At 39.5% G+C, this 144,179-nt stretch overlaps 1 protein-coding gene and 1 long non-coding RNA gene across 2 annotated transcripts; one reads left to right on the forward strand and one right to left on the reverse strand.

Moving 5' to 3' along the window:
- Window positions 1-211: 211 nt before the first annotated feature.
- nxph1 (neurexophilin 1) lies at window positions 212-45,585 on the forward strand. The gene is made up of 2 exons (XM_061093240.1): window positions 212-265; window positions 44,848-45,585. Exons 1-2 carry the CDS (start codon window positions 212-214, stop codon window positions 45,583-45,585), a joined length of 792 nt encoding a protein of 263 aa, XP_060949223.1.
- Window positions 45,586-60,540: 14,955 nt separating this feature from the next.
- LOC133026196 (uncharacterized) lies at window positions 60,541-61,668 on the reverse strand. Its single transcript, XR_009683179.1, has 4 exons — window positions 61,420-61,668; window positions 61,095-61,199; window positions 60,882-60,975; window positions 60,541-60,790 (listed from the first exon to the last, which is right to left on the reverse strand). It is a non-coding gene; the product is annotated as an uncharacterized LOC133026196 (long non-coding RNA).
- Window positions 61,669-144,179: the final 82,511 nt, after the last annotated feature.

A 144,179-nucleotide genomic window follows, 5' to 3' on the forward strand; every position in this document is an offset into this window, starting at 1 on the left:
ACTGATCCTCCGTCCCCTGTGCCCCCCCCCTCCTCGTCTCCAACTCTCAGTCTGTGTTCCAAGATCATGGGCTGCGCCGTGTTCTTCTCGCCTGGGCTGCTGAGGAGCTTGGCCGCGCTGTGAGACAGACACCGGGTGGATTTATGGTCGGCAAAGCTGCAACTACCAGCCGAGTGGGAAATTAGTGGAAGTTTGTGAGAGTGCCGGGAGGATGCGGGTGACGTGCTGGTGCGCCGTGTTCCTCCTGACACCCGCGCTTTGCCTGGTGAGTTTGATTCTCCCGCTCAGTCTGCATTTCTGCTTTTACTTTGCCTCACGCTCAAAGTCTGGAGGACACAACCGTGATTGTGTACTCTCAGTGGCGCACTTTACCTCCGCTCAGACGCACAACTGTCCGCGGCTGTTGACTGGCTTGACCGCGTAGCACTTTGGATAAACTGTCTAGTGTGTGTAGCAAGAATCCAAACTTCTAGCTTTATTTAAACTTTTTTGTTTTTGTTGTTTTAACTACACTTCGACAAAAATATCAAGTTTAACAGTGAAAGTTGCACCGCGTGTGCCTTGTCCGATGTGCGTAATATGCAGAATATTGCTGAGGATGTTCAGCTTTTTACACAGAAACGACGGATCGAAATTAGTGATTTGACACAGACAGCATGTCTTTTAATGGGATATTTATCGGTTTCTGTTTAGACATAATTCGGAAATGAGGCGCCTAGAACAGAAATCTTTAACCGGCACATGCAGCAAAATGGTCTCACGGGGGCGCCCTAATAAACCAAACCTCCACTGACTGCCTGGACTGGCAGAGTACACACTCTCCGAGCGGGTTAGGCAGGGACCCGGTGACCTGTCCGGCTGGTTATCTAACCGGGCGCGTCGTGGAAAACAAACTGAAGTTGTTGGAAATGTACTTTTAACAGTATAGTTAAGGTCGCTTCAAATTAACCAACAAGAAAAAACAACAAGGCAGCAATTGGTCATTGAGTTAATCTTTAATTCCTGGATGAACTTAATTTGTGTGGTTATAAACCTGAAACTATGTACTGATGCATGATCCAGGTTTGTGATTGTATAACAAATGTATGCTTTTAAACTGAAGTAAATAATGGTTTTATTTTGACACAAGGAAAATGCAGCATTACTTCACGTTTTCAGTGTCCAAAATAAACAGGTAGAATCCCCCCAAAAATTGAAATAGATCCTCTTTAGCCTTTTAAATTTCCACACAATTTTTTTTTGATTTTCAGTTCATGTGAGAAAACAGAAAACAGAGAACTTGTAAATCCTACTTTCTTCTAATCAAACACACACCTCAAAGATCCATGACGAAATTCTTTATTTTATCTAACTATATATTTGTTATAAAAAGTTGTATTTGCAGTTGTTCAAGCGTGTTCGTGCGTGTGTGTGATTTTGCGTGTCCGTGCGTGTGTGTGCGTGTCCTCTTCATTTGTCTAAAAGCCAACATAGCGGGTGGACTTGGAGCTCTCCAAGGTGCTGAAAGCGTTTAAACACATTCCGCGCCTCACACCTTAAATAAGTGGTTAACAGAGATTTAAACAGGCCAGACGGTTAACATATATTTCACAATATATACATTTATTTAACAGATTTTTTTAATTGAAAACTAATAGTACCTAAAGCCGATGTGGTATTGTCTTCGCTTTCTATTTAACTTTTCCATTCTCTCAGTCTTTTTTTGGGGCTTTACAAATTGTTCGGCCTCTTCTTCTTCTTCTTCTTCTTCTTCTTCTTCTTCTTCTTCTTCTTCTTCTTCTTCTTCTTCTTCTTCTTCTTCTTCTTTTTCTTTTTCTTCTTCTTCTTCTTCTTGAAGCTAGATTTAATTTGTCGACATCAGATATCAGCATGACTTTATTGTAACAAAAAAAATCATACTGTCTAGGAAAAGATGTGTGTATGTGTGTGTGTGTGTGTTTTATTATAATACAGCGCAGCGGTGATTAAAAATACGTCTTTCCAACTAAATCCTGTTCGCCGTGTAGTCTGAGTTGAATTATAGCTGGTAAACACACACACACGCGCGCGCGCACACACGCACACACGCGCGCGCACACACTATCATCCCGGCTCGAGTAAACCGAGTTTATTGTGCAGCGCGTTAACCATCAGCCTTATCCGCAGCAGCGGAGGATTAGAGCTGAACTTTGATGGTTTTATTTCGTGTTTAAGGCTCCAGTCTCCGTTTAAGCCTCTTGTCTGCGAGCCGCGCCTTGACCCCGATAACAGCGCGGCAGGTAGACTGTTACCGTACAGATGGAGAGCGGGACCACCACCTATGGCTCCACTTATTTAATTAACACACCTCTCATTATTCCCGGACAAAAGAATCCCATTTGGGATTATTATGATTTCTATACATACATCATTTTAATGGGAATTCCGCACGTCTAAGCCACAGCAGTTTATATGGATACATGAAAGAGGTGTTGTGTCTTCTTCGGCATCTGTAAACACTCTAATCTGTTATCAAATTGTATTTCATGTTTAACTTTTCTTTCCATTTTATAATACCCTGCAATTTTGCTGCTACAAATGATTTTCCTAATTCAACAATTTAAATAAGTTGATAGATATGAATGAAGGAATAATTGTGTTTACATTAATAGCGGTCTGTGTATTTTTAAGAACAATAGAGGTTCAGGAATCTCAGTGAAAGATATTTTGAAAAACTGAGATTGCACCTCTTGAATTTCGTAGCTGCTCGATCTGACCTTTGACTCAATATCTGACTCTTTTTATGGTCATCACTGTTGTTTAAAATTATGTTTTTTAAATTGCATTCATATTTGAGCACTGTTGATTCTGCTTTCGTCTCACAACATTGATCTAATATATCTCCCTTGATTTTGGATTTTATAATTATTTTCAAAAGATTATTGCCGAATGATTTTTCATTATCTGGAGGAATCATTGGATTTCATGTCATCAGTTTGACTTCTTCTCATATTCATAAACTCATACTACAGGAGGGATTGTAGGATTTGAGCCATGTTGACATTGCTTAAATAAAAACTGGCAGACGTTCTTCTCGCCCAGGCCGTGGTGCAGCATGATGTGAGGTCTCTGTGGTTTCTGGCTCTCTCCTCTGCTGCTGCTGCTGCCGACCCCCACCCACCCAAACCATCTCTCCCTCCTGTCTCCCCTGGGAATAACAGATGCAGCGGTCCCACTGGCAACAGACACCACAGTCACATTAAAGTGTTATTATCAAACAGCGCAAATGGGGCCTGGAGTGTCAAGCAGTCTGCACGGTGGGGAGGGAAGGAAAGTCCCACTGAGATCACTACAGCACAGTTCACACAGTGTGAACACCCACCACCACCACCAGCAGCAACAGCAGCAGCAACAGCAGCACCCTGCGACCCCCATCTCACCACACCCCCTCTCCCCTACACAGGCTTGGAATGAGCCCATCGTAATGAAAAAGCAATATGTTTTCAATGCGCTGTTTGAAGCTGAAATCAAGAGCGGGCCACTATTAATTCAATTATATAGCAAAGGCATTTCTGGAAATGCCCGCATGCTGTGCCACACACACACACACACACGCACACGAACATGCACACAGACACACACACACAAACACACACACACACACACACACACACACACACACACACACACACAAACGTACACACACACACACACATGGCCAACAAGTAAGACCAAGTGCATGGTCTGGCCATCAAGTGCGAGCAGTGTAGTGTGCAAATGGTAAATGGTCTGTATTTATATCAGGCTTCTAGTCTTGATGACGACTCAAAGCGCTTTACAGTACAGTTCAGTGCAGTGGTGTGTGTTTTTTTCTCTGCCCAGATGTCAACAAAGTGAACATTTCTCTCAGTTCCTTCTTCAACCCTTGTGGTACTTAGCTTTTAAAGCAGCATGGAGGTGTCACCTCAGAGCTATCCAAGCCCCGGCTGCTGAGAGAGACGAGTACAAAAGGGCTGAGAGTTCAGTCTTGGAGAACAACATGGCAATTCCCCCCGCTGCCGTCTCCCTGGCCTCAGCTCAGCCCTGTTACCCGGCTCTCATTCAGCAGCTTTTGCACACAACGCTTACGCAAACCGCCACTGCCTCTCAAGGCGTTGACAAGTGGGGTGGGAGGTCTTGAAGTGGATATCTAGGGAGAGTTGAGGGCCTCCAGGGGGCCTCAGCAGGTCTTTAAACATCCCTGAGGGTCCAATGATGTTGAAGGCATTTGTGTTGATCTTAATGAGCGTGTTTGAGGAGGCTCCAGAGGTGTTTGCAGGTATCATGGGACGTGAGAAAGTGTTTTAGAGGTCATTCATGCAGGTGGTGCTATGATATCTAGAGGTCTTTCTGAGAAGAGGTTTGGGGATTGTTGATTCCTTTGGTTGTTTTTTTACAAATGAAGGATAAACCAGGTCAACTTCATCAAAAAAAGATCAGACTAGTGATCGTTAGTAACAGGAATAATCAGAACAGACAGAGTCTGTCCACCAGACAGCATTGGCAATTTTACTTTTACACTGTAAAATGTCCTATAGTCACTTTTTGTATTTTGGTTTACATTATTTTATAAACCAATTCATGTAGAAACATAAACAGACACACACACATCTTTATATAATAATATTCAGATAAATGTTAAATATAAGCATGTGATATTTTTACACTCAAATGTAAATATTGGTGTAATTAGATTTTGGAAGAAAAAAGATGAAGCATGAGCCAGGACTAAGCCAGGACTTGGTCTGACCAAGGAGAATTTGATTGTATTTGCTTATAAAAAGACTGAAAGCTTCAATAGAATAAGAAAGTAGCTGCATTTTTCACTAGAAAAATCAAATTGATTAATTAACTTATTGTATCAGCTCTGAGTGAACAAATAGCTTAATTGTCCATGTGTTTGTATGTTTAATTGTGTTTGCTGAAAAAAAAACCATAAGAATAAAAATGTATTAAAAAATGCAACTTTGTTGTAATGTACATTAAAACCTCTGGGGCTAGATCTATGATTAGATATTTTAAAGTCACTAAGACGACATTTATAATTTTTTTGGAACATGACTAAAATGAAACTATAATTGAAAATGAGGTTGCTTCTTTGGAGCTGACCTTTGACCTACAATCCCACTACATCTCGGCAGGCAGATTGAAAATGCACAGTTTTGGAAACTACATGTCAAGGTGACCTAGTCTTGGTGCAGCACTTTACACTGTGTGAACTGGCACCTCTGTGAACCTGCCTGTGAGTCCTGGGCTCCTCTGATCTGAGCTCAGCCTCCCCAGGCGGCTGCAAACACACACAAACAGCCAAAACAACACTTGACCTTGGTGTTTGGCCATAAAGTCAATGATAATAGCACACACTGTGGTGTCTGGAGTCCAGAGGGGGGCTGAATGAGGGGAATCATCCCTGGATTTGGATCTTTGAAGGTGTTAAATTGGAGAGCAAGATCCCTTAAATATTCCTAGAATAACCAGCCAGTTGACTCTGCAGCCTGTATTTTGCTTGTGTGTGTGTCTGGGTGTGTGTGTGTGGGTGCGCACGCGAGAAGGTGTGATTAATGACCACAGCCTCTTTTTTCTACACAATGCACTGGTCCAGATTTTCAATCGCGTTCCATAGTTCAGAGGTCAAACCTGGAGCTGATCACTGAAGGGTGTTGTTCTCTTGAAATCGAGCGCCTGTTCACGACCCGGGTTTGATCCTGAGGGAAGCTTAACATCCCTTGATTCTCTCTCTCCTCGTAGTGCAATCCTTTTATGGCGAAACAGCACCGCGATAGAGGCGCTTTGAAGTAGCCCGGGGAGAGGAATGTCTCTGAAGGTAGGGAGCGACTGGATAACCTGGTCCACCCTGCTTTGCATCTCCAGGTGCTCCTGTGGCTCCAGAGTCTGCGGTGTGCATGGTTCAGTCTCAGCTGAAAGCGACAGAGCAGATCTCTCCAAAACTCACATCTGCACATAAGAGGATTCAAAAGCCCATTTTGAAAGCACTAGGCCTCTGTATCCAACATATTTTTCAGAACTAATCCTGTGCAGTGAGCAATTAGCATTTAAAATGAAGACAAAAAAACCATAGAGTTGTATATGGGTATCTGTGAGTGTAGTAGCTCCACTGCTGTTTAAAGCCGCACTTGTTGTTTTGGTTTGATGGCCTGCAGCCTGACAGTGTGGTCGAGTTCCAGCACTCAAATTAATCAAATTTTCAGCCGCATCAGTGACAACTCAAAAAACCTCAATGTTCACTTCCTGCCCAGCAGCACATAGCATAGTTATCAACTAGCTGTGAAGCTAAAGAGAACAATGAGGAGAATGAATACGGTACCTTCGACTCCAAGTGAGCGTTAATGTGACCTTGATTTATATTTTTGTGTAACATATTGAATTTCTGGGATTTTTCTTGTTCAGTCCAAATGATCAGCAGTAGCTGAAATGAGCAGTTAGTGTGTATAATGACAACAGCTTCTCTGGTGAAATATTTGGTGTGTCGGAATCTGGCTGGTCCATAAAACATTTTTCGCAGCTTCTATCACACTCGTCTGTCTGTGAAATTTTGGCTGCTTCCCTTTACAGTTTTTAGTCCTATTTTACCAGATTTACCAGAAGGACAATTAACACCCGGGCTTCCCCTCTGATTCATGGGATATGTATTATGAGGCCTTTTCTTTTGCCCTTTATCAGATCAAGGTGTATAACCAGATGTAAGTGGAGGGTGGTGCAAATACACGATCATGGTCTTAAACAGGCCACCACAACATTTGCTTTCCAGATAAGACTGAGGTTATGAGTCTAACGCCCAATTCATGCCTCTGCATCGAATCGACGCCCTAGCTATTGCGAAGCTACCATGTAGACGTGTACCCTACACTGTACCCTACCCTGTGCCCTACCCCGTACCCCGATGTGCACCTTCCATAAAACTATGCATGGTGGCAATGCAGACTTCCAGAGCTGTGATTGGTCCGCTTGGTATCATCGCCTCACTCAGTTTAATGGTCGTATAGACCATCTCCTCACACATCTTTCTTTTCTTCTTTGTAGTTTTTTAAGAAAAAGTAGTTCTTCAACATCTGTCAGCTCCAACCTGAGAACACTTCCCATTGTTCTGAATTAAGGAGAGACTCCAGAGAATTTATAAATAAGCAGACCTGAAACCAGAAGACACGACTAGAAACTCTATGGCCACTAGTGTGTCAGCTCCACGCCCCCGATTGTTTTGGCAGTGTAATTGCAAAGCGACACACCTACATACAACTATGAATAATCACAACGGCTTAGGCCCCGTGTTTAGGTTACGTTCATACCTACAGCGTAGCTTCGACTCAGAACCATGAATAGGCCTTTAATGAACAACAACTTTTCACAATTGTGCTAATTCTTTTTAAATTAAGATAATTTTTAAGAAGAAAAAAACTTAAATAACACTAAACATAGTCAGTGCCCTAAATCCTCATGTAGCTAGGATGCCAGAATCTTTTTTTCATTTCATAACAGAAGCTTCTTTTCACACTCAGCATCTTGTTGATATGGTGTTTTTGATATGGCAAATATCATGAATGCCTTACGGTTTCCACCATGAAACTGCGGTAAACAAACAACAGTCTCAGAAAAACAAATCCAGACAGTCAGGGATGGATTTTTCTATGTAATTTCACTGTAGCATTAGAGTTGTATCAGAGGAGTATGGTGTCAATAATTATCAGTATTTTACAAGATAATTTAGCTAATTTAGCTAAATTAGCAGTTAAGGGTCAAAGCTGGGGATCAGGAACAAGGTTTACCTAACATTAGCAACATGTTATCAGCTGTATGATATTGTAGCTTTCTTTTATTTCCTTTACAAAGTTTTTGCTTCGAACACGTCTGCTTGATTTACTCCCGCAGATACTGTATTAATTTACATTTTTTTATAAAGTCCCAAATCTGTTAATATTGTTGCTTAAAATAGGGTTGAAAAAGTAATTGGACTGGAACCATTGTGAATTAAGAACGTGATATGTGACACCACTAGAACTTACATTTAGATTGTGAAGTGAGTGCTGTGCCCTGAGCTGTTGCTTTGTCATATGTCTTCATACTTCAGCGTGAGAGCAATTTTTGGCACTTCTTACACGATTTTTAAGTAAACCAAATAATTTCTCTTCAGTCTTTAGCAGATGATTTAAAACATTTCTTCTCATCCCCAGAGAGACTTCATCAAGAGCTTTCCCCACAGATCTGTCAACATTTTCTAATAATACTCACACACTTGAGCTTTAATACAATTTGTTACTCATCACTTCATGTAAATGTGATTACAGCTCTCTAGTTATGCAGATTATTAGCTGCTGTAATGGACAGTGAGAAAACACGTCACATTAAATATATGAAGTGCAGTTGATAGAATAACCTGATCAGGACTGTATATCGTAATTTCTATATCTGTACATTCACCCCATCTGTAGTACACAGTAAACTGTGTGGCAGTATCATGACTGGTGTAAGAATATAGATTAATCGTCTCCACAGAACACAGTTTGAAATATTATAGTGCAATACTGGAATCATTTCAAAGTAATTTAATTATGCTATATATTAAGCTATATGAAGCTGGTTTAATTATTTATTGCCTTTTAAAATTTGAATTCCTTTATTACTTTTGGTGTAATTTATCATCAATTCTGCTAACAATGACACATTGATTTGTATATAGTTTTATAACATGTGGAAGGAAAATCATTAAATATGTCTTAAATAGATCCCTCACATGTGGCTCTCTGAGGTTTCTACGTTCTTTTTACCCTGTCAAAAGTTATTTTTTCTATAGTTTTTCTTTACTCTTGTTTAGGGTTAAGGGCAGAGGATGTCACACCTTGTTAAAGCCCAATGAGACAAATTTTGATTTGTGAATATGGGCTATACAAATAAATGTGATTGATTATATGATTGATTAAATTGTTTCTGGAGCATCTATTTATGTTATTTGGTTTTATTTAAATATACCATACAGTGAATTCTGGAAAATCTGACAAACTAGTCCTTGTGTTGTTATAAAAAAGCATAGATGGAGGCAAATGACCAAATAACATTGATATTATAATATTTATTATTGAGGATGAGGACCATGGCAATTTCCTATATATGCAAATATACGTGGCAAAAAAAAGAATTCTGATTCTGATTTAGTTGGAATGGCTCAGGCTGAATTTAGTCATTTACCATGGTACACCAGCATCTGTATTATGATACTGGATACAATGCTGATGCAGGCAGTGGATTTAGAGTTGTATAGTGATGGATTGCCTTGATTTCTAACCTTATGATGGGCTTGACTGACTAGTGAAACAGAACAGTCTGAGAGCCTGCACTCCTCAAGGAGGCAGCAGGAGGAGGAGGAAGAGGAGAAAATAGTGGAAATGGAGAGGAAGAAGGGGTGGGGGGTGATGCTTCCCTCTGCCGCGTCGGCAGTGATGGATCTCCCATCGGAGCTTCACAGTCCAGCAGTCATGGCACTCAGTGACGGGAGTTACCAGCCATGTCCGTTATCTTCTCCTTTAGATCTTTTCATCCTGTTATGTTACAGTGACTGACCATGCGGACATTGTCGCCCTGCTCCAGAGACATGGATGACTTATAAAAAAATCAATGAGTGATGAATACTCATGTGAGCTCTCAAAACCATACTTTAAGCCCACATATTGGTTCGAAAGATTGCACTATTTCTGAAGCAGAGAAATCAGTTCAATGCAATGAGAGAAAGGATTTTACTCAACAGTGTAAATCCTGCAATGAGCCCAACTTCGCCCTGTCGAAAGAACTGTTAAAGAATTCTCTTAGTCTCACTGGAGATTCACTGGAGACCATTAATGTTAAACGCTCTGAGCACTGAGTGCTTCTGTAGGCCCAATTACTGATCTAATGTCCGAATAAAATTCTAGTAACTTGTAACATTTTAAGCAAAAAAACACTGAATCTGTGACACATGTTTTTATTTTCTGGTAGTGTCTTCTCTGTGCATGTGATGACAGGCCGTTGTTTCAGGTCTTACCTGTGTGATTATGATTCATCTAGGTTCAGGAACAATAATGACTTGGTCATGGTTAGGGAAAGATTGTGGTATAAGCACAGAATACAAGCAGTAGGCCAAGTCACTTTTTCCGTTTTTCCAAACCCCACATTACCAGTGAACCTCTCCCTAACAGATTTATAAGGTTCCTTAACATCACACTGTTCCCCCATTTGCTCCTGATAGAGGAATCAAAAGCAGTATGGCCACTGGAGGTTCTAATCTTATTTATCAACTGACTGATCCTTTTCCTCCTGCCATGACAAACCATTTTATTGTGAATAAATTAATCCAAAAAGGGTTTTATATCCACCAAAATCACCTACTTAAAAATATTTAAAAATAACCTAGAGCAATAGACAAGGTTGGTGAGTATTCGTATCTTGTAATTACAGAAAATGTACACTCATGGTTAAAGTTGTGTAAGTCAGGCATTGCTGGCATTACGTCTCAAAAGATAACACTGTTTCTGAATGTTGCTGTTCCACAGGGCTCACTACTAGGTCTTATATTGTTTACTTTATATTTAAAAGATCTCTGTAAAGTATCCAAATGATAATTCCATCTTTAACAATTTTAAGAATTAAAATAGCTGTTTGAGAGAAGAATGAACAAAAATTATTTTCTTTAATGCATGAAAAACATGCCATACAAACATAGGCTACATCAAGGATAATGATTGAAAAATGAGTTGTAGGAAATATTTTTTGGGGTATAAATCTTCACAATTCTGCATTTTAATAACACAAATCAAATGCAAGAAAAGCCAAGTATTGAACTTTACAGTTTATTTGATTATAGATTTGAACAAATTATGTATGATATATAAAACAAATTGTTACCATACAGTGTTCTTAACATGTCTGACGTGACCTGAAATATAAGTCTGAGAAGTTAGAGGCAAAATAAATGCACGTGAGTGACAGTTATTAAGAGTGTCTGATGGAATCCAGTCACTTTGGGCTGCTGATATGCCAGAGGACGATCTGAAATCACAAGGACCTGGTCACTGTGGAGTGGGTTGTTAAATGCAGGAGTTACGTGCTATCCGTTCTCCTTCACTGTAGAGTTTAGAAAAGTCCTGACATTAATTCTCCAAAGAATCAACTCTCTGCTCCATTTTCTGACTTTTTAAAGCAAAGCCAGATGAAGTGAGAGAAACGTGAGATGTAGAACAGAGCGGGAAAGAGGGAAGGGAGGTGAGCGAGAGTGACTTTTATGCTCGGGCTGCTTTATGAGTACAGTATTCCAATTTGTCGTCAACACCCACATGTCTGTCAGGCAGGGCTGTTTGTGATGTCGCTGTCACTCCAAGCAAACAGGATGATATATAACACAGGCGAGGAGAAGCAGGCTGCGAATTGTCAACACAGATGTTGTTTTTTTTCCTTTTTTTTTTTGGAAGAGGAACAAATGATAAAGTCAGTTAGGTTTAACAGCAAAATGACAACTGCAGTGTTATACCTGCCTCATTCCCTCTCTCCCTGCTCATAGGACAGGTAGAGAGAGCAGTAAACTTCAGCAGCTGCCAGCATGAAGAAAACCGTTCATTAAGATAAAAACCTGATGTGCTGAGCAGGAATAAAGTTATAATTCATTAGAAATTAATAAAATATTCTCAGTGGTGAAATAGACTGTATCTACATAGAGATTCTCCAGTCTTATTGACCAATAAGAGCACTTTTATCAAACAAGTTGTACATACCCATTCATTCACACATTTTATATGCAGTGTTTTTCCACAAACCATTCATTCATTGTTGCCGAAGCTGTCAGGGGTAATTTGGGGTTACATTTCTTCTCCAATGAGAATTTGGGATGCAGACTTGAGGTGCCAGAGATCAAACCGCTGACCTTCTGGTTAGTGGAAGTCCCTCTCCACTCCCTTAGCCACAAGCACCTAGTGACTGTTCTCACTATGTGATAACAGCATTGGTTGCTCACATTTTCTGAAACAACCACATTTTTCCAGACAAATTTCTTGGGGGATATAACTGGTAATTTAATTTATCAGAGGGAAGGCAGGAGTAAGTTCGACAAAGGATGTGAATGTGATAGAAATGATCTTCTCCTAATGTTTAACTCTCAGCCTAACCATGGTCAAGCCTTTCCTAAAGGCTCTTATATACTTTTACGTATCCGTTTCTCGGAGAGGGCTCCACGGAGGGCAAAGAGTCTTTTTGATTTTTGCCTCTCCGACCACTGTACGTTGAAAAAAATTCACCGCCAAACCCATAGGTGGCGCAACGGAAGACGAGCTCAGAGAAGCCTACCCAAATTTTGGGAAGAAGAAGTCCACATGTCTCTGTTTATCTCTGTCTGCTTGTCCCCACACACTGAACCATGGCAACTAACAGAACTAAATAAAGTGACACCCAGCGGGTCAAAATGCTGATGTTATCGTTTCTTAGCGCAGCGGTTCCCCAGTCTTGTTTCCGAACTGTGTTGCTGATTCCACAGCTTGAAGCTTGAGGCTAGAAGGAGCTAGCTAGCTTCCCTCCCGGCTTCCACACACACTCCCGGCACTAACTACTACCCAGTGTTTGCTTCTAGCCTGGCGGTATTATAGAAACAGTGTCATGATAGAAGTGGAATTAAAGTTGTGACGGCGGGTTTTTGCACTGTTACCACCGCAGTTAGCATGGTTGCTAGCGCGCTAGCCTAGCCTGCTAGCGCCGTTATGAAAGCTCGTTATAACCGTATGTGACTGTGCACACATGCCGTCAGTGCTCGAACGAGACACCGGTAGCCGGACAACTCCGCTGGCTCAACACACACGTCACATTAATCGTAGAATCATAGCTGTGTTTGGGTTTGATGTGACAGGAAGCAGGAAGTTTGAGGTCCAGAAATGACGTCGAACAGAAATGACGTCGTACGGAAATGACGTCATACGGAAATGATGTCGTTCGCGGACCAATCACAGCCAAGAGCTGTCCGTGGGCTCTCCGACATAAACACGGACAGATAGAAAAATCAGAGGTGTACAAAAAGCTCTCCGAGGCGCTCGGAGAGGGCGTTCCACGACGGATAGGGCGGTCTTATCTATCCGTTTTACAAAATACGCACAGGCATAAATTGGCCTTAAACGTATGCAAACCTTAAGAGTGGCAGCACAGGTAGTAGCACAATGGATAATGATTGCAATGATCCTATGTGCTATGGATGGGATTAACAAACAGTAAGACAAAACTCCTATTTTTATCATTTAGTTTGGTGTTATTGTCCTCAATTACTTCATACATCCTGTAGAATAGCCATTGCTTGCATTATTGAAAGTAAAGAAAACAACATTTGTAAAGTTCATGGTTCATTATTATATCCACTCATGAGAATCATTTAAAATCTTTTAAAAAATAACTTACCAAAACGTACACATAGGTACAGGTCAAAGATTTGGTTTCGATCTGTTGTATGTTGTTGGTCAAGAAGCTTAGAATGTTGCAGTTTTAGTCCTGGTAGTTATGGAAATAAACACCAACATTAATGAAGTTAACCTAATTCATTTTCACAACCTGTAGCCATACCTGAAAATTAGATGAACAGCAGAATATATACAACATGGGTGTTGATTGATATTAAATTATATGCTGACTTTAACACCTTTTCATGACATGATCCAAATAACATTGGTCCTTATTCACAACTCTGAGATTAATGAAAGAGCTGATATGACATAAACCGTTTATCTGGAGCTCGCTTGTATTTAATGTGCAGCTGATGATTTCTCAGGAGTCACCACTTTATTCAACTACAAAATCTCTAAACACTGCAGGTGCAGAGTGTCTTTTCACTCACAATTTTGCAGAGTCCAGTCAGCAGGTTGCAGAAAGCACAGTAAGCAAGAGTGTTCAATTTGAATCTCACACAATTAATATCAAGTGCAAGAATCTATATAATCTTCTGCCTGTGAAATCTAAATCAACCAAATCAGTGGTTAGTAAGTGTTGGATCCAGAACATGGTATTAATTTGTTGTCTTAAAGACTGCAAGCCCAATATATTCCCACTTTTTTGCTCTGTTTTGTTCCCTATCAGCTCCTTTCAATTTGGCTTTAAAGGCACTTTATGGGCCACTAGCTTTACAAGGTTTCATTACTAACTTGGATAGGTGCTGGATAGGTAGAGTACAGTGATAAAACCACTGTACTGAGCTTTTCCACTGAAAACAAAGTTGCAGGCTGCGTCTGAAAATTAAACTGACGAGAGTGGAGTTAGCGAGCCAGAAATCCAATTAGCTCCAGAAAGCTAAGACCCTAAATGCAGAAGGGAGTTAGCTCATGAGGCCTCATCACTTCAAGTACTATATTATGCATAGTAACTTAACTCCTTGTTAACATAAACATAATCACAAATAAATATAAACATATCACTGAACTGGACTTACAGGCATAAACATATTAAAGAAGTAATATCCTTTCCTTTAGGTTTGAAATCATTTCCAACACCAGGAATGGTTAAATTGTATTTGTGCCTGCAGAAAATGGTTGAGTTGATGTTAAAAATCACTGAGGGGGCGATAACAAAATTATAGAGTATAACTTCAATGATAAGAAATATATTTGTTAAACTGAATTTGTTAATTTTACTGCAAACTCACTTTAATGTAGCCCATCCTATTCCACTAATCAATACATTTCAACACAGACCTACAGCGTGTGTGAGCGATGAGGGAATAGATGATTCACAGGCCTTATCAGTCCACCAGTTCGGAAGATGACAGGGCGTCATTGTTTACAGCAGCCCTGATGATTGTGGCCGTAATGATTTTCAGAATTGCAATTCTATTTGGATTTGCAGTCACAGCAGAGGGGAGAGAAAATGGCCACAAGGGAGCGTGTGTCTGGATCTGACAGTTGTCAGTGAGCGGGATGAGAGTCATCCTTTGGACAGGTGGTGCAGTGGCGACGAGAAGGAGGAGACTTTCCACTCTTCCCTTATCTCTCTTTTTTTCATTTACAGCCTCTCTCTTTCTCCTTGTCTGGTTATCGCACTCTCACTGCCTTTCTATTCTCCGCACTCCCTCCTCAGATTCACATGAATAACTTGTCTTATCTAAGCTGACCCTCGACTTCAAACGCTCCCTTCCTTCCTGGGAATCGGATGTAGCCCATTCTCATTGTTTGCCATTTGCTACATTTTTTACCTCTTATCATTTCAATGCCATCAATTCCTGTTTTTCTTACTCAGTCATAGAAAAACGAATCCCATGCAGGGCGTTGATCAAATATACAGTGTAAACATGATCACATTCATTTCCCTGAATTCAGAGCTGTCCAATACACGAGCAATTTAAAGTGTCGGAGTGATACAGATGATGGAAACACCATAGAAGACAGTGAGGTGAAGGAGGTACTTTTCATAAATCATTTGATATCAGGGCAGTATCACCTTTAAACCAGTACCCAAGTGTTATGTGTCTGTTCGTCTGTGTGGTTTATTTATCAGTGCATCTCACTGAAATTGCCTTCAATGGACAAAAATGCAGCTGATATTTACATAATATCCCATGACAACCAGTTAAATAACCAATATTATACATCGTTTTATATATTAAATTTCTTCTGATGGGGGGGAATCGCTCTTCAGTTATTACTGATTTCATGTAACAAATTAGAAATGAAAAAAATAATCTGAACTTTGAACACAATCTTTTCCAAGCTCAGAGTTTTCACTTGTCTCTGCTGATGAAGACCATGAGCAGTGGTGGAAAGCACCACAACATTGATAATAAGTGATGTCCAGTTGTGTTTAATTGGCCAAAAACTATTTCAAAGACAGGAAGAAGGTATTTTTGCACGGTGGAAATGTAAGAATATTTCGAGGCTCATGATTAGCATATTGTGGGGTGGAGTGGTGCACATTTATTCACGAGACTGAGTTCACAGCAAACAGGATGTGACTTTTATGAGCAACATTTTTTTTTACAACAGGTCTTGAATCAGTCAGATTTTACAGCAGGCAAGAGACGATGATTAACAGGGTAATTCTGTTTAACTGTGTTTTCTGCTTTTGTTTCATTAGAAGGTATTATTATTATGCTAGTTCAAGTGCTAATATGCTAATTCTCAGTGTGTGTGTGTGTGTGTGTGTGTGACGGGAGGAAAGTTAGTCGGTTCCTTATTTCATAGGATCATGTCTTTTTTCTGAATTCTAATCTAACACTCATTCAATACAGTACAGAGTGCACAGACTTTACCTAACCTATCCATGTTCAGTTTGTGAGTGCACCGTAGTTGTTGTTATGGATCGTAATATGGAAAGCTGTTTGTGATACAAACTACAGGAATAACATCATCAAGTATTTGAATTGTGTAAATACAAATAGGAGACATTTCCAGTATAACTTGTACATACAGAGAAAAGAAAAGACAGAAAATCACACAGTCTGTTCGTCTCTTTTTCTTAACCCTGATTTAGTTGCTTTAAGTCACCCCCTCCTGTGAAAACCTGTTTTTGTCCTCCCATGTGAAGGATCCTAACAGAGCGTGGACCTTCCTCTCGCTCTGTGTGGCTCTCTGTCACACAGAGCTCCCCTCTCGAGCATTCATCAAATCAATTACTGCTGATGGGAGTTCCTCCTAACAGGTAGTGAGGTGTTGTGGCACTAATTCATCCTGTCGCTTTGATGGATTCGCTCGGCTCTCTTGAGCACCGGGCCCCGCAGCTCGAGAAGATCCGTCAGGCCTTACAAGCCATTACTTAAAACATTAGCTGGTCAGGACGCAAAGAGTGCCACTGCCCCATGATAATGTGCAGCAGTTTTCTGTACAGCAGATTTCTGTGCGACTGCTCTGAATGTTAGGAGGACGGAGGCTGGACAGTTACAGATGTAAATGCTTTAATCAAGAAGCTAAGAGATATTTCCATGGGTAAATGAGATATGTCTGCACTAACTCCCTGAGAGGTGACAGGGAAGATGGTTTCACTTGCAAAAATTAGAAACTCCTGTTTTCACAATTAAGACAAAAGAGAAGGAGACTGGCCCTTACTCCAGCGCAAGCCTCGGCTAAGGCTCAACAGCCTACTTAAAAAAAATCAATCCAGCTACAACAAATTCCGAAGCGTCATCGATATCATCACCATGAATATATGCTCTCCACCAGGTTTTGTGTGAAAGCATTCAGTAGATTTTGTGTAGTCCTGCTGAGAAACAAATAAACAATAAAATACAGTCAACAAATCAACACAATGACATGGACGGAAACATAACGTCCTCGTCATGACATTAAGCTTATGAAACGAATGTGCTGCTCTTTCATCTAATGTATATATTGGCTGATTTACAAGGTAGTTAGAGAAAATGTTTGTCTTCATAGCAACCAGTTTTATTTGGGACACGAGCAGATCATGTGTTTGTAACAAACAGAGGGTATATACTCACCTATGTAGATGCATGGTACAGTGAAAAATTCACTTACTTCACACAGTTTGTTTTTGTTGGTTCAGTCACTCATGGTAGTAATGTGCCAGGCTTTGCAGATTAAACTAAATGGGAGCAGGGAGATGATAACTGAAGAAATTAACAGGACTAAGCTAACCTGTGATGTGCCAGGGGTAAGATAGGGCCAATAAGGATCAGCAGCATCAAATACTATAATAACTGCAAAAAAAGAAATTGTGATTAAAATTGTTCATTGAACAAAGTTTATCTCTAAGTAGTCAATATATAAAACTTCTATTTTAAAAACAAAACAGCTCAGAGATTCTGTAGCCTGGACAAACAAATCCAAAGGAAGAAACTGATTTAACCTGATCTCCAATGATGTGAACAAATGCACTGCTCCTTACTGAGGTGTAACAGTAAAGCAGTGTAATGAATTACTGCTCCCAGACACTAATAAGTAGTAAAAAGACTTTTTGAGTAATGAGGCCATCATTATATAGAGCTGGGTGCAGTACTGCTGCTGTAGAATGTCTCCCGCTGTTACACATTCCCCAATAAAACCACAGTTTGTATCTTCGACTCAGCTAAAATTTAAAAACTATTTGGCTCTAAGTCTCAAGTTAATGGCTGAGGCAGTAAAGCTCAGGCAAAAAAAAAAAAGGGAAAGTTTGGTGGAGTTAATTGAATGCATTTGCTCTTGCAGATTTCTTACAGTCAGCGCAAATACAGACTTTAAGCTGCAGCAGAGCACGACCAGAGGATGGGACAGGAAATGCTGTACTGATAAGTGCTCGTCTGCTCCTTAGCCGCCAGATACCGAGCGCCCCATGTCAACTCGCCATGACTGACAGGCCAAAAGCATCTTTCACAACTTGTCAGAGGGAAGCGGCACCTCTGCGGCCTGCTCGATGCTTCTTACAAGCCCCTTGAGCTCGCCTGCCTGGTGTTACTCACCGACAATAAAAAAGTACATGTCAGTCATAAATCATGCCTTATCATTATGAAGACATTAGCATGGCCTCTTAAACTAATGTATACCATGGCCCCTGTGGAACGTTTATGTATTTGGCTGAATACTTTACACCAGGAAGTATTTTTTCATCATTAGCCTGAGGGTTGTGTCCAATCACAGAGTCTGTTATTGTACTATAAGCCATGCATGCTGCCCACTCTCTCACTGTTTGTTTAGCTTGCTACAACCATCAGCAAAGCATGTCGAGCACACACACACAAACTCACACACACACACACACACACACACAAACATACACAAACACAGACACACTAACACACACACACACACACACAAACGTACACACACACCAACTGAGCTACAGCACTGGCTTGAAGTGGTGAATGCAGGGATGGAATTGGCTCTCTAACACTACTGCCCCCTATAAAAAAAGTTGGACTTAATCCTCAATGGGTGTGAGCTGCTCTCTGTCACCAGGGGAAATAGCCTGTACAGCTAATACTGCAGCTGTTCAAATGACTGTGAAATACTGTGGAGGATCTCACGGTTTAAACTCTGCAGCATCACATCAGACGGCTTCCAGCCATATTCAAAATGGAGGAGAGTCAGTCGGACTGTGTGTGTTTGCCCTGGGACAGGATACGCCGTGAATCAGGCAGGTGATGTGACTTGGTTGAGATCAACCCTGACAAACAGTAGTAGTTGCAAGTAGTTGAAAGTGAAGACAGATGAGAATTGCTGACTCATGGATCGAGAGAATAGTTTTACTTTTTAATTATAATTTATCAAAACATTTCTTTTAAAAGCTCCTGACCTTTTAATTTGCTGCCATTTCAGTATTCCATTTTTTTTGTCTTGATAAATTAACTTCATCAATGCAACAGCGTATTGGTATGTTTACCAACCTGCTTTTTTAAATTGTTTTTAGTCTGCTGTTTTTTAATCATTGTTAGGATACTATCAATAAAACGGAATGCCTCTACACATGTTTCAATACAAAAGCATAATTCCTCCAAGCCATTGGAATCCATTTGTGAATTAAAATACTTTTGCTGTTTAGCACTGATTGAATTTAAGTTAGATTCATTAGATTGGATTTGGCAAGTCAAAGTCAGTCTCGTAATGTTTAACTAATGTGTAATCATTTCAATTTTACGAATTAGTTTTCTTTACCCTAGATTGAGCCCTTTATATTTATATACTTTATATTTACATCTGGAGTGGGTCCTCCCTGAGGCCGCCAAGTTATTTACAGTTGTCAAAACAGGACAAACTAAACACCTTTTGGGTTGTTACGACAACTGAAGGCTACCACAGGTTCTCTTTCATGTTCGGAAGGGGAGGGTAAGGTGAGGGTTATTCAGCTGCAACATGCAACGTCACCAGTAGATGTCACTAAATTATACACACTGAATCTTTAAATTCAACACCAGTGTAGTGGTTCTGTCTTTTAGACAAGCGAGATCCCTTTAGTTGTCCCTTGATGTCCCTTGCTGTAAATTTAATGGTTACTCAACAACCCCTAAAACAAATCTTTTGTTGCTTCTCACCTTGTTTCACTGAAACACAAATGTACTGCAGGGTGTGTCAGTATGCTGTTAGATCACTGTTGGGAGTGGTTATACGGGCAAAAACTAAGCAATTCAGGTGCAGTCCTAAACTTGTAGTATTAACCAGTGGACATACGCTGGTTTAAGTTGTTAAAATTAACATTCACATAATGTAAAAAAAATTCTAAGCTTGGGGTATACCACACACAGGTTGAACACACAGTTCAGCAGTCCCTTTAGGCTAAATAGAGATGACGTCTGCCATTGCCGGACATGGTTTCTTTCACACTACAAGACAAGAGGTTATCATACTCTCTCTCAGCAGCCCTGCTTTGTCAGGGCACTGGACGCTACAGTGACTCGCTTTCAGAAGTGACAAGGCAGGCTGTTAGCATGCTAAGAGGTAACATTGAAAGACATTTTACAAAATATCTCTTTCCAGATGAGAACCTTTAAAGAACTACAGACGCTGCGAGTGCCTATAATGTGGCGCTGTAGTGTTAAATTTAGCTGAAAACTTGTAATTAGACCCATAGCACTGCTGACAAAGCCTATAGAAACTATAGCTTTTGTTTTGAATTCATTGTTTTCCCAATGCTTTGTTTTTCAATGTACACCTGGATACACAAAAAGGCAGCCAATTGTAAAAATCTCAGAGGAAAAGTCTGTTTTCCAAAACATCCACATTAGTTCTGACAGGGTGATGCGGAACGTTTCAACGTTTCATGCAGACTAATACGATAATAGCTCTTAATGTAAATGTTTACTCTATGGCAATAGCAAAACTTACCTATTGCCCCTTTATTACAAACTTCAAATGGTTCTTCAGCTAGTATTTGTTTCTGTAAAGCTGAGGCAATAATGCCACTGTTAGTGTATAGAGATGAGCTGCTTTTTGTGGCGTATAGATGTCTTAACTCTCACAGTGAGAGAAAAAGCTGGATCGACTCAGAGATGTCTCTCTCACACACACACACACACACACACACACACACACACACACACACACACACACACACACACACACACACACACACACACACAAACACGCACACACACATACACACACACACACACACACACACACACACACACACACACACACACACACACACACACACACACACACACACACACACACACACACATACAAACATAATCAAAACACTGGATCAGAGGCGGTTTTAAACAAATTATATTCCGGCTATTAAATCTGAGAAATACAAATTAAATTCCAAGTTATCTCAGGGCACTACTTGAAAAGTGAACAGCAACAAGTCTTAAAGTGAATGTATCCCTACGCCACAGTTTGGCAAGGGACTTTCAAGATAACCAACAAGAGGGAAATGTGTCTCAAATACACTTAAATACACTAAATTTGGCTCAGTGGGACTGACTGGAGTAGTTATGACTCTAAGCTGACTCTAAGCTTTGGAGTGGATTTTTACAAATAGCAAGGGCCATTCAGATACCTGTGAATCAAATAAAAGACAGTATTGAATCAACACTCACAAATACAAATAAACCGGTCACGAGGAAGCACAGAGTGAAAAAAAGCAAGTATTGAGGGAATTACCCTCAAGCTACACAAACTCACAAGGTAGATTTAGTATAATGTTTCTGAAACTAATTCACCAGGACAAGAACAGAAGTGGTGTCATACTCACCACTCTGCTGCCATACACATGCTATGGCTCAACCCTTGGATGGTCAACGCTCTTCTTCTCTGGCCTGTACAATTAAACTCTGCCACTGCCGTCAACCCATCAGTTTGAGGCTGTCAGCTAGCTTCTGTCCTCTGTGATTAATGGTACACAGCGTCAGGCTGAAAGGCACACTGCGAGGACAATAAGCATTTTAAATGGACATTATTCCTACAAAAGCCCCGTCGTGCTGCTGAACAATAGGAAGGGGACTGACACAGTCAAGGTCAACCTATGCACCTTTTGTTCAAATATCAGTGCTTATTTTTGGAGCGAGGGCTCTATAAATGGAGATTGAGGGTGCATTAATTTTATTGAATGACTGTTTCAAAATAGGTTTTATTCTGATCTTTGATGTATATGCTAAGGTGCGCAATGGCAACCAACAACTTCGGCCTCTAACCAGAAGGTCGGCATCTCGTTCCCAGACTCTCCTATCTGCAGGTGTCCAAAACATCCTTGGGCGAGATATTGAACCCCGGATTGCCCCTCTAGAAAAAAGTGCTGCCTATAGATGCACTGTATGAATATGTGTGTGAATGGGTGAATGGTAAAAACTGTACTGTAAGCGCGATATAAATACAGGCCATTTAACTTGGTGGATATTTTGATTTATTTTCAAAATATATGGAGGTAATGTACTTGGTCCATGATGAAGCCACCTGAAAACTTATACCTGCACATTTTGAGTGGATATTCATGTCCCCAAGTGGATGACACCGATGAGATTGGTGTGCCACTGAGGGTCATTTCTAGGCCAAAAGAGATATATAAATCTAATGGGTAGAATAACATGGAATATAAAATAATTATCCCTAGACGGTGAACCCTTATTAAAATCTTGACCTTTTCTCATTCTCCACCATTGGGGAAAAGAGTCAACTGTAAGTATCTTGCACCATGGAATTTGCTCAACATGTTACTGTAATGCACCCAAAGGAGAAACCATTTTGATTTTAAAGACCACATGGTCTTGCGTCTGGTGCAACCCTCTTGACAAACTTCACATTGGCCCCATTATTGCTAATTAGAATACAAAGAAAAGCAATACCATCAGTTGTTTGTTGTTTTGTCCGCTCAGGTTTTATCTTCTCAGGTTGTATCTGCTCATGTTTTGCCATCAAAGTTCGACATATTTGATTTGATGATGTTGTTCACTGGAGGGATGGGATTGTCAATCTCAAAGATTAATAGGTTTGAATTGTCTCTTTACAATGCGTTTTACAAGCATGTCTACAGGAAGATGTATTTATTATTTACCAATGTTCCAAATAGCCACTGTAGCCTCTCCCTGGCTGCAGTGTTGTGCATGAACGCGGGAAAATCGTTCATTGAACGAACTGTACAAATCAATTTACAAATGATGAACGTGAGCGGCATTCACTCCAGCGAGAGTGAATCATCATCGTATAGGTCATCATCTGAAATAGCAGGAGCGAAGATATGTATGTATGTGTGTGTGTGTGTGTGTGTGTGTGTGTGTGTGTGTCTCCGAGGCGCCGCCCCCACTAACTCGCTCATAGCTACACACACAGTGAGATCAGATGAGCGTTAACGCGAGGTACAAGCTGGTAAGTTACTCTGTTGAAGAACGGTGGCAACAAACTGTGAAAATACAGAGTTTTTCTCTGGTCCACAGCTGCTCAATGATCAGAAGGTTTGTTTATACTGTGCTGGAGTTTTGTGATCTCCTTCCACACTCTGACCTGCTCTCACTTACTAACCAATAAACACTCATCAGTTATCAGGACCTGGTCAGTATATGATGTTAACTTCCTGTTTGTGAGACTGCATTTAAACATCGTGAAAAAAGTATTAAACATTTCATGCTCATTACAAGACAAGACCTGATGCTCACAGTCAGGAGTGTGAGGAGTCAGGAGTGTTAAAGTGAAAGGAGGATATGATATGCTATGATACCATTGATAAATAACTAAATGCATGATTGTAAATTTGTCATCTTAATCATAATTATCACAATAAAAAAAACAGAACAAATAATCGTGAACTATTTCATATTCATATGTATGAACTGAACTTTGAACTAGTTATTTTAAAGTGTCAACTGGCACAACACTGCCTGGCTGCATAGCCCTGCCTCCCCAAGGTGTCTCAGTCAACAATTCTGTCTCTTGCACCCTTGTTGTCTTGACAAGATGAAACGTAGGAATAGAGATGACACTTTCAGAACATGTTCCCTTATAGGCTTTCATTGTGTTGCACTCCACTGAGCACCATATGTGAAAAGTGATGGAGCAGTTTGATTGATTTGATTGTTGGACTTTCCAGGTTTTAGCCACAGACACTTCCTCTGAACTATATTGGGATTTTCCCATTTAGATGTAGTCTGTTCTTTAGTAGATCTTACGCTCTATTTCACTGTGTATGTGGTGTAAAATCTCTTACATTCAAACTTACATTCATAACACAAGTATTAATCTGCTGTTGGATCGTTGAGGGGTTGTTACGGGGTTTAAAATGGATGAATGCTTCTAACAACCATAAGACACTCGCCCTCCAAATACTGTCACACCACATTAGACAACAGAGCATGTATCTGGTTTTAAATGTCGCTCCTCCCTTTGATCTTTGGTTCGCAGATCATTCCAGTGCTTGCCCCTGTTACACATCCTGTCACAGTAATAGCCTGTCTGCAATGATGTGACCAGTACATACCCCACTGCCCCGAGATCCTCGAGAACATGTGAACAGAATGGACTACTTTTTAACAGGTCTGCTACGTGCCGCACCTCGACAGGCTGCTTTGATAAAATGACACAGTGTGGCCACTCAGTCGGTTCAGAGCCAATGAAGTGAGCACGGATCTGATATGGAATTAAAGGGCCAATTAGTCCTCAGGTAACGGATAACAGCTCACGTCTGTTTGCCGCTCTGCTTTGATGGGACACAGAGAGGAAGGCAGACAGGGTATGAAATCCCGAGCATGACGTTTTTTGCAGCTTCTACCCTCTGGCTTCAGATGCGACGCAGGCCTTTGATTTTCCCATTAGCAGCTGGAATAGAGGACGTACTGCTTAAACCTACCTGGCTTATGATGTTCAAAAAAGGGGCGGCAGAGATAGTGTTAGCCTTACCGCGCACCCCCTCCTCCCTCTGCCCTCACACAGGGGCTTCAGTCAGGCTGATAAGGGATAATCTGTTCATTTACAGCCGAGCTTAACCAGATTCCACATTGATGTTGTGTGGCGGCTTTCATATCCACTCGCCCTGCCCTCTCAGGGGCTGCCGCAGCCCTGAGATGCAGGTGAGACTCGGTCGGCCTCACTGGAATGAAAATGAACCTCCATCGCAGGTGTGTGTTTAAGACGTGCAGCAGGGCAACGTGCTTTGAATGGAGAGCAGCTGGTACAAATATAATTGGAATAGAACGATGAGAGCAGCTAAAAGACATCTATTAGTTGTCCCTTTGATTCTATTATAAAAAAAAGGTGCTGGATATTTTTTTCTGTTTTTGACTTCTGAGAGTTTCCATCACACAAATTTGTCATTGCGATAAACAATACTTTTTTATGCATTATGGCAGCAGTGAATAACATGGTTGTTCATTATTCTCAATATTATTTAAATAAAGATTATTATTATTAGTAGTAGTAGTAGTAGTAGAAGTATTATTATTATTAGTATTATTATACCTTTTATGTTATTATTAATATTATTATCTCGAATAGAACTCAAGACACTTATTTGGCCTTTTGGTATCAATTATATTACAGTTTTTGAAACTGAAACAGCTAAATGGAATTCAGCCATCTTTAATTTTATTATTGCTCCTGAGCTTGGACACACAGTTTTTAAGGAAAAAATGTCAACATTTTGGAATTTGTTAAAGAAAAGAAACTCGTTTCTGAACGGGTTATTGTTAGACCGTGAAACAGTTAGTAGTTTCATAGTGAAATTCAAAACAGTTAGTATTACTTTTTCTATTTCTTTTTTAATTAATTAATTAAAATTGTATTAAAATAGAAATCCTGATTCAGTGAATGTAAATTAATGCACAGACTTCCACTCTCCTCCCCTCCCCTTCCTCTTCCTCTTTAATGTCCCCTCATGACCTGAAAATCAATGATGGACAGTTGCAAACTAAGGAACATTTATATAATGTAATTACAGGCAGCCAATACAACGAGCTGGAGTGAGCCTGTAACTCCATCTTTTTGTCTCAGCTGACTTCAGCTCTTATATCATATTGATTAGAGCTTGTCATAGGTTTGAGATGAGGTCCTCCGGGGTCAGTGGAAGCAAAAATTGGTAGTTTATTGGATTATGGCTTTAATTTAATTTCAGACAACAACTCAGCATAGTGATGATCTCCGACCGCTCTCCTATGGCTCTGTCTTTACCTGCCTGCTGTTTCTCCCCATCCTAATACAGACCCAGGTCAGCACCAGCGCACTCCTAATTCATCTCCCTGCATCTCTGCTCTAGAGAGAAGAACAAATTTCATTGTGTGTGCGAGAGCAAATCAAATAAAGCAGCATACCCGTCGCGGTCATGCTGCGAAAAAGAAAAAACCCGATATATATATATATAGATATATTTGATCACACATGAGAGTCTAAAGGACATCAGGGGTTTCACACAGAGGACTGTGAAATGTAGAAACCATAAATCTTTCCCTGCCAACTTTTGGAATGTGAGGAACATACATTTTGACATATAGCACTGTGCAGTTGAAGTACTCTGTCAAAAAAAGTCAAAAAAGACAAAAAAATGACATCAATAGAAATAAATAAATGCAGCAATAAATAATTAAATACATAAATAAATGAAAAATAAATTCATTTTGGTAATGAAAAAGGCTATTTATGTATTTTAAATGTATCTATTTATTTATTTAATATCAGTTTGAAGCAGGATTGGTCAACTGGGGAAAATTTGACAATCCCGTATACTAGTAAAGTCAAGTTTGTAGTGGTATATCCAATCACACCGCTATAACCCATCCGGCTTTAGACTGCGGTGAACTGCCTACTTTATTAGCATACTGATATAAAAAAGATTTCCTGTTTTTCCTGTCCAAAGCATGTCTCTCCTCATTAGATGCAAAAAGAGGCTTAAATCATTGGTTGAATCTCTACAATTCCATGTTAGCAGATATAAAAAAAACAGTGACTATAGCATAAATGATTAAATAGTGGATTGCCTTTTGTTAGCCTCAACTTCAGAGAGATTCAGACAGATTGAAGTAATTAAGCATTATATCATGCTACCTGGTTTATGGTCAGTGTGGTACAGTGGTACAAAAAAGGAAAATGCAAAACCCATGAAAATCAGGAGATATTCAAAACAAAGCGAAAATGAAATGTGTTGAGTTCTTCTTCCTGAGGTAGGGCTCCACTCACTTTACATATTGGGAGATTATCTTCCTATTATTATCTTCATCTTCTGTCAGGCATTCAGTCTTCGAGCAGCAAGGAAGGAGAAAGGGGGGCTGTCTCCTTTAGATTTTGTAAGGCCAGGAGAGTTCGTCAGTTGGCAGTTTAATAAAGATCGAAAAAAGCACTGGGGGGGAGACAAATTTGAATGAGCTATTAGTACTCACCTATTCTTTGAATCTTAAAGCTGACTCTTTAGAGTGGCAGTTGTCATCAAAATCCATATTAACTGTAGTAACAGTAAACTTAAAAATCATAATAAATGGCAGTAGAATGTATATTTTATGTCACTGAGCTTTGACCTTTGACCCACTCAAACATGCTCCACGCTCGTCAGTCGCTCGGCCAGTCCGGGAACCGGTCCCTGGTGAGCAGAGTAGCAAGTCAAGCCACTGCACGCCACCAGGGTCCCGCTGTGGGTCAGGCTTGGACAGCTGAGGCACCAGGGCCCCGAGCTGCTGTCTCGCCTTCAGCTTAACAGTCACTCAGGGCTTTTTCGAGGAGCAACTGTTGTGTTGGCTAATGCAAAGAGCTAGATACAACTCAATTTAGGAAGGGGGATATTAATCTGAGAAAAGGAACATTTGACTCTGTTGAAAATGTGAAAAAGAAATGTATTATTTTCAGGACGTGTTTAAAAATAATTAACAAGTTAAAATCATAATTTTGTTCTATAATATTCTCCTTTAGAATCCATCTTACTGCCAGTTCCTCCTTCTCACATACATCAGAGTTGTTTAAAAATCATAGAAACGATATCATGTCTAGGTGGTATTCTGGTTGTTCTGGTGGTTGAGGACATCTTCTATTCTACGAGTTTTGACCATTGACTGATTGACATGGAGATTAAATGGAAATAGGGGACCCAACCCAAAACAAGATAAGCGGGCTCCATCCCCCTCTACTGCACCCCCACCACCTCACACAGACTTCCCTGCAGGTGTCGCTGTTGAAGCATTTTAATCAGAATATCACTAATATCGGTAAATGATACTGAGATGTTCATTTCAACTTCAACCTCTTCATTATATTTTCCCTCTTCTCCGATGTCAGATTTCTATCTAAAAATATCGAATTAACAGAGTAATAAAATATACAGTTATCCAATTTGTGATGTGTGTTCAAACATAAGGTTTAGTGTAGATCACACTGCAACTGTTCATTTTGGCAGAGCTGTTGCAAAACTGTCCAAATAATACTTGTATTCAGCTTTTGGCAGCAGCCATTATGATATTTCAACTGAAACTGTTTTCTTCAGCAATAATAAGCTATTTCAGAACACAGCCAATTTAAGCGCTTGCCAAAATAAGAGACTGACCACCTGGACATCTCTGAACTTTGCTGGTCTCACCCTGCAGATAGGACCTGGAAAATTAGTCGATTCCCATGTCGGGTGAAATTTCAAGCACTGGCTTTATCACATATATATATGTATGTGTGTGTGTGTGTGTGTGTGTGTGTGTGTGTGTGTGTGTGTGTGTGTGTGTGTGTGTGTGTGTGTCTGTGTCTGTGTGTGTGTATATGTGTGTGTATGTGTCTGTGTGTGTGTATATGTGTGTGTATGTGTGTGTGTGTTTATTACAGTTTTACCTGAAATAAAAAGAATATGAAGCCTGGAATGCACACAAAGTTACTTGTAACATTGCTGCTGATTCGTATGTAAGTGATCCCTATTTGTATGTTTGTTGAAAAATGTGAGCCGTTACATTTCGAAACTGATTTAAACAAATGGGCAGGTACCCTATTTTTATTGTCCTTATAACAGCTCCCACAGAATTATTCAATCTATGCATGGCGGAAGCAGGGGTGCATGTTCAGAAGCATAGAGAAAGGTTTTTCCTGACAGAGAGAACTGCATTGCATTCCACTGGTTAGTGAATGTACAACTGCATCTGAAACTATTAGGTCTGCCTGTTTGAGTGGAAAGAATATATTTTGCGGACAATAGCGTGAGCATGCTGCAAACAATGCTTCAAATAGCACTGCACACATCAATGGAGCAAAACACCTAGTTAGATATCTCTTATGTTATTATGAGAGGTGTACAACATGTTTTTAGTTCATTGTTAAACTATGATAGGATAATTTAAAATATAGTGGGTTGCCACAATCAGGATAATTAATAGGAAACACTGGTTGACATGGTGAGATGGGCCCTTAGCCTTGGTAGAGGTATGAGCTCTCAGAGGGACCATCTAGTTTTGTTCTGTGAAGAAATACCTCTACATGCATCAGACAAATTTAATTTCTTGAAAATAAATGTTATACTGGAAAGACAATGTAAATGTAACTCCTTCCTTTTGTTGACTGTCCTGACAAATTGAATTGGCATTAACTTTGTTAATCATACATGTAACTGAGAGTTGCATCAATGTGTGTATGTAGTTGATGATGTGTAACTGGCAAGGACCTACAATATAAGGCCTTCTGGTTCATCCTAACTGATAAATTGTGTCTCTACTAGGGATGGGGGAAAAAATCAATTCAGTTACGAATCACAATTCTTGTGAATGACAATTTTAAAATCACCACGCTGCCTCAAAAATCGAATTTTTTAAAACATATATTTACTGGTTTTATACAGGGGGATATATGGGGGGAGGAGCAACCTCACCCCAGAGCATGCTGACCAACTCTTGTTTTTGCACAAGAATCTAAACATACCCAAGCACTTAGCTATGCATAGCCTACATGCAAACAGCAGTGAAGCATAGCCTACTTTTTGTTAATTTCAAAGTTTATATTTTAAGTAATCTTTTATTTATTCTATTTAATTTACCTTTTATTTATTGTTTAAAAGGAGCCTAACTGGCATACATTTCTTAATCTGTCAGTTTGTGTGCAGTTGACAGGGACTATACAATAATAGGGCCAATTTTTATTTATTTTCTTTATTGGCTGCCCGACAGTCATTAAGTTAATGTTAATATTTGAAATAAAACTTGTAAAGCTCTAAGTGAATTTGACTGTGTTGTATTTGAAGGTATGATTCAACTGTTTTCCATGGTCCAGTATTTAAAAAAAAAAATAACCTAAATAAATCCCAAGAAATCGTAATATTGAATCGCAATACTTACAGAATCGCAGTACCCACGAAATCGCAATATATATCGTATCGCCACCTAAGTATCGTGATTGTATCGTATCGGGAGGTCCCTGCCGATCTCCGTCCCTAGTCTCTACTCCAATGTCGTATTCAGTGCACAGCCTCAGCGAGCGAGGAGCAAGCACCACATCCCCCGCTGTAATAAAGTGACTTGTGAATTAGCTTACTGCTAAATTAGTAATCAAAATAATTACACTAATCCCAGAGCAACATGTTCAAACAACATGGTGTGTTTGTGTGCGCAGGCCGCAGCAGACTAACAGGGACTCTGCATCCAGCACCTCAGACGTCAGGGGAATTCAATGAAAACACAGCTTCCTGAAGCACACATTAGTTTAACTGCGCTCAAGTCTGAACCTGCATTGTTGGAAATGTTCTTCAGATTCAGGCTAATTTGTACAGAGATTCAAACTAAAGTTAATCTTTCAGTCAAGTGCATAATGATAGAATTTATATGAAACATTGAAAAAGCTTTCTGTAATATAATAATATGTGATGTAGGAGATTCTTAGGTTATTTTAAGACAGTCCATGCTGTAAGATTAATTGATGTACTTTATTCTGAAGGAGCAGCCCACAAATGTTCTGGGGAAAAAAATCTGGAAAAACATCAAGCGTCATCCTCCTGTTTAAAGAGCTCAGCTGTACATGCTGCTATCAGGCAGATCCAGTAACTGGATATAACGATGGTTGACGCTTCTCCACTTCTTTCCATTTAGGAAAATTAAGACAACATATCGAGGGCCTTACCAATCACTAGTCAGACCCAACAGCCAATCATGATGGCTCACCTCATTTGTATAGCTTCAAATTAGTAATTAAAATCAAAGCTATCACTAAAATAATAAGATAAAAAAGATGTGCCATTTGCTAAAATGTAAGCAAGTAGTGTTTATGACATACACATATACAGTATGTACTGCAGCCAGTCCCCACTGGGTTCCGCAGATGTTCTGGCTTTAATTTTAGAAACTGTCATCTTTAAATGCAGCAATTAGACTGATCTTAATAAATAAGTATTTCACATTATTTAAAGAAGAAGAAATTCTTCACTGGTCTATCTGGCTGTGCTGCACTAACACTATCACACTCTGGGCCATCCGAGCCTATATTGTATGCGTCTTTACTTTCATCAATCCTTTGCTTCGTTCTCACATAGAAATTAGAAACAATTTTAAATAATAGCCATTGCCTACATGTAATGAAATTATTATTTATTTATAGTTTTGTTATAAAACCATAAAAATAAAAAAGCTGCAGCATCAGTAACAGCAGGTCAGTTTACAGCAGCACAGGAAAGATTGTCATTGGTCTTAAATGTTTGAGAACACTTGAATTAAAGGATCAACTCACAATTTCCAAGTCTAGTCAAAGTCTGTGTGAAACCAGGTGTTCCTGCTGTAACTATTTCTCCTTTTGAATGACTCAAGGCATTGAGTGTCACACATTAGGTGAGCATCTTCCAAACTTCTGCTTCTATCCCTCCAATGCAGTGCAGCATGGATACACTCTCCATGGAGGAGACCCATTTGATCCATTCAGACATCTCTCACACAGAATGAGGCCAGTGATTTCTGCCTCCCATCACACACTGTTCATTCAAAGTGCCTTAAGAAGGGATTTCTTAATGGCTGAGATGAACAAGGGGAAATATTTCAGCAGGCAGAGACTGTCTTGATATCCAAACGGCTCCGAGCTATTTTTTTTAGAGTGTTATTCTATTCTAAATTGTTGGGAAAAAACATATTTTTATTTGTTGTAATTGCAAATCATTATACTAGTCTTTATCCATTTTATTAGCTGTTACAAAATATGAATGATGAGCAGAATAATGATACCCGTTAACTAGTTGTTGTTTGTTTTTTGCCTAAGTTAAGCATCTCCAGAATAAAGTTAGAATGTTGAGAATAACCTTGACATTTCTAAGATTTACTACCAATTTATAACAATATATCAAACAGCCAACATTAGCTGTTAAAGTTAAAGTTGTATTTGTCAAACGTAAGTTAACACCAGTACAATGAAAAGTGTTCATACTTTAGATTCTCCAACATAAGCAAGTTAGTCAGACACTTCTCTAATTGTTTGATGGAATGGAGGAGTTGATGTTATTCTCAGAATGCAAAATTAAATATAAATGATTGTCTCTGATACTCTACTGAACGTTTTAGCACCGCATTGTTTTAAGGATTCAATGAAAAGGCACAGTACCAGCAGGTGTGAGAGTCAAACAAGCCAAAAGCCCGACAAACGTCTGACTAACCAGAGATTAAAAATGAAATACATATGGAGATGGAGTACTGCAGTCGTGCATTTAAGTGTGTGAGGTTAATGAACACACTCTGATGACAGCAAGCAGGGAACAGCAGGATCTAGTAAAAGATAACAGCTTTAATGTGCTGCTCTTTATGAGATCCTCTCAGTAGCCTGACACATCACATTTAACTTCGCACTCATCAAAACACTAATCACATGAAATAAAACAGCCTCTGCAGAGGGCAAAAAGAATGAACAGATATTCTATTTAATTACACTAATGTCGATATGCATGTTTGTGTAATTTTCATGATGATTTATAACTCAATGTTTGTTATTCCCCGGGACTGGAGAAGTGCAAAAAGTGCTAATTATGAATAATAACGCCACACATTACATGCCTACTGTAATTTCAGCTGTGTGTTTGCAGGCTGAATAATTTAATGTGATTTGTATAAGTAATAATCCTTCATAATGCATCGTTCACTGAGGGGAGGAATAGACAGAAGGTGCAGAAGCGGTTGCTTAAAAGCATTTGGAGGCGATGGTGGGAACGGCAATGGCGGCGTGTGCTGGGGGAGTTATTGCTCCACTTACTTTACAAACTGAAAATCTCATTAAGTGTGACACTGAAGATTAGTTGAGAGGGACCAAAGAGGAGAGAGAATGGACTCACAAAAGGGGCCGTAAGGAGGCTTTGGCTTTGTTTGCCATCATTAATTCAGTGCTGAAACAACTCGGAGGGGAGGGGTGACGGGGGGGCTCCAAGCCGCTGATCAGAGAAGCTGCAGATATGACAGGCGAACAGGTGCCCTTTTTCCTCTCCAAACACTTTTCCCTTTTAGCTCCCCTCCTAGCTTCTTAATTGAGGTGAGTTGTGTATTTGGGCCATCTGCGTGCTGACAAAATAAAGCCGGCTTTGATTTATGGTACCTCGGGACATATTAGCCTCTGAATTCCACCAGCGCGAATCCCGGCTCTGCTTGTGAACCCCAGCACAATGAGACTGGGGACGGTTTTCACTGCATGTTTTTACTAGAATTCACAGCATTTATCTGATGCAAAACAAGTAGGGATCTCATGGTGCCTGTTCGCTAAATGTGACACCGCTCTATCGCTTGTGGACAGTTTAAGGATGGAATTTCTTAGACAAAAATTGTCCAACAATTATCATCCACCTATCATCTATCCTTTGAGGGTCACTGGGGGCTGGAGGTGATCCCAGCTGACCATATACTTTCACATTTGAACCTGCACACAATTTAGAATCTCCAACAAACCTGCAGGTCTGTGAATTGTGGGAAGAAAGGTGGCCCTGAGAAAAGACAGCTCATCACCACGTTATAATCAATCTACTGTTGGCATGATGACTCAAACAAAACTATATAGTTGCTTCTTACGAGATGAAGGTTAAAAAAGAGATGGGGCTGAGGTCCGGCCGGCCGTACCATTTACCATTTACCCATTCTCTGCCACCCTGTTCCCCTTCACTCCTTTAGCGTATATCTAGTTTTTTGACCACATTTCCTTTATTTGATAAATCAAACTAAATACTTCAGATAAACTAAATACTTCAGATAAAATGCATGAAAGAAATAACGGAATAAGAACATATTTTCAGGTTTGTGATTTATTATTTGACAAAGTGTAAATGTTCAGAAAACACATGACTTCTCTTTAACTGTTTATTGCTGCAACTCCTCTTTTGAGCCTCAGTCTGAAACAATTGATTTTACCTACTGTCCCTTTAAAGGGCACTGGACCACTCTGTTGTGATTGTTTTGCCATTTCCTCTGAACTTGCTTTACCTGGCTGTGTTCTGGGGCATGCTAGACTTTGTGCTCAGCGTGTATTGAGCAAATGTGAACATCCCACTGGTGACAAGGTGTTACAGGACATTCAGGAGCAGGAGAGGAGCTGACTACCACGTTGCAAACTTTTTACACACTAGAGAAAAGAATGTGATCTATGTCTTTGCATAGAAAGGTTGTAAATGACATTAAATAAAATGGCCACCTATATACAGTTTGTATATATAAATATATATATCTACACATATTATATATTCATTAAAAGTCTGTCTTTACACAAATTGCAACGATATCAGTTATACACTCAAACATAAATATACACTACAATTAGGTCCCACCTGTATATTAAGTGGTGCTCCACACACAGAGGTACTCAGTCAATCAGAGATAGACAGACGACTGAGTACTTATCTGCACAACTCAGGCTTTTCATCAGACATCAGGATATAAACCGTACTGCTTTTTTCTTTGAGGCTGAATGCAAATAATATATGAAATATGCTTGCAATAGAATCAGGCCAAAATGTACTCTTTTAAATCTCTCGGGAAGAATGAGATGGAGCATATTCATGATGTGTCCAGAGGATTCCATGGTCTGTCCATACCACCCACAGGGAGAACTAAACACTTAAGAGTGCAGATACTTTTCACGCTCTTAGAGAATTATCAGTGTGTTGTTTGTTAAGTCCAGCACAGTTGAAAGACTTTATGCATCTTTCAGAGGAACTCCACAAGTTCAAGAATACTAAAAATGGTATGAGTTGATTTCTAGGCCAGTTTTCTTATTAGCAAAATCATTGCAACTGCTTAAATCTGTGGCGACGTTTAAATGTACACAACCTCAAATGCACCAAGACAGAGATATAAGGGCAAGACCTTACCACACACACACACACACACACACACACACACAGAGACACACACTCTGTCTGAATTTGCAGTCCTATGGAGCAGAAAAAGTCTGCTGTAATGATGTGTCTTACAGTCTGCTTACATGACCATCAGCAGCTCCAGTACACGGGCAAACTGTGACGTTCAAGCACCACTTAGCAGCCGCCGGCCACTAATAGTTATCATATTGTGTGGTGTGGGTGTAGATAACTTTTAGCGACTGCGTTTCATCACTTATTCTCTCCAAGGAACACTTCAGGAGATGGGGGCACTGGGACTGAGAGCATCCTTGGAAAGCTTTGGCCACGTGTGGATGTGCTGCTCAATGTCGCAGAGCAGAAGGCACATCAGAAGAGAGATGGTAATCTGTATTAACCATAAAAGTCTCTCCCACATGGTCAGCTCAAGGAAAAATACCTTTTTTATTGTTGTTGTTATCATTTTCAGTGCTGTTTTCAGCCACACATCAAACAGATTACACGGCCGAGGTCTTGACACCTGGAAATGACTGCAATCGCACTTACATTTAATTTACTTTACAGTGGTCAATAGACCTTTACTGAGCGAAACTTAAGGACAGGTCTTGCTGTGCACCATTATACACAATATACCATTTTGATATGTTGTTCAAAAAGTATCAGCAGCTCTCTGATAAGACTAAGGGAACCTTGTTATAGGTTACTTACTTACAACCAAATTACGTTGCTCCAAATCCACACTTTTCATTTTATGTGAACAGTGAGAACACACAATTTCTTTAGCTGAGAAGAACAAGGGAGAAGGGGGACTTGTCCAGCAATAAAGGTAATTGAGGGCTGTTAAACCAAGTTCACACATACAAAAGTTTCTGGTAGGGTATCAAAGTTAGATTCTGATTCAAATCTGATATAATCCTTATCCTGTTGATTATTGCACACATAAAACTAACGACCTCCACACCCTAAAAAATAAAAAACGATGAGGAACAATGAGATGTGTATCTGTGTAACATTCTCATTACTAATTTATAAGAGAAAATGTAAATGTAATGATGACAACTAGCAAATAAATAAAAGAGTCAGGGGCTCACAGTGTTAGAACAAATTTGGTTTAGAGCTTAAAACACAAGAAAAAACTATAAAATCGTTTAAAAAAATCATAATAATTTGAAGTTGGCTATTATAAAAAATGGTAATGGCTCCATCAACCTCAGTAGTAAATTATAGGACTATACAAAATGACTGAAATGTGATTAATGGTCAACAGTGTTCATTGTATCAGTAATTGTTTTCCCTTTCCACCGCAAAGCAAAGTAAAAAATGCATGATGTTCCTGGTATATCCTTTAAAACTGTCACTTTCTGTTGCCTCTGCTGCATCTGCTCTCTCTTGGCCTCCGGACAGAGCTCTGTTTCAATGTAAGTCGATTAAAAGACGCGGTGCAAGGTAAATGTGTGGATGCAAAATACACAGAGGACACAAGCACAGCACAGTTCTGTTTTAACACTCTTAGCTTGTTATTCTTCCACCTAATTTTTGTTAAAGCACATTTTCCAATTGAGGCATGAAAAACTTGCGCAGTGTTGAAAAGTTGCAAACATTTGTAGATCAGCCCAAAAAGTCATTTAGTTTGCGAAAGTGAAGAAGATGAATGCTACTAAGTGCAATGGAGACTGATTATGCTACATAGCCAAGATGGCGACTGTGAAGGGTTGATTGTTTCCATTGTTTGACACTCAAGTAATTTAGCCTTTCAGGTATACCGTGAATGTGAATAATGCACTCACAATGGAAGCAGGCAGATTATGACACAGGAAAGGTTTCCCTTTGTGAGTTTGGATTGGTGCTCTGTTATTTACATCACCACTTTGATCCAAGAACCACCTACTGTGATTTAGATGGAAACCAGACCGATGATCCATCACTGCCTTGTGACGATAATCACACCTAACATAATGAGAACATGATCCAAGATAAAGATGAATAACTCTACATACTTACAAGTATTGTTAAAATTCTAAGGTCGTAGCCTATGGATTTTCATTTTGAACATCTGGTTGTTGTAATTATTTTAAGCTTGGAGACTGCATGTGTGCATAGCATCATACCAACGTCTATTCTTTATAAAAACTGCAGATAGGCAGACAACCACTCTGAGCCATTGAAAAGTCCTTAATTCGCTCTTGGGTGTTGCTTACCTTGAAATCGTATTGCCCCCAGTTAAAATGTATGAATGAACTGTAGCAAAGTGTAATTCCCTGTGTTATTCCCTCAGTAGAGAATCCTGATACCTTAGAAAAGATGTTAGTTGCTTGCGTCCGTGTCTCAACCTGTAAAATGAACACCCTTGCAGGCCTCTCAAGTATGTTCATTTATCAGTGTACAGCTACACTCCGCTGAACTGAAGGTTAATAGTCCATATGTTGAGGGTCAATACTTTTCAGTCCTCCTCATCCTATATTGTAACACTCTTTTTTCTTTTTCATCGTTGTTTTCATTCTCAAGAGCTTTCATCGGGCTTCTTTCATGCACTACGTTGTGCTCAGGATGTGATTCTTCGCCCAGCATTTAATTCTGGCGTTGCTTCGCAGCCCCCTCTGCTTCACTACCATGTGGGGAAGATTCTGGAGCTCATCTCATCTCAGATCTTTCTTTCTTTTCTTCTTTTGTCTTATTGGACTGTAAAAACTGAGCAAATGGAATGGTGCAAATGCTGCTCCTTCTTTAAAAAAGAAAGTCTGGAACTGTTTGGCCGACTGACACTAACAGTATTTGCTTCACTGGGTATGTGTTCCATAGGTATCTTTTTTTGCTAACCAATACAATATGTACAGTATGAATTCATACAGTCTGAGCTCTCGGGCCATTTCCCTTTCAAGTCACTGAGGAGCACATTACCATAGTGCTCACAATACAACATGGATCCCAATGCAAGTGTAGTCATTTGATTTATTGTCCCTTTCTCCAGCTGTTGGCAGTAACATGGCCACATCAATAATACCTGTGTGTTCAGCAAAAAGCGACAAGTTAATTACGAGAACAAATGAAAGAGCTCCCTGGATTTCTCCCAAAAAGAGCTCAGTTTAGGGCACTGCAGTAAATCTGTACACATGATTTTTATTATCAGGGTATTTTCCTTGATCCAAATGTCAAGTGTTGGCCAAAAAATCGACAAACTAGTGTCTAATACTGATACATTTTTGGTGCTGTGGCTCAGGAGAGGGTCATCTACTTTTATGAAGGTCAGAGGGTCAATCGCTCCTCGGGTCCTTGTGCGGAAGTGTCCACAGGCAACAAACTGAACTCAAATTGCATGTGAGAATGTGGTGTGCAGTTGTGCAATGAATACGTACACTCACACACACTGTAAGCACTGAGAAAGAGGAGGGGTAATAAACATTACTCACTGGACTTCACGTCCTTCACAACAAAAAGCTCCGGTTTCCTCCTGTTCTCTGGAGGCCGTCCTCTTTCTCCTCCTCAGCTCAGGTCCCCAGTTGGCTTTTTGACAGACAGTTTCCTCAATCGTTTTTCAACTCAATTCCAGAAAACCTCAGTTGAGATAGTCAGAAATGCAAAGTGGATTTCATTAATCAATATTGAAACATATGGTTTCACAGTGGCAGGAGGGTATCATGAACCCCAGTACACTACTCTTGGGATTATGAACTTTACCTGACTAGTCTTCTGCTAACTCCATATACAGCAGTATAACACCACATCACCTCACCAATATACATTGCAATACAGAGAGGAGCTGTGGAATGTTACAATTCCTCCAGCCAGAGCATCAGGATTCCCAGTCCACCCCTGTGCTGAATATTAAACTGACTGTGAGAGCAGCCATGCTGAAGTGATGTCATGCTGTGAACTCTGATTTAAAAACTGTTTTACTTCTTGAAAATTGCTCCTACAAGTGGGACATCTTAAAGTTCTTGTATAGTTGTGCTGTAACATTAAGCATTCAGTGCATCTGAGAAGCAAAAGACACGGTTATAATCACCCCAGATGTGTGACATTGTACACATGTTATAACATTATTGTCATGATAATGTAATCATCACAAATGTGTCTCAAAGCAACCATTTGTCAGCTGTTCACTACAACATTATGCAAATGTTTTAACTGACGACAAGCTGTTAATCAATCTCTCATCGAGATGAACATGTTTATATAAGCTAGAATAATAAGTATGTGTATGAACGTTAGCAATTAGCGGCATTGATGTTTTCGTGAGCTCTAAAGCCCACACATGAAATACAATCACAAGTAGTATGTGTTTTGTCAGTGTGGCCATGTTGTATCCAGCCTCTTAACAATATGTTCCCACAGCATGTATCAGGGATTGTATCAGCACACACGGACACATATTCTTGTACTTCTGGCTTAGTGAGGACACTCATTTGCATAATGCATTTGCCAGTCCCTTACCCTAACATTAACCATAACAATTAAGTGACTAAATGAAAAGACTTAATGCCGCACCCCAACCCTTATCATATCCACTTGCTGTGTTGTGTGTGGCAGGTGTTCTGGTGTGTGCAAAATGTTGAACTTTCTTTCAATGTGTATAAATACATGTCTCATAAACTCTAGAGTAAATCAAACACATGCACACGCCTGTTCTAGGACACGGATGCTCACTATGGTTGATGCTGGACAGTTTTTACCATGAACTTCACACCGTGGAAATAAATTTCGCACATGTGGTTAATCGTGAAACCGTCACCCATTTCACTATCTATCTATCTATCTATCTATCTATCTATCTATCTATCTATCTATCTATCTATCTATCTATCTATCTATCTATCTATCTATCTATCTATCTATCTATCTATCTATCTATCTATCTATCTATCTATCTATCTATCTATCTATCTATCTATCTATCTATCTATCTATCTATCTATCTATCTATCTATCTATTTATGTATCCATCTATCTTTCTAACTATCTATCTCTCTCTCTATCTATCTATCTATCTATCTATCTATCTATCTATCTATCTATCTATCTATCTATCTATCTATCTATCTATCTATCTATCTATCTATCTATCTATCTATCTATCTATCTATCTATCTATCTATCTATCTATCTATCTATCTATCTATCTATCTATCTATCTATCTATCTATCTATCTATCTATCTATCTATCTATCTATCTATCTATCTATCTATCTATCTATCTAGCTAGAAAAAGTTGTGGCTTATTTCTTAGCCTAAGAGCTCATTCTCACCATAATTATAAAATTATTGTGAAAGACAAAGACTTTAGTAAAGAAGTCATGTCTGATGATGAGTACAGACAGAGACTGTGCTGCCTGCTCTTGCCCAGCAGTCTTCCTTGCCCGGGGGCAACCAACTGGCTGTCTGGCTGCTGGTCAGGAATCTGCAAGGCGCGTGCTGGCCGCAGTGTCGGCCATGTTTACCAGATGCACCGTTCCCTCCGGTGAGCGTACTACAACTGGCAGCTTCAGGATCCAGCAGACCTGCTGGCCCTGAGCCCAGAACAAGCTGCAGGATGATGTCTGGGCCCGAGAACTGATTGACCAATCAGAGCTTTGTGGATAAGATTAAGAGAGAGCTCACTATCCTCCCACATACTGAGACAGAAAAACAGGCACATGAATGGGGACAATTGTGGATTCGATTAACGCAGATAGATAGATTGATAGATTAACACATTTTAAACTTTAAAAAAAAAATCTAGATCTTTGTGGAAACATAACATTTACTCTGTGCAGCTGCCATGGTAGCTTCTGTATAGACTGAAAGGAGACATGTATTACTTAATTGTTAGGGAAACTCAGAACAAAGTAAAAGTCCTCCACACACATCGGCACAGTGTTTAAACTGAACGAATGCAGTTAAACAGAACAGCAATTCAGTTTATATGTCAGCCTAACTAACATTGTTCAGCTAATGCTTTAATGCACAAAGTATTTATCTCTTGTTTAAAGGCTTCGTAACAAATGCAATTGTTTACTGGTCTTTGAGAAACAGCTGTGTAGAAAATAATGTTAAAAGAATCAGGAATCCCAGCCAAGAGGGCCTTCAGTTGTCTGCGAGGCAATTATTTTGTGGCAATCAGATTAATTGCAAATTTGTATAGTAGCATGCATCACTAAAGCCCAATTAAAAATGCAATAGTAAGAGCTCTGTGGTGGCTGCTGCCTTTTCACCCAATCAAGTTAATTTGCCAGATAGACTTAATCTGGCCCTGTTGTAACTAAGTAAGATGTTCAACACCAAAAGTTACTTTAAATAGAGTAGTTACTTGGCAAGGCTGTATCGTATATGATACATACTAGACAGTTTGTTATATTAATTAGCAGTATATAATATTATCCCCACCTCCACCAGCTACATCATAAAAATGCTACATATTTTGTTGTGCATTGATAATAATAGCTATGTAAGATTGAATGTATGGTATTTACACTGTCATTTAACTTGTATGATATGGTATTGATACTTTAAGGCCCATTATTTGTAGCCAACTACTGGTTAAAATGTAATGAAAAAAATGTTCACTTGTATCCTGGTTGTATGTGTCTAACGATGACAACACAAAATAATTCTAAAAGGATGGAAGACATGACAAATGCTTTGTCTTTTATTTATATTCTTTATGGTCATTTTTTTCTAAGCATTCACATTATCATGACTCCACCACAATGTAATCCCCACCCACCACCACACTGTGATACTGTTTAGTATGAGGACCTGACCTTTTTGAACAGGAAATGATTGCTGAGTGTGTCTGCCTCACGCAGCCGAGTGCTGTCTGAGTTTAAGGTGTAAACCTTCTGGCTAAAGATAGATCCCCTGAGATCCTCCTCACCTCCACTAAGTGGGCCAGTCACTCAGCTTCTGGCTTTGTCCTCCCTTTTGATTGATTTAGACATATTCTCAGAGTGTGACTGGTATATAACTCAACACTGTATGATTAATGTTGCATTAACTCAGGATTACTAGTTATCATTTGGTTCCAAAGTGTGGCTCATGATTACTGTTTGTTTTAAAACTTAAATTTAGTCTGGTTTTAATCAAGAGGCAGACTCTACTCTGTAAATCCAGTCCAAAATATAAATCCAAGCTGACGGTTTGAACAGAGCCATTGACTTACTTGACTGTTGCAGCCGCCACTGCAGAGTATTTATCATCATTCATAACTTGTATTGACTCACTATAGGTTGTCAGTACCACACAGTTAGCCTTTTGCTCAACATAATGTTATCCCCAAGGCCAGAAACACCAATACTAGTACATATACTGATACTTTCCACTTTAAAGCACTTAATGTACAATACCGAGAAAAGTCATGGCTGTGTACGGAATCACCCACTCATTCACTATTCTCCACATCACTATATAATGATAATTATATAGAGAAATCATCGGGAAAATAACTAAACACATTCAGACACTATTCAGCACACACTCTCTGCTCTGGTAAAGACGTCATTGTCACAGGATTATTACGAGTTACATCTACATTTTGAATGTTTATTTTACAGTGCGCTGCTTCTATTTGCATTTATAAGACAGGTCAGTCTGTTCCTGTTGCCCTTAGTGACCATTGTAGTTATACTATACTTAAAATACTTTCCATGATGCATTATGGGAAACAGGTGTGCTTTAAAGGGTATAGAAAACTTCAGTAAACATTCAGACACCAATTCAGTTTTTAGTTTATAATATAACACAGGTGACTTACACAATGTCCAGAAATTGCAAATCAAGGTATTAAAAGACATGTATTTCTTCTCTTTTTTATTTTACTGGTATTATTTACTGGTATGTGACTGAATAGCCATAAGTTAATGCTCTGCTTCAATTATTCTACAATATGTTCATTTTTAATAATTTTTCAGCCTGTGATGACATTACCAAGAAAACGCTCTTGCTTTTTAAGTTTAGTTGTATAGACTAAATGCAATTTGTGGGGAACACAGGGGCTGTGACATAATTCACAGTGCAGGTATATTCTCCTTGTAACAGTATGTGTAAAGGAAACTGTGTGTCCCCATGGTCCTGAGAGACACACTGTGAGGCAATTCAATTCAGAGGGCCAACTGATTGGTAGCGAAACCGTATTTTCCAAGTATCGATCCTCAAGGCAGCCAGCAAAATGCAAAAACTGCAGCAAGACGTATCTGCTGTCACGTCTTACAGTAGAAATCAGGCAATCAATGTCACAAAGCTCCAGTGGGGCCTGCATGAACCTAATTCCACTCATTGGCACTAAATAGTGAAAACCCATGGGTTCATCAATCACCAATTCAAGGGGCACTCTTTAGTTAATAGTCTGGTCTTTACCCGCTGAACAGCCACAGCCTTTATCTGTGTGAGCCAGTAGATACTCCTTCTATTTTACAGAGGGAGGAGATGGGAGCAATATGTTTTACTTTGATTGCTGTATTCTCTTTCTCGCTCAGCTTGTTGCACTATAATTCTCAATTTGGAGCTGTCCACTGTCATGATTTGAAATTGAAGCTTGCAGCAAGGATTGATTATCTCTTACGCCCTATGGAATATATGTGATTGGTCAATTTTGTAGAAAATGGCATGCTTTAAAGTGAGAGTCAATATTTCCTGAAAGATATAGCTGATATGATAAGTAATTTCTCATGGCACATCACTTCACCAAGTGCAGAAGTATGTCCTTGTATTGGCAGAACAAGCCAAATCTCTTCTCGGGCTCTAAACTGAGACCACTATTAGAGTCACCTCCTTGAAATTCCACAAGATTTTTTAATAGTATATAACAGAAAGTTAACGCTTAGTTAAATCTACTGGCACTGAATGTTACTGTAAATACTGAACAGGAACAGAGAACTAGCTGGCTAACTACTTACACAGTACTACACAATAATGGGTAGTGTTGACTTCCTTGATATCAGTATTGAGCTTTTTGTATACTGTTCCACTGATGCACAGATGATGATGGGATGTTGTCAGAAAATGCTAATATTCCAGTAAAAACCATAACAAAAACACAGTGATCCCTTATGTGACACAGACTTAGTTACAAAGGTATTTGCTAATAACTAAGGGATTTAATTATAGGGGCGAAGAGAACAGTAACACAAAAGCTCAAGAACATTCATTCAATACTTGCTGAATTTGAATACATTTTACACACATTTTATCTGGAAACCTTCTTGAAATGGGGTGCAGCACACTCACCGGTCCTACAGGGTGGTTAGCAGATGGTCTCTATGGTTAGCATCATTACCAGTGCCATTCTGTGTGTAGTCCATATACTATATAGTTTTTCTTCTACTTTTACAGCAAAGTGGCGGCCAGGTGACAACTGTGTTGATAATGTGTGCTCAGACAGATGTCACAGTGCACCAAAGGGGCAAAGTTTATCCCCTTGTGTGTCTTCCATCAGTGCCGACTGGGGCTGTAGCTGTAAAATATGTGTGACTAATGCAGAGACATTTGACCTTGGAAATTTACTCTGTCAGTAGGAGTTTGTGGGGATTATTTGTTCAGTTTACTTTTTTTTTTAAAAGACACTGCAGACCCATGTTATCGTAGAAAATTGGCTGGTTAACAAAGATATAGACAATGCATGTTTCTAAAGCAAAGTAGAAACATTAAATGCGAACTCTACTCTTAAAGTGATGTCATCAAAAAGTAAATAATCTAAAGGTAGAGGTAAAGTTATAGTAGCCTGAAACAAAATTGATATTCATATAACATATCAGCTCATGGATGCTTTTTTGTCCCCTTCCCAGGTTACAAGTGCCCATGTCAAGTCAGGAAGCCCCAAATCAACGCTAAAGCATATATGGACAGAGAGCAGTAAGGATATGTCAATCAGTCGGCTGCTGACACAGACTCTGCATGGCAAAGAAAACAGCACAGCTTTGGACCTTCACTATGACACTCCAGAGCCCTACTCGGAGCAGGACCTGTGGGACTGGCTGAGGAACTCCACAGACCTGCAGGACTCGCGGCCACGGGCTAAGCGGCGGCCCATGGTAAAGACCGGTAAATTCAAGAAGATGTTTGGCTGGGGGGACTTCCACTCCAACATCAAGACGGTCAAACTCAACCTGCTGATCACTGGTAAGATTGTGGATCATGGTAATGGCACCTTCAGTGTCTACTTCCGCCACAACTCCACAGGTCAGGGCAACGTGTCGGTCAGCTTGGTCCCTCCAACAAGGATAGTGGAGTTCGATGTGACATCGCAGCAGTCCGTCATAGATGCAAAGGATTCAAAGTCCTTCAACTGCCGTATCGAGTACGAGAAGGTGGAGAAAGGTGCCAAGAACACGCTCTGCAACTTCGACCCATCCAAGACCTGCTACCAGGAGCAGACCCAGAGCCATGTTTCCTGGCTCTGCTCCAAACCTTTCAAAGTCATCTGCATCTTCATTTCCTTCTACAGTACCGACTACAAACTGGTGCAGAAAGTGTGCCCAGATTACAACTACCATAGTGACACACCCTACTTTCCCTCTGGCTGACAGTTGCATACACTCAGTCACACCTTGGACAAAAGGAGCACAGAATGGGGCTTCTACCCATTCCAGAGAAATGTGTTTGTTAGCCTTACTGTCCCTAAACATGTCTACACCAGAGTGTCAGTCATCCCCAATGATTTTCCACTTCAGCTTTCTGAATTTTGAGGGAACAGTTACTTTTAACAATTCACTGTTGTTGAAAAAAAGGGGTAATATGTAAGACTTGAATAAGCTTACACTGACCTGAAAAGCTGAAGGCTGTGGTTAAAGTTAGTTTGTCCCTAAATTATGTTTTATCCCTTTTAAACCATGTGTAGATAACAGAGGCTTATTGGACCTCTTGGTTCTTTTTCCTTTTGAGTTCCTCCGAACTGTTTTGCTTTATGTCTAGTTCACAAAATACACGTAATAACTTTGTTTATCTCTCTTAGCATATGTCATATATGACACATTAACTCTCTGGACACCAACATATTGACTGTTTGCCCCTGCTGTGCTATTTACGCTCTGCAGTTCATCCTAGAAAACAAAAATTAACTCCTCATTGAAAAATAATTTAAAAAATATAAAATTAAATAGCTAGCTTGGATGCCTGCGAGGCATCTGAAGAGGAGAGTGAAGACTAAATGTGAGTTTGATGCTTTTAGAAATGTGAGGTGGTCTTATCTATCTAGGGGTGAGCTTGGACTAAACAGACTTCTCCCTTAGGGGAGTCTCATTCCGGAGAGAAACTGTTGGTAACAGATACTGTAACACTTTCAATCCTCGGCTGTGTTCCTGGCAGGCAGACACTGATTTTCGTTGGGTGATTTCTTCACTCTCGGCTGATTGAATGTCCGATCACCTGGCCGATCGATCAGTGACTTCTTCGGGAAGATGGGGCTTGCGCATTGTCACTTAATATATCAACTGTAATGTATTGAATTCTATATCTTAGAGCCTAATTTGTATGAATGGTTTGTATTGTACATAGTTTATCCCAATTGCGCTGCTTCTATACATGCCCCTAAGAGCTGTGTTCCCCTCCGCGCTATGTCCTCTTGTTCACTCCATCTATGCTCGTTTTTGGTTTCTCTTGCAAAGAAAATGATGTTGCTACCCTAGATGTGAATTTCATGAAAACAGCAATCCTGTAAAAAAGCTGTAAAACTGACTAAATATATTAAAAGTATTGATTGAATTTTCTTTACTCTGGGGTGGGGTGTGGGGTGGGATGGGGGTTGAACATGTACATATGAATTAAAGAATACAGTAAATTTTATCAAGTGAATGCTGGTACATGTGAGTTATTTCTGTGAGTCTTGTTGGCAGTAATGCTCTGTTGAAGTCTGGTTACACCATACCTGTGGAAAGAGATAGGTCTAAAACACCAGTCACCACTATTGAGTAATACACTGACCGGCAACAAAGTAGTTTCTGGCCTTCTGAGAACATGCAAGTGAATGCATTGTATTATAATATGGCCTCATTTGCATATTTATATATTAAATTTAATGAAATGTATTGTTGATATTTAATATATGTTACCAAATGGGGGGAAATTCATGGTCATATCTATTAGTTATTTATATGTAGTGACTCACTGTACGTGCTTCAAACCATTTGGATCTGAACAGGTGCATGTTGGCCTCAAAGCTCTGATCATGGTTGTTTGTTTTTCCATTCACAAAACAAAAAAAACCTTGCACATAGCAGATACAGTGCAATTGAGATTAGGGGGAAATCAATGGTTCAGGAAAGATTTTGTGTGTTGTTCCCCTCGTTTGAGGAGGTGGTCGGGAGGGCGTTGACAACAAACCCAAACCTCCTTTCCCCACATGTATGACAAACACGTTCCATCTTCGTGTGTTGACTCATGAAGCTGAAAGACACATACAGGTGAGACCGACACTGGGCTGTTCTGCAATCAATGAACAGTATGTGTCGCTGTCAGCTCCGCACACAGAAACAGTATCTGTGTGTCTGGGTGAATTCCAGCTCTACTACAGCTGCAGCTCTGACCAATACACAATCCTCCAACCCCGCTCATGGCACCAGGACAAGAGGACAGTGCACAATAAGAGCTGCTACCCTCATCACAGCCTTTGCAAGTAAGATGGAGAGGTATGTGAGACCATTGTGAATAAACCACATAATTAAAGTTACCTGATAATATAGTCTTGCACTTATATAGTGCACTTATATATGGCACTTACTTGTAGCACAGCATTTTTTAAGCTTATTGTACTTACGTGATTCTTGCTGTTCTGGGTTTGTACCCTAAATGGTCGAATGCAATTATTGTAAGTCGCTGTTTTGTAATGTAATGTATCTGCTTTATTATATAATTCAAAGTAAATGTCTTTTAAACATTATATACATTTTTGCAAAGTTTTGAATTGACAGCCTCATGTCCAGGTTTACCAATGGTGTTTTTCTATGTGTTTAGCCATTTAGTGATTGTTTGCTTAGGAGAGTCAAGGGTCCCTCCAAAGAAATACGATATTTCATTAAAAACTATGTATTTCCACACCAATTTAGACCATTATTGTAACAACATTCAAAAATACACAACATATGTTTTTTTATATCTTCCAGTACAATGAACACAAGTGGAACAACTAAAGTATATATAAGGTGCACGTGCTATGTTCTCAAGTCCATATTGTGTTAATGTGTGCCACACAGAACAACATTGGTTTAAAGCTATTCACAAAACTTTCTGATGTCTGTAATGAGGTCTCCTCTTCAGTTGGTGTAGCCACTTACCAGCTGACTGAGTTGATTTCTCTCTCTGAAACATTTCGTCTGAAAATTAACAGCATTTTTCAGACTCCAGTTACCTTGAGCTTATCATAAGTGACAGTTCTAACTCTTGACTGTTTTTGAACTTCTCCATTTCATTTCTACAGTAAAGATGTTGACAGATGGTAAGAGCTTGTCTTCAGTAGTCATGAATATCCTGCATTTCCTCCCCAACATTCATTACACCAGGCGGCAGGTTAAACTGGACTGTCCGAACACACATTATAGACACACTTGGAAACTCTTGAAAATCTTGTCTTATTGAGTAGAGCTCTGCACCAGGACAGGTACCCTTGGCTACACATAAAGACCAAAATAACCAGTGTATACAATTCCACCATCACAGTGGTACTCCCTCACCCCCAATTTTTCAGACTTTACTAAAAGCATATATATATATCTCTCTTGTATAGGGAAACCCCTGGCTACAATAGGATTTCATCATCACAAGGCTAAATAAAATGTATTAGTCTTAATGTATCAACTCAGTTTATCGACCTAACCCTATCACTACCTATCACCTGCTATCTAAATGTGTTTTTCTATACATTAGTATTTCCGGCTCCACTGGATTTACTGTTCTTTATTTAACTGTTACCGTATTGACATGTAGTATTGCAGCTCCCTTGATTATGAATTTGTTTTAATGACCATGCACTTACTTTACTCAGAGTAAACCTACTCCCTTCAGGAGTCTTTAATCTCAGGGTGCCTTAGAATCCATGTTTAACATCAGAGCCGCAGAAAACAGACCATGGTGAAAGTCCTTGGGGTGAGGGTAACCTGCCAGAGCTGACTTTTAAATCAAATGTGGAGAATGGTTTTAAAAAAGCCCACAGTGTGCCTGGACCACAACCATCCAAAATCAGTTATGTTTCTAAAGCAGAAAGAATTGGGTTTAAATGTTTGTGTGGTTTGATATTCAAGCAGAAGAGGCAAGCAGGGGAAATATATTTCACATGTAAATGTATGTCAGAGATGCAACAGTTAATACTGACCAGGATAAGAGCTTTATGTTGGGTTGTCACCATGAATGTAACTGAGGCCAAAACTCAAAATACAACTAGATGCTACAACGATCACCAACAACAAACAGAAAAGCAACAGATGCTATAAAGATTATACAGATGATAATAATAATAATCTGGACCAAGATTTATCATCACAACTTCTGGCCTGCTATACATAATCTAAATAAGGTAGGTTTTATAATCCTGTGCTGAAACAGTAATAAAGTCTGGTGTGGACAATCAGTTTCAGAGTTCATGCAGTGTGTGATAGAAGGGGAATCGTCATCAGATTTCACTGCTGTAAAGATGTTGTTGAACAAACATATCTAGATATGCCCTCAGGCCATGTTGTCTGATGAGAGTTAATACCAACACATTAACATTTAAACACATGCCAGTCAGAGCAGAGCAGGGGCAGAGCTGCGGTGTCTCTCTGATGTGGAGACAAGCAGGCAGTTGAACATGTAAGAAGTAAATAATAATAATAGTCCCTTTGCTATTCAGTATGTTTTGCCTCTTAGATTTATGGTCAATGGCGTTTTTAATGGATTTTGACTTTACAGTGAAAGCTAACTCTACTAATCTCTACAATGCATAACATATTTCATGAGGCCATTTAACTTTAATCTAAAACATTTATAAGTTATGTTATTGTGCTGACGTTCATCTGACCATTTAGTCCCACTGGCTTGTTTTTCCAATTCTTTTAGAAATCAAGCAATACATATCATGAGCCCACATTAGGCCCAAGACCCGCACTGTTGTGCTCCTTCATGCTTTAACTGTATCTCAGAATTAAATACATGAATACATATCGGAGCACAGGGAAGTTTGGTGCAGTGTTTGACTTCAGTTTGGTCTCTTAGCTCACAGGGAGCAGGTTGAGTGCTACAGATGCAGTGCTGCGACCACTCACTGCACAGAGGTGCTGAAGAAGGAGTCTTCAAGTAGAAAAAAAAATTAATAGATGAACCAATCTTGGTCATTCTGCAGCTTCACAGTGATGTCATATTCAGTGCCACAATGCTGACCTGTGTGATGGAAATCTGGAAATACAAGAGGCTGGAGCACCATATTTGTCTTTGTGTATTTAATAAAGGGCTTTCTGTAGAAAGGTTACAACACAGCGAGTCACAAGGATCTCTGAGTGAAGATGCAGGACAGTCAAATGCAAGGATATTATATAGGAGGACTAAGGCTATCTTTCAGAACCAGCTCAGACTGGTTCTGTAGGCGCAGGAGGATAGAGGAATCTAAACACAGACAACTGATTTACATGTGTTTCCTTTGGATATAGGAAGACATACATTCTGTTCTTTGGGGAGTCTAAAGGGTCCACAGTTTTAGGGGCAACACAGTTCAGACCATAAAAAAGCTCAGGTTATAACGTATTTGGACAGGTTGTATATGTATGTAAATACAGGTCATACAAATCTTTAGACAGGGCTGCAAAAACTTACTTTCCAACTACAACATAGGTTTCACACATACTAAGTTAATTTTTCCATTACACCTGGAAACACAGTTTATAGATAATTAGTGTGCTTTCTTATGAGGCATAATATGACAATGTTTTATGAATGTGTTTCACTTGTAACTAACTGGATAAAATGATATCTCTTCACAAATGTAATTTATTTCCCCACTGTTTTTTATTGAGTCAGAGGAAATTACTAATTGCCAAATTAATTTCTTGGTATGTATCATGATGAATTATGCAGGCTCCATATTTCTCATGTACACAGTGTACAGACACTGTGTATGTAAACAGTCTGTGAAAAGCGTTGCGTGGCTTCCACAGTAAGAGCGACCCAGAACACAAAAGCTCCGTGCCTGACTTTAATTACTTCTTGGAGCTTCCTCTGATCTTGCACCATGTGTGATCGAGCAGATTTCCTAATAACCGAGCGTGCCAGAAAGTTGGACATGTGGAGGCGAACTTGTATTTCAGTCCCTGGGAGATGTGGAGATTGGGATGCGAGACTGATAGCGTCTGTTCTGGGACTTCACAGTGGCACCTGCCATTGAATCCTCCAACTCGGCAGTTAGGATCAGCAGTCGGCTTTAAACAGATTAGAGCCTCTCGGGAAAGGAAATCCGCTGCCTTTAGCTCGCTCACAACTTATCAGTAATTAAAGTGGATGCCAGGTTTGTGTGTTCATTGGCGGTCTGCAGGGTGCTTTTATAGCTGTCCTCATTAAGGAGCTGCCTCCAACAGTTTGCCCTCCATGCTCACTTTTAACAAGCCAGCAGGGATTTCTTGAACATGTGATAGTATATGGTTAAATACCATTAGTGTAGAAGCAGACACGGAACATAACCACTCGTGTTGATTCTAAATGTGATGGATACAGGGTCAGTATTCCTTTCAACCTTAGCAATGACGTAGAGGACCCGTAGGGGAATGTAACATTTCATATGGACATTGATAGATTATACACAAAGAAATGAAGGGGTAGAACAACTGAAGGAAAGAAACCATTGAGATCTATGCTGACATGTGAGATAATGTATCATCTGGCAGGTACCAATGAGAGAATAGAAACAACTCAACAAATACAGGCAAAAATAGTAGCAAGTCATGCAAAGCCTTTTTGACCATGTTCCTTTCAAGGTTATGTATGCTGAACCCTATGTATTACCAGACTGAGTGCTGCATGGTATTTGCCCAAATCCTGAATTAAAGGCCTTGAGTAATCTGCAACGTTCAGCACCAAAGATTTTCAAATGTGTTGAGACACAATGTTTTTTTAATCATATATTCAAAACTACAATCCTTCCCCAGCCTTAACCCAAAGTGTTATTGTTTGCCAAAACCCAGCCGAGAGTGCAATTGTTCTGCGGTTTCTTTCTCCGTCAACCACCCCAACCACTTCTTTGTGACTCAACTTCGTAAATGCGGTGTTCTTGTCACCCGGTCCAATTAGGAAAATAATTCAGCAATGTCAATATAGAAGACAGAGTGGATCTTAGAGAAAAACAAGAAAAGGACACAGTCTGTCAACCAGAGTTTAATGGAACACACAGTACATTATCCACAGTCTATTCACAGATGTTTTACAAGCCATGACTGCATGAGAATTATGGTGAACCATCCAGCAGTCGCTCAGCTCGTTAAATAACAGTGATATGTCAGAAAAAAAACATTTGTGTACATGGGTTTTGAATACAATGAATCCCATGCGTCTTGTCATGAGGTGATGTGTTGAAGTGGTATTACCGGCTTTTGTGCTGTATTTACTTCAAAACTGTCCCTAAGTAACCCATTCATAACGACAGGGAAAAATGTTGTCCATCTGAGTTTCAGCTTATCTCTGCCAAAAGGACGCATCAGCAGTCCAACAAAAGCCGTCCAGTTGAGTGTACTGCTGCATAATGCTGCGGTTTTCACTTGGCATTGAGGTGCAACTGGAGCACAATGCGGTACAATGTTGTACTGGATTGGTGATGCTGCAGTAAGGCAGGTTGCCAAAGAGCCAGCGGGGCCTCGATACTTGCTGGGCAGCAGCCTGAGCTTCTTCTTCTGCATTTTTCTTTCTCACAGAAATCTAATTTGTGTGTTGATTCTGGAGACTGCTGTCATCTTCTTGCAGGACTAACATGTCTTTAGTTGTGTTGGCATTGCTACAAGGCTCCACAAAATACATTCATGTTCTGTAATTATTCAAACAAAAATAGATTTTTGATACATACACTTATGGAAGGATGCATGAAAGAATGTTGCTGCAGGAGTAAGATTCTAGGTCACCACTGGAATCCATCATAATTGTTATGAATCCAAGCTGACATCAGCTGTCCTAAAAAAACGTCTAAGAAGCTCGATAACCCTAATAAACCTACCAGAGACAAACCCAAACATAACTCGTCAAGATATAATGAGGGACCTTTTGTTCCCAAGACGATGAACCCTCATCATAGCTCATCTGATGACCTCCATGGATGATAATGGGCTATAAAAATACATTTATATTCATCTTGCTTAAAAACCATATGGATATCATATTGATTTCTCTCTTGATTAGTCTATTATTGTATAGATTTCTTACAAATTAATCATAGAATTGATCATCTCCATGCATCAAATACCATTCTCAAAGTGAAAAACATCACAGAGATACTGTACATTTAATCATTAGTAGATATATAAACACACAATTGGTAAATTCAATGATTTAAAATAAACTAAAGGATAGACAATACGAATAAATAGATAAATGTTACACTGATAGATAAATACTAGAATATAGTAAAAATGTATCGAAACAATTGTAATCATCTATTTAATGGTTAAGGTGGAATTTGGGTGCCGGGTCATCATCTAGTGCCTTTTTCTACACAACCTCTGCATCATTAACAGGGACATGATGGAGCCTGAGGTGAAGGTGATGATAGTTATGACTGTCACATTGAGCCTCTCCAGCGGCCACCCTCAGATTCAGGCTCGTAGCTGCATTGTAGGGTTCTGTTTTTGCAACAATTGCCTGTTGTAATTGTTTATTGCTGTATATTATCAGTTCAAAACCAATTAAAACTATTACAATCAATAAACCTGCTTATGTTTCTTTGGCTCTCTCCTCTATTTGTATGACCCTTTTAAATCAACACTCTTGACATATATATGTATATATGATAGCACAGTTGTATTACTTTGATTTGTACAGAGGGGTCTGTAGCTTTGAGCCACCTTCAGATAATATCATTGGTACATTCCTTTTGATCGTAACATTCAGACTGTAACACTCTTAATAATTTAACTCACCACATATTTATGTTTCAGCTCCTTCAACTTCTATTCAACCCACCCAGCTCCCACCTTTCTTTCCAGCCCATGGTCCTTGATTAACATGATGAATTTAGCGTGAGCTTTTGACAAGGGATAATCACAACTGTGACAGATACTCTAATATTATGCTCTTTGCAATATATATATACATGTATAATATAATAAATATCAAAACTAGCTGGTCAATGATGTACAATTATACATTTGTACAATTATACATTTTAGCAGAGCAGAGCAGTAGCCCTCCTTTATCTCTGCTCTGGTTTTCTCATATGCATCATTCAGCTGTAGAATAACAACAACACATAAAGGGAGCAGTGGTCATGAACATTACAAGATGAATGCTCTTTTCTTACACAAAACTTCATCATGTTAAACATCATCTATATTTACACTCTCGCTTGACGACGTTGTTATTAGCCAACTTGTTAACGTTTAGACTAAAAGGCCAGCAGTTATATTACATTTCAACAACAATAGAGATACATTCACTATGAATATACTGTAAAAACTGTTAAGTATTAAACCACATGTATTGTGGTTTGATTTACTTACATATACAAGCTGTGTCTTGCTGCTGCTGGTGACGTCTACTGCATATTCCTCTATACAGTCAGAAGGAACAGAATGCATTTTGGGGCATCTGAGTGTGTCCAGTAACTTCACGGGTCACACTAGGAAAATCTCTCCAAATGTATTATACATTGTAGAATTTCTCACATACACAAAATCAGTATAGTGAGCAGTTGAAATGCAGTACATACTCATTCTGACATCATACTTAGTTGGAATAGTGTATCAGTATCGGTCCGAACATGGTAGTTCACAAACCAATGGGTGACGTGACAGAGGGTTGCCAAACAATACGGGCGTCACATGACCAAAGTGGCACAACTCGGCTAAATGTTGGATCGATTTGAGACAGAAGCGAGTGCTCATCTTTGGTATCCAGCATATTGAACCGGAATTTAGTTTTTTAAATTTAAAATACAGTATCTGAATTTCAGCAACTTAAATATATGTGACCTGAAATTTTGAAAGCATGAAGTCTCATTCTGAATTGTGAACATTGAAAGTTCAACAGTGAAATTAGTTATTGAATTCAGTTTAATTCAGAGTAAAAAAAAAATCGTATTCATAATTTCTTTACAAAAAAAACTGTTGGTAGAAATCCACAGACTTTAAATTTTTGAAATCTATAGAGACAAATACGCCTCCATAATAATCTCCCAAGAAGTAAGCAGTCTCATGTATGTACTGACCTTTCTGTATATACAATTTGTGCTGGCTCAAGTCTTCATCACTTCATTCAGAGAAATTAGAATATCTTGCATATTGCATATATGATAATATGAATAGCGACATCAAAAGACACAGATTATATTAACTATTTCCTGCTGTCTCTCCATTCAGCAGCATATCAGAATTTGCAGCAGAGGTTGTGTTCCTCTCAGCTGTATGATGAATGCCTGTAATAATAAGTGGAGATCAGATATGCAGCCCGATGTCCTCCTGTTCATGATAAGCATTCTTGCCATGAGGAGACATATCTGCAAAATCGGGGCATCAGAACAATGGCTTTGGGATCCTGCCCACATTAAGCCATCTTTGCCAATCCAATCCTGACCTAAACTGTGGTTTTCCCTGAACAGAATTTCTGCTTTAATCAAAAGTGGAATGGAAAAGGGACCGTGCCTCTGGGATATTTTTCCATTAACCATTTTGACACATGACTGACTGTGGGGGATTATTGGTTTTTGAAGAACTATTAACAGCTGTACATTTGCATTTTAATACACTTCTCCTCAACTTACTAATGCAATTTGCTTCTCAGCTTTGTTGCCCCTCATTCCTGCAGCAATTCAGACTAACAGCACAAAGCCCCCCAGCTTTAATCATTTTAATTTTTTATGAAATATTAGTTTTCATTAAAATCTTCTGAATCTTCACAGTTAAGGACCGGCAATCACAAGTCCACTCCAAACTGTTGCTTGTTTCTTCTGGTTGGTTTTGCACAAGGTCGGTCGAGACAGAGAGCACATGGAATTCTTAGTAACAGATGGGGAGTTCATCTCAGGTCAGACAAATATTTTCTTCATTAATATGTTTGCTCTCCAATTTCACATTTTGTTGTTTTTTAAAGAAATTTCTGCAGAAAATTTAAAAGGTTACATACATTGCAGGAAACTATCTGACAAGCTATTTAAATTTAGCTGTGCTGAAATTAGTTATAATATTATTAAGAACATTAGGAAATATTTATATGACGGACAGAGCAAATTCCGATTTCGGTTTAGCATCCCTGGCTGGCCTCTTTGGATTGGTAAGTGAAAAGGTCTGTGAGAGTGGTTTGATAGGTGCCTAAAGGTCTCTTCACCACAACGAAGAAAAAACAGGAAAGAATTCCACGGGATTAAATATTTGAATGATTTAACATTCTCCCTGTTGGAATACATGGACATGTGCTTCCCTCTGCATCCACCAACCTTCTTTCTTTAGCACAACACATTAGTCACTGATTGTTATTTGACGGCGACTGAGTGAGAATGATGCATTAGCATTTGCATCAAATTGTCAAGAGATAAAAGTCAACGGAAAATGTGCTTTTTTATTTTTACTCTCTGGCATTTTGAGAATAGAGACATTTTGTACCAACAAGTAATTTCGTATAAAAAAAGCCTGCAGGAAATTTTTCACAGCGTTGTCTTTAAATGGCAGTGGTAAATCAATTGCCGGAACAACTGAGACTGTGTCATCTTCCAGAAAGTCTCCTTGTGTACCAATGATTGTATAGAAAAAAACAATCAAAAGACTAAGCAGTGTGGGATAGCTAGTAAGGTATGGTCAAACTGCACTTGTTCATTTTAATGCAAATTTCATTTAATTTTAAACCAATACACAACACATTGAAATCTCTACCTGGTTTCAGCTGACCTGCAGGTCAAAAGACGCCATCCAGCTTTGACCGTGCATGCTTTGTTACTATCACACTGCAGCATCACTTCCACAGATCATTCACAGCGGATTACTCTGCTTAGTCTTCATTTATTACCAATATATGAATTATGATGTCACATCCTGTTTTGGATTGTGAATAAGGCTGATTCTCTAGATGGAGGTTTATTGTAACCATGCTTTAGAGTCTTAACAGTGGCTACTGTACATTCTGTATCTGGTCAAACTCTGGATTTTATTTAACTACTACGAGTGCGTAGCCATTATGTAACATCGTAGATTCTTAACCTCCAAAGCACAGAGAGAAATTCTTTGATCTTGACTAAAGTGCAGGGGGGTTAATAAAGAAATAATTAAGGGATAATTTGGTCTGATTACACAAGAGGATCATTAGTTACTGCCTGTGTATAGGACACCTTTAAGTATATATTATGTTTTGACATAATCATTATTAAACATATGATGTCCATCATAGGGACACATGAGTGTGAATCACTTAAACTAATAAATCTTGACAAACTATATCAAATTCATAACCCCTCCCCCTTCCATTTACATTCTCCATATTCCATTAGACCCACATCAGTGAGTCTGAAATGACACGGAGATAAAGGTTGTCCTAATATTTAATGATGTACATTTCCCAGGGGAGAGTTTTTAGACGGTTCTTAAGGGGCCACTCAGTAGGTGTTTGTTATCCTTATTAAAACTTCCATAACTCCATGGAAAACAATTTAATTAATATTCTGTCTTAAAAAGCACTGCCCCTGGGTCTTGGAACATGTTTGATGAAACAAGTAGCATTTTAATCCAGGAGAATTAATTACCTGCTACAAGTACACACCCCTTTTTGCCACACTCCCCCCAGGTCTTATCTATTTGACCTTTTCCTTCCTTATTTTATTTACGCACAGCTAATGCGATGACAACTGTAAATGACTCCTCCATACAAACTTTCTGACTGTGAGTTCAGTGCTCACTGAAGTATTGCTCTACTGGCTGGGGTTTAATAGAGTCCAACGCAGGGCAGGTCACTTTCTCCACGCATATGAACCCATGTCAGGTTTAAATGTTTGTATATACTAATTCAAAGAGAGGTTATTCATATGTACTATATATACTATTTTTATCCCACACTGGTAGTTAAACACTTTATAGTTAAAACTCTCTGCTAAACCCATAAAAGGATAAAGATGCTGCACTCTCTGCTTAAACTATAAAATAATCTGCCTGCAGCCATAGTGAAGCAGAAGTAACATTAAAAAAAAGGAAATGTACCACTAACTTGAGAGGGAAATACATGAAACTGTTGTTCAAATAATCTAGTTGGCCGGTATCAAGCATTAATGGATCACTATCAAATTAATTGTAACACCTTAGTAAACCACACTTGGACCCAATCCCATTTCACCCCTTGGCCCTACCCCTTAATTTTGCGCGTTCACGTTTAGGGGATGGCTGTCCCAATGCCTGTTGGGGCCGAGGGGTAGGGGTCTATGCCCCTCCAAACGGAGATTTTTCAGACCCTCACTTCAAATTGAGGGGTAACCAGAATGCCTTGAGAATCACTGGCAAGCTGGGAGAGAGACCCACAAATGTAGCAGTTACTCCATTAATAAGGATTAACACATTTCGATAATGATTGTAATATCTTAGTTTAATATCATTTCAATGTAATATGGTCACTTTTTTCATATCAACTGTATAAAAAAAAAAGATTGTGAGCGCGCTAGCGTTATCGTACTAGTTTTAGCATGCTAGCGACTATTTTGGATGATAATCCCGTATTTTTGAATTGACTACTGATGACGTGTCCTGTTTTCGCGACGACTACTGATGATGTAACAGCTTCTTGAAAGGCTGTCTCAATTCGTAGGAGAAGATTTCAACCACTACCTCTTGGGACTCCGATTAAAGGGGCAAGATAACCCTTGAAACAAGGGGTAAGGGCAGGGTTAGGGCCAAGGGGTGAAATGGGATTGGGCCTTAGACTATTGTTTCCCTTTATGTTAAGTGAAATCCTCAACTGAGTTTGAGCTGGCAGATCAGTGCCTCTCCTCTGGTGTGTTGTCTCCATGAGACGTTCCACAAATGAGTCCCCACTCAATTCCCTAAACTGCACCCACACAGCTGCCGACACACCATTGTGTAGCACTTGTCATGATCCACTGCTTTGACTTGCCGATTGAAAAGGCTACCTTCAACACCTGTGCATGACAGCTACTGTATGGTAGGGCTAGGTTCACGTCATTTTCTGGCAGAGAGTAAGTTGAGAAGATTGACGCCAGCTTCATATATCCCAGAGCTGCAGGATTGCTTGTGTTTCTTGAAGACGTTTCACCTCAACCACACGGCAAACTTGTACATTTCAACATCCTGTGATAGAAGCTTGTCCAACCCAACGACAAAAGACCCAGACGCAAACAAAATGTGTGTGTTTATCCAATCCAATCCAACAAGGATTGCTCAGACCTATACATTGGGGAAACATAAAAACCAATACAGCATAGGAGAGCCAGTTTCTCAGGCCAGGAAATGTTCACACCTCAAGGACAAGGGATACTCTTCTGAAAATGTTAATGTAGGTAATTTGGCCAAAGAAGAAAGATGGTTTGAAAGACGAATGAAAAAAGCCATCCCTGTCAACCTGGAAAAACCATCACTCAAATGAAGAGGTGGTCTAAAGCTTAGTTTATGTTCGCCATTTCTGGTGGCGTGCCCCAGGAAATACATAATTTCCAATGGAAAGTGGGTACAGCTAGCACATACACAAACACGGATCAGCTGGGGACGAGAGACTGATAACAGGTACGTCTCTGCAGACATCTGTATGCCACTCTCATTAATGATGGAGCCAAGAACTAGACGAAAAGCAGTATTATTGTCACAGTGAACCTCTACGGACAGGCCTAATCCCCTGCTGTAACCAACTGTTTCCATGATGTTACCTCGGCGTTCGCCAGTGAAGACAAGGTGGGTCTATCGGCGTTTGCGGACCTTAAGGGGGATTTGGAGAACAAAGGAGAGAGCCGCGGGGGGGCTCGCTGAGCCTCGCGGACCGATCGCGACGTGTGATCTAATTAGCATATGAATCGGAGTCCAGCCGCTGGCTAGAACCTCTCTCTACTCACCATTGGAGGAAACCACAGACCCTTGAAACTAATGTCACTCGTGATTGGTTGGTAGAAGTGTTGCTATTGGTCACCTTATGGGTCATTGCAGTGCACACGTGGGGTCACAGCATTCCGCACGTGGGGTAAGCCCCTCCCACACAATATTTATAATAAAAATGTATATATTAATATTTATTATTATTTATAAGTAAGCCTTTACCAAAAGCACTGCAGTTAATTAAAACTAAACATTCATGTGATGCTTGATGTTATAGGTGAACATATTGTACAGGGAACAAATGTGAACAAGGTATATGTGGAGTGAAAGCTTTATTTACATACAGCAAAAATATTGTACAAAAACTCAGATGAGGCTTGAAATGTTTCTCTGCAGCCTCTGGGTCATGACTTCTTTGTGGGACTCTTCTCCAGTGTGTAGACGTCTGTGGTGTGTAGCTGTGAGATCAGTGTAGCTTCCAGTCTTATATGAAGTGTGGGACACAGGTCGGTGCACTCCTGGCTGTGGAAGGATGGATCCATGTCATCTGTCCCGCTTCAATCAGCTGTAAACACATTCAGTAAAATTAGCACAGTTCAATTACAACATACACCTTTACATGTAACTGGAAAATTATTTAATGAATATAACCTTACCCTCTTTCTTCTCCGACAACTCCTCAATGCTGATGTAAGGTCTGGTCGGATCATACTGGCTCATAGTGTGTCTTTGTACGTCATGGACAGGCAGCTGGAAAACAACACATGTAACATGACTTTATTATTAATAAACGGAAATAGCCGCGCTGCATCACCGTTGGAAGATCCACAGCAAAAAAACACCAAAACAATTCAAAAACAGTTACTTACATTCAATGGCTTAATTTTCTGCACTTTAAATCCGGACTTTCAGCGTCTCAGCCTAGCCTCTTTGTTTGTGTGTGTGTGTGTGTGTGGAGGGGGGGGGGGCTGAGGCTGTGAAAACATACAGAAAAAAGTCACGTTGATGAAAAAACTTAACGAGAACAAACTGTTACATCTAAGTAATTCATACATATTTACACATGCACTAGATCTGCTCCAGCACTCGATGCTGTATTCGTATTTTAGCAACTTTCTCGCTATCCCAAAGAGTGGCGGACATGCTTTCAGATGTAGGGTTAGCTTAGTGGTTAGCATGGCGTCTCTAGCTCACCGTAACTCAGGGACTGTGCTTCCGTCTTCTCCGCCTCGACTCGTCCACACCGGGCCCGCGGCTCTGCCTCCACACGCACTCATCTTCTCCTCCAGGGAACAGTGTCGTGTCGACTTCAGCAAGTTATTTACCCCGAAGACAGAGTCACTCGTACGGGACAAGCTAAACACGACCCGCTTCCTGTCTGCGGGACACTCGACGCTGCTGCACGGCGTTTACGAGGCTCTGATTGGACGAGTCCATCAGCTGATGACGCGAGCGGGTGACGTGAGCAGCGGTGTTCAGTACATTTACACACATGATTCACGCTGTTCTGTGTTCGTAACCTTATAGTTGAATGCACTTATCGTAAGTCGCTTTGGATAAAAGTGTTGACTGTTTTAATGGAATACTGAGAAAGTTTAATAACAACAATTAGACAATTGAAGTTCAAATTATGAAGGAATTTAAGCTCTATATTGTGTCTCCTTTATATTTAAAATAATAATCAAACTGAGTGGAGATGTATGTTGTATCCAAACAGCCGGCTGCTGTGTTTTGTCACTGTGCAGTCCATGGGGGATTAAATATTACACTGAAAAAATAAATCATTAAATCAATGAATGTTTCATAGCAATTTTGAAAGTAGTGGTGAAAAGGTACCATTTATAATTCATGGAACAGCTTAGTTTGCCATTGACATGTGAATTTGATGCCAGTATTTTGGGAGGACAGATATTTTTATGGAAAGCCAGTAGAAGTTTGGAGCTTACAGGACACAGATGATCATACCCAGCATCATTTATTTGCTGGAAGAGGTGTGGTTTACACTTCCTCTGTGCATTTAACCAGCACAATTGAAAAAGTGACTGTAATCATGCCACTCTGTACAGTTGTTGAGATTTAGGATTGGATGACAATAAAAATTTGAAATAAAGTGCATTGTTTCATTTCTTTTGACTGCATTGACCTTTGTTCGTGGTATACAATATAATTCATTATAGCACACTTACTTACTTAAGAACAATTTAAAATTTCAGGTTTAATATTTATTTTAAGTCTGGTTTACTCAGCCAGATAGTTTGTTGGTGCCTCTTACATATTGGTGTTATCTGCTCTCAGGGAAACTGATTTGCATTTGTGAAGCTCAGAGCATTGTCATTTGCATGTGAAAGCGTCCTCTAGGAGTTGGAGCAGGGGGGGTCAAATCTCAACAGCTCACAGGCTTGACAACTGCAGGAACCCTGAGCGTTTCCTTTGCTGCCTGCAGATACGTGTGAAAGTCGTTAACCGAAGGATGTGCCAACACTTCTCTGCGACACAGATTGACACAAACGCTTCTTTTCATGCAGTGAGAGAATACCAAATTGCTACTGAAGGGAGATTGTAGACTGTTGGTCATGAATGCTGTAAACTCTGGAAAATCCTGCACGAAAGGGTTTGTCAGGGCAAAGAAACATGCACTGTATGAATGTGTGTGTGAATGGGTGAATGTAAAACTGTACTGTAAAGCGCTTTGAGTGGTCATCAAGACTAGAAAAGCGCTATATAAATACAAAACCATTTACCATTAACACATACACTGGCTTGCTAACCCTAACCCATAACCATAAGCCTTGCTGACTAATCAAGTCCAATGAATTAACTTGTTTGCTAACTTAAGCTTGCATTAGCATTAAAACAGCTACCGTTAATAATAAAGCACTCCCATAATGGGGGAACAATTATTATACATTTAAGCTATCAACTCCAGTTTACAGACTATATAATTAATCACAATTTGTGAATATATTGATCTTATGACACCTCATCACTTCAGAGATGACTGTTTGATACGGTCGTCGACAATTTGGCGCAGGAAAGCCCCCGAAGTTCTCCTACGTGCCTAGAAAGAGGGGGAAAAGTGGATTGCTGCAATATAAACTTCACCACTAGATGCTACACAATGTGTAGCATCTAGCATTAAGTGATATGATTTACACTCTGCTGTATATAACGGTCCATGAAAAGGAAAGATTTGTGGACAAATACAATGCAGAGAATGAAGCTCCCAATGTTCTATCTTCTTTTTGTTTCATTTTGATGGGGTTATCAATTACAGACAATAACAGGGGACCCAGTGGGTGGGGAGTGTGGGTGACAAGGGTAAAAGAGCTATTTGGATTTCTAGAGCTACACTCCAGGCTTTCAATAACAGGATTAATGTAGCCCCCAGTGCTGCTGTTCCGGTTGGAAAAGGATCCATCGGAAAAAAGGCAAAAGCGTATTAAAAGGATTATAGATTAGCAATTAGATGTCTTCTGACTGGGGGTTAGAAAGCACTCTCACACAGTATTTGGAGTCTTAAGGTGAGTTGTGTGATGGCTGGCACTGTGGTCCACTTTCTCCCTCACACTATATCTACTCTGAGAACCCAGAGGTTCATCTGAGTCGAATGACTGTCTGCTTCCCAGGTACTGATTATCTTGCTTCTGCAGACCTGACAGCTTTTTATTACCCATTAGATGTTATTCAGCTCAGAAGTACACCATCACATTTCTTTTTCCTCATTTGTTTTATTTGGGTTCAAGTTACATTTGGGATTTGAACAATAAAACTTAGTATGCAGAGATTTATTGAGAGCTCTGCCAGTCGAAATGAGAGAGAACCTCCCTGCTGTTAAAAATTGCTCTATACAGTGTGTCCAGATCAAATGAATGAAAAATAATGTGACAGGACATCACCACTCCAAATAAAACCCCACACACCTTTGCCTCTGTGTCATTCAGTGTGGACATAAACAGAAGCCATAGCATTAGGGGGGAAGTGCAGGGACTCCCTCTTAAATCCCAGTGAAATTAATAGAATGCCTATAGATGACATATAAAGAATAAGGTTCTACATTTGTCACTGCTGAGATGTTGATGTTATTATGAAATTAATTTCTGACGACTTGCAGGCTGACAAGTAGAGCATCTGTTTGTTTGCTTGCTGTTTGCCCCAATAACAAGCTCTGAGAGGGTTCTCTATGTCAGTACATGTCACAGGCCTAATTGACTCAAGATACATGCTGTGCTGTACACGCCTGCAGCCAGAGTAAACCAATACTGTTGTCCTTGATATTGCACACTCCCAGACTGTCCAAAACAAAGTTGTGTTAAAAGATTTTGAGTGAGGATCAAATGTATGTCTACTTATCTGTTTGGGGGAAAAAACAAGTTCTGATGGAATCAACTTAATTGTCTGTCTGTAAATACAAGGAATTATGTACTTACACAGTATCAATAACAATGTTCCAATGTATATACACGTCATCATATATATTGTGTTTACTTCAACATGAGATGTATCATTATATCAATGAAAGGGATCCATCCACAGTAGGAGGTGGACAGAGTAGAGCAAAGAGATACAAAAGTGCAACAGCGGACCAGGTCCCACCACGTCCAGCTCCCCAAGGCTCTCGAGATGGTTGTGTCCTCCAGGATAGCAGCCAGTCACACTGTTTCTCCAATTCGCAACGTCAGACCAGCAGTCTGCTTGATTCTCTTTTTGACTCAGAATTGGGACAGTGACTTTCAAAAATTCTCTATATAAATATTTTAGAATTTTATTTTATATTAAACTTTAAAAATGAACACACCTGGTGATATTTTACCACTTGTGGACACTGTTGATCCCAGACAGGGTAACTTAACAGTAAACATAATGCGGACTAGTGTAACCATTAAAATGTAAAAGAGATATTAACCATCTTGTCCTGTATATAAGGGAAATTATATTTAAGACAAAGTGGATTATATTGATGTAGCATTGTTCAAACAAGCCATAGCATTTGTTTCCTTTAAGGGTAACTGCATCTGGATTCTGTATCAACCCCGAACAGAGACAAAGTTTAGTTCCAATAACTTACCCAAGAGGCAGGGGAACAAAAGTTGAAATATTCTTTGTGATGTAACTGCAGAAGGCCATGACCCCAGCACAGCCATCTCAGACCCCCCTCTCCAACCTCGGAGGAATTCATTTCACTGAGTGTTAACCTGAAGTCTCCTATGAGGGTTTTGTTTGGTCTCTCTAATGATCATTTCAGCTTTTAACCTTTTTAACACTATTCTTCTATGGATGCTGGTTGAGCTTTTATGGACTCATAAACTCTACGGCCATGCATGCATCCCTGGTCTAGACAAACACTGTAGTAGACTACAATATGTTATCAGAGGGTAGCCTTGCAGTCTACAACTCCAAAATTCCCCTTTCTTAATGATTTCCTCTAAATATTGTATTACCACTTTGTATCTTAAGTGTTCCTGTATTAGTGTGTTTGTACGAAGGTAAACACTCATATATACATTTAAAGAAGACAGTGTTGATGCATATCCTATGAGTAAATATAAATTGTGCAATGTAAAAGTTACTCTTCTGCCATATAAAGCCATAGACACTGTTCATCTAGCACTTGCTGTGGTTGATCCCTCATATTCGTAAGGTAATTGTGGGATGACTAAACCATGCAATTCTTGCATAATTGGGTTTCTTCTTCAGATACAGATTTATTTGTTCCTCGTTCAGAAAAAATATTCTTCAAGAAGTGACCTGTGACAGACTTCACGTGGCATCAGCTGTGTCTGTGCCGTCACTTTGAGCTGTCTGCATTATTTGTCATGTCCAAGGTGACTCCACAGGGTCAACAACACTGGCAGATCTGTCTCCTGGAGAATAGGGAATACTTCTACAGCTTCAATGACATCAAATACAATTCATAAGACTACACATCATCTGTTATGTTATTAAATAATAGATTGCAAAATAAAAGTAACCAAGGTCAGTCCAACTTTGATTTTAAAATATAACTTCTATTTGATCATACAGAGGGGAATAGCTTCTGTTTTGGATTGACTTATTTATGCTTATTCTTCTTAAAAAAATACATTCATTGGTTGACTGAATGGTCACTAAGCACTGTTTTCATTCTATTCCCTACCAGCCAGAATTAGTTTTCGGAAGACTTCCATTTATCTGCCTAATCTTTTCAAATGTTGATGTAGCATAACTTATGTTTCAGGAGAACTAACATTTGAAAATGAGAAAACATTGTGTGTGGGTAGTTGCATTAGATTTTGTTACAATTGGTGCAGGAGTGGGAACCAAATGTGTGACTCAGAACGACAAATAAGTTCACAGTTTAATGATGAGTTCTAAGTCTTCGTAATATGAACTGTTCAGATAAAGAAAAGTCTCTGGCGTGGTCATTGTGTCTAGACTTGACAGCTGGGAAAGTCCGGTGGTTTCAGGCGAAACAGACATGGCTGGCAGGTAAATTCCTGAGACAGGCAGAGAAACTGAAGTTCAACAGATCTGAAAACAGACTGATCGGAAATAGTACACAGCCAATACAGACGTTGATGAAGACCAGGGTTCTTATACTGTAGCAGGTGATTAGTGATGATCAGCTACTGGTGTGCCAGGGCCCTGCAGAGGTAAACCACAGCGGTGCCCAGACTGGCCAAACCAATCACACGCATCCACTAGGCATGCCACACAAATCAAAGCTCATTCCAAACATTCACACTCACACACACAGAAGGGAGGGGCGGCCAACATGCAGACCATGACAAGATTGTAATTCATGTCAAAAATATCTTGAGGTGTCCAGGTAAAAAAAGTAATTCATCCAAAATGTGGAGAAGTAAAATATGTGAACACAGTGCAAATCAATAATCCAAAAGGCGAAATGAATTAGGTGTAACTAACAGCCACTTTGGAATTATAAGAAGCAAAATTGATAACGTGAAACATCAAACTTTTAACCAAAATAATTTAATCCCTTGCATAACTGCATATTTTTAAAATTCAAAACCTTTAGTAAACGGAAGGACACAATGGAGTTCTGCTGTTATGCTGATGATACTCTGCTATATATGACTGTAAAAGCCAATGCGCCTCGTCAAATGATAGAGTTAGAGGCCTGCTTGGCTTGGTCCAACGACACACCAAAGTTACATTTGATCCAACCTTCTCTTGTTGATCAGTCTTTTTCACTTATTTCACATTGATACAATTTTTCCTTTTCTCTCTATGGCAGCAATGGTTATGAGTGGGTTGTCCACTAACCGGAAGGTTGCTGGTTTGCTGCCCCATCTCCTTCTACATGCCCAAGGCCCTGTCCCAATTCCTTTCTCATGGCCCTACCCCAGTCTCCTTACATCAGTTATTTCAATGTAATGTTCGTCCTGTCGATACAAATATCTCCGCTGCACTGAAAACATTATAACATGAGCAGGGTAGATTACAAAAAAACGTTTTCTTGACAGTTTTTCAAACTTCATGTACTGGACACCGGAGTAACTAACTTTACTAGTTACTCTCACTCAGACTGTTTCCATGCTTGTGTTGATGGCATGAACAGTGATTTCCCTAAAACGCTTGTCACAACCAGTCTTGTAAATACGTTTCTATTGTTGAAAGATAAACATTGTGTTTCACAGAAGAATAAACAGAGAAAATTATCTTTCCACTGAATTTTAGTGTTTATCTGTTGAAATTGTGTCACAAACATGCATTTTTAAATATTTGTTCCAAAATAAAACCAGTCCAGCGTTTCTGTAGACAGAATCTATTCTTTTGTTTAAAAAGCGTTTTTTTTGTGAGATTCTTGCAGGAGCGGAAGACGCACGGTTCCATACTGTATAGTACGTATTTATCTGAGTACAAGGGACTACTTTCATAAAAGGAAATGGTTATATGGTTATATACCTCCTAATTGGGTTTCTTGGAAGATATCAGGGTGGTAGATCTCGGCTTACGTTTAGAATTAAAATGTGATCTTGGCTCGAAAAGTTTGGTGACCACTGAGTATTTAATGAAGGCTGTTCAATAACCTAACAACAGAACTTTAATATAAATAGACATTCTATTCAATTAAATTTGATTTGTGTAACGGCAAATCATAATTTGCATTATCAAAAGGCATTTCACATTTAAAACAAATAACATTTTCAAAACCCAATGGTTTAAGATGATTCTAAACACTTAACTGACTTAAAATACTTTTTTGACATTCCTCACACTTTATTTATATGAGTTAACTACAATTACTGCACTGTGGTTGTATGCCTCCGCCAAGTAGTGTAGTTTCCGTCTATATATTTCTAAGCTGGGTTTTTTCTAGATTCAAATAAGGTCAATGTAAACCACTGAAATATAATCATTTTTTCTTTGAGTCCTAGCTTGCTGAAACTTCATCAAGGCTATGTTGAGAAATCACATCACATTAATTTTTTTGGTCTACCGTATCCTTGACCTTTAAACACTTAAATATATTAAGTTAATCAGTGAGTTCAAATAAATATTTAGGTCAAAATTTGAAAGAATTCCCTTTAGATGTTTTTGAGGTATCACATTCACAAGGCAACACGTGTGTTTGAGAAGTCAGAGTAATCTTAACCTTGACTATACTTTGTGAGGCAACCGTGACCTTGATCCTTGGTTACAAAAATCAAATCAGTTAATCCTAGACCCCAAGTGAGAGCCATTCTTGAGATATCACGTTCGCGAGAACAGGATACTTCTGCATACTTCAACATTAAAATGGCACGTTCATCTGTTCTCCACTTCACAAACATTTACAATTTTACTGTGCATTTATGTTATACTCAAGTTAGAAATTGAAACAATTCACAGTGATAAAGTACCTTGATGCCATACAATTGGTGCATGTTAGGGAAACAATATGAACATCAGCAGGACAATCTACCTTGACAAAGAAGCTTTTGTAACTTGACTCTTGTCATGGCATTTAAAACAAGACATCCACATCCACAGAACGGACATATAGCAGGTGACAATGTTCCAACCGATGTTTCCTGGCTCGCTTTGCTACACATGGGAAATTTGAAGAGAGACATTTCCACTGTGCCAAAGGATCTGTGTCACTGCCGACCTCACTGGTCTGCAGGTATCTTTTCAGCTCCATTTGTAATGTCTCCCCATCTGAAAGAGATGCTCTGCTCCCAGCTGTGAGTATTTTCTTTTTTTCTTTTTTTAACCTCTGGTTGAGCCATCGGGGGAGATGTTGAAGTGCGGGTGGCAGTTGCCTGTTGTTCTGTCAGCAGTGATTTGATCTCTTCTACTGTTGTAGTTTTGATGTGATCGGGTTTTTGATTCTCAATATAGGCTACTTAGTTTTGAAGCAGGGATCAAAAAGAGAGGTAAATTTCTTACTCTGCAATAATATTTTCATTAAAGTGATAGAGTACTGGCTTGTGGTATAAGATGCTAACATAGCATTCATCAGACAAGGGATGTGTGAGCTCCCGAATAGGCTCAACACATTGTTTGCTGTCTCCATGTCCCACCAGCTGGGCACCTTTTTGTCCCCTTTTAATATTCTACTTAAGGCTCTTCCCTGCTTCAGAAATCTTTGGTTTTGTCTTTTGTCACAATCCCCTCATAGAAGGTGTCTGCAGTTGTATGGAACATAAACGGTACAGTGCAATAATGGAGCTGCACAGACTTGCATGAAAAAGGCAGAAATGTTTTACAGCCTTTTGTGCAATAAATACTGTAGCTGCAAGAACACGATTACAGATTGTTCCAGACCAACTGGAGAGCCTGAGCTGCTGGACGTCTCCTGCTATTTGAATGTACCATTATCCAACGTTCAAAGCACTCAGACAGAACAACATATTACCCGCTACGGAAGCACAAGTACTCTGGTTCACAGCAACGTTAAATATTCTGACAGAACAGGAAGAAGTGTTTAGTAAAAAGCAAGTGGCCATAGTATTATAATTAATATTTAATTGTATCCATGCTGAGTATGAGCAAATAACGTTTTCAATTTTTTTTAATGTAGAGGCAAGGTTTAATGGGCAACTGAACACAGACGATTCATCTAAAAAAAGTATTGAAAAGATGGTAAAGAACGTTCTGACGCACATTGAACCATTTTCATTATGTTGTCATTTTCTGAGAGTACCCAGCTCTGTCTGCAGAGAGGCTGTAATGTCATAGATACATTTTGCTTCAATGTGAACACTGCCTGTTCTGATCCGCAAGGTATGTGGACCCCGTCCCCTTGTCCACCCAGCGTTGCTAGATAGGAAATGTTGAAGTATCATACCAGCAGCTTTAAATTATCGTATTTTGAGAGAAATTATCATCCAGAGTAGGGATTGGAGGCTCAATCCTGATGTTTCTAAGCTGTTTTATTTTGAAATATGAGACAGGAAGGACATTTGTTAAGCCTGTCAGGCGTGAGTCATGGTGTCATGACGTGACTTCACACTCATCATCACAAGCATGATTTGCTAAGACTTCATGTGAGAAGAGATTCTTAAACACAGACGTGATCCATATTTAACTATCCAGAGTAAAGCTGCTAATACTAAGTATTATTGATCATAAAAATGCGAAAATTATCGTACAAATACAATAATTATCGACATCTGGCAACACTATCTCTGTCCCAAGATTGAAGTACATGGATTCAGTACAAGCCCAGAGTGGAAGACTAAATTTGTCTAAATCACTTTGCCTGCCCACTGTGGACTTCACTTTTCTAGCTTCCTCACTTGCAATAGTAAAAAATGAAATGACTGTTTTAACGTAGTCTACTGATTTTCGATAATATAAGTATTTCTCACATGTTATAATGAATGGATTCACTTATCTCATTCATCAGTATGAGAAGACTGAATATTGAGATTTGGAGGTGAGGGCAGTTTTCCCCATGACTCTAAAGGTTTGTTCTCCCAGCAGTTGTTCTGGGTAAAAGGACAATTGAGGCAGGAGCTGGACTGTGTCCACTCTCTATTGATTGTTGGCCTACCTTGGCCTGTGTACCGCTATTGGTGTAAATGCACAGTGTGGGAATGTCTAGAAACAAATGGACTCCTTCATTGGTTGTGACAGCTGTGCGAGATGTGACGGACAGGAGCTAATTTTTCCATCATACGCAAAAAAAAAAAACTAAAAACAAAGTCGAGTGAATAGGTGCCTTATTAGAGGCAGGTGTTGAGCAAACCCTATAAATGCTAATGTCTGTCTGTTTCCATTGTGATGGCTTTGTGCTTGTATTATTTCCACTGAACAGTCTGCTATACAACAAATACAGAATTGCATTCAGACATTTTCTACAATTAAATAATTTTACCCTTTACAGATGAGCTTTCCATAGACAATGAATTCAACTCTTTTACAGAAACAAAAAAGTTTGTTGTTAATATGTTTCCTGTTTCTTTAGTATAGTGAAGGACATACATGCATCTGTTACTTGGCAAGACTTATGTAGCTCTCTGTATTCTAGTTGATTCAGCTGGCATTAAAAACAGATCAAACCATACCTCGCCAATACCTATTCCAGTATTTTTTAATATTTATTGAATTACTTATAAAAGACGGTTTTAAATGGAAGAGGTAATTTAGCATCATGTCTACTTGAAAGTGGGTTCAGATCCTCTTAACACTTGAATGTGCTATTTGCACCCAGAGGGGCTTGGGCTAAAAGCATTTTTTTTTTCGATCAATCACAATGTTTTAAAACTTGACATTCACATAAACTGTTTTACTATATAGTTGAATCGTAACAAGGTCATTTACAGCATGTTTTTAGCCTAAACGTCCACTGATATATTCTGACCATGTGCATTCAGGGGCCGTCGGACATGCTAGCCACTAAGCTTAGCCACTTCTGTTGGACTTTTAGGTTAAAAAAACTGTGAGAATTACACTGTTTGGAGTAGAATATGAATGTCAGGGCTTGCAGACACTTGGATGACACCACAGGAGCAGTGTGGAGGGATGTTATATCAGTTCTGTTGTTTTACTACGTCTAAAGATTTGATCACCAGTTACTTCAATTGTATTGGATTCTGCTCTAACAGCGTTAGAAGAGGTCCTTCCAAGAGAACGGCGCGCGATGCCATGTTGAAGGCCGATGACTGAGCTAGGAGGCTGCGTATGATGAGGAGCAAGTGCATCCATCTGTTCGGTCACTAATTGTTTCTCTTTTTGCTGGTTCTTGGACTAGCATCTTGTTTATTTTCGTTAATATCTATGGGTTTGTTTCTGTTTTATGTCTGGTAGTTAATGAGACCATGAGATAATACACAGAATAAGTGAAACTGATACACATTGAATTATGTAGTTCAAAAATCTCCCTGACACTGCAGCATGGATATGTCCAGCCTTTCTGTGCACAGCAAGCTCCAAAATCCCATCTTGTCAATGGGCTCCATGTTGCTGTTCGATCACATTGTTCATCATTTCAAAGGGAAATCATCAATGTACAGCCAAAACAAAACCATTCAGCTCGTAAGCGGCTGGAATTGGGCTGAATACATTTTTCTACTGTTCTCATACAATTTCATGAATGTTTGGATCCAGATTTTGCCTACATCCCACATCACACACATCCAGCCCACATACCGTGTGGAATGATGGCCCTTTGGCGGTCAGCTCCTGTCAGCCATAGCATTCCAACATGTCAACCAAAGTTGCCGAAGGTGTCCCAAATTAGTTTGTGTAAATTTGTGTAGTCTCACTTTACCACATGGGCCACTTTATTTTCAACATCCACGTTTCACCCTGCATTGCATGTTTGCTAAATAAGGCCCACATTTTTTTTGGGATATCTTTTGTTATTTTACAAGTGTGCAAATTTAGGTCAAAAGCAGTACAGAAGTGCAGGATCATTGCATCAAGTGGCCCAAATCCTATGCTGCCTGGGAAGGGTAGTGTAGAGAAACAAAGGAAGTGAGTTGAGCAGGTTGCACACCGGACGCTGAAGCGACGCGTACAGGAGAAGCGTACAGGAGAATCTCTCCCAGCTGAGTGTGCCTGACTCCACCTGCAGGTGGATCACAGACTTCCTGTCTGACAGGAGGCAACGCGTGAGGCTGGGTAAGTATGTATCTGAATTCAGATCTATTAGCACCGGTTCCCCTCAAGGCTGTGTTCTTTCACCTCTTCTTTTCTCCCTGTACACCAACAGCTGCAGCTCCAGTCACCAGTCCATCAAACTCCTTAAGTTCACGGATGACACCACCCTCATTGGCCTCATCTCTGATGGGGATGAGTCAAGAACAACCTGGAGCTTAATGCTCTAAAAACAGTGGAGATGGTTGTGGACTTCAGAAGGAACCCAGCCCCAACTACCCCCATCATCCTGAGAGACGCCCCAGTCGTCACTGCGGAGTCCTTCCGCTTCCTGGGCACCATCATCTCCCAGGACCTCAAATGGGAGCTTGACATCAGCTCCATCACCAAAAGAGGACAACAGAGGATGTACTTCCTGCGACAGCTGAAGAAGTTCAACCTGCCAAAGACAATGATGGTGCACTTCTACACCTGCATCATTGAGTCCATCCTCACCTCCTCCATCACCATCTGGTTAGCGGCTGCCACCACTAATGACAAAAGGAGGCTGCAGCGGATCATCCGATCTGCTGAGAAGGTGATTGGCTGCGATCTGCCATCTCTACAGGACCTGTTTGCCTCTAGGACCCTGAGGCGTGCAGGCAAGATTGTGGCCGATCCCTCCCACCCGGGTCACAAACTCTTTGAGGTTCTTCCCTCGGGCAGGAGGCCATCAGGACCAAAACCTCCCGCCACAAGACCAGCTTCTTCCCGACTGCAGTTGGCCTTATCAACAAGGCCCGGGACCCCCACCTGACTCGGACTTTTATTCCACCCCCACACCTCTAGGATGTGTTAATTTAACACATTATATCATATCATATTATATTATACTGCACTACATTGCATATTGCAATATGACACTGTTAACTGTTTTGCATTTAGAATTTCACTTTTACTTCACTTTTTATATTTTATATTTTTATATTTTTTTTTTCAGAAATGTTTATCTCAAAATAAATGTTACTTTGTATAAATATTGATAAAAAGTGAGTAAATAAGAAGTAAACAGTGAGTAAATATATACTGGTTTCCCATTTTTTACTGCTCTCCATGCATGTTGTATTTATTGCGTCTTTATGTTCCATGTTCATTGTTTGCACCAATTACCAGAGCAAATTCCTTGTATGTGTGAATGTACTTGGCAATAAAATACTTCTGATTCTGATTCTGATTCTGATCCCTAGTGGCCGGCGCTTGGCTGGTCACACCGGACGCTGAAGATTTGCTGAAGCGCCGGGCAGCGCTTATAATGTCACTCGTGACCCAGCAGTATAAAAGGATATAGTCACTTGTTGCTTCAACATTAACTGCAACAGCGTCCCAGCATTTGTCCTTTTTGGTGTTGTCTTTATACAACATGTGCCGAGGATTATACAGCTCCCGGTACCTCTCCACTTCAATTATTAATTTAATGTTATCCATCTTCAAGAACTTCTTCGCTGTTTGCTCCGTTCAATGTCGTGTGTCGAGGGTAAATTACGTATTCTCCACTCAAGCCTATGGGGAGAGTACGAGTCGCTTCAGCGTCCGGTGTGAACCGGGCGTTAGATGTAAGAGAAAGGTTTGCTGCATGAGCAGAGAGCAGCTGCTGCAGGATGTGCAGGACAGGTGACTGGTATCAGCTCTATATGGCAGCCTATCCTAAATAGGATCTCCGTCAATCAGATGGAATGCTTTGGTGAGCCAAGGGTTTCTGTGACTGTGAGAACATTTAGATATGAATCAAAAGGAGAATTTATATCCACCCTGCTCTCTCCTCCTGTGACAGGCTCATCACACCCCAGACACCGGCTCTGTCACGTGGAAATTTTATTCCAGGCCGCTTCAACACTCTTAAGGATACAGCACACACTTAACCAAGCGTTTGACTATAATCCCGACTTTCACTTCTGAAAGATACAAACCATTCCAGTCAGTGTGGCTTCTGATACAGCTGATTTACAAATTATAGATTGGGTTTTGTCGTATTAATAGTTGATATTGATAATACATTTCATTATTAAAATCAATTAAAAGTTCTGAACTGTTCAATGTGCAATGGTGAAATCTACAAAGTGTGTGATATTAGTGGGAAGTCGAACATTATAATAACCCAGGCCTAACATAATCTAATCTTAGAATAGAGTCAACCATGATTTGGTTAATAAATTGCTAACTTACTGTATTTAACTTTGTGAAAATGTTTTAGATATTTGTGAAGTTGTTTTAGAAAACTGCTAATAGGCTGCAATAAAGCAAGAGCAGGAAGACGAGCTAACAGCACAGTGAGTGTTATCAGAGCTTGTTTCTGATTTGTAGAACTCAACTGACCCCTTTCTCCCCTGAATATCTGTGTCCTTCCATGTTCTACACATCAGACACCACTCAGCAGATACACTTCAAACTTGGCGGGTGAAAATCTAACGACCACAGGAATAGTTGATTGCATTTGCGGGTACCACGGGTTTGTGTTTTCTTTTCAACTGAGAAAACAATCACAGATGATGTTGCTGATTACATCATCAAAGTAAAGTTCACACTCCAGCTTGACAGGCACTGCACTAGTTGACAAGATATAAGTGCAGAATATAATGTTTTTATTATTTTCAAAGTATATGGATCGACATACAAATGTCATGACATACACTGAGTTGTAGACACAGGTTTAGGACATTGTCATGAAATTCAAATGTCTCAGTTTCACCCTTTGGTGCATATCTTTAAAAATAAAAAAACAATGACATGTTCTTAAAGTAATGACCAAAAAATTTAAACAAATAATAAAATTGGATGTTATTTATGCATTTTTTAAATCCAATTATTAAAAGTTTTCCCACCTTTACGTATCATGTGCCAAATTTTGTAACTATAGTTCCCACGATAGTTTTACAAAAAAGCTTGAAGAAAAAGAGATTAGCCTAGGGATGAATCCCATGAAAATGTCAGATCTTATTGATAATGTGATTGTTTTTATATTACCATATTGGACCGACACACACATGGGTGTCGATGGTGTTGATCTCCGTCATGGCAAAAACATTCACAAGTTCATTCCCTCTAAGCAAATTGTCTTCAAATGAAAAGCACAACGTCCATATTGTAGTATTGCTTTATAGTGAAAAGATATTGAATTGGGCCAGAAGATTCTGTCAATTGCTAAACAGACCTCTAAAATAGACATGCAATGTATGACATAATAGCAGTTTAATAAATTGTTCAAACTTTTATAAAAAAAAACACACGTGAACAGTATTGACACAGCTTCAGTTTCATGTTATGTGAAACATTGAGTATACATCTTGATTACAGATAAACCAGCTAGGATAAGCAAAACGTTTTCTTACTTCACTGTGTAACAAAATATTTTTATTTTTATTAGTGCATCAAAATTCCCAGACTAACTGTATTCCAGGTGTTATGTTGACAAATGAATTTGCCCCACTTTACTGAATCTCATTGTGAAATCATCAATCATTAAGCAAATTGAAGGTTCCGACAATGTTGCTCATATCATCACATGAACATGCTTGTGGATGTACAAGAAAAGCGAGGTGTAATACACCAGGTTTTAATGGTGGGTTCTCTCTGCACGACACACAGGACACAGAGCGTTCAGCTTAAAGGGATAGTTCAGTGTTGGAGCCAAATATTTTTTTGGTGAACAATCCCTTTAAGAATTTATTGTTGCACACAATTAAATTCATTCAGTCCCCATATGCGCTCCTCTGCACTTTTCTGGCTGACTTCATGCTCCGTGCATCTGTTGTAATGGCTGTGATCTTCACAGACCTCAAACCACAATCTGTGTGCAGCCTGTCTCTGTCAACTGTTCTGACTGTGGTCCATGTTTGTCTTTGCAATATGTGTTTTGTTCTGTGTTTTTCTCTCCTGGGTCAACTTGGCCTGCGTGCAGAGTGTGTGATGTATGCAAACAGGTCTGCGCCAGGACAACATGGTGATTGGTGGACAATGGGGATCCCTTGCAGCTGATTGGTCTATCACAGAGCTTCAAGGGGATGCAACCCAACCTGCCACATCTCAAGGCTTATGTTCCCTAACCTGTGGGCTTTAACTCTTTGATTTTGAATTTGTTTGACAGCATGAGTGTACTGCCAGTTTATTTTTACCTAATTTTCTACTCTTATTTGTTATTTATTTGAGTTCATCTAATTACATTTATTGATTTCTGGATAGATAATTGCAAAGTTTAAATTCAAGAAAGTTTTATTTGTTTATTGTTTTGGCATTTTGTGCACTCTGCAGCCAATAAGTTATTATCTCTTTGTACTAATTGTAGTAATAAATACCTATAGTTGAGTTCCAGAACCACACCCACCTCCACACCAGGGTTAACTGAGAGAGTTGAAAAAGAGCTCCGAAGTAAAGGTTATCAGGACGGCCAATGTTATGTCAAGTGAAGCTCTCTGTATCTATTACTCATACTGACACAAACAAACACACAAACACACGCACACACACACACACACACACACACACACACAGGGGGAAATACTGTGATGTGTGTGACGTCACATACTTAACGCTGACCACTTGTGATTAGATCTCTTGGGACAGATGTTATAACCAAGTCAGTGCCAGCGTCGTTTCAGTTCTGAGATTCTAATTGATTTTTATTTTAAACAAATTACTTTGCGGTTATTCTTTTGGAAGTTTTGAATCATTACTTATTGTGGTGACTTTTTACAATTTTATATAATTTTTCCATGACTGCCATGCATTTATTGTCATTACCCTGAGTTTCAGCCGAAAGTTTTAGTGTCCCTTAGTGCAGAGCACTAATGTCATAAATTATAGAATAATTGAAGTGGTGCAAATAAATGAAATGATTCAGTGGGACATTTCTAAGGTAGTTAAACTCAATGAGTTCAAAGCACTTATATCAGGACAATTAAAACAGCCATTTCAGCTCCAGAGCTGAACATTTAAGGTATTGAAAATAGCATTGGATGATGGGGTTACGATGAATGGGGAATATATTTGTACTATGATGCCTGGTGTGAAGTAGGTGGAATTATAGCACGCACTCAAAAAGTTTAACACGTTTTAAAGTTATAATGTGTAACTCTTCCACAATAATACAACTAGAATCGAAGAGATCTCAGTGGGGTATAAAAATCAATCAGACCTTATTAAGACCCATTGTATTATTAAGTTATGTTTTTTTTATATAGCACATGAGTTTGAATATCACTTTAACACTTGAAGGTCTTCTTCACAATTTAGGTTACCAACTACCACTAGTATGTTAGCAGGTGTTAATGGCCACCAGCGGATGTTGAGGACCTAACTTTAGTTTTGCACCTTACCGTCAGCAAGTGTTTCGGCCTTGTAATCAATGATACAGGCCGAACTTCAGGGTACTCTGAGGCTAAAGGTAAATCTAAGTTGTGTAGTTACATTATCCCTAATGTTTGAGAAGCCCCTGATTTTTTCACAATATCACCAAACCATACAATGACAAACCCTTATATTATTTTGTTCCAAACAACTCTGTACAGTGAAGCCCTTTCGTCAGATGACTATTCCTATGACATTATTTTTTTTACGTGAAATTTACAATGCATATTTTGTTTGTCCTATAACATGAATTTTTCTACTTTCATAGATCTTGACACAAATTAATATTTGTACACTTAACAAGCATAAGAGTCTGTAATTGCAAGCTGCATTTAACTACAGTGCTGCTTCAAACTAAATGTTAACATCATGGAAAAAGTGAAAATTTTGTGCTGCTGATGATGATGATGATGATGATGATGATGATGATGATGATGATGATGATGATGATGATGATGATGATGATGATGATGATGATGATGATGATGATGATGGTGATGATAGCTATGGCTGATGGAAATGTTTGCTTTGGTGTTATTTTTTCATGAACTAAAATACATTTTGGTATTTTGTTCAGAGGGGAATTCAAATGTGGTTAAATGTGATTTTTTTAATGTATAATCCCAAAGTTTTGGGGTCCAAATGAAAAAGGAGTCAAGGGCCTGAATATCTGTAACCAAAGTTCTTAACGCTCTGAGTTGTTGAGATATTTCACTTTGTAGTAAATGGTAGCGAACTCGTAGCCATGCCAGTAGTGTTGTTCAAAAACAATATCACTGTGGAAACAAATGAATATGGATAAGGAAAGGAGCATAAAAACATTAATCTTGGACAGGAAAAGATTTTGAACATTAACAATATATTTGTTGCTTTATTTTATCATCTCTGGTGATTCCTTATTCCCTGATTAACAAGTAAATTGTACATTTATGAACATGATTATAATAACTAAAATTGATATCGTTGTTGCACCATATCAGCTAATTTGACTGATAACTAAGAATGTGTATTTAAATGATTAAGTTTAAGAGAAAGATGAGAACAACTTAATGTTATCCACAACATGAACAATACAATAGAAATTAAAATTAAAATCAGCCCAAGTGAAAAAAAGAACCTTACTGTTTGGATTCTGTCATTTGTTCAATATCTTGTCTCCTCAGTCGGCCAAAGTTGAATAATGCGGTCTTGACAAGTTCCTAGTCTGCATAATCACTCCTGTCACAGCAGGCGGAGAGGGGACCATGAAGAATTTCCTCGAGTCATCATTGTCATTGTGCAGAGCCTTGTACTTAGCCCTGTCACCTGCAATTAATGTCAGTGAGAAAGTGTTGCCCGGCTGACACTGAGTTTAACTCTATGACAGGCTGTCAGCGGCTGGGCTCTCTCTGTCACAGTGCCTCCCTCTGTGGATCACAAAGGGGCGCCTGAGAGATGGCACACACAGGTATATTTTCTCGAACAAAATATGAATATGTGTTGGTGGGGTTGGAATAAAAAGCTAAATTACTTGGTGACAGCTGAACTAACATCTCAAATGCTCTTACTCATTGATCCATTCAAAAATTCAAGAGTTACAAGCTCAGAGATCTTCCTGGTCCCCCATGGGCAAATAAGAATTTATGGCAATGTAAAATCATTTTTTTTTATCTAGGGATGATTCACTTTGTTCAAATGTGCATTTACCATCTGGTCAAATTAAAAAATAGTCACTATCACTGTGAAATAAAATGCTGCTTGGTCTCCCTTCGCCCATGTATTTTAAGAACAGGAGGTGGAGAACAAGGGATAAATCAATAACCAACACCACAACCTTGCTTTTTTGTTACACTTTGGATGAATGATATTGTTCTACAAGCTACTACCACCAATGACTGTACACAATAGTGATTGTCCTACCCAACCCACCAATCACAAGTCAAGGTCATCAGCCCCTTTGTCCACCTGTTTTCCCCCGAAATGTAATGGGGGGTTTTTTTGGCTCATGCCACATCCTTCCATCAAGTTTCTTGAAAAATAATTCGGTAGTTTTTAATCTAGCTGACAAACAAACAAACAAAGGAACTGGGACAAAAAAACACCATTGTTGGTAGAGGTAATTATAACCAAACTTCCAATCATAGAAAAATTAAGACTTGAACATACATCAGTATGATAAGAACTCCCTTACATGACAGAAAAAAACAAACCAAAATCAAACTATTTAGTTTAGCTTTGTAGTTTTGCAGATTTCCCATCGGCCAACATGTAAAGGGAAGAGTATATGATTTATATTACAGCCACCAAGTAAATGTTTTGGCTTCAATTTTGGAAGCTGTCATGTCCTCCTTCTTCATATGCAGTCATTAGTTGTGTCTCAATTTAGGGGGCGCATCTTTGGGGATGCATTTGAAGACTGATTACGTCACAAGGCACAACATGGCCATCCTTATTTGATGGCTCTTTCAAATGCAGCCGACAAATGCATTCTTCCATCACCAAAAAGCAACAGCCATAAGGGTTGGACAAGCCAGAGACACTGATCACTGAAATTCTCTGAAGACCAAACTGACTTATTTTCTTTCTGCCTTTGTGGTCTATGTGGCCCACAATCTTCATGGGCAGGGTAGCGCACATCCTAAAAGGCTCCCCCTGAGACACAGCAATTGATTATAGCGCAAAAGTTAAATAGTTGTGAGTAGATAATAAGTAAATGTTTGGGTAAACTATCAAATTTAACGGTTGCATTTGTTTTTTTTGGTCTTTAAGAAAGAAGAAATCACATTTCTGAAGGGAATCCCTTCATTCAGTTCACTTATATGATTATTGTCACAGCCTATGCAGTTTGTTAAAATTTTTGCTGAAATCCTCAGGTAAGTGTTTATATCACTGCTCAAAGGCACCTCAGTCTGTACAGCAGTAGGTGAACTTCAAAGGCACTTTGAACAGAACATACCATGTTGGTTGCCATCCGCCAAATAACCGGACAAATAAGTAGACTTAAGGAGGGACAACAGCAAGTGAACCCATCACCATTCACACAACCCAATTGAATGATCAAATAGATTATTTTTCCCTTCTCTGTGATGCAACCCACTGGCAGCAGAATGTACTGATATTGTTGCACTGGCCCTTCCATCAAAGTTAAACTAATTGTCACATAGTTACATTTCTGATAGGTCACAGTTAGGTTTGTTACCTTGATCTAGAACTATAATTCACTGCATTTATTGATGTCTCACTAAGTTACTTTGTACTTCCTGTTTTATTGTGTACATTATTAACACCTGTCATGCAGTTCTGTAATTGTTTCACCTTTACAACTTACCTGGTTCCTTCACATTTCCTTGCCCCTTTGTGCCCCACCAGAACACCCTTTGGTGTACTACAGTGTGCTCTGTCAATTGTTTATTTCCAGAATTTTATTTTTGCTTCTGTGCATTTACTTTCTTGTGTTACTTATAATGTTACCATGTGGTTCACTTTTGCCTTATTATGTGTTTTGGGATTTGTGCCTGCTCCTTGCCTGATTTGATTGACATTGCTGGACTTATATTCAGTGTGTGACCCTTTGGACTGTGAGTAAAACAGTTTTGACCTATATCTGTGAATTATCTGCATTTGAGTCCTATCCATCAGCCATTTAACATTTATATAATCTAAAAAAAACACTCAATGCCTTTTACACCATGAGTCACATTCACACACACACACACCAATGTAGTGCTTTATTTTCTTTGTCCTGCTCATTGACACTTTGACACGTGAAATTGGAGGAGCCGAAGATCGAACCATCAACATGTGTTGGCTGGTTAGCAAAAATTCTATATCTATATTGTATATCTAAACAAGTCAATTTTTAGTTAGTGGTCATTTTTGGTGTCTTGCGTGTCAAGTTCCTTATCGATTCTATCATATCAAATGCATTTCATCTAATGTAATTCGCACACTTGCACAATTGCAAAATGTTTATTTATACTTAACTCTCTAAGGAGCTTCAGTGGACCATGAGGTGGTTGTTTTCTCAACTATTGAACAGTAAGTTATTCATTATTTGTAATCCAAAGCTCTTTTCTAATTTGTAGGACTAGTGCAGTGTCCACTCTAAACCTACTTATTTGAAATGGACTTTTTGCCTGGCCTTTGTTAATGCTGTAGAGCTATTTCAGAGTTATTCCTTGTCATTAGTGATTCCTCCTCAAACAAACCTACAACTTACTGTCAACTTTTGAAAATGTTAACTTTTTAATTACAGTCTATAGTGGAGAGAAGTTTGAAAACTTAAAAAATCTTTATCTTTCCTTGTTTATCTGAAATTAAGATTTTATAGTCAATGTGTTATCTTGAAATAAAGCTATAATTGCTTTATTGCTGTTCATGTGTGCTTTAATGTAAGTTTGAACGCTTTACTTATACATTTTGTCATACATCGTGATTTGACTTTGATTTGATTTGAACCTGTCACGGGCCACTGCTGTAGTTGATCCGAGGACATAGAGTGAAATTCAACTCAGTCCACAACCACAGATAGTTACCCCACTGCCTCCACTGACTGCTACAGAGCACACAATACATGTTTATTCAATTGTTATTATATTGAACCTATGAATCGTGCAATCGTCCTGGGTGCATGTCATGTGTGATGTTAAGAAAATGAATGGTTTGCCAGATATATATACGTACAGATAGATGTTTGTTGAATTAGTTGGCGGATAGGCCTAACTATTTATGCAAGGCCTTCCAGAGTTTTATTGTAATTGTATACTCACTTTCTTTTTTTATTGAAGAAATCTATTTGAATGGCTTCACTATTTAAAATAAAAATAAAAATTATAGAAAATCACACTACGCCCTGAGTGGAGCAGTTCCCCTTATTCGTTTCATCTTTCGGTATAGAGGGACCGGCCCTCATTTCTCCATTTGTCATTTTTATGTCTTCACATTCATTTCAGTAATTATGAGGTGCTATGTGCTTCTTGTAATATTCAGATCTAAACCGTCAAGTCTTTGATTTGGTTCATTGTTGGTTTCATTAGGCCGAGCAGCTCCAGACACGATTTAATGAAAGGCTATAGTGAAAATACTGGGCCTCTTGTAATGCTGCATTCTGTGGGCTTAATGGCATTAGTGTTTAGTTTTTCAGAGGCTAACGATGCATTGTGCTTCGACCTATTTGCGCTCCGAGGCAATGTCTCTGCATTATGAGACGTTTTTAATCGGCTTTGGTCTCCTGTGTGTGCTGACTGTGAAAACCGACTGCATGTAATATTATCCAGGCCCAGGTACCGTTGTTGCTATAGCAATTGTAATTACAAAGGGCTCATTAACTCACAACAGTTTTGCCAGTCAAAGGGGGGTTCACATTAACAAAATTTACATATTGAGGAAATTAACGCAATTGGCATGAAACCAGGGTCATTAAAATGAGAAGCATCCTAACAATGAGGAAGGAGAGCTTCTGGAATATGTGCATGAAGGAGGACAGAGTTAATGCATGTGCACCAGAGTTAAGCTGCTACTTCATGGTTAGCGTAACTTCACCCAAAAGAGCAAACTTCACTAATGTAAAAGTTAATTCATCTTGGGTTCAGTACAGAGATTAAATGGAAAGCTGCCTTATTTCTTCATATTGACCCCATTAACTGACATCATGGTAGCTGCTCTAATGCTATTAGACACATAGTTACATAGGATTAATAAATAATCAAAATTACAAATATAATGAAAAATAAAAGGTTCTTTAAATGGTATGTCTCTAGCAGGCGTAACTCTATAAGTGGTAGTGTACATTCGATTTTTTGCATTCTTTTTGTCCACCAAAACATCTTTCGCTCTCATCAATTCCATTTCCATGCAGCTGTTTTTCTGTAGTATCTCCTGAACATAAAGATGAAATAATGTGCTAAAGGTGAGACATTATTTTTTCATGCAGAGTTCAATTTTGAAATTGCTCAACATGTTTCTTTCAGACTGCCCAAATACACATTTATGTTATTAAATATTGAGAAATGCTATATATAGATTTTGCAATTCCTATTTTAAATGCATATTGTGCATAGTATCACTTACATACACTTGCATCATTTTCATTTGATTTGTGTCTACATTGTGAAGGTGTTTGTTCATGTCATTCAAACTTTTTCTTTTTCTAAATTATGGTGACAATGTTGTTTTTTATGGCTGTTGACATATATTCGGTCTTATAGCGGGTTAAAAATATATATCCCAAATAAACATTTAAATCTAACATGTCAACAACATATTTGTGAGGCCCTAACCCTTTGATACACAAGCTATGCAAATCCCTTCCAATGCATAACATGGGTCAAAAATGAACAGTATATATTTCCTGTGTTATTTCATGCATGTTGTATGTTTCTTTCCTATATCTTTGAAAACTATTTGAGGTTATCATTTAATATTCTACATATTCATTAAATGTCAATATTTTCATATTTATTTTCTTACTTCATGAACAAACGTACATGTTGTATTTCAACATAAGGTTTACACACATGTGTCAAAATGACCCACACAGTATGTGTTCAATATGGAACACCTGAAATACATTTCACTCGGCTGCTTTTGCACATCTGATGAATGTACATGAAAGTCTTATTTCACAATCCATTACTAGTGAGAAAGAGAAATATATACAATACCTAGCTAGCTTTTAGCTACATGTCATATTATTTTCTAGCTAGCTAACCATAGCTAGATCAACAGAATAAAACTTGTAATAGAACAGTCTAAACTAAATAGACTGAGTGATGTGCAATCTCTGATGCTGATGACCTAGACTATGTTGCACAGGATCAAGCCGTTCTTTCCTGAGTGGAGGAATGCTCGTTCCAGTCCTACTGAAGACCCATTTCTACTGAATCTATTGGACTGGGTCTGCGTTTCCCCTTTAGACGACTCATCAGATGACTCTTCTTTGTCATAACGACTCACATTCACTAGGTAGGCTACATGTGTACCTATTGTGTAGCTTTGACCCAGGAACAGGAATTGCATATATCAATATTTGAGAGAGGGTAGGGGTTTTGACGGAAAACAATACAAAATCTGACTCCAGAAATAATGCAATAATAATCCCCAAAACAATGGTGATTTTGAATAAATATAGGCTACAGAAAAGAAACTCCATCGGTCATTCAGTCAGTCGTGTAATGTTACTGTGTCCCCTTCACAAATTGTAGTCTTCTCACTCACCAGAAATGTGACTGATTCTAGGACATCCTAGCCTGGGTGCCAGACGAACTTAGCCCCGCCCAAAACATTTGTTGTTCGGGAAGTTCGGTCTGGAGTCGCTCCGTTGGGGAGAAACTATGGCCGATCAGGAGCTGATCGGACCAATCAAATCGTCAGGGCGGGCTTTATACGATGATTGACAGATGATCAACAGTGACGTAATCAACCACGTCAACAAAGAGCGCTGCCTGCCGCTGGAGACCTGAGATGTGTCGCTGCCATCGAGTCTGTTTCAGCAGTCATCGACAGCGCATTCATTTTGAAAGAGGAACAGAGGAACACGATCAAGGCATTTGTAGATCGAACAGATGTTTTTGCCGTCCTCCTACGGGATTCATAAAAAGTTTAATTTATCAGCTGGCCCCGATGCTGCAGCCACACAAGCAGTCATATAAATAAAAAGAGAGTGGGGGGGGGGGGGGGGGGGCGCTACGCTCCTCAGCACATATGAGACAAAAAAGACACAAGTTGGGACGCTGTTGTAGTTAATGTTGGAGCAACAAGGAAGTGTAAAACGATTAGCTGCCGTTTCTCCTCCTCGCTGGCTCCTGCAGAGCCATGACAGCGGAGCTCTGCAGCGCAGCGTGTGGATCAGCAGCTCCGTGGATTTCTGGTAGGGACTCATCTCTCTCAGAGCCGCGGTCCCGGGCCGGTCCCGGGCCGGTCCCGGGCCGGTAGCGAGGCTCTGAGAGAGATCCGTAGCGGGCTTCTTCATGCCGCCGCCGGCCGGGGCTCTCACGAGCAGCCCTGGTCACCGGCTGCTTCCTGGGGGCTTTGCCTCCGGTGGATATACGAGCGGCATTAGCAGCAGTTCCATTGATTTATTTAGAGAGTTTATAAACTCGTGAAACAGACAACTGACAACAACTATGCGTCGCTTGACATACGTCACATACTACGTTGCTCTGATTGGTTGTAGGTCTATCCAATTGAGCGAAGAGGCATTTTGTTTCCTGGTTCTGTTGAAACACGCCCCATAATCACAGCCCAATGGAGCGGTCTCAGACTCATATTCTGACTAGAATAATGAGTCTGACAACGTCAGGCTAAGGACATCCTATTTTTTATTGATATAACCCTTACCAATACTTCCATATCAATATTCCATCAGTCAGTGATAACATCAATGATAATAATAATTATTATTGATTTGTGAAATTGCAAAGCGATGAAAGGTGTAATATACCATATGATTTGTTTCTCTTGTAATTATACCCCTCATTCATAGGAAAAGGACACACTTCTGAATGAAGTAGCATCATCACACATATCTAATTAAGATGTTAAGCAGGGCTACTGACTATTGGTTTGAAATGCAGGTATTTGATAAATTCTTGTTGGTAGAATATGAAGTTTGTAGAAGTCATTCAGATTCAGAGCTGCAGCTGAACCCATCTGCTGACCAATTCACTCTGTAATGAAAAGCACCATGGGACTCATCCATTCTGTCATTCCAATGCAGAACACATGAACAAATATTTAACTTTACAATACTGAAGTTATATTTTTGAAAAATCTGGCTCCATGTATTCTATAAGAAATGAAAAAAATATATATACAGCGGAAAAAAGATAATTAATGAAGTTTTATTGTTTAAAAACATATGTATGAGTTAGGGTCTGTGTGAAAAGAGGATTAAGAGGGCCGATGTATATGTGTGACCTCAACATTCTAACTATCAATGAACCTAAATGATTTGTGGTAAGGAAACTTCCGATCAGATCAGCTTATCAGTGAAGAAGAGGCATAGATTGGTGGAAGGCCAAGGGAATCCCAGGAGCACTCCCTGCAGAGCAACAAGGTCCAGATAGTGTCAGCACAAAACATTCCACACTTTCAGATCTACCTGACATCAACATGACATCACACATGACAATACTGTTACAAAGCCAGACTGATCTCTAGAGCGCTGTGTCAGTGCTGGAGAATGGTTTGGCTGCCCAAATAATTTTTCTTTTATGAGGCTTGTTTGTACTTTCTTACCAATCACGATCATCTCGGTAGTCACACCAATATATTTCCTTTGGTATACTATTTGGTTCAAATCACCACAGAAAGATTATCAAAGGTTTAAATAAAAGAAACTTTTTCAATCCTTTATTTAATTAAAATGTTTAATTGGTGGCGGTGATGCATCTTGGCTGATGTTCAAGTTCAATTTTAATGCAAGTTAATATATTATGTTTATACACATGTTCTCGAGTGGGTTACGGGCAGTGTGCCTTCTTGTTTAATTTAGGGATCTGTGAAATAAATGGTCATTTCCTCAACAACATTTGTAGGGATGATGGTATTCAATGAGTTTATTTATTTACGTTTTCACATCGTGTGTCAAATCGTTTTTTTATTGGTTGATCTGGATTTGAATGAGCAGTTTTGTTGATATGGTCCAGTGGAGGTAATCAAGCGTGTGTAAATAGAGGTGATTCAAAAGGAAATAAAGCTGTATGTCAAGTTTTCTGAGGAATTGTAAATGTTAGGTGTTTAAGGATTTCAGGACATAAAATGCAGAGACACAGTGAAATTAATATAATTGGAAAAAACACTTTTTTTCAACTTGGCCCTGTATTTTTAACGTGTGTGTGTTTAAATAAAGTGTACTTACGAAATCTCTTTGATGGTTCGCCCGCAGCAGCAACAGGACCACAGTGGCTACACCGTAATCTTATGGGGCAACTGTGACAGTCAAAGACAGGAGTGCTTTTCTTGCCAATAAATGGCCTATATTGCCCCAGAGTCTGGCAACATTACAAACGTCTCGCACAGGTCTCTTGAGATTGGGTCATTGAGGTGGAAAGGAGTTTGGATCTACTTAGAGAAAAAATAACTGAGGGGCTTTAAAGCAGAACATTTCCTGTTGCTAAATTCGTTTCTTTATAATCATTAACACACAGCATACCATAAGCAAAGTTGAATAGAAGTGTGTTTGTACAGACAAAGTTGGAGTTTAGATACATGCAAACTTGATAAGAAGAAAACATGGTTCCTCACTGTCATGTGTTTGCTCAAAATCTCTCCTAATTCTGAAAATATTTTTTGACATGTGGTTACTGGAAGAGATACAGCCACCAGATATGGTACAGACAGCATATTTATCAAACAACCCTTATACAAAGACATGCGAATTCAGTCCGTTTTTATATATTCATCCAACCAGATGAGTTCATTATCATACACAGAGAAGTCAGCCGCCAACAGAATAAAAGGTAAGTATTTAGGATTTAACATCAGATTTCAAAGTTACAATTGAAATTCATGGTAAAGAGAATATTGTTAACATTTATTATTTTTACATTTTGCAATGATTAATTACTTTTTTAGTCTGCATTATTATCTCTGAAATCTAAAAGAATGTGTGTTGCCTGTTAGAATTATCAGCATAGCAGCTAGCTATGTGAACTGGTCTTTGACCAGTTTAATCTGTCTTATAATATTCAGCATACAAAACTTCAATATTTGGAAACATTTTAACAACAGTTTGAGAACTATCTCGGAATGAAAGCTAGCTTCCTTGGTCTGTGCAGCAATGCACATGAAAGGACATTTACATCCTCTCTCTGGCTATCTCTTATACCCATTTGTTGTTGTGCAGAAACAGACAAGGTTAAAGCTGTCTTTTCATTTCCTATTTTTTTTTTCTAAAAAGGGCTGGTTGCAAGGCAACAAAGTGAAGACAAAATGTTCTATGCAGCTGTAAATGCACGTAGTTATATTTTGTCTTGGTTTTTACTGTAACATCATGTTGTGGAAAATAAAAGGTCAAGGATATAAAGGGTCTCTATCCTTTTTGCTAAACATCACCTTCACAGTGACTCCTGGGTTCAGTCTACATGTTCTGTGAATGCCACGTTTGCACACAATAATAAAGTAAGAGAATCTTGTAGTAATCCAAAGTATTTCCAAATGTTACTTACATTTTATTATCTTAAAAAGATCTATTTAAGACTAGTGAAATACATTTGAAGAGTAATTCTTCCAAGACTGACTACACAAGTGTAACAGGGCATCTGTAACTGTTCAGCTGCCGCTGTTGTTTTGTTTGATAATAATAATAATGTACAATTAAACTGTAATGCTAATTCTAATTATATATTAATATATACAGCATGGATTCTGCTATGTTTCTCCATGTTCCTCGGCCCCCGCGCTGTAAAATGTAATCACACCAGTAGGTCCTTCCTCTCCAAAGGCCCATTATTACTGCTGGTTATTGACCCGTCTTGTCACATCATGTACAAGCTTACAGTCTGTATTGCCATTCAAGCACATTATTAATCACCATGGCAGTGTGTTGTGACTTGTAGCAAGTCGCAGCCAGTGCCGACTTGATAAATCATCCATAGATCGAAGTACACAGTACACTCTGCACCAAAGGGCTTTGAACAAAATACAGCCATCTGAGACTGAGATCAATGAGGCTCTTGACCTGCTCCCTCACAGCTCCAGGTTCAGCTCTTAAAAAAGAGTAGGTTCAAAGAGACAGAGCAGTGACTAAGTGAAGTTATTCTGCACTTGAAGTGAATATTTTCACCGAAAGATAAAACTGGCTTGTGCTGTGGTGTGGCAGCTTATGAATGACAAAACCACTGAGCTGGCACAAAACAAATTTGAGCTATTATCAGTCTGCAAGTCAAGATTGGAGAGCGCTCTGGCAGATTCATGAGGCTGGAAAAAGAGTGAGCACAGAGCTGATTTTCTGCTCTTCTGAGCAGTCAAATTCTCCGATCACAAGTGAGTCCAGAAAAGGCTTGAACAGCACATGTCTGCATTGGGCCGGTTAGCTTTTTCAGGGTGATGTTAGTGGTGGAGCCCAGTGGAGGCAGATTGATGTCCCAACAACAACAACACCATATATGTAGGTCATTTATTCCTGCCCTCTGATACCACAAATGGAAGTGTATCATAAAACAGTGCCACTACAATTCCAGCCCTACAGGACCTTTGTCGTCATGGCTACAATAATATTAATGTGTAGTTATGGTTGTGTTATGATTGAAATGCTTACTATTTGTTTCAAAATGAAAAAAATATATACAGCTGTCTCCTGTGTCAAAATCAGAACCATCCATCCACCCAAACCTTCTCCTCTATCTTCATACCATGTCATCTGACTTCCTCTCATCATAATTACTAAGGTTGCTAGAGAAATACAACAGGAATAAAAATTACTACAGGTGATAAGCTACTGCACAGATGACGTCTGGGGTCTTTTTTTTGTGAGGACAACAATATCTGACAACTCGTCATTAACGACCAAACCACTGCGAGACCACAAAACCACAAACTGCAAATCGTTAAGTCATGATTTTAGAGCAGCCAGACACCGATCGATAAGACAAACATGATTTTTGAAACCTAGAAAACCCCAGAATCATGAGTGTAAAATATGTTTTGAGAAGATGATGACATGTGTACAATAGCGTAGAAGTGGAAAGAAGATTTTAACATGTTTTAATTTTTCAAACTTTATTACAATACTGAATTCCTGGTAGAATAGCGCTCTAAAAACTGCAAGAGGAATAATTTCAGGCTGGAAAGTAAAACATGAAATTCATTCTGATTGACTCGACATTAGCCAGGCCTCATTCTGACCTGTTTCCAGACATCTGAATCATTCGCACATCAAATAGCTTTTGTGTATTAATACTTTTAACTGTGCAGTATACATATACCATATACTTGTCTAAACAAGGCTTCTTTTGATCACCAGATCTGGTCATCGTCTGTCAGCAGGCTCGATAAGGACTTCACTCAAGTACCTCGCTCTCTGTGGTTCATGTGTCAACAAACTGTCTTCATCAACTTGCCATTATCAAACATTCAGCTGTGGCTTAAAGGTAGGGTTGGTATTTTGTTGCCAAAACACATAGTTTTTTATTTGTTGAAATCCTCTTCGTGTCCTGAAAGCCATCAGTACATAAATACGTCTGAAAAAAAGGCTATGTGTGTGGCCCCCACAGGACTGTAATAAATAGGACAACAATTAAGTTCAGTCCAAATGTGATGTTTGGCCTTAGTACCTGTCTGTCACTAACCAAACGGTCTGCCTGAACGCACCATCGCCCACACTCTCACTGCACGTGACAAAAGTCTTCAGCCGGGGAGACATACACCACGATAATCAAAAGTTAGCGAGTCAATGAAAAGGTGTAGCTTTGACACGAGAGCCAAAGGGAGGGGCTAGGATGTATCGATTGCATTTTATTTCAAGCATTGCCAGCTCTTGCTAGCTTCTACAAGATTACTAGACTTAGATTTTAAGAGTTAATACTGAAAATACAGAGAAATACTCAGCTCATAGTGAGCTCATGTGCCAACTGACTGGTGAGGTGATTGATCACCTGCAGGCGTGAGGCTGTATAAATAAATCAGTGTGTTGATGCTCTATAGGCAAAGCCACATTTCCCAGATGAGAAATACTGTCCACTTATGCTTGATCTTCTATTCCTTGTGGCAGTCCCTTTTCTTAACCTCACCTTTGTCATTGTCTGACTGAGCATTTCACGCTGGAGATTGTCTTCCATGAAAAAGGCAACAAGTGTTGATGAGACTAACACAGCTGCATAGATTGATATAAATTTGCACATTTCTTTACTGTTGTTTCGGTGACAAGAAATGAGCGGAAGTCAATGTTGGGCTGAATGAATGATGGGGAACACATTGGTCCTGTGTGGAGAGACCTGCATTCTAAATTCAGTGTGAATCTGCCATGGTTATAGTTCAGGTAGTGTTTCCCCCATACTTCATTTATGTAATCCCTATGTCAATCTGCATCCGGCTAATTTATCTGTACTTTTTTGCAGCAATCTCTATACTCTTCTTATTAACTCTTCTCAATATTCTGATATGTGAGGACTAAAGCTGCTGATGGTTCATACATAGCTCATATGTAATTTGACCATTGTTTGGAAAACCATGCTACACTATACTCTCTGTTTTTCTTCTCTTAAACTCTTATCAGAGGAGGTCAGAGGGATATGGACATCTCTGACATTGGATAAGACTGTTTCGTTGCCACAGCTACAGAACTCAGAGGAGTGTGTTGTAATCAAGGATAGAAATGCAGAAGAGAGGAAATAGTTGGTTAGAAAGCAGATTCCCTGAAGTCAGCTGAGCTAATGATCGAGAGCTAATAATCAGTTTGTACTTCGCTGATTACAGGCCAATCACAGCCTGAATGCAGGCACCAACACCCTGAATAGATTTACAGATGTCGTCCTTCCACTCAATGTCTTTGCTTCTGTGCCACATGACAAGCAATCCAGTGAGAGGAGAATGAAATCAATGTCTATTATCTACTTAGGAGCCTCCCTGGAATTCTGAGGTGGATAATATTTACTGTATGCATTCAAATCACACCGGTTTCATCCAAATATACACACACACAACCAATAGATCCTGAATAACTACATAAGCATGATGGGGTGGCCAAGTGGTCAAGGCGATGGAATGCTAATCCATTGTGCTTTGCACTGGGGTTTGAATCCCATCCTTGTCGAAATGGAGTTAATTGTTTAAATGTTTTCTACTCAACAATAAATAAAACAATTTATTCTCTTGTGATGGTGATTTCCTGGTCAGCACAGCTCTCCTGTTTGAGCTGTTGCCCCATGTACTGAGACAAACAAGGATTAAATGAAAATGCAGTGAATTACAAAATTTGATTGATTGATCATTCATTGATCTTTGTGCTGAACTGAGTCCAGTATCACACAGATCGACCGACGGCACCAAACCATCCAAGGATAAACATGAGCATATAATGATAATTTTGTTAAATTCTACAGATTTGGGTAATCACATCTGTCTCTGAATTTAATAATCCTGCAGTTTCGGATGATTTAAACCCGAAAAGGCGATACAACAAGTACCCTCACATTCTGACAGTGTAAAGCGATCATTTTTGTGCCCACTCTGAATTTGATTTTTTAATTTCAAGCTCCGTTCTCTGTCGTACTCACTTTTTTATCTGCAGCAGCAGCAGTGTATCACTGCATTTTCTTTATTAATGACATCACTGCTGTCCGCTTGTGATTAGTTCTCTATAAGTCTCCCTTGATTTAAATAGTTTGGGAGCAGCAGAGGTGTCAGCAGTCACTTAGGGGGAGCAGCAGAGGCAGCAGCTGAACACTTCATTTATTTTGAAAATACATGGTGATGAGTTGATTAAATAAGCAAGGTCTGTCAGACAAACACAGACACACACACACATACACACTAGTTGCACAACATGAAGGAGTTCACGATCAGTTGATCAACAGAAAATTTACGAGGAATCTAACTTTTTTTCAGGGACCTAAAAACAGGCACAGGGCACTACTCCACACAGAACGGCCCCAATGGTTCACACTTAACATGGATTCTATATGTTTCTTGAGCTCATTAAATATTATGGAATGATATGCCAAACATAATTTATTGATATTGTCAACAGAACTGTATGGATATATACTCCATATATTCTATATTTCATAAGCTATAGTTACAGTGAATTATGGTTAGTCTTAATCAAGATAAGGGCTGTGTTTGAAATGACTCCCTGTTTAAAATGAACTGCGTTTACTGTCTGACATTTTATAGTCCCACCTCTGTGTTTGAAAGTAGAACAGTGCATAGTTCCCCTTGAAATTACCCAAAAGTTAAATTTAAAGAATGGTAGTTAACATTATATGGAAGTGATACGTCTAGCACACTGCACTTGTCAACAACGAGCCACAATGATGATAACGATGATCCATGAGTCATAAGTCTCTATTTGTCGCATTCTATGGGGTCAACTACTCGGTTGTATGGTCCAGCTGGTAGGGGAGAAGAGAAGCAACATAAAAACTGATGTTCTCGGTTAAAAAATAAATTTAGTATAGTTAAATAAAGAATTCATACAAAGACACATAAGGTAAATTTAAAAAAAAAGAAACTAAGCTACTGGATGTTATTTGAATTATTGAATTATTATTATTTGATTTTTCTCTGTATCTTTGCTTGCATTCATTCAGTATAAGATAACAGAAGAGACAGAATTTCAGGGTCATTGTGAAATTTGACAACACAAATATGAACTTTTTTCAAATAGAGAGAAATAATTTTCCTGCTTGTAAAGGAAAGACGGATATACTAGTTTTGACTAGGGCGGAGCTGTCACCTCTGCTGAAGAATCTTCTTATATCCATCTGGTCAATGAATTGGATGATATACCGGTACAATAGCGTTATGAGGGACACTATGACATTTAGTTTTCACTAGCATTAACTGATTATAAACAACAACATTCTATAGGCACTGATATTATTGTTTTAAAATACTAGAGATAGATATTAATGCAAAGAATAGAGAGCTGTCGATAGTTATTTCTTACATTTCAAATTTGCTCGTTCACACTCTTGCTCACTGGAGACATTTTCTAACAAAATAGCTAGCTAGCTTAGTGTATACATAGCTCATTACAATATTCCCTTTCATTTGCCTCAAATAAACCTAAATTTAAGCAGGTAACAATCGTTAACAACTACAGATTCCACATTCTGTGACTACCTGTACTTACAATTTCACTCCGTGCATCATTTACTATGAGCTAAACTCCTTGGCTGTAATCCTGCTGTCTTGATGAGAGACGTTACTTGGCAGAGTGAGAAAGCCAGCGCAGCAGCGATGCAGACTCCCCAAGGTCCTAGTGCCCGGTCTTTAATTGTTAAGTATGATGAGAGGCTGTTGGATTGTAATTTGAAGGGGGAGAAAACATACAAACCAGAAACGCACTCACATATGTAACATGTTAGAGTTATAAATAACTTGTCCATGTGTAAAACAATAGTTAAATTTAAAAAAAAAAAATTACAAAAAAAAAATTACAAAAAATCCCAATAATTATTTGGGGGGGCTGAAGAACATTTTAGGGGGGCTTCAGCCCCCCTAAAACAGGCCTAACGATGCCCCTGGTTGGTGTGGACATGATTGTTGTTCTTAATATATGTTGACTTATATGTCAAAGTTTAATACCATTTCTTAAAGGTTGTACATACATATACATATTAGCCCTGGGTTGTGTTCAACGTTTTTTTTGTATATCTTGTATCCCAAATATGGCCGAGAGACACATGGCTATGACTCAGGGATATGGCAGCAGTGTGTGTGTTCACCAGAGGTTGAATATGTTTGAATTAAACTAAACTATGATTAAATGATTTGCTCTGACAAGATCAATCCCCTCAGGAGTACTAGTGGATGTTTGGCCTCAGGCACTAGAAACATCCCTGCCTCTGACGATTATGAGGAAATACTTATAAGTGAGAAGCATTAATAAGAATGAGACTGTAACCACATTAATTACTGCCCTGCCTAAAAAGGCAAGGCAAAGGCAAAGAGTGTGTCTAACAGACAGTGTGTAGTAAGCAGAAATCTCTCAGGTTCTTCAGCACAGAATCATGCATCTCCCTTTCACTAGGCACAGGCAGCACGCTGGAGGACGGCAAATTGGGCCGAACTAATTACAGTTTAAATGAAACCATAATTGGACATTTTGCGCTTGTCATACGATGAGAGACAGATGGGTTTGTAATTACATTACAAGTCTGACATCACGGTGGTGAGTTACGGCATGCAACTCCCCATGCCCTTCATGGAGTGCTGAGGAGAAGTGGCCCACGTTCAAAAACAATTTACTGTTGATTTCCATAATCAGTCAGCATCTACGGCATCAACCACACTCCATCAGCCAAATCAGGATAAATCACCACACTTATCAACATCATGTTGGACTGATTTCAGACTAATGTGGCAAATAGGCAAGAAATCTGAAAATCTATGGACTGAGCATAAATAGGAAACACATTTATTATGGAATGTTACCCTGATACTACTGAATTATGTCTCCTCAGAGTAATTATCCCAATGTAATATGAACATGATATTTTTGGCTCAGTGTCATTATATTTCAAGACATTTTGTTGATCTCGATTAATCGGCAGCAAATAAATGTCTCAATCAATCAAACTTGAGCGTAAAGACTTGACAGTGTAAAAGGGCAGTACGGTACCTACATTTTTTTCAAGTAAAAAAAGCAATATCCCAATGTTAAATATCACAATGTTTTTTTGGGAATTAAATAAATAAAAAACAAGACGAGAAAACAAATACTGTCATGAGTAAATACAAAAAAATATATATAATTCAACGCAGGAATTGGAAATCCAATTCTAATCAAAGTGATATAAATGCAATTGTGATGATTGACAGACAAAAACTGTATACATAGTTAGGTTTTACTAAGAATGGAAAGAAAGACTATCTTAAATGCATTAGCTGTGACTCACAGTCAAACATAGGTAGAGTGTCCCCGGTGAATATATCACCCATGGAGACACTGCATGGAGGAATGGTCTCCAATACCATCAAGTCTGTTCCTCAGGGGACTAATCTTTGAAACTGCCAAGGGGTGGTTGACTTTTTAAGATTTAAGTAATTTATTTTTAATGTTTGACCAACGTGATGGATCGGCACAGTAGCTAGATCACCAGCTGATCTTGTTTTGCAAAACTGACATTCAATCACCTACTCATTCATTTTGAAAATAATGTTTACTAATATTTACATTCTTCTGTGAAATAATTGCATTGAATTCAATGTGTTTGGACCAAGAAACATGCATCGGTCTATGACTACCCTTTGTTTATTTCTTGTGATGGACTTTGGTTGATGCACAGATGCGTGTGTGTGAATTGCTCTATAGACTGTGCCAGATATAATTCCAGCGCTTTACTATTCATATCTTCTGTCAGGAAATGATTGACTCGTCCAATCCCTATGAAATAAAGCATTCATATAAATTTAGCTGCGTGGCAGGTGGAGGACTCTTTTTGTGGCTTTATTTGAATGAGCAGAAAATCCCATCGAGATCAAAATGAAACTGCTAAAGCCCGAACTCCAATTGAAGTTTGATATCATCCTCTAGCAAACATTAGTGGATTTGGTTTTATAGCTGCCTTTAATCCCTGTGATGTGATTTAACTCCAAGAAGTGCAGGTCAACGGATGAAAAAAAAAACTTGTAAAATATGATTATGATATCCAGAAATATTTGAACCCTGGAGAATTACCTGTCACGGGCTGTGAAGAGGGGATGAATAGCACACATTCTCATTCGGAATTACATTCTGCTCCTTTGTATACAAATCGGCTTACCCATTGTTTTGACAGATTGCACAACAATGCTTTTAAAATTCAGCTCAAGCCGCAGCCATCGCACTGAGGAGTCCACTGGAAGTGGAACAGAAGTTTGAAAATTGCACATCAACCAGTGCGAACGCCATGTCGTGGATGCAAAATAACACAAGCACGCACACATAGATAGAGAAGCACAGAGCTAGAGCGGGAGAGAGAATAGTAATGTCTATAAGCCCAGGAGTAATTACATGCATGCATGCTTTGGCCCAACACTCCGTCTTAACAGTTTTAGCAGGAAAATTAAAAAGCCCCAGTCCGTGGTTTTAAAACAACAGAAGAGTGAGACCTCTGTCAGACAATTATATGATCCATTTACAGGGCAAATTGCTCTCATGAGATTCCAGGCACCCTCTAGGGACCAGTATGGAGGTCATAAGCTTTGGGGCTTAAAACCCCCGGTGCTGGAGTGGGTGTAGATGAGGGCCCATCTGACAAAATGTTGCCCTCTTGTCCATAACTCTTGATGGCTACCTCTTGTTGATACAAATCTGCTTGAATTTTATTTAATCCATCCATCCCTCACTGTCCTATTCGATAACAAGCCATCCTCTAGCCACTTTGCACCTTATGCTCCTCCATGGTCATTCCGCTGCCATATTCAGAGCAGGGGTGTCCCACTCTCGTCTAGAACCTCATCAAAACTCAGCTCCTCTTCTAATGTACTGAACCTCAATAATTGTACCCCAGTTGTAAGTCATTGTTGATAAGAGCACCTGCCAAACATAAACGTGAAATGAGCAAGCAGAACCAGAACAGAGGGAATCCTCCCAGCAAATTGCACCCTGCACTCTAGTTAAACACCAGGAGCGAGCAACAAAAGTAAGTAAAGAATTGTAGAAACAAATGCTACTTTGTGACAACCTTTTACAGATTTGAGCAGTTTATAATAGTCTGAGGTCATGGGAATACATACCTTCTAGAAAGTACTACATTGTATCACCTCTACATACCTTGCCTTTGTTTGGTCTCTTATTGCAGTGTGTAATCATTCAGCCATGATGGAGCAGATACGCACTGTGGTGTGTTTACCTCTGTGAGGACAAGATGGGAATCTGCTTAGTCGGACAATGCACATGGCGTAGAAGCCACAGAACAGATAAGCAGTAATTTCACGCCTGGAGAGAGAGTATAGATCAACGTAGCAGGCGTTAACCCACCGGTATCGGGATGGGATTAGGTGCAGCAGGTATCCTGTATGCAACACAGCACACTTATCACTTATCAGGAACAAGGGTATTTCTCATAGGCTTAGACAAGTTCTTAACCTTTTTTTTATCGAGTCGCCTTATGACATGAGGCTATGTCTTCTTTTGACTTAACTGTTTCCCTCTTTTTTTCATTCATTCCATGATCTAAGATACTTTTATTCAAGGCCCTAGCTACCTTAGAGGACAATGAGCCCATGCCCTTGGTATTTTAACAGGGGAGAAGATCTATGGAGGACATGATGCTCCTGCAAGTGGCTGATTTGTTAACCGTTCACCTGAGAGAAAGAGGAATGCAGCAAGGTCCTTGAAGAACACCTGGTCTAGAGCTGACTGGAGCAGTGTTTTTTTTTTTTTTACCTTTACCAGCAATTAAAACCAATGCTTAAATTCAATCTGATGGAGTTTGAGGAGTTCTTCCTGGAAGGTGAGCTGCCCAAATCCAGATGAGCAAAAAAAAGACTTAACCACATTCAAAGTTATCTGAATTTATGAAGACATGTTTTCAATTTGTCAATTTGTGATGCTTAGTTAAACAATTATGTCAATTTACAATATAACTTTTTACACTATAAATAGTCAAAAAATGAATGAGGTTTGAATAATTTCTGAATCAACACTTTTTCATTCCTCTTTGCCATAGAGCCCCACTATTAGTGAGATACTCTGCTTCACTGGTTGAAACGCTTCTTCATTACCATGAACAAAAACACACTGTAGTTGATTTTGTCTCAAGTCACATTTAACATCAGGCTGATACATGGCTGAATGTGGATCATCAGCAGCTGTGGATATACTCCCCCAAACAAAAAAACATTGTGTGCTCCTGTTGCAGTAACAATTGCTAAATACAATTGCTAAAAAAAAGAAGAATGTATCTATTGAGTTGGGACCACTGGGCTTGATCGCCAGACACAGAATAGAGAAGATATAAAGTAGAGAACACATTGAAGGTTTTGGATGGTATTTGTTTTGAAGTGATAGACAGAATGGACCTATCATCTATCCCCTATTCTGTAATTAATAACATGGATAACATGCTGGGAGTTGTCCCCTGACCACACCTATCATTACAAGTATGTGAAATATTCTGGTCATGCACTTGTTCAACTTTTGAAAATCTATTTGATAAAACTGTCTAATTAATGTAACATTGTGATATGTGGTGGTGGTGGAAGAGATTCTAGTTCTAATTATGCTTATCTAAGGGACTCAAAACACTGTCAGAACATTTGTCGCATATATTGTGTGGTATTTTCTTGTCATGTTTTTTACTTTAAACATTTCAATTATTTCAATTATTCCTAATGAGACACTAATTGTCCTTTTAAAATCAGTGTATTAAATAAGTAATCAGTAATAATCTATGTCTTTATATGCAACACACATTCTTCATTTTGCAAAAACAAGCTTAACAATAATTGGCCACTTCAGGGCAGCTCATAGTGTCAGGGCAACTGCTTGAGTTAATTATGATTATGAGCTAGAAAATATAAAACTGAAGACTTTGAGGAAGATTCAAAAATAATTCAACAATCAAAAATAACCAATTACTTATTATTAAGTGTGAAGGCTGACACCTGGGAAGCTGAGAAACATATTCACCATATAGAAATGGGAAGGGCGACTTACATTGATGTATTAAAACAGCAGGAGGTACTGATTAAAACATGTAATGAGAAGAAACTTGGAAACAAATCAACGTGAGAAGTCAACAGTCAACGAAAGCAGAAGGCACTGACCTGATAAAATTCTAAGTAGTCTACTGTCTGACAAACTGTAAATCCTGGTTGATTAAGTTAATGCAATTGTCTAATTAAAGCTCCTGAAAGACTTTATGAAATTATTTTTGTTTTCTTTTTTTAAAGACAAAGTGAGGAGTAAATCTAACTAGTTCCTGCTATAATTTTATTTTTCTTTGTTTTGATACTTCAGTTATATCTTTAACTAACGAGTAGACTTAAATTAGTGAGGATAACTAGAAAGGAGACAAGTTGCTCTGGTTGTTTAACAGCAACAATAATGCAACCCCCCTGAGCACCTAAGTGTATTAAAAATGTTTAAAAATTCTTTAGAACATCACTGTTATCTGTGTTAAGGAGCTCAAATCATGTTACTTTTAATAATGACTTAACACACAGCAACTCTTCAATGCCGATATTACTTGCCCCCAATAGAACAATCTCTCCTACTAAAACCATATACCTGTGTGTTGTGATAAGCGCACACAGGTATATGCCGCCCAGCCAGCAGCACAGTGGGGACAAGCAAGAGCACACACACAGACAGAATATCCTGAAAGGGTTAAAAATAGTGAATAGTATTTGTTTTCTCAACCAGCTCAGTAGTGGAACGAACAGATATGGGAAGTAAATGATAAGTGAGAAAAAAGCTTGGGAACGACACCTGATTTACTTAAGATCAGAGATTGACATGGCTTAGCGTGTGTGAACCATTAGTCAGGTAAACACAAGCAACTATTATTTCTTTGTGTCTTGTATCCGTGGCAACAGTACAACGCAACAATGGTGACTTTGGCCCCCCGAGAGTTAAGAAGACATTAAAGGTCCCACAAGGAACTTTTCATTTTTTTATATTCTGGCATCTCTATGGACAAAAGCGTAGTGTTTCCACTGTCACCTGTTGTAAAAAGACAGCATGTGCATTTATTTTACTGTATTGATATAACATTATAAAATACTCAACATATTCATATAAAAATAAAGATATCTCAAAACATTTTTTTTTGTATAGATAATCTTCTAACAATATTACAACTGATTGCCATTAGTATAAGTAAGTTCAGGTACAAGAAATCCATACTTCCCCCCTCCTTTTATTGTTGGCAAATGGAACATCCCACCTGAGACAATACCAAGTCCCTCAGTGTATAGGGACTTAAAGTGGGCTGGAATATCAAACACTCTCATACAGACTCTGGAGTGCTGGTCTGTACAGGTTATACTTTACCTTAAGATGTTGCTCTGTCCTTGCTTCTCTGCCCTGGATTTAGGGCTGCTCAATTAATTGAATTTTAATCGTGATTTCAGTGGCGTTTCTACATTAGGGGAAGGTGGGGCACAGCCTGTGCCATGGGAGCACCAATCAGCGTGAACCACACAGACCACAGTTAACATTGGGCCCAACCGGGAGAGTGGGGATTTTTTTGATGGGCCCTACGAATCTCCCAAGCTACTCGACTCCAGCGTCAGCCTGTTTCCGATTCGGCGTCACCTGAGCTAACAGGCTAACAGGCTACCCCCGTCAGTGAACACCACCGAGTCTGTGGACAGGTTCACTCACATCGGATGGATAATACGTTTTGAAGTTCTGCTTGTTCTCCTGACAGAGAGGCTAAAGACGTGTGAGCTCCCGTTTCTGAGGTTAGTCAAGTTTAGTATTGTATTTATCTGTAAGTAGTGATTCGCATAGCAGCAGTAATAGCGATGCTAAAGGGTCCGTAGCCTATGGAGTTATTGACCCGACATGAAGCGACATGATCCAGTCCACCCAGCAGAGAGAAGCGTTAGTTTATGAGGATGAGTGTGTTTGGAGGATAAGCTATGCAATACTAATAATGTGGAAGAACTCCATACAGTACATTCATTGTCTAGGTAGTGCACAGTTTAATCCAAAACCATATTCAAAATCAGTAGTTGAATATCCACAGAAAAAAACACTTCCTCTACAATAATGCCATACTTTTATGTTTCCTATCATTTTATTAGGTACGGACGAGCCTGAAGGACAGAGCTGTGCTGACCGTGTTCTGTCTCTTATGGCAAAGAAGAAAAATAAAACACTGGGTTCTTATCTAAAGTGTATCAAATCAGGAAGCAAAAGATAAACATTGTTCTAATTAGTGTTCATTTGAATATATAATATATAATGAATATAGAAATTAACTATATTATCCATGACACTTAGCAATGACTGCCAACTCTAAACAGTTGCAGGCCGTCTTTGGTAAGGGAGGAATGCATGTCGCCTTATGTTGATTATAATAAATTAATTAATTATGCAAGTTATTTGAGCTATGTGTCTGTCTAATCTTTTTACTTTGTTGCAATCATTTTACTTTAATGCTGTATTATAGGCAACATCTTTGTGTTGCGCTGAGTGCTAAAGCATGTGAAATGTATTTGAAATAGGATTTCTGCTCCCTGCTGGCACTCAAAATGCAGCCCATAGTATATCTTACTGGTCTATATAGGCCTACTGCTTATTATAATCAGCTACCTCTATTTTTGTGATGGTGACATGACGTCATACAAAATTGCCCCACCAGAAATTTCAGGCTAAAATCGCCAATGCGTGATTTTGATTATGGGGTCAAACGATCTCCAAACTACTATAATCGAGTTGAAACGATTATTTGGAATTTTTTTTCGAAAGAGATGCACATGCGCAATTCAGTCCTTCCCCCAAAGCATTCAACGCAGCCCAGCTGACTGGCACTGGCTCTCAAGCAGCTGTAAAGTGAAGGAGGCGAGTTGTGTGTGCGGTGACCGGCGGAATTTAAAAAACAGCGCGGGTGGAAAATGGCAGAGGGAGAGCAGCCCTGTTTGATCGACAAAAAGGGTAGAAAAAGTTCTCTTTTATGGGAACACTTCGGATTCAAAGAATCCGACGAGGAGCAGCCCCACACTATGTAGTGGCCGCGCAGCGTCCATTCTCAAGCGTGCAGCCGCCTGGCTGTTCACACTGGACTCCGCGCCGGTCAGCCCGCGATTCTCCGCTTGTTGTTGTATATAACCCATTCAATGTAGGGCTTCCGGGGTAAATGATGATGGTCCTCATAGCCCCCCCCCCCAACCCCTCTCTTTCTCTCTCTGTCTGTCTGCTTTTGTACTTGTAGTGGGGGGGCAGATGGGGACATTTAATAATGAGAGAAAATTTACAAGTTCTCAGTTACAAAGTGTTTTTTTGGAGTGTTAGGGTTGCCATCATTAAGGGTTTGAATAACCGGGCACCGATTTCCTGGTTTCACGGAGGAATAAGACACGCAGCCGTCATCGGTGTTTAAAGAATAAAGCATAGACTTCAGAATAAGGGCACATAATAATCGGTTGAATAATCGTGGTTTCGATATTGTCCAAAATAATTTTGATTATGATTTGTTCCATGATCGAGCAGCCCTACCTGGATTACAGCTTTCTCCCTGATTGTCGCATTAGCTGTTGTACGTCATAAAGATGCAGTTATATTAGAATTTAAGAACTGTGTTAAAAAATGTTTTCATTAAAAAAGTCCTTGTTGTATACTTTTTCACTGACCAAAACAGATGAATATGTCATCTCTAAGACAACTTTGTTTGTGAGAGCATGCGTGTCTGTGTGTGTTGAGATTGGATTTGTGACTATCAAAACATCCTCCACACAATTATTGAATAAGTTGGCCGAGCTACAATTCAGACATAGACAGAGATAGTGAGATAGAGAAAAAACAGGCAATTATCAATCAAGGCGGCAGATTGGAGCCTTTAAAAGGACTCATTCATACAAAGATGCGTGGCAGCATTTCAGTGCCTCTGATTAGAATCCTAGAATTGTAAATTGTGGCTAATTAGGCTGTCATGGGTTCATTAGGGGCTTCAGCGACTCAGCTCTCCCTCACCTGCATGTATATTAAAACTCATTAGCCTCCTTGTCTGAGACACCACTTGCATTAATTGCCATTGATGCCCTGGCTCTCTGTGCAGGGCCCCTTTCATGCTCCCCTGCACAGCGTAGTTAGCAACATGAAAGTCCTTTTAAGAATAACCAGGGGTTTTTTTCTCCCCCTTTTTTTGTTTCAAAGAAGTTCCAGATTTGATTGTCCATCCACAGACCCTAATAAGAAATTATACAATTCCACACAAACACAAAACATCAAAAAGATTAAGGAAAAAAGGAAGACTGTGAGTTTTTTACATAGGCAAGAGAGCATTTGTTTTCATGTGATCTTCTGGGTCCGGTTCAGATTTGCAGGAGGCTTAGTACGGTAGCCCACATTTCTTATCCCTCTGTCAGGTATACAAGCTCTGCCTCTCCCTGTGGTGCTGCTGGTTTCCCCTTCAGAGTGTTTCCTGTCCGTCTCCAGCTTGTGTTGTGTGTCTGTCTATGTGTGTGTGTGTGTGTGTTCCATATTCCTGCACCCACCAAATCACAATCATCAACTTGTATCAACATCTACTAGGCCCTGTTATACCCTGGCTCTTCACGCTACTATTGAGCAAATCATTGTTTCACACAGTGTACCATGTTAACCTCTTGTGCTACGAGTTCACCTCTGCCCACCTGCCTGGTTCCTGCCACACCAGCTCCTTGTCTCCAAGACCGAGTCTGTGATCCAGTACCTCACCAGCCCTCAGTCTGCTCTCCAATTCCCTTCAGACCTACTATTCAGAAACACCAACTCAGTCTCTGCTAAGTGCTCTGCTCAGCCAGTCTATTCAACATTACAGTCATAGGCACCAGGGAGGGGCTTGGGGGAGCTGCAGCTACACCTGGGATAACCAAAGCAGCCCCAGTATTTGAATACTCCAATTAATCATGTTAATAATGAATGAATAAACGATTAAAAAGCCAACTTCTGATCTGAATTAGTCAATGGGTGCAGCATATGTCTTGCACTTTTTACTTTGCTACAGTGCAATTTCTCAGTGGCTTGGCTTTAGCAAAGTGTATCATGATCGAGCGTTTTTTACTCCCTAAAGTTTAGGAAGTAAAGACTAACCATTTAAAACCTGCAAACAAGTCTTTCTGAAGTTGACACAACGGCAAGTGGTCACTGAATCATTAGGTTCATGGAACAGAACACTGTGGATTCATCTGGTTTGTATCTGGCAGCATAAGTTTGTGATATTAGAATCTGAGGCTGAAATGCAAAACAGTGTGTGTTGCTTGCTGCTGCTTTCACATCTTGTGTGAAAGCAGCAGCTTTGTGTGAGAGAATGGTTATGAGGGGATTACATTTATTGTCTTCCATAAACTGATATGCATATCTCTGACACTGCCTGTGACATCTCTCAGTTGTGAGTGCAGTTTTTATTGACTGCATCTTTTGAAAAAGCATTTGTGGAGCAGCAGTGTGTAGGGTTGCAAAGGGGCGGAAAGTTTCCGGTAAATTTCCTCAAAATTTCCTGAAACTTTCCATGGGAGTTTAGCTTGGGAATTTTGGGAATTTTGAAAAAAAATAAAAACGCAAATTAAACGATGAGCAATAAAAACATCATTCAAAACTCTATTTTAAAGATGTATGGAATGCAGCACAAGCTGCATGTTGAATTTCAACCCTCCACTGTGCATTCTTCCATCACATGCACAGATAATTCCCAGTATCCTTCACACTACAGCACTATTGAGGCCTGCTGTAGTGTGCAGGACTAGTCAGGTAAGTTTCGATGATGTTATTGGGGAAAATATATTAGCATACTGATTGAGGATTGTTCATCTGTTCATCTAGCCTATTTCCATTCATTTATCCATCAATTGTGAAATATTTTTACAGACGATTCCAATTGTTTGGCTAACTATTTATATCTAGCATTAGCGTTTTTTTACAAACTTTTTTCTCATCTTATTCTACATCTCATGTGTGGAGGCATTTCACCCCATCCAATGTAGAAGGAAAGGCTGTGTACATTTGCAAATACTGTGCAAAGACCTATGTTAAAAATGACACAACGATGCAGAGGCATATAGTCAAGTGCCCAAAGTTTCCTCAGGGCTCAAATCAGCCTATGACAAAACAAAATGTTTATGTATGTATATGACAAGGTAAATACAGTTAGTATAAATTACCCACAACATTTCCAGTTTATTCCCGTTAATTCCCCTTTATTCCCGTTTAATTCCCGTTAATTCAACCCTAGCAGTGTGGACTCTCGATCCAATAACCAGGCGCTTTTGGCTCACAACAATGAGGGAACAAGGGTCATCGACAGCCACAAAATCATTCACTTTAAAATGTGTGTTATAAAGTCTTAACGGCAAGTGCTTCATATTTGTTCCCTTCTGTTCCCTATTATTAATGCAATGCATTTGCTAAGCACAAATTCTGACTCCTATAGTTATTTCTATGCAATGTTTATTATATACATTAGGTTCATGGAACAGAACACTGTGGATTCATCTGGTTTGTATCTGGCAGCATTAGTTTGTGATATTAGAATCTGAGGCTGAAATGCAAAACAGTGTGTGTTGCTTGCTGCTGCTTTCACATCTTGTGTTTAACAGAATTGTACCTGTTTTGTAGCAGGTATTGTGTTTATATGCCACTATATATATATGCGCTTGCATGTGTATATAATAATTATAATAATAACACATTTTATTTATAGGCGTCTTTCACAGCAATTAAGGTCACCTTACAAGGCAGAGATAAAAACAGAACCAAAATAATAACAATGTATCAATAAGATCAAACCAATTAACAGTGAATCAAACATTATGTATGTTGGCTGAATGGAAAACATCAGACTGAATATGCTAGTTTAAAAAGACGGGCTTTGAGACAGGATTTGAAAATGGAGAGAGGGTCAATGTTACAGATCTATGTGTGTTGCAGTAGAAAATTTAATTGTGGGGATTGGCTCGTTTTTGAGAAAACCTAACTTTTAGGTTTAATGAGAAGTTGAGAAACCCCATGGTACTTGTAAAAGACAATCTCTGGTGCTGCTTTGTTTAAGTAAACATTTCACTGCTCCTCTGTCTGTGTGTCCACCCTCTCTCCTCGAGGCACCATATGGCATTCCTTGTGGACGTTTACGGAGGACATGTAACTGGGATGAAACCCAGAATGCACTGGAGCAATGAGATAATCTTTCTGGTCTGCATTAGATGTAAAAATGAAAAAGGGAAAACATCTGTGTGGGCTGCTTGGGCTCTAGCCACTTGCCAGTTGGTCTGTGGGTATGTATAATGATAGCTGTGTCCATTGTCATTACTGTTGAGCTCTGCCAAGGTTCTCTGCTCACCATAATTGTTTCTCTGATCTTGAGATTAAATCATTTCCTATTTCATTTCATTTTTTATATATATTTTTTGTTTCACAAATTCTCCCTTCCTCAGATCATGAACTCTGGAATGGGCCTCAGATGATCGTCAATCAAGTGTGAAGCGGCCGGAATGAGAATCGGCACCTTCACATCTGTTGATATGGTGTGTAGAAGAGTGTATTTATTTATTTATTTATATGGGACCTTTCCTGTAGGTTAGTGTGATTCAATGTGCTTCACAATATATAAATAAGACAGAATACACGCAGTAAAATGGAGATGAAAATAAAATAAATAAATAAATACAAAAATTAAATAATAAAATAAAAAGGCTTATAAAAGTGTCGCATATAAACTATATTAGGGACTACAATTTTAAAAAGCAATTAAAAAAATCCTCAGATCCTCTGGCAGACAGTTCCAGCAGTTCAGAGCATCAAAGCAAAACTCAAAAAACGTTATAGTCTGTCAATTTGAAAAGACTAAAAGTCATATACCAGAGGACCTAGGGGGCAAACATTGTGGGTAGGTGGTCATATATGTAGGTGGAGGACCATCAAGTACTTATAAAGTACAAGAACCAACTTAAAATCAATGCGGATACTGACAGGCAGCCAATGTAGGGATTTTAGGACAGGTGTAATATGTTCTCCGCCTCTGGTCCTGGTCAGAATTTGGGCCATTCTGAATAAACTGTAGTTGATTTAGAAGTGTTTTGGGTAGATCAGATAGGAGAGCAGTCCTGCATGCTCGATATAAGCGTGTGTGTTGACAAAATACCAATAAACTTAGCCAGTATTGCTGATACTGAAACTTTTTACCATTAAAAGCTGCTCACTGAAAACTGTCCTACTGAAACATGTTACTAGTGAGCAAAGGAGATGATCTGTCTGACCATTTTCCTCCTCCTGCTTCAAATCCTCCCTAGAGTTTTTGATTTTGTGATTGTTATTAACATTGGAGAAGCCCAGAGTGCATGAGCTTATGTGTACATCACATAGGGGAAATTGATTGCACAGACAATTTGGCTATTTGATAAAATGGTAAATTTGCTTTATTTACAGAGCTCTTTTTGGTCATAACACTATGATTCACATTCACCCATTCACATTCATATTGATCTTCTCTTTAATACATCACATGTCGGTGGCTGTGGCTCGAGAATATTTGAGTATTCCCCTTACCACAAAGCCAATCTCAGTCTCATGGCAATGTTTCTTTGGGCAAAAGCTGAACCCCTAAACGCTCCTGATGGCTTTGCCAACAGTAGATGCACTGTATGAATATGGCTGAATGGAAAAGCTGTAATGTAAAGTGTTTTGAGTGGTCATTGAGGACTACAGGCTGGTTACCAATAACCACATCATGGGTGCAACAATGTGACTGGCATGGATCCTAATGACACTGGAGTGCATCTTAGAAAATGAGTCTTGTGCCTGGGCCACACTGGCGTCACATGCAACATGTGATGGCTGTGCTGCTGATCCACTGTGTCTCAGAGGGGTCTGTGTGTGCTCTGCATGCCCGCTAGCCTGACGTTGTCAGACTCATTATTCTAGTCAGAATATGAGTCTGAGACCGCTCCATTGGGCTGTGATTATGGGGCGTGTTTCAACAGAACCAGGAAACAAAATGCCTCTTCGCTCAATTGGATAGACCTACAACCAATCAGAGCAACGTAGTATGTGACGTATGTCAAGCGACGCATAGTTGTTGTCAGTTGTCTGTTTCACGAGTTTATAAACTCTCTAAATAAATCAATGGAACTGCTGCTAATGCCGCTCGTATATCCACCGGAGGCAAAGCCCCCAGGAAGCAGCCGGTGACCAGGGCTGCTCGTGAGAGCCCCGGCCGGCGGCGGCGTGAAGAAGCCCGCTACGGATCTCTCTCAGAGCCCCGGGACCGCGGCTCTGAGAGAGATCCGTCCCTACCAGAAATCCACGGAGCTGCTGATCCGCACGCTGCTCTGCAGAGCTCCGCTGTCATGGCTCTGCAGGAGCCAGCGAGGAGGAGAAACGGCAGCTAATCGTTTTACACTTCCTTGTTGCTCCAACATTAACTACAACAGCGTCCCAACTTGTGTCTTTTTTGTCTCATATGTGCTGAGGAGCGTAGCGCCCCCCCCCCCCCCACTCTCTTTTTATTTATATGACTGCTTGTGTGGATGCAGCATCGGGGCCAGCTGATAAATTAAACTTTTTATGAATCCCGTAGGAGGACGGCAAAAACATCTGTTCGATCTACAAATGCCTTGATCGTGTTCCTCTGTTCCTCTTTCAAAATGAATGCGCTGTCGATGTCTGCTGAAACAGACTCGATGGCAGCGACACATCTCAGGTCTCCAGCGGCAGGCAGCGCTCTTTGGTGACATGGTTGATTACGTCACTGTTGATCATCTGTCAATCATCGTATAAAGCCCGCCCTGACGATTTGATTGGTCCGATCAGCTCCTGATCGGCCATAGTTTCTCCCCAACGGAGCGACTCCAGACCGAACTTCCCGAACAACAAATGTTGTGGGCGGGGCTAAGTTTGTCTGGGACCCAGGCTACATGCCCGCAGCACAGCAGCGTGTGACGATTGTATTTCTATCTACTGAACTAAATGTCAGGACAGTATGAAGCTGTGCATCTTCCGGTCCTTAAATATCAATCAAAACCTTACTAAAACCAATGAGCAGAAATGAGTGCTTTTACTCTGAAACAGGTATGGGAAGTGTTGCAAAAATGTTGCCTGTGGCATATGGAGAAAAAAGGCGAAGAGCAGCACGCCTCTCAGCGCCTCTCACGCAGGCAGTGTGGCTGCTCTTACCTGATAACGTAGGCGCCTAATTGAAAAGCAAGGCATTGCCCGACATACACGCGCTGCACATGCAGCCACTGGGGCCCGGGCGTTATAATCTTTGATATTTTGAGAACAATCCGCACTCCCCCATCCCATCCAAATCATTCATGCATGTGTGTTCATTACAATCTGTGACTTATCACTGTCACTCAGCTGCTTTCATTCATTCCCACACTGTATTCCAAGACTCACACACACAGAGGTTCTAGTTTATTAAACTTCCATAATGCATCACGTGACAGTCAAGAAGCCACATATCAATGACTCTTTCCTCTGGATGTGTTTAAAACCTGTTTCTATTCAACAGAGGCAAGTGAGAGAGCTGCTGCACATTTTAAAGCAGTAACTGAACTCATTATTTATAGTTATTAACCATCAGCAATAACACTATAACACTATTATAAGAAATGGGAATCATGAACTCAACCAACACATTTTGTCAAGTTTTCTAGTTTGGGAGAGTTTGTTCAGAGTTTGGAGATGAATAGAATTACATTTTTTGATGACCATAACAAAAGCTATTGGAATCTAATAGTTCTCAATACAGTGAAAATGATAACAAAATGGCAAAATTAAGTCTATAACATTAATAGAAAGAAGATTTTTTCTACTGTATATGAATCTTCCATTGTTTTTGATGAATTTGTCATATATGGACTATGTCTGTCTGTCTGTCTGTCTGTCTGTCTGTCTGTCTGTCTGTCTGTCTGTCTGTCTGTCTGTCTGTCTGTCTGTCTGTCTGTCTGTCTGTCTGTCTGTCTGTCTGTCTGTCTGTCTGTCTGTCTGTCTGTCTGTCTGTCTGTCTGTCTGTCTGTCTGTCTGTCTGTCTGTCTGTCTGTCTGTCTGTCTGTCTGTCTGTCTGTCTGTCTGTCTGTCTGTGTATCTATCTGCATTTCAATTGTATCTGTGTTTGACTTGGAACGTGAATTTCTGACCCTGCGAACAGTCGTTAGTTCGATCAATAAAAAAACACAAGATATGTTAGAGCATGAGACTGGACTGTGGCAGCACCTGAACAACACTTCATGCTTAGAGTGGATGATGATGTCTCCATATGCAGTTCTGTGTCCACTCCCAAGTGAAATTTGCATAAAAAATGCACGCTAATGTCATGGACCCCAGGGTGTACCCACATCAGTTCATTCATGATGCATGACGTAGCTGTGGTGTATGGACGCATGTTGTCCAGGACACAAGGCTGGTTCTGCTTCAGTTAGAAACAAGAGAACATCTGCACCTGTGTGCAACTGAGGATACCACAGAGGAGACAAATGCCTTAACACAAAAGCCTTTAACACAACTCTTATCTTCTCTCTCTGACACGCACACACACACACACACACACAGACAGACACACACAGATACACACACACACACACACACACACACACACACACACACACACACACACACACACACACAGACAGACACACACAGATACACACACACACACACACACACACACACACACACACACACACACACACATATTGCTGTATTTATACAAGGGTTTGAACATCTTGATGGATATTTTGGTGTACATGATAATAAAGTCAATTCATTCATGCATTAATGGTAATTCACATTAGTGTATGGATAAATGTCCTCTTTTACCCAGGTGACATAAACTCTTCTAATAAATAATAAACCTTACATTTGCCAATAATTAAAACCTTTTTCAACTGAATATGAAAACAATTTTAATATTAAACAATGTTAACATTTTGTTTATCCATTTCCTTCCATAGCTCATTCATATATTTCCAAACATGTTCACAGAAATACACATCTTCTTTAACATTGTATGTGCTTACAGAGTTTAAAAACATTTTATTTGATGATCTTCACACAATATTCATCCTATTGACATGAACATATCACATAAGAATGTACAGTATTTAACTTTAGCCAATCAGGTCCATTAATGCATGCAAACCATTGGGTCACCACCGTCAACAGGTGGATACTAGTGCTGTGATTCACAACCACGGTTCTGTTGTTCTGGATCCAGCACTTTGGTCCAGTCAGAAATATCTCAACAAGGACTGGACTGTAAGTTCATGTTCCCCAGATGATGTCTCTAAAAGACTTGATCTGCTGGCTGTTTAACACGGCCATGAAGTGGGTTTCTTATAGTCCTAAGTGAAATGATTCACCAGCTATTGTATGGAAAAAGCATATCCGGAAAATTGAATAAATAATCAAACTTGATTAACACTGGGGACCAATAATGATAGAGTTACAGTCAATAATTGCTGAATATGTTGGAATTGAGCTATTCTGGTCTATATTATTTCCATCATGACAAAGGTCTCATGATTATCCTGAAACCATATATCAGAATGACAATGAATGGAACATAAACTCGGAGGCATTATTTTTAGTCGAATGAAACAAGAGAGGTTGAAAAAAGATCTCATGCGAACTCGGTATAAATGATAAAATCTGATATTGTATCCTAAGTTCAGAACATATTTCTTGGCAAGACAAAAGACAGAAATAATATATGTTTCTGAATATAAGTATGGCAATTTCTTATTAAGACTAGGCAAGTCACACATTTCCATTAATCAATCAAACAGACATGCACAGTTATTACTTCAATAAATACATGTCAGATTTGAATTTAAATCTAAATACAACATTGTTTTCCTTAAATAATTTGTGACCCTCAAAACTGTTTTTATTAGTCAAATGTAATTTAATTGTCCGTTAAAAATTTGTTGGGAAATCAACCCTATAGGAAATATTTACACTCAGGGTTATGGTTTAATAACCTGTCTTAACAAGAAAATCTTTTGCTTGTTATTGCTTTTTACACTTGGATGACACCACAGGAGCAGCATGGAGGCATGTTATGTTTTTTCTTTTTTTTATTACGTCCAAAGAAGACGTTGATTGACTTCAATTGTATTGGATTCCACTGTAACAAAGTTTACACCTGAGACTCCAGAAGTGTTTTGTGGACTCAAACACTTCACCCACCCCCCCATCGGTATCCTGGTGAGTAGATAATGAGTTAATTTCAATTTTTGGATCAACCTTTAAGTTGTCTGAATAGTGGTCTTAGAATGATTTACATTCCCCTATTCGTTATGATTCAGATGAATTTGTAATTTGAAAGCCTTTACTATTGGCAGCCTATGTTCCAACTGCACAGACAGCACAATTATCTTCAGGCATTACTTTGATACTGAAGAAAACATAACCCTTCCTATAATGAAGATTGATTTGTATCTGTTGTGCTGTGCATCAAAGTACACAATGTAGTCATAGCCAACCATGTATTTGTATTTGTTTACATTCTTTGTCATGTTGTCAAAGAAAGGGTTTTCACAAGGGTTGAAAATCCATTACTGTAAGAACAACACAAAGATGTGCATAGTTAGGCTCTATAGGTGGTAAGATACATGTCACAGCAGCGTTTTCACCACAACAGTCATTTGATTTCTTTGCAGGTTTAATCAATTATGTAGACGGAATGAAGCCTTTGGGCAAAGGACCCCAACAGAAAGAGGAAAAAAATAGTTGTAGTCATCAGGCATTTGCGTCTAATGACAGAAATTTCACCCCATGTAGATGAAGCACATCAGCATCTCGACAACATTTTTGTTCCACGTCATTAATCTGCAGAAGCTTCCTTAGCGGGAAAAACAAAATGGAATTAATTAGGAAGATGCAGGAAACCAATATGAGGAATTAATAAAACTGCGTTCCCTTGTTAATGGACACAAAACAAATGACGCCATTATACAAAAGGCAGGCTGGCTCAGTGTGCCGGCTGCTCATTTCTGACTCAATTACAATGCAGAGAGAGCACCGTTCTCTACCTTTCCGAAATGAGGTTTGAATGAGAAAATTTAATTAGGAATTATAGCCTGGCGAAGACGCTGATTGAAAACAAAGCTTGTGATTTTCCCTTTGCAACTTTTCCGTATGAGTTTTGTGTTTAGTTAGAAAACCCTTAGAACAAGTGATTTTATTTTTCACCAATCTCTTGCGAGAACACTTCTGTACATATTTGGAAAAGCAATGCCCACCATGCAGTTCAGTTCTCATGAGACAAATCCATTTTATTATTTTGATAATTGGTGTTTCAAACAATACGACTGCAGCATTGGTGCTCTATTTCTGCTGTTCTTCTTTGATATTTTAGACAGCAGCGAACGCTCAAACGCAGCAGATGTAAGTAATGAAATGCATTTTAGCCGGAGGACAAAAATAATGCTCTCGCTGTGTGATTGTAGCTCTACGACATCAACAAATGTGCCAGAGGCCTGAACCCATTTGGCCACAGCGAAGGCTTGTTGTGGTCAGACCCCCAAGGGCTGATCCTGCCCCTCCTCCTCACCGGCCACGTGTGCTGCATCTCCATAAAAACGTTTGTCGTGCAAAGCTGTGGGGGGACAAGTGGTGAAGGGGTTAGCGGGGGTCAAGCAGCAGTGGAAGGAATCAATATGTGATGAGTCAGAGGCAGGAGAGGGCTGCCTTACCTGAGGACAGGAAGACCTTCCTCTAATCTACTCAGGGAGAAAATTGCAGAGCTCAATTTAAGACCTAACCCATGAAATTAACACCTCCAGCTCTCTTTTCTGCTACCAAGAGTGATTTCACTGAATGGGCAGCTTCCTTTTAAACTTTTCAAAGTGAGAGAGGCCCCTGACTTTATTTTAGGATTCACCTTATGTGCCTCCGCTTCCACAAGGGGTCTGAATGTGGAAAAAATATGAAGGGAGGGGCATTACAGTGAAAAAGGCCAATAAGTATTGTTCAAGATGTAGAGCAAGACATTATGAGGATGGGGTTCTAAGAGGGGGAGTGTAGGTGCTGTGTATTTTATGTCAGAGGATCCCCTGTGGTTCATGTTTAGTGCCAAGTGTTCAATGTGTGTCTGTGTGTCATAGGCAACCTTTGTGGAAAAATTTCAGAGAGTAATCAGGTTTGTCAAATTGATGACAAAAGCGGGAGATATCAGAAAACAGAACTTGGTGTCAATGACCTCGACTGTGAATGTCGGGGCTTGTGGTATTAGCCCAATTATGGAGCGTTTTCTCCCTGATGGGGAAAGAAAAGGCCCATGTGAATGAATATATTTTAAGATTGAAACAAAAATGTTTTAAGGTTCAAGTCAGGTTTAGGTCAGCATAAGGTTATTTTTAAGTCAGTGTAATGTTAGGTTTAGGTCAGTGTAAGGTTAGGTTTAGGCTCACAGTAGGTTTATGGTTAGGTTTGGGTCAAGGTAAAGCAATGGAAAATTAAATATAAGTTGATGCAATGTCCTTGCAAAACAATTTACCTCATAAACCACACATTTGGATACTCCATTCTAAAGTACAATCTAATCTGGCTGATTACCAGAGTTTAAATCACAGGTTATTAAATATAGTAACTTATAAGGAGTTTCAGCACTCCAATCTTTTCATCAGTTATAATATAATACAGTCATAATGTTTTTTTACTCTTAGAGTTATGATGTCAACTTTTATTTTTAAGTACTCACTTGAGCGACAGTGCTTTACATATACAGCTCTAACAACCAAATTACTATGATGCAAATAAACATGTTTGCTTTGCTTAATTGATGAAAGGGTGCAGAGGTGAATGATGTCAGACTGAACTTGCTGTGCTGCATTAGCTACTTTGATCTACACTAGTAACAGGTCAACCAGAAATGTGATACCAGAACATGAAGCTTAGATAATTCCCCCAGAAAAATCCCACATATATATCCCTTTGTCAGAAAGGTTGCAGGCTGAAGTTATGACTCTACCTGTAATGCAAATGTTAAATACACATATTATCATTAGCTAATACAACACATAGCTCTAATTATTTCCTAGAATCATTAAATGCTTATCAAGAGTCTACACTGATGGATTGGGCGCAGTCAGAAGCTCCTGCCGGTCCTGCTTCAGATCAGCTTTACCTCCTGCAAATCAACAGCTCCCACTGTTTGCAAAAGTCCATTAAAAACAGCTTGTAGAAACAAACTGCTGAATTGACGAGTGTAATGCATCATTTTAAATGAGACCATGATGGTAATTCTTCCTACCATGAATTTACTACACAGCTAATTACAGCACCTAATGGAAATATTTTCACTTTGTATTTGCAGAGCACAGCATGGATCCAGAAAGTTCTGGAAGATTTTAAATGCCCTCATGAGAACAAATAAAACAAACACATTAATTTTATTTTCTACTTAATGTGTCATATTTGTATTTGCTTTCTATTGAAGCAATTACTGTGTCAGAATTAATTGAAAGGGAAGTTAAAAAGATATTTAAACAAAAATATTTCTGTGATATATTGAATGAAACTAACATCACTGAAAACAGAGAAGATGTTGGAACCCAACAACCCATAGTGGTTACATTTCTGAAAACTTCACTTTTTCAGCTAGAACTAAATAAGCCTTTTGGATGTGAGGTGACATACAATTAAGTCCATTTGCCTTTGTACACAACTCCTGGAGATACCATGACCTGGATGAAATGGATACTTGAAAAGAAGATCATCCATTTCATTGTTGGCAGATCTGACAAATGAAATGCAAACCACTTTTGGCCTCACTGGCCCAGCCAATAGCTAGAATCAGCCTGTTAGGCCTCAAGTGCTGAGTGTAAGACCACACCACAGACAAAACGCATCTTCTCAGAACAAATGTTACTGTTACCCACAATTTGTTTCCTTCTGTTGACTGTTGCAGAATGCAGCCAAATTATTAGTATCTCCTCATACCTTTCATACAAGCCTGTATGGGAGCCTGAAATATTCTCCCTTCCTAACCAATATCCCTTGTCTGAGGGAAAACATCAATAGGTTATGTAAAGTTATGACAATGTTAAGAATTCATAAGAAGTTAGAAAAAGTGAACCAGGGTGAGCAGAAGCCCCCACAGCGCTTTGTTCAGAACAGATTCAGAACAGAAGATGAGTTCAGTGACACTCTAATGTACACCTACAATTAAAGTAGGCTTTCCTGTGCAAAACAGAACCACATAGGATCTTTTCAATAGGCTACATTTAATTACCAATTACTTGTAGGAGGTAACAGCAAGTTACCTTTTTTCTGAACCGAACTTGAATTACCGCCCTACGGATGAACACCTCCCCAACTGGATTTTTTTCCCAGACTCGCAAGGTCACAGTGACCTTTGACCATTGAATCTAATCCGTTCATCTTTGAGTTAAGGTAACAACTGGTCAAAATGTGAAGAAATTCACTAAAACCTGCCTTAAGATACCAAATGAAGCATGTTTTGTGAGGACACTGTGACCTTCACTCTTGACCGTAGAACACAAAACCTATTTAGTTAATTTTTGAGTTTGAAATGGTGATAAAAGTTAATATGGATGGATCACCATTTATCCTGAGAGGAACATGATAGTTTGGCAGTCCCAAGTAGCTTCAAATACCTTTATCTTCTGACATGGTCAGACAAAACCTGCTTTATTTTGTTATTCAGTGTTTTGGCAAGTTCAATTAATTTGCTTGTTAAATATAAAAGTCTACAGAAAGAAAAGGTGTGCCTGCATGCTGTGTGAAGTCAAACAATCTACCTTTGATAACTGGAATCACACTGTTCATCTGATCTCTGATCAATTCTGGTGGCACACACTGAGGCTCTGGCTGTACTTTCAGAGCATAGAGCAGCAATTAGCATGACAATGACATCAATCTGGCTGATTGCTTAATTAGGACCAGCAGAGGATAAGGGTGAGGACTAAATAAAGAGACACATGTCCCTCTCTGGTACTATCAATACAGAGCAGTCATTGGCGAACCAATCAAAGGTTCATCACATGGTACATTTAAAGCAGTCCCTCACGCTGCCAGCCAAGGCCAACTGATGGCTCATTATCCTGTAGCCTAAAATTGCAGCCATCCTGAATAGAATTTCAATTACGCACTTCTTAAAACACTCACAGGATTAAAGATGTTACAAAAGGCCACTCACCGCAATCAGGCCGACTGATTAGCTTTTCATATAGAGGATGAAAGCTGTGCTTCTATATGCATTGAATCCTTTTTTTTTGTGACACACACTCCTTTTGTGCTCTCATCCACCTTTTCCACATTTTTTCCAAAGTAGTGAATTTAAATAATGGAGAGCAGTATTCAAATAAAGTTCCCAGAAACAGCATACATTAAGAGAACCTCAGTCATCACTAGTGATATCTTTGACAGCAGAAAACCATGAAATGTGTTCACAATCCTCCATCCGTGTGCCGTATTTTTATGTACAGGGATTTATAGGAAACAACCAGAGCTTTAATCCTAATCCTAACGCTAACCCAAAACACAACAGTAGACCATTATATTCTTACAGTGGATTTATACCTGAGTAGCACAGTGGAGGTTGTAGCTGCCACCTGGAGAGGAAATGATGGATTTTCCCCACTGATCATAGCACTAATTCACTGGACAGGTGTATCGTACATTATCAGTGAGTATAATGTTTTAATTATCCACTCATTGGGGGAACTGTTGGTTTTCTCTATATTATTGTAAAGTATTGAGGGATTTGGTGCTATACAAATACATTTGAACCGAATTTAAATTTACGTTGAGGAATACACAGTATTGGCGAGTTTGAACATATAGAAAATCCATGACATGAAGAAATTAATAGAATGCAGTCAAATTGATGTGATTCACTTAACGTTTTTTCCACTCAAATAAACAATCGAGGTGACAAACATGTGAATAGAGGGATACAAAAGGAGTCCACTTAAATCTCTATAGACTTGGCACCTTCATCTTGGAAACAGAAAGAGCCAGTGAAATATGGCTACTGCTTATACTGGTGAAGACTTGGGCAACATATTAGTTTTTCTTGTGACTCAATATGTAACTGGTTCCATACAGCATGACAATGAGATGCTTCTTCCACATCCGGACAACTTCTGGCGCACCGACAGGAAATCTTCCTGGCTCTGAGCCAACACAGAAGGATAACAGCCAGAATCAGCCCAGATGTGGAAGTGTATGTGCCAGAATCTGGTCTGAAGAGCCGAATTCCCACTCTATCTGGGTGAGGAGTCACAGGACATCAGAAGCTTTGCTCCTGAAACACAGAGAAGACTGAGGAGGCAGTGACTGAGAAGAAAGCCTCTATTTCTCAGTTTTACATAGAGTGTGAATAGAAGTAAATGAGCACTAACTTTTAAAACGGCATTTTGAATATAATTTAGAGATGGAAATTGAATGATCTCATATTGAACAGATGAAATGAATAAATTTTTTTAGATTCAATAAAAAAAATTTCTACACTTAATAATCCACAACAACAGTCAAGTAAAGTAAAAACAGATTTTGTAGATATTCATTATAAAATTAAAAAGCAAATTCATCTCTCATCAAGTTGAAACACTCTTAATCCAGTACTTAATAGAAGCCCGTGTGGCAGCAGTTTCAGCTTTGAGTCATTAAGTCTCTACAAGCTTTCCATACCTGGGTTTGAGCAGGTGTGGCAGATCAACTCAAGCTCTGTCAGATTAGATGTGAAGTGTACGTGAACTGCCATCTTCAGGTCTTTCTGCACATGTTCTATGGAATTCTGGGAAGTCTGGGCTTTGCCTGAGCCACTCCCAAGCAAAATCAGAGACTAATCCCGAAGCCACTCTGTTGTCTTGGCTTTGAGATTCAGGTCATTGCTCAGATTTTTTGACACATTTTCGGTTTGGGGGGGTCAAGCCGTTTTTCTTCAATAACCTCTCTGTATTCGACTACGTTCCTTACTCACCCGATTCTGACCTACTGCTGCTACTAAAGCCGTTTTCAGACATGACCTTTGGGTAAAATCCAGAGAATTGGTAACAGAGTTTATCCAGAGTTTGCCTTTCCCACATGCACAAAACAGCGGGAGGTTTTCACGACAGCACCAAATCTTCCGTATTATTGAGGCGGAGCAGCCGGGTGCAGCAGACAGAGGCAGGAAGTGACATATTAACTCTGCTGCGTAGATCACATGATTTTATTGACAACACACAGACATCGATGTTGGCTCTTATCATCACAGACTCTCTTGACATCTTCCACTGCGTCTTCTACATGTGTATCACTGCTTTTTCACCAGGAGATAATTGTATTATTTTGTATTTGTTGCGCGTTAGAACCATCATCAAGATCTATGCCCAAAAAGCTTCTTGCCCAATAGTTTGGGCAGAAACAAAGAGGTGTGAATATCTAAACAAGCAACTGTTCATCATGTGAATACAATATGTAACAAATCTACAGATTTTAACTGTATAATTTGTATTCAAAAGTGGCAACGTTAACAGTTCAAGCTGCTCTGCACTGGTTACATGTTACACACAGGATTGACTTTAAGGTTCTTCTCCTTAAATTCAAGGCCCTGAATTGACCGAGTTACATCGCTGATTCGCTGAATTTCTAACATGTTCTTATTTCTTCTGGCCTCTTGCTATTTTGAATTACATTTTAACATGTTTTTTTTATTTTCATCTACAGTATATTGTCTGTAAAACACTTTGTGCTGCATTGATTGTGTATAAGGTGCAATACTAAGGCCGGCTACACACCGGACGCGTTAGCGTCGCGTAAGCGCACCGCCAAGCCTTAAACAACAGCTGGCTCCCATCCACTCCCATGTTAATCCCTTGTGCCGGCCACACCGGACGCTGAAGTGCAGCGCTGCACCAAAACTGCCTCGCGTCGCGCAGCGATCGTTTCGGCGTCGAGTCTATTTTTGCGCTTGACGCGAGCGTAGCGCTCCGGGAAACACAGTGAAAAATGATTCCCCTTCTGTTGTCCTGGAGTTTTAATTTTAACAATTTTACCAATCACATTATTAAATGTCCCCCTCTGCCCCCCCACTACAGACACACAAGCAGTCATAAAGATAGAAAGAGAGAGAGAGAGGGGGGGGTTGTCTACGTACTCTCCACATAGGCTTGAATGGAGAATACGTAATTTACCCTCGACACCCGACATTGAACGGAGCAAACAGCGGAGAAGTTCTTGAAGATGGATGACATTAAATTAATAATTGAAGTGGAGAAGTAGTACAGTGAGCTGTACGATCCTCGGCCGTGTTGTACATTAAAAAGGACAAATGCTGGGACACCGTTGCCGTTAATGACAAATATCAGCTGTATGTGTGATCAGGGAGAGGAATCGCAGGATGACCGCCGCGGAGTTCAGCGTGTCCGGTGTGCAGCCTGGCACCGGCGTGCTAGGGATCTACGCGACGCTTACGCGACGCTTACGCATCCGGTGTGACAGCCTAGCGTTTACGCGACACTAACGCGACACTAACGCGACGCTTACGCGTCCGGTGTGAAGCCGGCGTAATAGTTTATCTTTATTATAACTTCAGCTAAATTTTCTTTCACTTAAATGTATTGATAACATATTTTATTCTCAATTACAACTTCAAGGTCCTAAACTTAAAATATTTCACATTGTGTCAGTGTTTGAGTGAATTTGAACACAATGGAACACATTTTAACCTTTAATTTGCAGTGCATTGTTGCCATTCTTTGTACATGTTTCTGCCTTATCACTTTTACTGCAGGTATTTGTTTTACACTCACAACCACTTTATTCGCATCAGGATCACACGAATACTCGGTTGTTCCTCTCTACTCTTAATGGAATGGATCCCCCAAGAAATGTCAAACTTCCCTTCAAGACTTTGTTGCCATGTTGACATGACTGCACCACATCATCACATGTAGCTAAACTGTTGTTCTACCCCAAAGGTTCTACTGTATTGACCCTATAGGTCACCGAAGATCACTCAACTCTCTTTTCATGTTCTGAAAACACTTTTTGTTTACTAAGTGACATGAGGCATTATCCAGTTGGATGTATGAGAAGATGGCAAAGAAAGGAAAAAATGGTCAGCATCATCACTCAGATACTGTATATGAATGCACCAATGAGCAGGTGTATTGGGTGTTCCTCACAAAACAGTGAGTGCTCAGTGAGTGTATATCCAGTGTACATGGGGCAGACAGGCCGCTCAGTGGCTGCAACTGTTTCAACTTTCAGCTCAAGGAATTGTTCATTTTATTTCTCCAGTGTTGCTGGAGGCTATTTAATTCCATCCCTTCAACATCGGAACACTTCATGGCGTCCTCCAGGTTTGATTCCTTATCTAGACGCTCTTGGGTTTCTTAAGTAGAGGGTCACAATATGTCACTACTTAAATGACATGAAGTGTGATGGTATTTCATAATACAGCCAATTAAAAATAACGATCCTGGGTTAGCATTTCAAGTCATTCTGGAAACATCCACCATGGTTAAAATAGAACACCTGATTAGGACTCACCCTTTTGCTGTCCTCTCAAATGTTTGGCTGCATAACAAAGGGTCAGAGGGTTCATTGTGTGGTATTTCCGGGAGCTGCAGACATTTCTTTCTCCCACCACTCAACCTTATTTCTGTTGGCCTGGGTTTCTTTAGCTCAACATTTCTGCCGCTACAGCCCTGAAAGCTGCACAGCAAATAAAATCAAAGCTGCCATAAACACATGGGCTTTTTACAGTGTGGGGAGAGGGGGGGCGCTCTCTGGAGTTATTTACAGCAGGATACAGACTGCTTCTAAGTGAAAACTCATATTCTCGATGCAGGTCCTATAGGCTCGTATCTGGGCTGTTGCACTTCCACGGTGTGTTGTCATAAAACATTTCAGCGTGGAGGGTTTATGGGTTGGCAGGCTCACCCGGTGGCCCTGGCCTCTGCTGACGCTTTATGTCTGCTGCCGTCCACAGATAGGACACCAAAATACACCTGACAAACCCAGGGACTCTTTGACGAATGTCCCGTCCTTTGTGTTGATTGTTCTGAGCTGAAAGAGAGAATAATCAGTCAACATAGCATGGATGTTGTTCAGACTGACCTTAATGTTCAGTGGTCAAATGATGTTATTAAACTCACAAGATGTGGTAACTTGTGAATGAATCAGTGCGTTTTTGTTAATGCATTGTCTTGTATATGGTTGCTGTCTTTTAGCTCATGCAGTTGTCATTATGATGTGATGCATATTAAAAGTTGATTTCAGGTTAAGCTTGAGTCAGTGTGAAGGAATTTATTTTTATTGTCAACATGCATGTTGATGGCGGTCAATGTGTTAATGGATTGAATGAATGACAGGTTGCGACTCAACGTGTAAAGCTCACATTATTAAATAATAAATCCGGATTGAAAAAAACATTATTTCAGTTGTATTAATATGGCTGAACAATTTTAAATGTTTTTGTCAAAACTGCAGTGAGCGAAAGTGTCATTTTAAATTTTATTTTATCTTAATGATGATGTCTCCACGATGGTGCGGGGGGGAACTCAATATTTGATTTGATTTTAACTCACCTAAAGACATTCAGAGCTATTTATTGTTCTTACATATTATAGATACATTTGTTTTGAATTACAACACTAAATAAGTTTTTTCCAGTCTAGCAGGACTGGTTGCACTGCAAAGAAGAGAGGGAGGTAAAATGAAGGGTCAGTTATCCTGAGGCATGCCAGACGTTAGGTGTTGTGGACATTTATACCGAACCAGCACCCTCGCCACTCACCACCCTCAGGTCTAATACCAACATCTATCCATTCATTATCTATACAGCTTTTTCTTTGAGGGTTGCAGGTGGAGCTTGAGCCAACCCCACTTTACACTGGACTGTAGGCGTGGTACACCATGAACATCACGCTAGCGTATCGCAAGACCAACATACTATGATTAACAACCATTCAAATCCACATTCACACCTACAATCAATTGAACGTCTGCAATTAACTTGATCCCAATTGTGGATTGTGGATTGTGTGAGTAAGCCAGAGTACCAGAGAAAGCCCACGCAGACATGGGGTCGATGCCACATATAAACTCCACTGCAAAGATTGTACTCACCAAATACTTTGTGATAAATAAATAACTGAACAACAGTGTTTGTGTCAATTTCCCCTGTTCTTTCTGTTGTAGGTGGCTCTCCCTCAGAAGCTTGTTTTCTGCTCTCCTCCTCCTTCTCTTGCTGCCTCAGCTGCCACAGCACCACTGGTGGAAGCCTGGAAGTAATGCAACTAATTCATTGGATGCCTAATCACACTGGACAGTTCAAATCACAGTAAAGCTCCTGATATAGTACTGTTGATGAGTACGTCTGTGTTGCTGCACTATAATGTGATCATACTGAACAGTTGTGAACAGCTGATATGATTTGGTGGCTGTTTTTTAGTCGAAAATTGTGTGATATTATTGAAGATTACCTTTCTGCTAGCACTCATTTATTTTATGAATTATGTTGAGCTTTTAACTATGTATAAGCACTATGTAAATGTTCATTGTAAATTCTTCATTTTTTTGGCCAAGAACTGTGTGCACTGCCTTTCTGCTCTTTTATTTTCTTGTTTCTACTCTGGCTTTTCTGTTTAGAGCCCGACTGTCAGTGACTCAGTATTTTGACTCAGTTTGTGTGTGTTCTGCACATCTGACATATGTTTTCACTCCACCATTTTCACAGAAGCAGTGATACAATAAAAAAGTATATTATTTGTATTTCTCTTCTATTTTAAGTTATTTTTAAATGTACTACTCCTTGTGTTTATTCACACATCTGTTTTACAGAAGACTAATTTGTTTGATAACGCAAGTATTTATTTTATTGTTTCCTGTAGGTGCATTTTGAATGTCTGCAGTTTAGCAAACAATGGATCCAGCTGAACCTTCCAGAGAGATGACGTATGGCTTTTTATGCTCTGGATTGCAGTGACATTCATTAACTGAGCTGAACATGACTATTCTACAAATGAGATGCTTCCTTGAAGAAAAAAATTTGATACTGTTGATATTACAGTAGCAAATCTAGATGTTTAACCCACTTGCTTGTTTTTAATCGTGACCATAAACCTGCGGTTATCAACTGGCGCCTTTTGATAATTAGGAAAAGGATTAGAATTAAGATAGACACAAACATTCACCATGGGTACTGATCACTGTCATGGCAACAACATTCATAGAATCCCTTCCTCTTCAGCAAAAACACTGCCGCAGTGTGGATCCCATGGGGGTAAATGTAGGAAATCCATTTAAAATGAAAACATATTAATGTGGATGTAGCCTATGTCTCTGAGTTCCCCTAACCTCTTGTCACATACGCTTTAGGTTCTTGTGTAGTTTTTGTGCAAGTTCCTGAGTTTTTCCCTGTGTTTTTTTGATTTTCAGACTTTAATTTGGTGTAATTTGCTTTTCGGTCCTTAAATCCTTACTTTGTAATATTTCATAATGAAAATGCTTTTTTTCTGTTCCCTCAAGGCCGCATGAAATGGAATAATAGGAAGCATATCCTCTTTTGTCCCTGTCCTCATCGTACTCTGTCTCCCTGGCTTACCATTTGCAGCGGCGGAAGCTTGTAATATTCCTGCTGATATTATCTGTATTATTACAGGGCTTTCGGCTGCTAGATAAACACATCAACATGTGAAGTCTTCAGCACAATGTCTCTCCAGTCATGGAAACTGTGCATAGTGGTGATTGATTTTGTTTTTCAGCTTTGTGATGGTTGGAATCATCCGAGCTATTAAGCAATTGTATAAAGATACAGTGCATTAGATGAGCTGCAGGAGTTCAATGTCAGTCCATAGACTGATAGAAAAAGCACATTAAAGCTGCTATTTACAATAGTTTAAGCTACATGTCCACTTTTGTTATGAGCGTGAACAACACATAAGTGCGGCACTGTCGATGAAGCCATTCAGACGCTGCCCAAACAACAATGAATCTATCCAACACACAAAAACTGTTAAGTGTATCCAATGCCTGGAAAATATCATTCCTTTTGAGCCATAGAGCTCCAGTGTTGTGCAGACATGTTAAAACAACATTACTGAGCCCTGCTATTGCACTGGGTCACATTGTCCTTCATTAGCATTTAGAGATTAATCCCACATTCACCCTCCTGTTGCACTAAAGTACCAAATGTGGATTAATCTGCCACTGAAAATAGTTCCATATCCTCCTGTCTGAGTATTGTTTGATATGAACGACCGTGACCAGCTGTTTTAGGGCCTCCTGCGTTTGTTTGGGAGATTTGAAGATGTGACGTCAGTAGAAAGCAGTCTTCTAACACAAGGAGTGAAGGAGTCAGACTAATACCATGTAGTCTTATTGGATTTTTTCACAATAAAATAGATGTAGAAAAACACCAGACTCATCCTTCAGTGTAATAATGACCAAACTTGAAAAATGAAAGTGTTGCAGGTGTGTTGCAGGTGTGTTGCAAGTGTGTTTGACGATGGGAAAATGAGATGCAAAGTTAATATTGTGAATGTTGCAACAGTGGTACAACAGTAACATGCAGCTTATACACTGATGCTGCAGTATAACTCAATCATGTCATGTGTAAAATATTAACCAGTTACAGGGACCAAACTGCCTTTACTTTAATTATTTGCTTTGGTTGCTAATACTTCAGCTTTTTTTAATACCTAATATTGGAGTCTATATGTATGACTGTATTTAACTTAAGTAATGAATGTGAATATTTCTCCCACCACTTAATTGCACTTAATTAGCATTACCAGTATTTCCTTATTGCAAGGGCCACTGGATATTCACTGTAGTTAGCGACTACCACTTTTACAAGTCATAGCACCACAGGAATCAGCTCCAGACAATAATAAGTGTCATTTTGGCCTTTCATCTACATTTGTTTCTGATGTTGCATCAACATCTCTTTGACATTAAACTATGTACCGTCAATATATTCAAATCCATAAAAAATAAATAAAGTAATTAAAATGCTAAATGTTTCTGCCTTGTCTATATTTCTTCCTTTATTTAGTAGAGCAACAAATACCAGCTTACAGTCATGGTATCTCTTCACTTGTGAAACAAGTGAGCAGACACCAGATCTTCCCTCTTCACTCCACTCCTTTTCCCCTTTTGGACGCATCTGTATATGAGACAACTCCTTGGCATTAAAGTCACAGCAACATCAACCAGGAGGAGCAGCATAATGGTATTTTTTCCTTTTCCTTTCACGCAATAGAAAGAAAAAATCATTTGAAGCTGTGGTTCTTGAAGAGCCAGTTCAAACAGAGGCTGGCCGTGGCCTGGTGTTTGCTCTCCTCTTTCTCCATCTTCTCCCCCTGCTCTCCGAGGACAAAAAAGGAGATTTACTCCAGCTTATCTATAAAGGGCCAGGATGAGCCTCGGCAACTGAGCGAAACAATTACTCACAGCTGCTCCCTATCTGTCCGACCGTGAGCAATGCCACTTTGAGCGGCTGGCGCCAACACTCGCATTCAGATGGACACCAACACGACCACAAATTTGTAGGCCCACATACATTTCAGGCCTCACAAGCTTCTTAAGTTTGTCCTACTGACACCAGGTCACTGAGTATCACTGTTTTACTTTTCACCTTAGTGTTTGAAACGCTTCGCACTACAGAGAAGTGGTTCCTCACACAGAAGGTCTCTGGGGGACGAGGAGACAGTTATGTTGGTCCCCAGGTTATCTAAAAATGTAGAGGTCTAATGTAATAAAAGCTAAGACTACTTCAGTTGTTTGACTGAATCTTCTATCAAGAGTTAAACTCTATAGTATAAGGCAAGCAGTCAGCAGGATCAAACCAGTAGTGATGGTAAAGAGAGTTAAATAGCTAAACAAGAAGATTGACTTGGACCTGCCAGTCAGGACCTGGTCAGCCTAGTTTGCCATGTAGAATTAAATAAATGGAAAAGAGCTAATGCCTCTAATGCAAAGTGACAAATGTGTTATATCTATTTCGTTTAATTCACATTTATGTACAATGATATTTAAATGCATGAATTAGGTGGTGGGAAGATTTTTGGCGAGCTACATGTGATCAGCTTCCAGGAGCCTTGTCAACACAGCTGGGTTGCCAGGTTTGTAACCACCATGCTTTCAACGACAAACAAAAAATAAAAATGAAAGAGCATGGTAACCCACCCTACAGCCAAAAGCTCTGCACAGGAGTACAGGACTGATGGATACAGTCTCATTTTAGCATGTAACTCCCGTTAAACCATAAATAATTCAATTTTAATTTCTATAATACAAAGTGTCAAAAATGTCCTTTGTGCTTTGCACATTTAAAACTGGACATCAAAACGAGATGGATGGTTTTTACATTGAAATAGAGTTAGATGACCATGCAAAGTGCTTTACAGTACAGTTCTACATTCACCCCATCATACACACATTCATACAGTGCATCTATTAGCAGCACTATTTTTTCTATGTGGGGAAATTTGGGGTTTCGCATCTTGCCCAACGACACTTGCAGATGGGGAAAGCTGGGATTGAACTGCCAACCTTCTGGTTAGAGGACGACAGGCACAGCCACAGCCATAATAACATAATAACAAAAATAGATGTGGATATAAAAATATCCATGCCTATACAAGGCTCTGATATAAGCTGCACAATGGTGGTAAAATAATATGAAGTAAAACAATGTACATTAGTGCAAGCTTGGTTGAGAGCAAACCTTTAGAGATCAAAAAGTGATACTTAAGGACATCAATAGAAAGTCGAGATGAGCAGTCTGTCCTCTTACAAGTAAAAAAATTCAGTCCCACACATGCTGCAGCTATCAATCTGAAACATTCTACACATCCTGTGTTGCAAAAATACTGCATCCAATGTACAGCTATTGTAAACACAAGTACAATAAGTATTATACAAATTAACTTTGGACACTAAAACTCTCAGGAAATTACAGAAAACCAAGTCACAGTGGAATAAATTTAATTTAGAGTCCTAAACAAATATGAAAATAAGTGTCCCCAGGTTTATTTCACAGAGGACACAGACCAGAAAGGACCTGTTTCTGCATCACAGGACACGTTAACACTTCCGACCCATGTGCTGGGAGTTCATTGTGTCCTCAGCAGTCCCACTGCCTCCCCAGCCTGCAGCAAATGGCTGCCGCTGCTTTAAATGAACAGCAGCAGTCCTCAGTTAGCTGCATTAAAGTTTCCTGTGATCTGTGGAATGAGGAGCAGCATCACTCCACTCTCATCCACCTCCTCCACCACTGAAGAACTATTTCTGACCCTAATACAGACCTTGAGTATGAAGTCATCATGTTTTATACCCAAAGGAGGTTCTCCCGCTCTACCTCCTGAGCTGGTTGTCCACTAACCAGAAGGTTGGCTGTTCCCAGTCTCATCCATTCTGCATGCCTAAGTGTCCTGTGGCAAGATACTAAACACCAAATTGCCCCTCAAAACTGTGCCAACACTTTCTGAGTGATATATAATGGAGAAAGATGCACTATATGAATGTGTGTGTGAATGGCCATGCCGTACTGTAAAGTGCTTTTAATGGTTGTTTACTAGAAAAGTATTATATAAAAACAGACCTTTTAAGATTCATCAAGAGGCAGTGGGGAAATAGAGAAAGAGACTTGAACACATACTAAAAAACAAAAAATCTCCAAACCCCTAATCTTGACCTTGACCCTGTGCTGCTTTGACTTTTTTAAGTCTCGTCACTTATACAACAGACAGTAAAGCCTGGATGTTAACCACAGATATGTAATTCAATACGTGCTTCTTATCCAGGTTTTCTTTTCTTTTCAGTTTAGATGAGATCGTAGCCTGACGTTGTCATACTCATTATTCTAGTCAGAATATGAGTCTGAGACCGCTCCATTGGGCTGTGATTATGGGGCGTGTTTCTACAGAACCAGGAAACAAAATGCCTCTTCGCTCAATTGGATAGACCTACAACCAATCAGAGCAACGTAGTATGTGACGTATGTCAAGCGACGCATAGTTGTTGTCAGTTGTCTGTATCACGAGTTTATTCACTCTCTAAATAAATCAATGGAACTGCTGCTAATGCCGCTCGTATATCCACCGGAGACAAAGCCCCCAGGAAGCAGCCGGTGACCAGGGCTTCTTGTGAGAGCCCCGGCCGGCGGCGGCGTGAAGAAGCCCGCTACGGATCTCTCTCAGAGCCTCGCTACCGGCCCGGGACCGCGACCGGCCCGGGACCGGCCCGGGACCGGCCCGGGACCTAGGCTCTGACAGAGATCCGTCCCTACCAGAAATCCACGGAGCTGCTGATCAGCACGCTGCACTGAAGAGCTCCGCTGTCATGGCTCTGCAGGAGCCAGCGAGGAGGAGAAACGGCAGCTAATCGTTTTACACTTCCTTGTTGCTCCAACATTAACTACCACAGCGTCCCAACTTGTGTCTTTTTTGTCTCATATCTGCTGAGGAACGTAGCGCCCCCCCCCACTCTCTTTTTATTTATATGACTGCTTGTGTGGCCGCAGCATCGGGGCCAGCTGATAAATTAAACTTTTTATGAATCCCGTAGGAGGACGGCAAAAACATCTGTTCGATCTACAAATGCCTTGATCGCGTTCCTCTGTTCCTCTTTCAAAATGAATGCGCTGTCGATGTCTCTGGAACAGACTCGATGGCAGCATTGACACATCTCAGCTCTGCAGGCAGCGCTCTCTGGTGACGTGGTTGATTACGTCACTGTAGATCATCTGTCAATCATCGTATAAAGCCCGCCCTGACGATTTGATTGGTCCGATCAGCTCCTGATCGGGCATAGTTTCTCCCCAACGGAGCGACTCCAGACCGAACTTCCCGAACAACAAATGTTGTGGGCGGGGCTAAGTTCGTCTGGCACCCAGGCTAATGAGATCGTATAAATTAAACATATTCACATACTATTACTGGGTTAATATTTACAGTGCTGTCGAAAAATAAATCTAAAATATACTTGTTGAGGTAGAGTGTATTTCTGCATGTGTGGAGTCACATCCAGTTCTGTAGAGAGCTGTTGATTCTCCGACGGTTGAGCGGCCTTCCCTCTGGGTTGCCCATGTGATAGGGAGCGACAGGCGCCGGTAATGCAAAAATAATCTGATAATCTCCACTGTAATTAAACAGATGGAATGAGGTCTTTACTGCGTGCCTAAAATAAGCCTTAAGTTGCCCCAAGCCACAGGCAGAGATGTGCATAAAGGAGCAGTGAGAGTCACTAAGGAGGAGGATGGAGAGTCTGCATCACGACCTGTAATCGGCTCCTTACATTATATCCCAAACAACATATATGTCCCCAATTTCTATTCAGGTTCAATGATGAGTTATTTAACAATAAAAATACAATCATGAACTATTATGAAGTGTAAAATCATTAATGCACTGTGCGTCACATCGACTGATATTTATTATAAAGGACTTACTGCTGATCTGTCGAATATGTCACCAACATAAATATTTGCAACACTTCCTGTTCCCGTTTCAAAGTTAAAGCACTCCAGCGTTTCTGTTGACTGTCGCCATTTATTTGTTTTAACAAGGTATTTCTTGTTATTGCAGACCAGAATATGCACAGCTTCATAAAGTCCTGGTATTTAACTTTTAATCGAGGAAATACAGTATTCTCTCCAGAAACCTCATTGGCGATCTGCCCATGTAGACACCTCATAGCAGATCCGGGGGGCAGCCGCTATGCGCTGCTCACAAAGCCAGTGTGGCCTGGGAGTAAGATTTCTATTTTGCAATGGTTAATGAATTAAGAATCATGCTATTTTAAGGTTATTTATAGTGATATTGGCCTGATCAACGCACAGGCATGAAGAGGAAGACATAGGGATGATGAATCATAGTTCAATCAGGAGAGATTTAACGTTTAACCACATTTATTTACATGCGCACATAAAGGGATTTATATGTCATAGTCCTTTGGTTTTGTCGAACCTATGTAATGTCATCGGAATTAGACGGGGGGGAAGCAGAGCGTAGTACAGGAATTCCTCTCGGGGTCGAGACCCTGGTGGTCGAGGATCCGTATGAGGTGATGATGACTCTGCTGAAGACTGGAGGAGATCGGGGTGGAGGTGGGTTATGGCCGTCACTGAATGACAGCTGAGAGGAGAAGGGATTTTAGGTTTAGTGAGTTTTAGTGATTGGCGTGAAGAGACTCTGGGAAATCTGATTGGCCATTTAGAAACTCCCTAAATCAGCAGATCAATAAGCATAGAGAGAGTGAGAGATTTGATATTGATTTAATGGGGGTAAAGTCTTCCTGACTGAACCTACGCTGAGCTTCATTTGTTTATTGACCATCATCCAATAGGACTATATGCATGTGCAAAGCCAGAGAGCAAGCTAGAAATAATCAGTTGTGCTATTTGGGCACACTGCACTTCTGTGTGATTTACCATATCTAATTCAGCAGAGTTTGAGCCTGAAAATGTGAAATTTGTATCGTAGAATCAAAGGGTATTTTCTAGGTGCTCTTCCATATGAACGTAATTTTGTAGTTTTGGGATGATGAGATTTGATTTTGGAAACATGGTTGCTTGATTAAAAGATTATGTTAATGGATTTTTTTCTGATTGTAGTAAGTGTGGGATTTTATATTAATTTGGTATGTTAAGTTTTTCTCTATTTGATAATAAATCAACAACCCTATGTAAGTGTAATACTTGAACTGGGTTTAAAACATGAGGGATGAGGAGGAGAAAGATGTACCTATGTGTTTATTAGCTTGTCTTAACATGTTTTGAGATTGGTGTTGACAGTTGATTTAAAAAGTACAAATTAGTTGTTGATAAGTGTTGTTAATATTGATTTACTGAAATTGTAGGACAAGTCAATAATAGATGGGAGCTCTCCTGTTTTTCTGTGTCCTGTCCTATTGGTTCCATTTACCCAGTGGAATATAAAGAACATTGTATGTGGTTGGTTAAAAAAACAAGTACATTGGGGACTTTGTGACTACCATGTTTATATTATTTTTTCTGGAATAAAATGATTAAATATTACTAAATATCATGCTTGTATTGGGACAGCAATATTTTCCCCTTTACTGTTTATGGTGAATTCAGGGAATAAGTGAAGGTGTGGAGTTATATGAAATAAGTAAATTCAGAGTTCTTGATCCCAGTTTCTCAATTATAATTATATTATAATTAAGTCATGGAGACTTATCACAGGAGAGTGTGGAAAAATCTCAGTTTGATCTTGTGTGATATTCCACCTGAGTCAGGGAAGGTTGAAACAATGTTTTCTCTCAAGTTTGATTTTTGGATTTGTTGATTTCATCACCCTATTCAAAGTGCTAAAGTATTCATTAATCTTCTAGCTGTATTCTTTTGTGTAAAGGCCATCCAGTCTGACTTCTGGAAAGTCTTCAGAATGAAGCTGGTCCAGTATCTTTTCCTTTAGTTATATTTTCTTCTTAAATTATAAATATTGGATTTGTTTTTCCTTTTAAATTTACTTTTCAGTTTCAGGATGGATGGGAATTGATCTGAATGGATGTTGACACATGTGTGAGAATGAAAAAATATGAGCTTGCTGATAGGTCTTGTTCACAGGCTAATTTATGTTTTTAGGAAGAGCATTGTTAAAGTTGGTCAAGGTTGCTGTCTGTTGTACAAATTCTGCCTACTGAGGCATGGTCTGTCAGTGCAATACTGCAAGAGTCATTGTTTCAGATTCATGTATTATGGAATTGCCAATCTGAAAGTAATCAATCCAGAAGTATGACTTAGGGTATGATGAATAAGATCACTACTCTCCAGTGGTATGATTTTGTGTCTGCCATACATCACCCAGTCCATAATCTGACAGATAGCTCTTCAGTATTGTGGATGAGAAGAGAGGTTTTAAAAGAGGGAGATAGCAAAGATCTGCCAGTAATTTGATCTAGGAACTGTTTGAACTGTGGAATTTCTGGCAATAATGTATGAAACAAGGAAAAGTATATGCATTCGTGTCATGGATGTTTGCTATTATTACTATGCATTGGCCTATAGATTCCATGTTGATCTTTTATTTATTTTTATTTAAAGGATCACGGTATATCTGGCGAATCCATTCAGGGTTTCTATTCTAATCAGATGAGTGTATTCTACTAAGCAGATGTCACATTTCAGGATTTGGAGTCAGTTAATTATTTTTGTCCCTTCTGGCTGGAAAGCTAAAACCCTAATATTCCATGACACTGGCTGTATCTGCATGTTTTATAGTTTGGCTTATGTGTGGTAGTGTTGATTATTAACGGTGCAAAAGGGTCCATATTCAATTTACAGTGTATGTTTGCTGCAGGAGTTTTATTTACTTATTTTTACTTCAAAAATCAAATCATCAAAGTATGTAATTTGCCCAGGGGTGGGCCAAACTACTGCTTTCAACTGTATTTAAATAAAACTGAACAGAAGCTTTGGAGTTTATATTCATTTTTGCTTTATTATTAATACGCATGTATATACATACATAGGATAACAGGTGTGTCCTTACTCTCACAGTCAATAAAAAGTTTCTTATCTGAAAAGCTCTATTTATGGACCTTTGAGTAAAGATTATTTAGTTACGGTGTGCAAGGTGCAGCATTTAAGTGCACTCTTCAGAGCCTAGCTAAGTGTTTAGGCAAGAAAATGGCATTCGTACTCGGCAAAAGTGCTTTATCCGTACCGGATACTCGTTTCAGCCGAGTATCCGGCTCATCTCTAAAAGATAGGAAACAAACTTTCTCAAAATACAACCAATGGTAAATGTCCTGTATTTATACAGCACTTCTCTAGTCTTGTTGAGCACTCAAAGCGCTTTACAGTACAGTTTTTGTTTACCATTCACCCATTCACACACATTTATACAGTGCATCTCTGGGCATCCCTTTTTTTCTATGAGGGGCTATGTGGGGTTCACTATTTTGCCCAAGGACCCTTCAACATGCAGATAGGAAAGACTGGGATCAAATCACCAACCTTCTGGTTGGAGGATGACTGCTCTACCCCCTCAATCACACCCATCCACAACCAAGAGAGAAGAAACATTTTTGAGGAAAAATATAAGAAAAAAACAAAAGCAAAACAGAAACGGAGGTGAATCTGAAGTAGAAATTATAAAACACTCACTGGCTGTGTCAAAAAGGGGTTTTCAGATTGAGAGTGACCACTCTGCCGTCCAATTTCCTCTCTAATCACCAGGCTCAGGTTGTCAGCGGGGTTATGATTTTAACTTCCATGGCTGGGCATGTACACTTCTAAGAATGTTTCCAGAGGATACAACCCTGATGCTCACAGCACAATCTGTCAACACAAACACCGGCTGTTTGCTAATCAACCACTGAAATAACAACCCAAAAACAGAGAAGTGGATTCAGAAGAGGGAGGGGATTTTGCAGGATCTTCATTTCAAATTGGGAAAAAAGACCAAGTGATTATCCAAGTGGATATAGATAAATGGAACGCAATTCAAGAGTTGTTTGAGTTGAGTCTACAATGGTAAAGAGTGCTCAGGCATGAGAAATGCATGTCCCCTGCAGTACTCAGATGAATGCTTTAGTAAACCTCCTCTCTGGCTGTGCAACTCATCTCACTGAAGCTGCAACCATTGACTGCCTTGGATTCTTACTGGGAGGCTGCTTCATGTTGAGTCTTCAGGAGTCATCAGATTAATTATTTAAAACCAGCACTTTGCTACCCTACTACCTTGCCTCCTTCTCCAGATGAGGGATTTCCTTCTCTAACTCCCACACCACCTGATGAGCTGGTTGGGTTTATCAGCTCTGGGGTTTATCTTACAGTGACACTCCCTGAAATTGTATAGAGGCACAGAGAAGTCACAATTGATTCTGTTGTGCAATAATGGTTAGGAGTGATACCATACGCTGGTGTGCCTTTAGGCGTTCGATAAATTTGGTTATCAAAATAAAATATAAAACATTAATATTTAAAATATTAATATTAAATCATAACTTTAGTTTGTATAAGTTCACGTGGGGCACCACCCTTCACAGAAGGGAAACGATAGCCAATTTATTGATTAAGATCAGTCTCATTTAGATCTAGTTCACTTAGAAATCTTAATATTTACTATTACAGATTATATAATGAACAGTTAAGGTTTATAGAGTTCTTGACAGTGTAACGGTTGGCAAAATTCACTTATGCAACATTAATGAGAGGACAAGGTTAAAAGAAAACATTTATTATAAACATAATAAGTATAAAAACACCAATTACTAAACAAAATGATAACTAACAAAGATGTTTGTTTGAGTGTGTGTGCGTATGTAAATAAGGGTGCATTCAGAATGGTGGTTTGACCCCTTAAGATAGCATCCCCCTTCTTCTGCAGAAGTGGTTTTATGACATGCAGTGGGGTTTGAGCTAATGAGGTGAGGAGATATGCAGTATCTGTGTGGATGTTAAACAGATATCTGAAAGGGTCAGAGAAATCCTGTGAGGAGCGTATCTAACATTTAACTTTCATTTTACTTGTAACCACAATAACACCACATATATCAAACTTTAAAAACACCACACAGAATCAAATAAACAGTCTTGCTTAGCGTAGCATAATAATTAAGCCCAGTATGTTACCAGTCCTTGAACAGGGAGAAAGTTGCTGTGCGGTTCGCTGTTCGTTCCGTTTTGAAGTCTCTGGTTCGTGTGGTCTCTGTTTCCGTGGTTCTGTTGAGCTGTGATGCTCTAGCTTGTTGAATTCCTTACCTGCAGGATATCGATTCGCTGCAAGCAGATCGGAAGAAGCTTGAAGGGTGAGGAGATTTCCTTGAGAAGGTGAGCTGGAAACTCGACCTTTGAAGGGCGAGGAGGTTTCCTTGAGAAGGTGAGCTGGAAGCTGCACCTTTGCGCTCCTCTCGTAGAATTGAATGCAAAGAGAAGATGCCAGGCAGGAGCAGTCAGGCCCCCGCTAGGCGATGCAGGAGAGGAGAGGCTGGATAGCCCGCTGTCCTCAATGGTGGTCGATGGAGAAAGAGAAATACTCTGGAGGAGGCCTGCTCTTAAATAGGCCGAATGACCCCCAGGTCATGTGGCCAGATTGACCAATTGGAGTTGATCTTCGGTGGCTTTTCACACTTATCTGTGACTTTGCTGAAACAAAAGGAACCTGTAGCCTCCTGGGAGTTTCAGTTATTTGACCTTCTCAGTACAAAGAGAACACGTTGCACTCTGGGAGATTGAGTTCGCTCCAGCACATGCGGCTTTCTCAAGACAAAGAACATGTGCTTCAGGTTTTGACTACCCATACAGGCTGAAGAGAGGCCTGCTTTTTGCACAAAAACCATGTCCCAACAATTCCCTCGCACCAAACTTTGTGTGCTCCTTCAAACTGGAGGTATAGATGCCAGTTAGTGCAGTTAACAGAGCATCGATCCTCCCATCTGCCACTTTCTAAAATGTTTGATATACCAGGTTAACCATAGCAGAAGAGAAAAGAGAAAGATATAAAGTGTACATTGAGTGATGTTCACAATCGATTCATGTCTGATTATAACTCTTTATCGTTTCTCTTTCGGAAATTTAGTTCCAATCATCCACTAATGCGTTGGTCTCTCCTTCTGCAGATTGTGCACAAGAAAAGTCCTGAAAATGTTAATCGTGATTCCTTGTCTAGATCTGCCCAAAATTCATATTAACCAATATCAGGGATTTGGTCTATTCTGTTTAATTCCTCAGAAAGGTGGTGTTTGGAATGTGGTCGAATTGTACCTGGTTTTGAGAAGCGGATAGACAAGCAGATGGAGTAGCAGACCGGGAAGATGCCACGGACAATTTGGCGGCCGTGCTCGCGACCGTGTGTGAGTTTCATCCAAGTTCGCATTCATGGTCGCCGCCACTCTGGTGTCCTACATTCCAAAGAAAACAGGAACGTGGTGCTCCTGAGCACGCCAAGGCCGATGTCAGCGACTGTGAGGACCGCAAACCGGTCATCGGCCTGTGGTGGCGTGGACATTGAGGTGCAGGAGGATGGCCGCGTGCTGGCCCCTGGTCGTCTTTCACAACATTCTCGACGTCTTTTCCTACAACGCATTTGTGATATGGAGAGATCACCCCAGCGGAACAAGCATAGGGTGTTCCTAGAGCAGCTGGGAAAGGCTCTTGTGACTCCGGTCATCGCAGAAAACTGGTTGGCTATCACTCTCAAGGGTAATGGCACAGGACCATTTTGCGATTCTTTTGGCCATGTCCCAATTATTGTTACAACCCCTGTGGTATTTTTAAATTTGTACAAGAGAATTGTACACATATTTTTTCCTTGAAAACCACCTGAGGGTATCGCTCTTTGTTATTCTTAACTCACATATTGAGCCCCAGTCAAGTCCTGTCGATTATACGAGGGGAATACCAATAATCAATCAAAATGTCATAACCTTTGTAGAAAAAAAAACAAAAAGACCAAAAAAAGCTGCATATGAATTATGGATATGTTATCCAGTGGTGTGTGGTGACTTTAACACCACGCGCAGTGGAAAGTGAAGAGCGGTGTTACTAAGAGGTGTCTCTCAGTGAGGCAGACCAGTGTGTGACAGTAGTGCAAAATTAGATGATAAATCACAGTGTATTTTACTTGTTTACCTCCTTCTGCTTCCTCTTCATGCTCAGGAAAAGAATGAAGTGGTTTCCTAATTTGTGGGTACAGATTCTACACATATCTGAACATGTGTGTAATAATGTGTGTAATATCAAAGCTAATCTCAGGCTCACAAGTTAAAGGGCCCATATTGTGTAAAATACATTTGCTGTGCTTTTACTATCCGTAACAGAGGTTACGCTTTATTTCTTCTTAAGTGCCATGTCGCTGTGGTCAGTGCGGAGTAACGTAGAGGTAACTCGTTATTCAGGACTGAAACTCTGTACTGTAACTTGGGACGATACTCCTATATTGCCGACTGTCCTGCTAAAACTTGAACAAACATGAGGACGGTGTAACTTACCGTTCAGAAACATCCTGTTGTAACCGACTGTGAATATGTGGCTGGTCTTCTATAGCTGCAAACATAACAACATGATTTTCAGCTGGGTTTACTGCCAGAGATCGTCTCCAGCCTGTTCTCTCCTACGACTCAACTTGTACCACCTTGTCTACTGATCAACCAGCCATACCCACACCAGCCAGTTCGCAAGCCATTATGCCCAAGCCATTTCCCACATCCAACTGAGTTGTCCCTAGTAATCTGCCTGCTCCTACTTAAAATAAACCTGTTATAATAAAACCCTTTTAGTTATACAACCTTGTCTTTGTCTGCATTCTGGGTTCAGTACTGAAACAAGCTGTAATGGGTAAAGTGTAATATATAGCACTTCTTCTTCTTGATCACTACCAGTTAAGTACAATAAACATGCCCCAGGATGATAGTGGACGGCTTTGGTGTGTCAATCCAGTCGGGCCATTCTTCCCGGGTGAGGGGGAATCAGCTTCATCTCTTTGCTGAGAGTTTCTTTTTAGGTTAGAATTTGTTGATGCACTTAAATATGGTCTGTCTCACCAGTCTGCTGCTCAAGGACATTTTAAAGGAAGACAATAAACGTTTCTTTAAATACAACTCATGGAATATAACAGGAATATCTTGGCAGATAAATGTGCCGTCTTTGCCCAAATGATAAGTGTCCCCATAGTTTAAAATTTAAAGAATAATATATTATGTATTCTTCTGGATATGAGGATTATTATTCCTCAATACTTCATAAAGTCATGTTCTTTTCTTCCTTCATTTTTTCCTCCACTGTTATTTCATGTTCTTTCAGAAAAGTAAAGGTGAAACAGTGAGTCAGGAATTCCTCCTTTCAACTGAATCTTACCTTTGCTCTTCAGTTCAGTAGACATAGTTGATACGTAGCTTAAATCCATGCAGTATTGTCAGGAACATCCTTTAATATGAGTTCAAAAACACTTTTAATAAACAGAATATGTAGGAAAAAGGTATTCTAACCGAATATTATTCCCAGACCCCAATGTGTTGTTTTCAGCAGCAGAAGAAAACCTTCACAGTATTGTGCAGTGGGCGATCATTTTATTGGGTTTTGAGATTTTGATTTTTTAGTTTGTAGATGCCTTTGCCTTTATGCATTACTACAGTGCAGGTTTTTAAGACCTTCTCCACAAATGAATTATTCTATTCATTAAAATTATAACTGACAGCAAACGCAAGCTGATATTCACCAACCTTACCTACAGCAGGATAACTATTCATATAGTTTTAGACGACAGCAGGCCAGTGGTAAAATGATGATCACATAAATCTTTCTATGGGGAATAATATATTTTTGTTGTTCTGACACTGTGCCAGAACCAATTCATCATTTCTGAAATCTTAATAGCAGATGTCAAATGTGTCTGAACACATGAAATAGAAAAAATAAATCCTCAGGCTCTCTAATTGGTATTGAAGTAAGAAAATTAGCGCATTGCCCAAATTTACCTAATAAAGTAAAACAGTGAAAGATTTGTTCGACAGGATTGAAACTGATTTTACAGAGAACTAAATTCCCACAATTAACACATCAGAGGGGTAACCTGAAGCCTCTACAAATCCCAATGTGTGTTCTGTGTCACGAATTACACTTCAGCATTGCCATCTACAAAGACAGGTGAGGGGATTTTGATGCTAACTTGAGGTATAGTATATCATACTACATTCTAATCATTTTCATACACACTGAGGGTATAGTAACACAGCTGAGGAGGTCTAAGGTTTCAGCTGTCTGGAATCACACTCTAAATTTGAAGCAGGCTGGTCTGTCATATTTGCAGACAGTACAGTGAGACTGCAGAACGGTGAAAGTCAAATACACTGTATACCATTGATTGACAATACGCCACAAACTCTGTCAGAAATTGCTCACAGACATTTAGTCTCCCCCTTATGCCACTTGTGGCAGATTAGGCCTGACATACTTAATTTTTTTATCTGGGCTGTTTTTGTGTGGAAAATACTCCTTTTCAACCTTGATGGTAGCTGAGGTAAATATCATACTTTATTTGCATATTACTTTTCATTTCAGCCAATGCAAAACAAACAGATCTGAGTAAGTGAAATCAAATTAAAACAAACCCCACACACAAGTGTGTTTTAAGAAGGTAAATAAAATAAAATAAAATGGGAACTAGCTGACTCTGAGTCTAATCTCTTGAAAGCAGTCCCAGACTCTAGCAACACACTCCACAAGGAGCTTAGACTGCATCCTGGTTCAGAGGGGGATACAAGTTTCGAAATGCAGATAGGTATGCACATACAGCTAGCATACAGTGCCTCTTTGTGCATTACTTTCTCTATCAAGCATCACGTATACACTGCCGGCACAGCTTTCAGGGGCAATTTGGGGTTCAGTATATTGCTCTGGGACACTTTAGCATGAGGGATGAAGAGGACTGTAATCAAAACGCTGAAATTTTTGATAGTGGACGACCTAACAACCTCCGTTCTAAGCCACAGCCACATTTAGGATGCTTGAACAGGGCTGATGAAAACATGGTTTTAGACTGAGTAGGACTGAGCATTAGCATTTTGAAAAAACTGATCGATTTCTGACTCCAGGAGGAGGAAACAAAAGTATGGAGTTTTCTTTTTCATGACTAAAAAACATTCATTACCTAAGGTTCAAAACATAGTCTTGATTAAAAATTACAACAAGGTATTGGCTAAGGACTTGGCATACTTTGCTGGATCACCCTGACATGATTTGAGATTATAAATGCAGAGCCGACAACTACAATGATCTCAGATTTTGCTTGGTTTTGTTGAAGAATGTTGTTTGACATCCAGTTTTTTTATTTCCTCAAGGACTGGTACAGGTAGAGCTATGTGTCATCAGCGTAACAGTGAAGCTGGCCATTATTGTTATGGATGATGTCAGAGGGTTAGTGAGAGGGAAAATAAAATGTGGCTCAAATTAAATATTCAAGGCTTGAACTTGATGATTTTCTGCGGATAAGAGGTCATTTTAAACTTTAAGAACAGCTATTTCATTACTGGGGAAACAATGAATGCCTGGAGTATTTCAAGTATTTCAACTGTGCTTGTTTTCTTTTAGGATTTCCTATAAAATTGAAACAGCAAGATCTTTTATAAGAGCCTGTATGGGGACAGCAGAGAGGTGAGAGAATGAAAATGAACACTCTATGTGCTTAATTAAATGGTAAATAGATAAATACAAACCATTTATATATTGCTTCTATAATCTTGATGACCGCTCAAAGCGCTTCACATTACAGTTTGCATCTATTAGCAGCACTTTTTTGTTCAATTACAAGCAATTCGGGGTTCAGCATCTTGCCCAAGGACACTTCTGCATGCATATGGGGAAGATTGGGGTGAACTGCCAACCTTCTGGTTGGAGGACAATCACTTTACCTCTGCCCCTTAACAATGATATTGACTGCAGATGGAAATACTGATGTAGCTTGAAGGAGTTATGAAATGAAATGATCAGTCAATTAATACCTCAGAGACAGGTATATCGGGAACGTGTGAGCTATTAGTCTGAGATCTTTTTTCGTCAGTAAACACATCGAGACTGCTCACAGAGGTCAAGTGATGAATGCAAGTTACTTTAAGCCGGGGCACCAACAATCAGGTAAACGTTTTCTTATTATGGACCTTCTGAGATATCAAGGCAGAAAATTAACTTGCTTGTGCATCAGTAATTGCATCATTGTATTTCTCCATTAAATGTTTCATAAGGTTATAATGAACATGCAATTACGTTCCACTCGGTGCACCTCTCTCTTTAGGGAGAGGGTGTGATAATTTAGCCCGAGGCCCTTTTGAAGATTCTTGTGCTGACAGGGTAAACTAATTTCAATGTTGCAAGGCCGAGGTTGTTTAAAGGAGTTCACAAGAAGGTCAGTATCAAGGAGGAGAGGTACATCTGAAGAGAGCGATGAAAATCAATATGAGACCTCACAAGCTGTAGATGAGTAAATGATGCAAGAGCGAATGGGGACAAGTGTAATTTCAGGAGGCAGAGATCACAAGTTCAACATATTAAGGAGGTCAACGATATAGAAATGTCCTCGCTGCATACTAGAACAACTCAAACAAAGAGAATATACCGTATACATATAAACAATCAACAAATAATTTAGCTGCCTTGTCCTATAAGAGGTGGTGTCCGTGATAGCGGAGGAATTCTTTATATAATGCAGCAATCTTTAATATTAATATTAAAATCATTACTTATAATATATACAAATATTATGGCCCAATCTGTTACTGTAGTGCTGAAGTGACCCTCAAAAGGTGGATGTACTGACGTAGAAAGGAACCTGTTCACATTTCT

The sequence above is a fragment of the Limanda limanda genome, chromosome 19 (genome assembly GCF_963576545.1).
Source record: "Limanda limanda chromosome 19, fLimLim1.1, whole genome shotgun sequence".
NCBI lineage: Eukaryota > Metazoa > Chordata > Actinopteri > Pleuronectiformes > Pleuronectidae > Limanda > Limanda limanda.

What these genes read in the sequence shown, in the direction of transcription:
- nxph1 (XM_061093240.1), top strand. Translation starts at nt 212, where the DNA reads ATGCGGGTGACGTGCTGGTGCGCCGTGTTCCTCCTGACACCCGCGCTT. An exon ending in TGACACCCGCGCTTTGCCTG is followed by an intron (nt 266 to 44,847) that starts GTGAGTTTGATT and finishes TCCCCTTCCCAG; the next exon opens with GTTACAAGTGCCCATGTCAA.